At 38.9% G+C, this 121,896-nt stretch overlaps 16 protein-coding genes, 2 non-coding genes and 1 pseudogene across 22 annotated transcripts; 9 read left to right on the forward strand and 10 right to left on the reverse strand.

The window, feature by feature from the left end:
- Positions 1 to 2,851: 2,851 nt before the first annotated feature.
- LOC126788679 (inosine-5'-monophosphate dehydrogenase 2) lies at positions 2,852 to 6,208 on the reverse strand. The gene is given in 5 exon segments (XM_050514689.1): positions 2,852 to 3,334; positions 4,026 to 4,280; positions 5,048 to 5,227; positions 5,362 to 5,638; positions 5,640 to 6,208. Coding segments are annotated over 5 exon segments (1,353 nt in total). The 3' UTR covers positions 2,852 to 3,262.
- Positions 6,209 to 7,164: 956 nt separating this feature from the next.
- On the reverse strand, positions 7,165 to 8,588 carry LOC126786956 (extensin). The gene is made up of 3 exons (XM_050512908.1): positions 8,479 to 8,588; positions 7,399 to 8,403; positions 7,165 to 7,299 (listed from the first exon to the last, which is right to left on the reverse strand). The coding sequence occupies exons 1-3, from the start codon at positions 8,558 to 8,560 to the stop codon at positions 7,268 to 7,270; spliced, it is 1,119 nt and encodes a 372-aa protein (XP_050368865.1). The 5' UTR covers positions 8,561 to 8,588; the 3' UTR covers positions 7,165 to 7,267.
- Positions 8,589 to 13,211: 4,623 nt separating this feature from the next.
- Positions 13,212 to 16,158, forward strand: LOC126788249 (pentatricopeptide repeat-containing protein At1g79490, mitochondrial-like; annotated as a pseudogene).
- A 26,412-nt stretch (positions 16,159 to 42,570) lies between these two features.
- LOC126788687 (zinc transporter 1-like) lies at positions 42,571 to 44,209 on the reverse strand. Its single transcript, XM_050514701.1, has 3 exons — positions 43,565 to 44,209; positions 43,286 to 43,435; positions 42,571 to 43,050 (listed from the first exon to the last, which is right to left on the reverse strand). The coding sequence occupies exons 1-3, from the start codon at positions 44,207 to 44,209 to the stop codon at positions 42,745 to 42,747; spliced, it is 1,101 nt and encodes a 366-aa protein (XP_050370658.1). The 3' UTR covers positions 42,571 to 42,744.
- Positions 44,210 to 46,101: 1,892 nt separating this feature from the next.
- Positions 46,102 to 51,094, forward strand: LOC126788688 (2-dehydro-3-deoxyphosphooctonate aldolase). Of its 3 annotated transcripts, none has more exons than XM_050514702.1 (15): positions 46,102 to 46,173; positions 46,457 to 46,506; positions 46,623 to 46,720; positions 47,123 to 47,219; positions 47,621 to 47,686; positions 47,784 to 47,843; positions 47,980 to 48,054; positions 48,157 to 48,241; positions 48,523 to 48,581; positions 49,140 to 49,184; positions 49,575 to 49,673; positions 50,024 to 50,071; positions 50,205 to 50,252; positions 50,353 to 50,430; positions 50,839 to 51,094. In XM_050514702.1, the coding sequence occupies exons 2-14, from the start codon at positions 46,471 to 46,473 to the stop codon at positions 50,407 to 50,409; spliced, it is 873 nt and encodes a 290-aa protein (XP_050370659.1). In that variant the 5' UTR covers positions 46,102 to 46,173; positions 46,457 to 46,470; the 3' UTR covers positions 50,410 to 50,430; positions 50,839 to 51,094. The 3 variants fall into 3 exon arrangements, with proteins under 3 accessions (XP_050370659.1, XP_050370661.1, XP_050370660.1); XM_050514703.1 differs by having other exon boundaries at positions 46,126 to 46,173; positions 46,462 to 46,506; XM_050514704.1 differs by lacking the exons at positions 50,024 to 50,071; positions 50,205 to 50,252; positions 50,353 to 50,430 and having other exon boundaries at positions 50,871 to 51,094.
- A 545-nt stretch (positions 51,095 to 51,639) lies between these two features.
- LOC126788682 (uncharacterized) lies at positions 51,640 to 55,140 on the forward strand. The gene has a single exon (XM_050514693.1). It carries the CDS (start codon positions 51,783 to 51,785, stop codon positions 54,855 to 54,857), a length of 3,075 nt encoding a protein of 1,024 aa, XP_050370650.1. The 5' UTR covers positions 51,640 to 51,782; the 3' UTR covers positions 54,858 to 55,140.
- A 1,201-nt stretch (positions 55,141 to 56,341) lies between these two features.
- On the forward strand, positions 56,342 to 56,971 carry LOC126786957 (agamous-like MADS-box protein AGL29). The gene has a single exon (XM_050512909.1). It carries the CDS (start codon positions 56,342 to 56,344, stop codon positions 56,969 to 56,971), a length of 630 nt encoding a protein of 209 aa, XP_050368866.1.
- A 9,981-nt stretch (positions 56,972 to 66,952) lies between these two features.
- LOC126786958 (uncharacterized) lies at positions 66,953 to 70,018 on the forward strand. Its single transcript, XM_050512910.1, has 15 exons — positions 66,953 to 67,060; positions 67,238 to 67,288; positions 67,398 to 67,452; positions 67,542 to 67,605; positions 67,698 to 67,752; positions 67,872 to 67,920; positions 68,013 to 68,106; positions 68,190 to 68,225; positions 68,403 to 68,466; positions 69,204 to 69,258; positions 69,339 to 69,423; positions 69,524 to 69,556; positions 69,654 to 69,705; positions 69,805 to 69,823; positions 69,900 to 70,018. The coding sequence occupies exons 1-15, from the start codon at positions 67,046 to 67,048 to the stop codon at positions 70,016 to 70,018; spliced, it is 846 nt and encodes a 281-aa protein (XP_050368867.1). The 5' UTR covers positions 66,953 to 67,045.
- An 846-nt stretch (positions 70,019 to 70,864) lies between these two features.
- LOC126788686 (putative cyclin-B3-1) lies at positions 70,865 to 73,035 on the forward strand. The gene is given in 8 exon segments (XM_050514700.1): positions 70,865 to 71,119; positions 71,200 to 71,319; positions 71,617 to 71,706; positions 71,831 to 71,992; positions 72,108 to 72,167; positions 72,291 to 72,389; positions 72,592 to 72,832; positions 72,835 to 73,035. Coding segments are annotated over 8 exon segments (1,161 nt in total). The 5' UTR covers positions 70,865 to 70,888; the 3' UTR covers positions 72,993 to 73,035.
- Positions 73,036 to 73,756: 721 nt separating this feature from the next.
- Positions 73,757 to 75,389, reverse strand: LOC126788689 (uncharacterized). Its single transcript, XM_050514705.1, has 2 exons — positions 74,924 to 75,389; positions 73,757 to 74,458 (listed from the first exon to the last, which is right to left on the reverse strand). The coding sequence occupies exons 1-2, from the start codon at positions 75,220 to 75,222 to the stop codon at positions 73,978 to 73,980; spliced, it is 780 nt and encodes a 259-aa protein (XP_050370662.1). The 5' UTR covers positions 75,223 to 75,389; the 3' UTR covers positions 73,757 to 73,977.
- Positions 75,390 to 77,526: 2,137 nt separating this feature from the next.
- LOC126789657 (small nucleolar RNA snoR116) lies at positions 77,527 to 77,610 on the reverse strand. Its single transcript, XR_007671573.1, has one exon. It is a non-coding gene; the product is annotated as a small nucleolar RNA snoR116 (small nucleolar RNA).
- A 68-nt stretch (positions 77,611 to 77,678) lies between these two features.
- On the reverse strand, positions 77,679 to 77,756 carry LOC126789658 (small nucleolar RNA snoR117). Its single transcript, XR_007671574.1, has one exon. It is a non-coding gene; the product is annotated as a small nucleolar RNA snoR117 (small nucleolar RNA).
- A 2,357-nt stretch (positions 77,757 to 80,113) lies between these two features.
- Positions 80,114 to 81,463, reverse strand: LOC126786959 (uncharacterized). Its single transcript, XM_050512911.1, has one exon. The coding sequence runs from the start codon at positions 81,461 to 81,463 to the stop codon at positions 80,114 to 80,116; it is 1,350 nt and encodes a 449-aa protein (XP_050368868.1).
- A 1,769-nt stretch (positions 81,464 to 83,232) lies between these two features.
- LOC126788685 (metal tolerance protein 10-like) lies at positions 83,233 to 94,783 on the reverse strand. 2 transcript variants are annotated; one of them, XM_050514698.1, is made up of 6 exons: positions 94,352 to 94,783; positions 94,150 to 94,262; positions 93,736 to 93,981; positions 84,356 to 84,436; positions 83,856 to 84,086; positions 83,233 to 83,742 (listed from the first exon to the last, which is right to left on the reverse strand). In XM_050514698.1, exons 1-6 carry the CDS (start codon positions 94,548 to 94,550, stop codon positions 83,398 to 83,400), a joined length of 1,215 nt encoding a protein of 404 aa, XP_050370655.1. In that variant the 5' UTR covers positions 94,551 to 94,783; the 3' UTR covers positions 83,233 to 83,397. The 2 variants fall into 2 exon arrangements, with proteins under 2 accessions (XP_050370655.1, XP_050370656.1); XM_050514699.1 differs by lacking the exons at positions 93,736 to 93,981; positions 94,150 to 94,262; positions 94,352 to 94,783 and adding exons at positions 84,795 to 85,040; positions 85,408 to 85,520; positions 86,132 to 86,526.
- Positions 88,899 to 90,449, reverse strand: LOC126788691 (uncharacterized). Its single transcript, XM_050514706.1, has 2 exons — positions 90,343 to 90,449; positions 88,899 to 89,499 (listed from the first exon to the last, which is right to left on the reverse strand). Exon 2 carries the CDS (start codon positions 89,494 to 89,496, stop codon positions 89,011 to 89,013), a length of 486 nt encoding a protein of 161 aa, XP_050370663.1. The 5' UTR covers positions 89,497 to 89,499; positions 90,343 to 90,449; the 3' UTR covers positions 88,899 to 89,010.
- LOC126788684 (uncharacterized) lies at positions 90,573 to 93,601 on the forward strand. 2 transcript variants are annotated; one of them, XM_050514695.1, is made up of 11 exons: positions 90,573 to 90,635; positions 91,095 to 91,397; positions 91,506 to 91,589; positions 91,687 to 91,817; positions 91,903 to 91,994; positions 92,116 to 92,204; positions 92,310 to 92,424; positions 92,571 to 92,725; positions 92,822 to 92,892; positions 92,984 to 93,098; positions 93,239 to 93,601. In XM_050514695.1, exons 2-11 carry the CDS (start codon positions 91,143 to 91,145, stop codon positions 93,383 to 93,385), a joined length of 1,254 nt encoding a protein of 417 aa, XP_050370652.1. In that variant the 5' UTR covers positions 90,573 to 90,635; positions 91,095 to 91,142; the 3' UTR covers positions 93,386 to 93,601. The 2 variants fall into 2 exon arrangements, with proteins under 2 accessions (XP_050370652.1, XP_050370653.1); XM_050514696.1 differs by having other exon boundaries at positions 92,310 to 92,379.
- A 474-nt stretch (positions 94,784 to 95,257) lies between the features above and the next one.
- Positions 95,258 to 97,313, reverse strand: LOC126788683 (metal tolerance protein 10-like). The gene is made up of 6 exons (XM_050514694.1): positions 97,067 to 97,313; positions 96,824 to 96,936; positions 96,368 to 96,613; positions 96,147 to 96,227; positions 95,817 to 96,047; positions 95,258 to 95,732 (listed from the first exon to the last, which is right to left on the reverse strand). The coding sequence occupies exons 1-6, from the start codon at positions 97,257 to 97,259 to the stop codon at positions 95,388 to 95,390; spliced, it is 1,209 nt and encodes a 402-aa protein (XP_050370651.1). The 5' UTR covers positions 97,260 to 97,313; the 3' UTR covers positions 95,258 to 95,387.
- Positions 97,314 to 98,578: 1,265 nt separating this feature from the next.
- LOC126786593 (uncharacterized) lies at positions 98,579 to 103,733 on the forward strand. Its single transcript, XM_050512450.1, has 11 exons — positions 98,579 to 98,661; positions 99,447 to 99,508; positions 100,407 to 100,543; positions 101,178 to 101,236; positions 101,564 to 101,587; positions 101,791 to 101,873; positions 101,981 to 102,045; positions 102,187 to 102,236; positions 102,626 to 102,727; positions 103,193 to 103,252; positions 103,423 to 103,733. Exons 1-11 carry the CDS (start codon positions 98,659 to 98,661, stop codon positions 103,528 to 103,530), a joined length of 753 nt encoding a protein of 250 aa, XP_050368407.1. The 5' UTR covers positions 98,579 to 98,658; the 3' UTR covers positions 103,531 to 103,733.
- Positions 103,734 to 113,321: 9,588 nt separating this feature from the next.
- LOC126786960 (uncharacterized) lies at positions 113,322 to 114,407 on the forward strand. Its single transcript, XM_050512913.1, has one exon. It carries the CDS (start codon positions 113,322 to 113,324, stop codon positions 114,405 to 114,407), a length of 1,086 nt encoding a protein of 361 aa, XP_050368870.1.
- The last annotated feature ends 7,489 nt before the right edge of the window (positions 114,408 to 121,896 follow it).

Consider the following 121,896-nt stretch of genomic DNA (forward strand, 5'->3'; position numbering starts at 1 on the left):
TTCGCTGGAAGCCTAGACACATCAAAAACTAATACCGAACCTCTCTGTTACACTTCCTTGAATGGTTCATTGACTTTACAAACCCCGAATGCTACAATATTTTGGAAGCAAGTAAATATGGGTGTTAGGAATCCAATGCTATCGGCCTCACTGCCAGAACCGGTCGGAAAAGCACCGAACCGGCCGGAATACTCACCGGAGGTCAGTGACCACTTGTGTTGAGCGGTTCACCATGTTCCAGGTCTCAAATAAGCTCAAATTTTGTGAGTATGTAGCCTTGGATGTTAGAAATCAGTGATCACAAGTAGCACCTCAATAGCCCACCGAGAAGTAGGTGAACTGGTCCTCACAATGATAAGTCCGCAATCTGTAAATTCTGAAATTTTAGGCTTTTTCAACTTTTATCATTGTTGTGGTTGTTTCATAACATCTAAGTGTTATGGTTTGAGTTTAACCTTGATATATGTATCACCATAACATATTTTATTCTCAAAGTGAATCATGATAAGTTAATTTCGATTTCTATCTTATATTTCATTCTCTTCGGCGTATGAGAGTGTATATCTAATTAAAGAGGACATGTATATAGAGAAAGACTTCCAATCTGTGTTTTTCTTTTGACAAAGAGAAATACTGCCTTTGTATATATGTACGTTCAATTGACGGACTTTAATCTAAAGAAGGATCATGAGATCACTGAAAAAAAGAGAGGGAAATCCTAGCTATATCGCAAAAAAGATATCAAGTGGACCAAAATTCCTTTCATGTTTGTTGAAAAACTACTAATTAATTAATTAGTAATTACAACATTTTTAATGGAAACTAATAAAAGCGTACAAATTTTGCATTGGATTCGATCAATGACTTAAGCTAGATGTTACGCCCGGCAGTAGCTCGTCGGTATCATTTTAATACTATAGTTTCTTACATCAATGCATATATATACCGTTCATATTCAGAGTGAGGTTTCACTCTGAAATTAAAAGAGTGAAGTTTCAATTTTGGCACATTTTTCGATCAAATATTTTCACCATATTTGAACCATTGGTAATGTATTGAAATTAGATTAAATCAATTAATGAATTAAAACTGTTCAACATGAACCGTTCGTGTAAATCTCAATTTTAAAATCTCAAACCATTGTCGAATTAGATGAAACTTTGTAGAGATGATCTTGAATAACATACCTAAATATTGAATCACTTATGGTGAAAACAATTGACCGAAAAGTGTGCCAAATTGAAATTTCACTCTGTAATTTCATAGTGAAGCTTCACTCTGAATAGCAACTGTATATATATATATATTCTTTTTTGTTCACACCGTGCGGATTTGGCGATTCCGGTGATGCGCAACGACGGCGAATGATGCCAACCGTGCTCCCCCCTCTCGGGACTCATCTATGTGCCGGCCGGAGCTACAATGTTGGCCCACAGCAGTCAAAATCTCAAAATATCCGCATGGTGCTCAGAAACTTGAAATTTTGAGATTTCGGCCGGCATGGGCTGACTCTGTAGCTCCATCCGGTACAAATAGGAGCGTCGGGAGAGGAGGAGCACGGCTGGCACCATGCCACCATGCCACCATCCATGTAGTCGTTATGTGGAACTGGAATCGCCGAATCAGCCGAATCAACATTGTACAGACGTCTGCAACTGAGAAGCCCTATATATATAGGCTCTTTATAAGGCATGGTACAATATCATTCGATCGCGAATATCTGATTTTAACATCATCCAAAACCATATATATAATGACAACACCATACTCTCGTCACCTTTATTGATCGTACGTGTACTCATGAAATGAACCTTGCTGAAGTATAAAACTACACAAAAAATCTCAAATTTTGTTTACGGCCAGTTACAAACTTTCCGACCAGCTAAATCTCAACACCAATTTAGAAATCGAATATGCAATAAAACTTTTGGGATCACTGGCCAGTGCCTTGTACCAATTCCAAGAATCAGATGGATCATCATCAACGTCCGCTACCTGAGTAAAAGTAAATCCACAGTGAGCATTAGCGTTAACAAACTAGTAATTAATTAAAACTTGAACTAGATAGGTTAACAGATTATCAATATTCTTGAACCGAACCTAGTTTCACAATTACCACCGCTTGCTCCAGGTGTTGTAGGTACCTCTACGCCTATTTTCCTTCCTCTAATAATCTCCATGTTCACATGCTGATTCCTTTTCTCTTCAGCAGCAGTAACAAATAGAAACGTACACGGTAAAGTTCAACAAGCTTGATCATATAATGTCAACATATATATGAGTAAGACAAAGAAAGTTCGAGAGATCAAGAGAGATGACTGGTTTTCGGAATGTAGGACACTCCAGCAGAAACGACGTCGGATGAGAAGAACAGTAGCAACAGGATCAAGGGAATCACCATGTAAACACCACAGGCCTTATGAACCATCTCTTTTCGGTAGGTGTTAGTTCTCCTGGTTTCCCATATGTGCAGCTTATTTATAATGCAGGGAAACGTAAACCGAGTTGTGAATGCCAAAGTGAAAGTCACGGTCTTTAGCCAAAATAATTCTCTGATGAAACTTCTCTGTGATCTCTTCTTGACGTACGAAGCTCTTGTCCATTCCAAACTCAAGGTGTAGTATGAAAAAATTGGTGGAAAGGTCCTCATTCTGATCTAAATTTAATTTGTTAGGAAATTTGGCACGTTTAAAGAGACTGGCCGAGGTGAATTGGTCAATCAATACTGAAGTCGTTGTCTGGAAGCAGGTAGTAGATAGACCGAACTAGCTAGATGCATAGATATATCAAGAAAACGCATACACGGCTAGTCACTTATTTATTCCTCCACAACATTTCATCAGCAGCTGGTAAAAACCTAAGAAGTAAACACTGAAAACAGGTACATAGATCAAAAACCCCTAGCAAATAGCAAACCCTCAGCCAAGAAACCCTTATACCAGATGTTTATCGACGTAATCGTACATTAGTATCGTTCATAACTCGATACTGTAATTTCTAATAAACAGTTGTTCAACTCCACCAAGCATAAATTAGACCCTGAATGTCAGTTAGGGAAATCACACTAATTCTACATCCCACTTGGTGCAGAGTCAAACAAACACAAGTCGGTGAAAGCCCCTCCGGATCAATAGGAAGCCAGAGGCTCTTGCAAAAGTTCTACCAGTTTGGCAGGTTTGATCCTTGTTCCTCACGCCAAAGGTTTAGGTTGCAGAATCGAATCATGTTAGCATCAATAATAAAGGCTCAAGAGAGACAGCCATCAAAATGATTTCTTCTCGTAAGAAACCAACCCATGAACTCCACCTTCCACTTGTGCAGCTCCTGTTCTCACCTGTACAATACGATTACAATCAATTTATGTGTAACAAACTTAGTTCCTGATGTTACTATCATAAGACCTCAGATTCCAGACAAGATAAGTGTCCTATAGCATGTAAACACGCTAGAGTGCATTTGCCTCTCCTGGGTGTGCAAAGACTAACAGGCATACACCATATTATTTGCTTAACATTCTCCCGGAGTTACTTATCATCCATGTTTCATGGACATGATAGAATTCTTTAATATACACCTATGATGCTAATGTAGCCCATTGGAATTTAAAATACTGGCAGCCCAACCAGGGAGATAATTAATTCCTCTGAAGGCCCTTGTGGAAATGCGCCCAACTTTCAGCTCAGAGGCCCTTTATGGACGGTAGTCGGTAGATACCTCTGAAGTGAAAGTGCACCAGAATTATTTTGTGTCTTTGATTAACAAACTGACCCTCTTGAATCATTGGGCCTAAAAGGGATTACGTATCAACAACTTAACATAACTTAACAAACAAAGCACGCCAGTTTTTTCTAATTGGTGAATCTAGCTGACACTAGCCACTGGAATACAGATAAATAAAAGGACAATAAAAAAACGGTTGATAATCGCCAATATCGTCAACTATAACACAACCTGTATCAAGAATATGATGGAAATGATTTCTTCATAGAAACAAACAAACAACACACGCATTGAGGTAGACATACCTCTAGCCTTAAGACCCCTGATCTTAAGAGGTCATGAGGGGACTGCAGAGAAGAAGCGCCAAGATCATGGAAACCTTGTTTCATTGCTTGCATTGTATATGGTACAAACTTCAATAAAGAACCTTTGTCCACAACTGCACCAACCACACCCTGTGCAATCTTCAGCTTCGAAGTATCTCCCAGATACCTCTGGTCACTTTTTGTCATCGCTTCAAGAGAGCCCATGCCTCGGTATTTTTTGATCCGGCGACCATTCTAGTACAGAAAAATGAAACTACTAATAAGAAAATATTTGTTTCGGCTGTACAAACTAAATTTGCTGAAGTTTGATGGACAGATTCTTGAAAAATAAGAGACAGCTTTGAGCATGTTAAAATCCCAATATGCTTAAAATCCATATAATACTAGTATACACAAGGACATATGCCATTATTCATTCTAAAATGAAGATAGATGTGTATGTTTCTTTAAAAACACGAGTACCAATTAAGAAGACATTTAAATTCCATAAAAACAAATACGGTCTTGGAGTGACAAAAAGATTGGTAAGTTTTCTCTGCTCAAAATATTTCAATAAGACTAAAAGGTCAGTTTTTATGTTCATCTACCAAACATGCCAGAAACAAACTAATGCTTGTATTAAGAGCATGAGAGTAAAGAAAGCAAGAGTCTTTATGCAAATTGATAGTAGATAGAACCTAAATGTAGGAATTGTGCGTAATGTTGGAATTCTAGTTTAATTACCATCAATGACATTGTGCGAAAGTAATGAAAATTAAATACAAGCTGCTCTCAACATGATAACAATATAAAACCTATCTCAGGACCTACCATGTCCCCAATTATAAGTTCAGCTTCACCTTGCGTATGTACGAAAGATACAAGATTGCAGTTTAAACAATCGAACTATTATAGTTACAGTTTTTGTACCAGCTGACTCCTTTTTCACTCCTTCAATTATCCTCAACTCCTCAATTGAAATAAAAGATTATATATGATAATGTGCCATGTCCCTACATTACCTGATACTCAAAAGCCCCAGGAGCCTCAGTGCTTCCTGCTAAGAAGCTCCCCATCATGACAGTCGAAGCCCCCAGTGTCAAAGCCTTAACAATGTGTCCAGAATTTGAAATCCCACTATCAGCAATGATAGGCACACCACTCTGTGAAGCAACAGACGCAACCTTGCACACCGCAGTTGCCTGAAACACATTGCCAACACAGTAACAACTTTCAGTATAACACAGCGCAAGCTACCACACGAAAATGCCAACAACTTCACTACATCATCTGTCCAATGTTCATCCACCAATAACCTAAAATCGAATACATGGACAAGCCTTCCAACGGCGCAGGCCTCTTGAGTAGTACAAATGGAGCCAGATCCCATCCCAACCCTCAACCCATCGACGCCGGCCTGAATCAAATTCTGGGCCTGGCTCACAGTCACCACATTGCCACCAACCACATCCAAATCAGAGTACTTTCCCTTAATGTACTTGATCATATCAATTTGATACTTGGAGTTCCCTTGTGAGCTATCCAACGCCACTACATCAATCCCAGCCTTCACCAACTCCTCCAGCCTCTCCTTATCCCCCTCCCTCGCCGCCTTTCTCCGCCATGAGATCAGCTATTTTGACTAAATCGGAGCTCCAGGGAAGAACCAGGTCGGTTCGGCTGACCATGTAGCCTTGAATCTTGACCTCCTTGTCCGCGAGGTTCGCCCAATCGCCGCTCGCCACATAGCCGAGGAGATTGGAGTTGGCGGCGCCGGAGGCGGTGACGAGGACGTAGGGATTGGCGCCGTGGTCGAAGACGTCGTCGTTTTCGATGCGGTCGTGGGGGGACTTGAAGACGGGGTTGGAGAGGAGGGGGACGCGGCGGGCCTTGATGGATCTGACCATGGCGGCCTGGTCGGAGGTGGCGGCGTTGGAGTGGATGACGCCGATGCCGCCGAGGGCGGCCATGGAGACGGCCATGTGGGACTCGATGACGGTGTCCATGGGGGAGACGCAGGGGATGGAGAGGGGGATGCGGCGGCTGAGGCTGGTGGCAAGGTGGACGTCGTCGGTGGCGAAGTCGATGTAGTGAGGGAGGAAGATGACGTCGTCGTAAGTGTAGGAGTAGCCCTGGTTGAAGAGGCGGTCGGAGGAGAAGCCGTCTTCGATGATGCTCGACATGGTGGTGGTTGGTTGAGGTGGCGCCGCCGCAAGAGAGATTGGAGTGGAGTTGGAAAAGAGGGGGTTCAGGGTTTAGCGTGGGGATAGGAGACTAAATATGGAGGGGAAATGTCCAAATCTGGTGTGGGCGGGTGCATGGCAACACATGTGGGGTGCAGGGAAGTGCAACGAAAGAGGGTAAGACGAGCCTTGGAAAAATGTACGAATTAAACGGTGTTAATAACGGAGTATAACATGCAAGACTTTGAGACCTTAGAGGTGATAATTTTGAGGCACTAATGTGATAATATGAGGAGATTGGAAGCAAAGTGTATGATTTTTCGACATTATTTGCAATAATCACTATTTGATGATAGCCAGGTAATACTAAAAAAAATAGGTTATAGCACTTAACATCATAACAACGGTGTGTAACAATTAGTGTGTTTTGCAAGAGTGACGATCAATAACAGTTATGTCATTTCATAAAATCAATAAGATTTTGTGAAGTTGTGTACTTTATTCCCTCCTTCCACTAAGTTGGCCATAGTGGTGATTATCATATAGGATCAGAGGAAGCGCTAGTGTATTATGTATATCTCCAAGTAGGTACACCACATTACATTACATATGCCAATTATTAGAGCACCAACAAAAGCAAGTGCTCTTGTTTCCAATTCGATTGAGCAAACCAAAGTAGTCCATTGCAGCAAAGTCTTTCAATCTGATTTCTTTAATGGTCGATAGAGCTGTAGAAGAAGTAGAAACTAGAAACTAAGAAAGTGCTCCCTGACTAGACACTGTCACGTTAGGTTTCTCTTACTATCATAACAGATGAAGAGAAAAAGACATGTCCATTCCAATAATGATGACACAAAATTATTGAAGTATGTAAGCTTGTGAACAACAGAACAACCAGAGTTAGATCTACATTTTACTTACAAAATTCGTGTTCATTTTCTGGTTACATGTACGAAATTGTGTACCTTGCGCATTAAGAAACTGAACAGGGAAAGGGAAGGAACAGAAAAAGATATCTGCTTTGTGATTGTGATCATCTATCTTATCTCCTGTGATCGATTATACATAGTCAAATCGGCACCCATCATAACCTGTGACACACATCACAAAAGATAATGCAATCAAGACTAATGAAATCAAAAGTTCCCACAAGATAATGTAGAAAAGTCTATAGATGTTGGGAGACTTACTTGGATCAGCTGTGACTAGTATGGCTGTTCCTCCAAACTCACAAGTGCCACCAGCAACCTTGGTCCTCTGCCAATAACTATTGAAGGCAAAGGAAGCATGGGCAAACAATGAGTTCGGCTCAAAGCATGGCCCATTGGGCTGAATGGCATCACAATCTGCTCCAGACCCACAAGCGTAGTTCATGGCTTCTTGGATGATTGGGTCGGGCACTGATGGCTTGGCCACGCACCATAGGGCCGCCAGGGGGCCTTTTGTTGGACTCGGCGGTGTGGTTGGCGGAGGAAACACGACTGGAGGTTCAAACACTGGTGGGCTCGGTTGGAACCCGTACGGAGGAGAGGGCACAAAAGACGGTGGACTCGGTATAGAATAATCTGGTGGGCTGGGCTCATAATCGGGTGGGCTTGGGACGGTTACAGGTGGATAAGGGGTCGCGATAGATTGCGGTGGGCTTGGCACATAGATAATGGGACTTGGCGTAGAATCGGGCGGACTAGGGCTCGAGATGGATTGTGGTGGGCTGGGGAAATAGATGGTGGGACTTGGTATAGACTCGGGCGGTCCAGGCACAATTCCGGAAGGGGGCGAATTTGATTGCGGTGAGCCTGGGATGGTAATTATTGGGCTTGGTGGTGGGCTTGGCATGGGAAGAATTGGTGGAATGTAAAGATAAGGTGAATCCGGGCTTGGTGGGCTTGGTGATGATGTGGTGGGTGTTGGTGTAGTTGTGGAGGGACTTTGTGGAGTGTTGGGTGGGTATGTACAAAATGGAGGAGCATTTGAATTAGGCAAGGAAACTGGAGCTAGTGAATCATAAGGTGGCATAGAAAGTGGTGAATTCGGACCATAGGGTTCTTGGTTTTGTTGCTTTGATGAACCAAATGAGAAATACTCAATGCGCTTCACTAAATTCAACTTCTTTGCAGTTCTGAGAAACAGACTTTTGTGGTGAGTTGGAGGGGGATTTGTAAGACCCTTTAGTAATCTCACTGATTTTCTTGCATCTGCAGAAGATTTAGGCTTGCATGTCAACTACAATATAACACAATAAAATCCCTGAATTAGAAAAGGAGGCTTACCACATTGAGTGAAGGAAATAGTTGCTGCAGTCAAATACAGAAGAAGAGTGCAAATTTTCAAGCATTCTTTGCTTGTTTCCATGGCTCCAAGAAAACACACAAAACTCCAAGATAACCACTTGAGCAATTCTCTTTGATCTGCTCCAACTTCCCACAAAACTGAAAAACTAGAATTGAAGCAACTCAAGCAAGAAGATAGAGGAGAAGCTTTAGTTTATACACCAAGCAGCCTTGGACTCCTCTGGAATTGCCCAAAGAAAGGGCAATGTAGACTGGGTTGGCCATAAAGATTGATTCTTTGGCACAGTCCAACTTTCAGTCACTTTGCTTAGTTATGTGAGTTTGAAGGAATACACAATAGGGTGAAAGGTTCATAGGAAGTTGTGTATTAAGGGAAGATGAATTAGTGTACTTCTATCACAGCCCCTGCATATATCATATTTTGACTCATTAGTTTTGCATGTAGCAGAACTGGAATATATGCTTGCTTGATCTTGGGAAAAATGAAAGTATGGTTTTTTCTTGCTCTTTTGTGTTGCTTCCTTTCTACTCAAAATTAAAGCTCTCTCAAGACGAGTATAATTATTGATAAATACATCTGGAGTAAACCAAACCAACTGTATATGCGATATTGACAACAGAACTGCTTTCTTTTCTCAAATTATTTACATTTTCAGTTGAAAGTGCATTTGCATACTTGAAATGAATTATGAAACATGGAACGCTTACCTTTAGCACCAAGGATAAAAGTTTACAGAATATGTCGTATGTTTTCACATGATGAGGACATGAGGTTTTGGAAATGGATTAATAGTATTCCACACATCGTCATATCCAGGACTTGGTGCAAGTAAAAAAAAAACAACCTTCATTGTTTTGCCTGACGCCCTCATCTAAATCTCCTCGAAGGGATGCAACAAAAAGGACTACCCTTCATGTACTGGTTACTGTATCTCCTCGAGCAATTTCTCCTCCCTCTGTTTTTTCTGGAGGAGATAAAACCATTTTCCGATTTACTTGTACCCTTGACGGAATCTTGAGACACCTCTATGAAAGGATTCATCTTCCAAAGACACTCAATTCTTAAAACGGATTACCCTTCATGTACTAGTCACTATATCTCCTCGAGTAATTTCCCCTCTCATACTCTAAACTCAAGGAGAAATTAGGGGTGGCACTTCCGACCGAAAAACCGAAAACCGAACCGAAATTTAGAAAATCGAACCGAACCGAATCAATCGGTTTGGTTTCTGATTTGGGCACATAAGAAACCGAACCGAACCGAAAAACCGAACTAGTCATAAAACAATGTCGTTTTACGTTTATCTTACCGAATATTTGATTTGATTAATGTGATTTTAGGCTTATATCATATATAATTATATGTTTCTCTTTTGTAGTGTTATATATGTATATATAATCATTTATGTATATATATGTATGCCTATATATGTATGTTTCAAATAAGTTTGCTCAAACATACATATATATAAGCGGATGTGTAATACTAAATCCGCCTCAATATGAAGCAACTATATGAAGAAAATTTCTCGGGATCGATCGACACCAGTCGATATGATTTTATATATATATTTAGTGACCCTGTAAAAATTTCATCCAATTCGGACCTCGTTTAACCGTCGGAATTTCCGGTAAACTAAAAACAACACTAATATGTCATAAGCTTCACCCATTACCAAAATGCAAACACCGAAAGCCGTTTGTATATCTGAAATCAACTAATTTTTGTCACCAATTGTGTGTGGTCGCACCAAGGAAACCCATTTGTCAAAGCCCCGGTCAATGATGATTTTAATATGTCAAAACGCCTCTTTTTTAGTTGACCATTGATATGAACGGTCAAACCATGTTCAAAACAGACGAAATTTTTACGGGGTCCCTAAATATATATACCGATCACATTAGCTGGTGTTGATCGACCATATTTCGAATTAGAGTTGGCGATCGCCTAAGTGTCAAATAATGTATCATAACCTTTTTATATTATGTTTAAAATAAAACTATCGCATTATGAAGCGGATATATGAAGAAAACTTCTTGGGATCGATCGACACTAGCCGATCTGATTAGTATATATATTTTGTGACCCTATAAAAATTTAATCCAATTCGGACCTCGTTTGACCGTCAGCATTTTCGGTAAATCAAAAACACCACTAATATACCCTAAGGGAGGACCTATTACAAATATGCGAACGCCGAAAGTCGTTTGCATATCTGAAATCACCTAATTTTTGTTAACTATTGTGTGCAGGCGCACAGAAAAAATCTATTTGGCAAAGCCCCGGTCAATGAGGTTTTAGTATGTCAAGACGTCTTTTTTTAGTTGACCGTTGGTACGAACGGTCAAACCATGTCTAAAACGGACGAAATTTTTATGGGTTCCCTAAATATATATACCGATCACATCTACTATGTCGATCGACCATATTTCGAACTGGAGTTGTCGATCGCCAAAGTGTCCACTAATGTATCATAACCTTTATATTAGGTTTATAATAAAACTATCACATTATGAAGCAACTATATGAAGGAAACCTCTCGGAATTGATCGAAACATCTGATGTGATCAATATATTTATTTAATGATCATTTTAAAATTTCATCCAATTTGAATCTCATTTGACCGTCATAATTTCCGGTAAACCAAAAAACAACACTTATATGTCATAAGAGGGACCCATTACCAAGATGCGAATGCAGAAAGTTGTTTACATATTTGAAATACCTAATTATTATCATCGATCGTGCGTGGTGGCAACGAGGAAATTCATTTGGCAAAGTCTTGGTCAATGAGGTTTTATTATGTAAAAACGCTTAATTTTTTTGTTGACCATTGGTACGAACGGTCAAACCATGTTCAAAACGGATGAAATTTTTACATGATCCCTAATTATATATATCGATCACATCTACTGGTGTCGATCGACCATATTTCGAACTAGAATTATCGATCGCCGAAGTGTCTACTAATGTATCATAACTTTTATATTAGATTTATAATAAAACTATTACATTATAAAAGCGACTATATGAAAGAAACTTCTCGGAATTGATCGACATCATCCAATGTGATCAGTATATATATTTAATGATCATTTTAAAATTTCATCAAATTCGGATCTCGTTTAACCGTCGGAATTTCCGGTAAACCAAAAACAACACTAATATGCCCTAAATGGGGACCCATTACCAAGATGCGAATGCGGAAAGTTGTTTACATATTTGAAATCACATAATTTTTGTCATCGATCGTGCGTGGTCGCAACGAGGAAACACATTTGACAAAGCCCCGGTTAATGAGGTTTTATTATGTGCAAACGCCACTTTTTTGGTTGACCGTTGGTACAGACGGTCAAACCATGTTAAAAATGGATGAAATTTTTACATAGTCCCTAAATATATATATCGATCACATCTATTAGTGTCGATTAACAATATTTCAAAACTAGAATTTATTTGTGATTTTTTAAGAATGTTTTATAATAATTATTTTATTTTTTAAAACCATTAAATTAGAGTATTATATTTTTTCCTATACAAGCCCACAAGGCCCGTTGACGAGCCCTAGATTCAGTCCGTTTTAAAAAAAAACGAATCGAACCGAACCGAACCGTTCAGTTTTCAGTTTGGTCTATCAGAGAACCGCAAACCGAACTGAAGTTCAATTTCAATTCGATTTCTGGTTTGAGCCCAAAACTGAACCGTTTGGACCGAATTCCACCCCTAGGAGAAATAACCATTTTCAGATTTACGTGTACCCTTGATGGAATCTTTGAGACACCTTTATGAGAGCAATGGCGAGTGCTTCATCTTCCAAAGACACACAATTAAGACTTCAAGTTTTAATTTTTCGACATAGTCATTGTTTGGCAATGAAAACATGAATGAGCGATGCGAATAAAGAGAAATGGTTAGGTTGAAGTGAAAAATAAGATTAGGGTGATATGCTTATGTAATAGCTTTCCTCATTAACATGTAATTTATGGCCGTCATTTTCTTCACCAGCTTCTTAAATTACACAACCAAAAAGAATTATTCCTGATTCAAAGTCGTGGATGACTTCATGAAATAAGCCTTAGGCAATATATCAATGTCGACTCGAAGTGTTATAATATTATGTTAACTAGTACTTTAGCACCCCAAAATATTAAGATTTAGCAAGTAACATTATAGATCAATAAAGTAGCAATAAACACATTCTTTCTCAAAAAGTCAAGTTTCCCACTTGTTGCTTTAGAAAAATTGCAGCGTTAGCGCATTTACTTTATCCTGGTGTTCCATTTGTTCGGTATTTTGATTATCTTCTCGTTCCTGTCTTCAAGGGCCACTCTATAGTGCCTTCGGATATAGGTCAAGATTTAGATGCTAATGGATCGGAGATGACACGGTTAATGCTAAGATGGGTTAAAACATCAATGTCATGGAGACTTGTTACACACTCCGCTTAGTATGATTTTGACAAGTTTTGTGATCACTGATCAATTATTAAGGGTGCTTATAAGTACACCCTAACATAGTAACACAAGATAAATTATAATTGAATTCCCGATGACCCGATTGATAGGGAGTTCGTGTGGTAAATACAAGAAGTTAAAGTATTGGGTTAAAAACTTTTAACTCCTACAACCCAAACAAAATTACTTTATTAAAAAAAACTATTTTACTCTAAAAACAAGTCTTTGAGCTCTTTGAGCCTCAGTGGGGGAACTAGGGTTTAAGGGTTTAAGCTTTTGCTCTGAAAAGGTGGCATCTTTAATCAATCAGGTAACACATTCAAACTCTTAAACCCTTTAGTGTCCGTATTAGAAGTCTCTCTATCTATTACTCAATGATTTTCAGGAGGAAATTATGTCCTAGAAATTTTGGTAGACTCTCCGAAAATCCTGCCTTCCCCAATTTCAATTCATAACATAATATCTACACCAGAGAGCTCAATAGTTATGGTGGTAGTTCTAGATATTGGAGCTCTAAATTGGGTTCCAGCTTAATTTCTCCTAAATATTCTGTATCAAAAAACCCCAATTTCATTGGCAGCTCTGAGTTTTCAAGATTGAATTTTGATGAATATTCATTGTCTGTTGGGTGTGGTTTCGTTAGAAATTACTGTTCTTGGAAGAAGAGTGATGAGTGGACTGAGGAGATTGAGTATTTGGATGAATCAGGAAGTGTTATTTACACTGGGAAAGGTTTAAGGTCTATTGAGCCGGGGCTCGATGACCATGTGATGGTGGGTGGTTTAAAAAAAATACTTCTAAATGCCTCTGCGATTGCTAAGATTGTGGAGATTGTGAATAGGTGGAAATGGGGGCCTGAGTTGGAGACCCAATTGGACAAACTCCAATTTGTGCCAAACATGATTCACATCACGCAAGCACTGAAGGTGATTAGAGACGGTGAAGGGTCTTTGAGTTTGTTTTGGCTAAGAGGTAGCCTTGGTATTTGCCGAGTGATGAGTGTTATGTGTTGTTGTTTGATGGCCTGAATGAGAGTTGGGATTTTGATGGGATCAGTCATTGTTTGATGAAATGGTGCAGGAGTTGAGTAATAATGGTGTTTTATCGTATACTGCATATATTGTGTCATTCAATTTTTGACGAAAGCAGATAAAATGGAGGTGGCATTTTGTTGTTTTAAGAAGATTCAGGATTCAGGATGTAAAGTTGATACTCAGACATATAATTCACTTATACTGCTATTTTTGAATAAGGGGTTACATTATAAGGCATTTGGGGTATATGAAAGCATGCAAGCTGCAACTGTGCGTTGGAACCTACGAATTGATGGCACCAAACTTGGCAAAGTCAGGCCGCCTTGATGCTGCATTCAAGTTCTTCCAAGAAATGAAAGAGAAGAATGTTAAACCCAGCTTTAATGTCTTTGCATCGATGGTTGATTCAATGGGAAAAGCTGGGAGGTTGGACTTGGCACTGAAGGTATACATGGAAATGCAGGGTTATGGATTCAGGCCATCTGCTCCGATGTATGTATCTATGAATGAATCAAATGTAAAGGCTGGAAAATTGGATGATGCCCGTAAACTTTGGGATGAGATGAAGAAAGCAGGCTTTAGGCCTAATTTTGGGTTATACACAATGATTGTTGAGTCCCATGCAAAAAATAAGGAAAACTTGATATTGCAATGTCTACCTTTATGGATATGGAAAAGGTTGGATTTTTTCCCACTCCATCTACATATTCATGTATGTTGGAAATGCATGCTGCCTCTGGACAAGTTGATACTGCTATGAAGTTGTATAATTAGATGACCAATGCAGGTTTAAGACCAGGTATGAGTACTTACACTGGCCTTCTAATGCTCTTAGCTAAGAAGAAGCTTGTGGATGTGGCTGCGAAAATCTTGCTCGAGATGAAAAACATGGGATATTCTGTTGATGTGAGTTGCTTTATGGTGTATATCAAGGATGGTTATGTTGATGTTGCTTTGCGGTGGTTACGTTTCATGGGTTTATCAGGGCAACAAATAATTTATTATTAGACAGCTGTTTGAGTCATGTATGAAGTGTGGTTTGTTTGAGTCAGCAAAGCCTCTTCTTGAAACTTATGTGAACTCTGCTGCAAAAGTTGATATGGTACTGTACACATCCATTCTAGCGCATCTTGTAAGGTGCCAAGATGAAGAGAATGAGAGGCATTTGATGTCAATACTTAGTACTACCAGACATAGAGCACATGCTTTTAAGTGCGGACTCTTCACAGGCCCAGAACAGAGGAAACAACCAGTATTATCTTTTGTGAGGGAATTTTTCCAAAGTATTGACTATGAGTTGGAAGAGGGGCCTGCTAGGTTCTTTGTTAATGTTATCCTCAATTACCTTGTTCTTATGAGCCAGATAAACCAGGCTCAGTGTGTTTGGAAAGTTGCCTATGAGAATAAGCTTTTCCCAAAGGCAATAGTGTTTGACCAGCAAATAGCTTGGTCCCTTGACGTCAGGAACTTATCAGTTGGAGCTGCTCTCATATCAGTTGTGCATACCCTCCACAGGTTCCGGAAACGAATGTTGTATTATGGTGTTGTTCCTAGACGTATTAAATTGGTAACTGGACCAACTTTGAAGATTGTTATTGCACAAGTTTTGAGCTCTGTGGAATCTCCATTTGAGGTTAGTAAAGTAGTGCTGAGGGCTCCAGGAGATGCTGTCATGGATTGGTTTAAAAAACCCATTGTTCAACAGTTTCTTCTGAATGAGATTCCATCTAGGTCTGACATCCTCATGCACAAGCTGAACACTCTTTTTCCTAGTTCTGCACCTGAACTAAGATCTCTCTCCCCTCCCAAAATGCTCATGGGAAGGAAAGGAATGTAAAGGCCATCAATAGCTGAATTTAATCAGATTGTGCCTACGGATGTGGAAATGTAAGTTTTTTAATTTTTGACATTGTCTAAAATCAATGATAAGTTGATAACATGTATATAAAGGGTTAGTGGTTTGTACGAGTTCTGAATCAACGATTATTATGAAGCCTTGATGCTATAATTTGACATATGCATCTGGCGGATCCATGTTGAATTACACCACAATGACCACATGGATTGGTGACTGGTTGGTAACACCATGCATATTAAACTGTAGCTATCTTTTATTCTTCTGATGTATTTTCATATCATAAACTCTGTTACCTGGAATGCAAGTTGGATATTGGATGTTTGTCTTCTTAAGCGTATGATGGCTGTGATTTTTCAGGCTTCTTTTTCTGCATTTGATGCATCTGATTAGGTTTCTTCTATTTGTAGTCTCTAGTCACCACTTGTTCTTACATTTTAAGTCTACTGGCACAGTTCAGTTCAATTGAGGCAAGAAAGTATATACAGTTCACAAAATTCAAGCCCACCGAATGCATGTTGGACTTTGCTTATTAATTTGTAGTTTCCCTTATTCTTCTGGGGTTAAGTTGATGTCTTGATGCATTTGGCCAAACCCTGGAATTCCTTTGAGGGATACATATTGGCTTTTCCACCTCAACGACAGTCTAGCGTTTAGCTTGGGCAGATTATTAAATGTCGGTATTTTCTGCGCCGCATCTGATGAGTTTCACTGATGTAAAGAACAAGGGCAGCAAGATGTCGACATTACCAACGAGATTACCAGATTACTCATAAAGCACCAAATGAAGCATGCTCTCTATCCCATTCAATACATTCCCGATAGACCTTGGCATGATCACTACTTCAGTATGAATGGAGCAAGCCGCAAGAGAACGCATACACTGTCAAAACAAAGAGATATTGCAAATGAGTCGGATCAAAGATAACCCTTATCTACAACCCAGCAAATTGTTCAACAAGTTAAACCCTCGGGTTGACGAAGATGGCCAAAGCACTTTGCATGGTTTATATGATTTGAATTACATGGTTTTGTTGGTTGTAATTATACTTGCAATATATGCATCCTCAAGGATTAGGCCCTCTTTTTACAGGTCAGTGGAATCTTTATGCGCAAAACCCCGATTCAAGTAGTCATTTATTTGGTACCTCCCAAGGGGCAGGAACTGCCATTCTAACCCTTCTCGGAGGATTCCACCCACAAGGGTGTATCCGCGAGAATATCATTTCTTTCAATGGAGAAGGGATCTAACTTCCTATATTTCTACATCTAGGATCTGACTTGTATCATTGATACTAATAGGAATTGAACCGTTATGGCAAGAAAAAGTTTGATTCAGAGGGAGAAGAAGAGACAAAAATTGGAAAAAAAAATATCATTTGATTCGTCGATCCTCAAAAAAAGAAATCCCAATCACGGTCCTTGCGAATCGGATCATCCATATAATATACAAAAAGAAACTCTAGATATTTGATATCTTTCTCTTTGAATGAGATCTCGATTCCAGCGACGGTTTCATTAGATAGCTTACAACTAGAATCCCTCTTTTTTTCCGATCCAGTGTCTCCACCACCGCGAACCCCAATTAGATTCAGGCATGATACACTTTTTAGTTATTGGGAGAACCCAAGTACTCTCTTACGGATCCAGGAAACAACTCTCAGAGATCTTTTTCCCTTTTGGAAGATACATGAGCGAAACAATCAACCTATTGATATTGGAAGACCCAAAATATTCTTCCACTGTATCATTTCTGGGTCCAATGAAATTCATAGGTATAGGAAGAAGCCCTGTCAAATAGTGATTTTTTCTCTCGAGTAACTCCGGATATAGCAGTAAAAGCAAGACGTGTAGGCGGATCGACTCATCAAGTTCCCATTGAAATAGGATCTGCTACAATAACGACTCGTTGGTTTAACTGAATAACTAAATAAAATAGATAGACATTTCTCTTCGTCTCAGGTCGACGGATCTTCTCAATTGAAAGACCCCCTATATGGATAATACACATTCTAGTTGACCGACTAATTCGAATTATTTTGTTCCGAAGCAAAGATATCCGCGGGGCAGCTGCAACTCGCCTACAGGAAGCCGGAATCACTAGTAATCGCCGGTTAGCCATACGGCGGTGAATTCGGTCTGGTCTGGTATGGAATGAACTTATAATCATGGAATCAACAATGACCTCGCTTTTCCCTCTTTTCTATCCTACTGCAATAATTCTTGCTAAGAAGAACGCCCATGTTGTGGCAATTCCACCCATAAGGTAATGGGTTACTCCTACAGCACGGCCTTGGACAATACTCAAGGCTCTAGGCTGAGTAGCAAGAGCAACTTTTAATTTATTATGAGCCCAAACAATGGATTCAATAAGTTCTTGCCAATAATCATCCGGGAAAAGCCATCTTTTTCTCAACAATGTCTTTGTCATTTGATCCAATAGCATTTCGTTAGATAGGAATTTTTTTTCTAAACGGAGTCTGGATACTTTATTTAATTGGTCTAACCAAGCCAACCATAAATTATTATAATTGATAATATTAATCCGTATACTCTCCCTAAAAAATGTGCACTTCACGCTCCAAATTTCATAAGGCATGAGTTCTAGGATCATAAGTGTTTCTTCATAGGAACACCCACAAATTTGATCAATTACTCTTCTCGCTTTGTGAGCAGAAATACATATATGTTGGCCTAAGGTCAACTTCAATTCACCAAACAAAGGTTCATCTCGTGTAGTGATTGTGGACTCATAGATGAAGCTATTGCGAAAGCTACGACCTTAGAAACTTAGAAATGGCTTGATGAGTATAAGGACCTCAAAAAAACTCTCTTTTCATTCTATCTTATGAACTTCAAGGTGTAACTTAACACCCCTCGTTCTTATTACTTTTTCAATATGAAAAAAAAAATGAAAAATGAAAGGGTTGTCTTATTCAAAACCCCAATCCAATTATGAAATCCCTTCTCTCCCACTTCACACCTCGGAACGCACCGTTCTTATATAGAGAGAGAGAGAGAGAGGCACTTTCGCATTAGTTCGATCCAAAACTTGAGATAATGGGTGTAATCCAAAAAAAGATTCATAAGTGGTTGTTAATGGAGTTGAAGTTACCAAATTCTGAGGAGTGGGTATCAATTTATACTTAATTGCTCTGCATATAGTCCCTCTAACCATATTTTCTTCAGAAAAAAAAGAAAAGAAATAGAGCATGTTGATTATATCAAAATTTGGGGGCAATAATAATCTTAGCTTATCATGAGTAAAGACACTATTTCTGACATAATAACCTCTATACGAAATGCTGACATGAATGAAAAAAGAACAGTTCGAATACCATCTACTAATATTACCCTTCATTTCGGAAGTTGTTTCTATTTGTATATCTGTTTCTTCCTCACTTCCCCCCCCCCTTTCTTCCGTTTCTGGGTTTTTTTTTTCCAGTTTCATAGTAACAATAGGTGACGGTATTCTGCCTAAATAGTAGACACAGGTAATAAATAAGATAATGCTAAAGATTCGAGCCATAGAATTTCTGAATTCTAACACAAGGTACTTATTCGATCAATTTCTTCATGCTCGTTCCAAGTTCGAAGTACCATTTGTACAAATAAGAACCCCCTTCGTTACATGATTTCTTCTTCATATAGATAGATATAGGATCTATGGAGAAATTACTTAGAAGTACGTTTTGTGCAACATACCTTCCTATTTGATAGAAAACAGAAACACGTATGGGTTCGGGAAAAGGATCTCCCGAATATTGGGTAGCTGTTGTTAAACCCGGCCTTCGTCGGCCTCTAAAGTAAGGAGATGAGCTAGCGTGGATATCCATGGGGGAGGAAGATGTTTCTTTCAATGGAGAATTCCATGAAATCATGATTTTCTTGCTTGACAAGGGCTCTAAAAACATAGTTATTATCAGGTGATGCCTTATGGAGGATGTTCCACTAACATTGAGAATCACCTCACCGACTCAAGTAGTAGTTTGAACATTGCAAGATAAGTGTCAAATTAGTTACATAATATAAAGCATATAAAGATATGATAAAGCATGAGATTCATCTTAAAGAAGAATATGGATATGGCAATGAGCCAATGGCGCAAATCTAAAATTTCCAAACTTCAAATCTAGCCAGGATCATATAGGTGTTGCAACTTTGGATTAGTGCACTTTCAAGAATATTAAGTAAAGGCTTTTATGCCTTAGTTTATGAGTTAAAAATTATTTGGTTCGACAAAACCATGACGTTATCAATGGTAATATTATTGATAAAGTGTCAAATAATTATTGTGTACACTTATATTTCAAGTATCAACGAATTTCAAAGTGATAATGAGCACAAGGTTTGCATTACCTCATGGCTCAGATATAAACAAGTAACTATCAAGACCAACCTATTTTAAGAACCACATGTGTATTCACTATGTTCTAAAAATGAATCCAAAAGAATTACAAATCGATTCAACCAGTTTGAGAACATATTTGATATGTAAATATTGCACCCACACCGTAATATGTGATGAATCCTTAGAGAATATGTATTTATGTTGGACATGAATCTCCAACGATATATATAGTCTGTTGTATAAAATACTTGACAGGCAATCTTCTCATCGTTAAGGGAGATAAGAACAAAGAATGTTCAACAAGAACAAGATGAACTGTTGTGGTTTGTCCCCACTAAATATGTCTCATCTTGATCTCTAAACCACATAATATGATAGTAAAGTGCTTAGAATACTACTCAGTCTTTAGAATGAAAATTTTGACATCTTATGTGTTTTCTGATATTGATAAAGTTATGAGATCACATATACATGCTACAAGCATGTTTGCAATGATTGTAGTTTACTCAAGAGGATATGGTACCACTATAACAAAAAAAGGGCATGCTACCACCGCCTATATTGATCATCGATACTCAAATTCGTTTCATTATGATATTTTTGGATTATGGTTAATTATCATTGGGGGACGCCTCACATGTTAGAACATATTCCTAAGAATATAGAGATCTCTAAAATTACATATTGAGACATAATGATATCAAACTCCTCTAGTGTTGTCCATTTTTAATCAAAACTCCTTGTAATATTTTAGAAGGTTTTGCTAGAGTATTTCTTGGATCTAAACGAACATTATTTCCAAACTAGTTATGTTTCTAACCAAGGGGTATATTGTGATATCTTGGAGGTGTACCAAGAATATTTCACCCCTAATTCTTTTTATCAATAACATGTTCTTTTAAAGATTTTACTAAATGAAGTTCGACATGAAGAATTTTGAGGCATGTTTATTTATTAAATCTTTGCCTAAGGCTACATTTGAAAGACATGTGAAATGTCTATATACTTAAGTTATAAGAGTTCCCATGATCGCAAGAATCAGGGGGAGTCATATACACTAACGGGATTTTGGCATATACATGTTACTTTCAAATATAAAAGGTGTGTTGTACTCTTTTTCCCTTCAACTGAGATTATTTTTTGTCCCATAGGGTTTTTGTTACTTGGCAAGGTTTTTGATGAGGCAACAAGAGAAACACCATGTTTAGATGTAATAACCCCAATTTTTCAAAACGATATTCGATTTGAAGTAAATTCTATAAAGTTTTGAAATTCATTTAAATTGAATTTGATTTGTTTGCAAACGTTACGAAACGGAAACGGAAACGTTCCGAGAACGTTAATAAGAAAACGTTACGTTTCCGAACGAATTTATTGACTTTTATTTCATCGCTCGGTTACGAAAACTTCCTTCATGAAAGTTGTAGATCTCATTGATACGAGTTCGTGAGTATGTGACGCGTCCTAATCGGACGATGTATGTAGAAGTTATTAACGTCGGAAGTTAGTTTCCGATTTGGGAACGGGTATAAATAGATTGTTTTGTGATTAGGGTTTTCCACATTTGGAAACCCTCACTCTTCCGCCTCCCTCTTTCTCTCTCTCACTCTCGGTTCTCTCTCTCCCTCCCCGAACTTCCTCCCCACCTGCGACCCCCGCCTCCAGTCCGGCGTGTCGACCACGGCCGACGCAGAGAGCACCGCGCTACCCTCCATAGCCGACCCAGAGGTCGACGCACTCACGCACGCAGCGTCGGAGCTCCACCACGGCGTCAAGACCCTGCAATTTCCACCGAAACCTTCGCGAGCTCTCCGGCGACGATCCGGCGATCCAAGAACTTGATTGAGGTGAGGGTTAGCCTAGGATGATTGTTGTGATGCTTTGTTGAGATTTTTGTGGTTGATTGATTCGTTTAGAGGGAGATCGGAGGATGAAGTTTTGGGGGAGATGCCGCCGCCTTAGGCGGCGCGTGTGGGCGAGTAGAGGGGGCTAGGCACGGTGTGAAGCCGTGGGAAGGCAGAGGAAAGGAAGAGGGTGGTTTTGGAGGCGGCGGTGGCGTGATACGCGCCGTGGTTAGCCTCGGCGCGTGGGCCCCGACCGCGGCCCGCCGGAGGTGGCGCATGTGCCACACGCGCCGCCACGTGCGGCGGTGAAAACAGTTTTGACAGAAGGGTATTTTGGTAATTTACTGTGTACGGTAAATGTAAATGTAATTTTTATTTACTACGGTAAATGTAATTAAATTTTACCTTCGGTAAATGTAATTATAAATTACTTTCAGTAAATGTAAAAAGTGATTTGTAAAAGGGTAATTTAGTAAATTTTATTTACTGAGTTTGTATTTACATTTAAATCGTACGTATACGTACAGAAATACGTATATAATATTTATACGTACAGAAATACGTATTAATATTTATACGTACATAAATACGTATTAATATTTATACGTACAGAAATACGTATTAATATTTATATGCACAGAAATACGTATATAATATTTATACGTACAGAAATACGTATATAGTATTTATACGTACAGAAATACGTATTAATATTTATACGTACAGAAATACGTATATAATATTTATACGTACAGAAATACGTATATAGTATTTATACGTACAGAAATACGTATTAATATTTATACGTACAGAAATACGCATATAGTATTTATACGTACAGCAATACATATATAATATTTATACGTACAGAAATACGTATAAATCGTATATTTGTACAGTAACCGTGAACAGTAACAGTGAACAGAAATTTCGTAAAACCGAAAATTGCTGAACAGTAACCGATTATTACTGTTTCGGCATTTAAAGGTTACGAAACGATTCTAAATTCTTTTCTTATCTTTTCAAGGTGATCGTTAAATCGAGGAAAGGAATTATCATCGGGAATGGTGGAATTACACTCGAGTCATTAAGGTGAGTAAAATCTCACTGAATTACGAATCTACCCTCGTGGTGATTCAACATTTTTGCAAGTGTGTTTATCAAATGAATTACAACATGTATATAATTTAGTGGACTACATATATACAGTATAATGGTAATAAGTACATATATATATAGTTCATTAAATTACGTACTGTTATTAATTCATTAAAAATAGTCATTCGATGACGGAAGTTTGGGAATTGAGCATGTGTGGTGAAATATGACATGTATAAGATATAGTGGACTATATATATATTGTATAAATGGTAAATAAGTACGGATATATATAGTTTGCTATATAATATACTGTTATGATTTTATTGTGATTATATTGAGCATGAGATTTGAATTGTACAATATGATGTGAGATTATTGTACGTGATTTTAACATTGAGATTGTTTAAATGTGATTTGCCTTCGGACGTGATTTTTGGTACAATATGATGTGAGATTATTGTACGTGTGTGGCAAGTCGGAACCTAGCCTTTGGCCGGGCGAAAGTTACGATACAGTTAGAGCTCTAGTCTGTCTGCCTTAGTACTGCATGCGAGGTAACGGGTGGTTATCTGCTCATGGGTACTCGGTGTATTTTTGGATGTTGGGTAGCGGGTGGCTATCCAATATCAACGGTGTATTACGAGAGGGGTAACAGATGTGTACCAGCGTTCTTGGTACCCGTATTATAAATGCATTGGGTAACCAGAAGGGTTACTTAATTTCCTCATGAGCTTTTTATTTCATATTTCTTTGGGTCAACCAGATGGGCTGACCATTGGCTCATGGGGGCATTTATATTTGTTGTTTGTGATCTTTCGTATATTTTGATATGCGAATTATATTTTGATTTTACTCATACGAGCTATAAGCTTACCGGGTTTGTGTTTACAATCCCGGTGCACCAATTCGATGGTGTAGGGGATAATTCTGCAGGTGCTGATTAGTGGGGGTTGAGTGACGACTACAGAGGCTTGAAGTCGTTCTTATCCTACTGGTGGTGAGGTTTTAGCGTGGGTTTGTGTGTGAGAAGTTGTGTAATTTCATTTGTGAGATTTGTGAGGATTATTACATTTCCATTTTATGTATGGATTATAAATTTGGGTTGTAATAATTGGTTGACTGAGTTGTATTGAGAACTCAGAATTGATCCGCTGTTACACTTTAATGATTTCGATTTATTTGAGATTATTTGGTGTTTAACGACTTTAGAATTTTGAGTTTTTAAGCTCGAAATTTTGGGGTCGTTACAGTTGGTATCAGAGCCTAAGTGCGTATTTGGCGATTATCAATACCATCCGGGAGCGATGATCCGACTGCAGGCGGGCTCCCATCACATGCTCCTCGGTATTGATATGTCGTTGGGTACGCGAGAGTGTTTTAGGAGCCATACCTAATGGGTTGGCCCTCCGAGAAGTATCGTGATGATACTTCGATGATTCATCTTATCCTGAAATTTCATGTTGATACCTATTGAATCTGTTTTAGTTGAATTCGAGATTTCACAAGTATTGACTAAGTGTTTCGTTGTTTGAAGGTGATGAACGCTGATAAGGGCCGAGGACAGGGCCGAGGACGGACGAGAGGCCGAGGTCGAAGTAGGACCACAGGCCGAGTCCGCAACGTGGAGAACCTTTATGAGGAGGCTGCTCCACAGGTAGAGCAGGTAGGCCGAGGTCGAGGTAGGGCCACAGGTCGAGTCCGCAACGTGGAGAACCTCTATGAGGAGGCTGCTCCGCAGGAGGAGCAGGATGAGCCAGCTCCTGCGGTTAGAGATGACGGTCGAGTGTTGAAGCTGATCAAGGACATTAGTGCACTGTCAGCTCCGACATTTCATGGGGGACTAGATCATATGGTAGCTGACCATTGGATCGAGGGTATGGAGACTTATTTTGAGATGATAGAGTGCACAGAGATTGAGAAGAGAAAGATAGCTACATTCTTTCTCAAGGGCGATGCTCTAGATTGGTGGAAGAGCATGAGACAGACTGTGGATGTGTCTACATTCACATGGGGAGGTTTCACCACCATATTCCGAGAGAAGTATTTTCCAGCCTCAGTACAGGAGGACTTAGAGTTGGAGTTTCTGGCATTGGTACAGGGAGGCATGACCATTAGAGAGTATGATGCTCGATTCTCGCAGCTGTATCGGTATGTCAGGCCTATGGGTACGACTGCTTTAGCTCAGAAGTATCTACGTGGGCTGAAACAAGAGTACAAGACCATGATATCAGTCCTTTGCCTGACTTCACGGGAACAGATATTTGAGAGTGCTATGAGTTTGGAGCAAGCAGAGAAGACTCAAGCAGGTGATGCGGGGAACAGAGAGGCAAAGGGGAAAGGCAAGGCAGTCTATACAGGCAGCGAGCACTCAGGGCCGAAGGATAGGTCATGGAAGAGGCCAAGACCCCACTATCAGGCCCCGATAAGGGCGCCACCCCTAGCTATCAGAGCAGCACCAGTCAGACCATTAGCAGCAGTGAGGTGTTATAGCTGCAATGAGATGGGACATTACGCCTCAGCATGTCCGAAACCGAAGAGAGCAGGCTGCCACCGGTGCGGGCAAGTGGGACACATAGCTCGAGATTGTACCCGACCACTTCCGGATAGACAGGAACGGCCGCAGAGACAGTTACCAGCGGGCCAAGCTAGAGTGTTCGCAGTGGGTCAGCGAGACACAGGGGTGGAAGGTACATTATCACTTTTTGACTACCTTGCTAGAGTGTTGTTTGATACGGGAGCATCGCATTCATTCATTGCTAGTTCAGTAGTGGAGATGCTAGGATTGATTCCTACACCTCTCGGGGACGCCTTATGTGTCACTTCACCCCTTGGAGTGTCACTTGAGTTAGAGACAATCTGCAAAGCTTGTCCTATATTGATCGGAAGTAGAGAGTTCTCTGCTTCGTTGATTGTGATTCCGGACCACACTTATGATGTGATCTTGGGGATTGATTGGTTGAGACCACAGCATGCTGTGATTGATTGTTTTGACATGGTAGTGTCCTTTCATAGACCTGGAGAACCAGTGTTTCGTTATCGTTGTCTCAAGTCGGATAACGCCATGAGATCAGGAGTTTTGGCACATGTGGAGTCAGTGGATCAGAAAGTATCTATCGCAGACATTGTAGTAGTATCTGAGTTTGGTGAAGTGTTCCAAGAGATACCGGGGCTACCTCCTCGAAGAGTGGTAGATTTCTGCATTGATGTAGTACCCGGTACAGCACCTGTGACAAAGGCGCCATATAGAATGGGGCAGAATGAACTTAAGGAGTTGAAGGTGCAGATTGATGAGCTATTAGACCAAGGGTTCATTAGACCTAGTGTTTCACCTTGGGGAGCACCTGTTTTGTTCGTGAAGAAGAAAGATGGTTCTCTGCGGTTATGTGTGGACTACAGAGAACTGAACAAGGTGAACATCAAGAATAGGTATCCCTTACCTAGGATTGATGACTTGTTCGATCAGCTCAAAGGTGCCACAGTGTTCTCTAAGATTGATTTGAGATCCGGTTATCATCAACTCAGAGTGAGGGAAGAAGATATATCGAAGACAGCCTTCAGGACCCGGTATGGACATTATGAGTTTGTAGTCATGCCATTTGGTCTAACGAATGCACCAGCTGTCTTCATGAGTTTGATGAACCAAGTATTTAGTCCATACTTGGATGAGTTCGTAGTGGTGTTTGTGGATGACATTCTGATATACTCCAAGACACAAGAAGAACATGTGGTGCACCTGAGAACAGTGTTGCAGACCTTGAAGGAGGCGAGACTGTATGCCAAGCTAGAGAAGTGTGAGTTCTGGAAAGAAGAGGTCAAATTCCTTGGTCATGTTGTCTCAAAAGATGGAGTACTAGTGGACCCGGCAAAGGTCGAGACAGTGAAGAATTGGAGTCATCCAAAGAACCCTACAGAGATACGTAGTTTCCTCGGTTTGGCAGGTTACTACAGGAGATTTATCGAGGGGTTTTCTAGTATCGCATCTTCATTGACCAAGTTGACCAAGAAAGATACTCCGTTTGTGTGGACGGATGCATGTGAGGAAGCATTCAGCAAACTAAAGACTAGACTGACCACAGCTCCAGTGTTGACGATTCCCTCTAGTGGTGGTGGCTATGTCATTTACAGTGATGCTTCGCTCCAAGGTTTGGGTTGTGTGTTAATGCAGCATGGAGGAGTTGTTGCATATGGCTCGAGACAGTTGAAGATTCATGAGAAGAATTATCCGACACACGACCTAGAGCTTGCGGCAGTGGTATTTGCCCTGAAGATTTGGAGACATTACTTGTATGGTGAGAAATTTCAACTCTTTTCAGATCATAAGAGTTTGAAGTACTTGTTCTCACAGAAGGAGCTGAATATGAGGCAGAGGAGGTGGATGGAACTCCTCAAGGACTATGACTTCACATTAGAGTACCACCCGGGGAAGGCAAATGTGGTGGCTGATGCCTTGAGCAGAAAACCGAGAGGTGTGGTAGCTTCACTTATGGTCCAGGAATGGTTCATGCTAGAAGCTGCATCAGAGTTCGATTTGGTACCATCGGGAGGAGAACCAAGGGTCTTTCTTGGTAGTGTCACAGTGCAACCCACATTGATCACGAGGATCATACAGGGTCAGGCGCAGGATAAACACTCACGAGCTAAGTTGGAGGATCTTGTAGTTGATACGCTTGATGAGTGTCCTTCTGAGTGGAGAGTTGGACCCGATGGAGGGTTGAGGTTTGGGGCAAGATTGTGTGTCCCTAATTGTGATGATCTTCGGGAGGAGGTCCTTCGTACGGCACATCGATCACGTTATACCATTCATCCAGAGAACACCAAGATGTACAAGGACCTATGCAGACAATTCTGGTGGAACGGTATGAAGAAAGATGTCGCAGAGTTCGTATCGAAGTGCCTTACATGTCAGCAAGTGAAAGCGGAACATCAACGACCAGCTGGCATGTTGAAACCACTGACTATTCCTCTCTGGAAGTGGGAGCAGATATCTATGGATTTTGTGACCGGATTGCCTAGATCGAAGAAGGGTCACGATGTCATATGGGTGATTGTCGATCGGTTGACGAAGTCGGCTCATTTTCTCCCAGTGTCGATGAAGTACTCAGTGGACGTGCTTGGGAAACTATATGTGGATGAGGTGGTGAGACTTCATGGTGCTCCAGTTTCTATTGTTTCTGATAGAGATGCGCGTTTCACTTCGAAGTTCTGGGGTGGTTTGCAGAAGGCGATGGGCACCACCTTGGATATGAGTACAGCTTTTCACCCTCAGACGGATGGACAGACAGAGAGGGTGAATCAAGTGATGGAAGACATGTTGAGAGCATGTGTGTTGGATTTCAAGGGTAGCTGGGAAGATCATTTGAGATTGATTGAGTTTGCCTACAACAACAGCTACCATTCTAGCATCGGCATGGCACCTTATGAGGCACTTTATGGTAGACCATGTCGATCTCCGATCTGTTGGGCCGAAGTTGGTGATGAGGCACTGATGGGTCCAGAGGTGGTTCAGGAAACCACGGAGAAGATCTCGATCATTCGGGATAGAATCCGGACCGCTCAGAGTAGACAGAAGAGTTATGCAGACCTGAAGAGGAGACATGTGGAGTTTCAGATCGGTGATCATGTGTTCTTGAAAGTTTCGCCTATGAGGGGTGTTGTGAGATTCGGCAAGAAGGGAAAGTTGGCACCGAGGTACGTTGGGCCCTTTGAGATACTTGAGAAGGTGGGCGAACTAGCATATCGACTAGCCTTACCTACTAGCATGTCGGGCGTTCACAACGTCTTCCACATTTCCATGCTGAGGAAGTATGTACCAGATGAGTCACATGTGATCGATCATAGCACCATTGAAGTGAAGGAAAATGCCACATTTGTTGTCGAGCCGGTTCGTATCCTGGATAGATCCACAAAGAAGCTACGGAGGAGAGAAGTTGGGCTAGTCAAGGTGTTGTGGAGTCACCATGATGAGGGTGATGCATCTTGGGAGCTAGAGTCAGACATGATGACCAGATATCCACAGCTGTTTGTTGAGTGAGCTTGAATTTCGGGACGAAATTCCTTTAAGGGGGGTAGATTGTAATAACCCCAATTTTTCAAAACGATATTCGATTTGAAGTAAATTCTATAAAGTTTTGAAATTCATTTAAATTGAATTTGATTTGTTTGAAAACGTTACGAAACGGAAACGGAAACGGAAACGTTCCGAGAACGTTAATAAGAAAACGTTACGTTTCCGAACGAATTTATTGACTTTTATTTCATCGCTCGGTTACGAAAACTTCCTTCATGAAAGTTGTAGAGCTCGTTGATACGAGTTCGTGAGTATGTGACGCGTCCTAATCGGACGATATATGTAGAAGTTATTAACGTCGGAAGTTAGTTTCCGATTTGGGAACGGGTATAAATAGATTGTTTTGTGATTAGGGTTTTCCACATTTGGAAACCCTCACTCTTCCGCCTCCCTCTTTCTCTCTCTCACTCTCGGTTCTCTCTCTCCCTCCCCGAACTTCCTCCCCACCTGCGACCCCCGCCTCCAGCCCGGCGTGTCGACCACCGCCGACGCAGAGAGCACCGCGCTACCCTCCATAGCCGACCCAGAGGTCGACGCACTCACGCACGCAGCGTCGGAGCTCCACCACGGCGTCAAGACCCTGCAATTTCCACCGAAACCTTCGCGAGCTCTCCGGCGACGATCCGGCGATCCAAGAACTTGATTGAGGTGAGGGTTAGCCTAGGATGATTGTTGTGATGCTTTGTTGAGATTTTTGTGGTTGATTGATTCGTTTAGAGGGAGATCGGAGGATGAAGTTTTGGGGGAGATGCCGCCGCCTTAGGCGGCGCGTGTGGGCGAGTAGAGGGGGCTAGGCACGGTGTGAGGCCGTGGGAAGGCAGAGGAAAGGAAGAGGGTGGTTTTGGAGGCGGCGGTGGCGTGATACGCGCCGTGGTTAGCCTCGGCGCGTGGGCCCCGACCGCGGCCCGCCGGAGGTGGCGCGTGTGCCACACGCGCCGCCACGTGCGGCGGTGAGAACAGTTTTGACAGAAGGGTATTTTGGTAATTTACTGTGTACGGTAAATGTAAATGTAATTTTTATTTACTACGGTAAATGTAATTAAATTTTACCTTCGGTAAATGTAATTATAAATTACTTTCAGTAAATGTAAAAAGTGATTTGTAAAAGGGTAATTTAGTAAATTTTATTTACTGAGTTTGTATTTACATTTAAATCGTACGTATACGTACAGAAATACGTATATAATATTTATACGTACAGAAATACGTATTAATATTTATACGTACATAAATACGTATTAATATTTATACGTACAGAAATACGTATTAATATTTATATGCACAGAAATACGTATATAATATTTATACGTACAGAAATACGTATATAGTATTTATACGTACAGAAATACGTATTAATATTTATACGTACAGAAATACGTATATAATATTTATACGTACAGAAATACGTATATAGTATTTATACGTACAGAAATACGTATTAATATTTATACGTACAGAAATACGCATATAGTATTTATACGTACAGCAATACATATATAATATTTATACGTACAGAAATACGTATAAATCGTATATTTGTACAGTAACCGTGAACAGTAACAGTGAACAGAAATTTCGTAAAACCGAAAATTGCTGAACAGTAACCGATTATTACTGTTTCGGCATTTAAAGGTTACGAAACGATTCTAAATTCTTTTCTTATCTTTTCAAGGTGATCGTTAAATCGAGGAAAGGAATTATCATCGGGAATGGTGGAATTACGCTCGAGTCATTAAGGTGAGTAAAATCTCACTGAATTACGAATCTACCCTCGTGGTGATTCAACATTTTTGCAAGTGTGTTTATCAAATGAATTACAACATGTATATAATTTAGTGGACTACATATATACAGTATAATGGTAATAAGTACATATATATATAGTTCATTAAATTACGTACTGTTATTAATTCATTAAAAATAGTCATTCGATGACGGAAGTTTGGGAATTGAGCATGTGTGGTGAAATATGACATGTATAAGATATAGTGGACTATATATATATATTGTATAAATGGTAAATAAGTACGGATATATATAGTTTGCTATATAATATACTGTTATGATTTTATTGTGATTATATTGAGCATGAGATTTGAATTGTACAATATGATGTGAGATTATTGTACGTGATTTTGACATTGAGATTGTTTAAATGTGATTTGTCTTCGGACGTGATTTTTGGTACAATATGATGTGAGATTATTGTACGTGTGTGGCAAGTCGGAACCTAGCCTTTGGCCGGGCGAAAGTTACGATACAGTTAGAGCTCTAGTCTGTCTGCCTTAGTACTGCATGCGAGGTAACGGGTGGTTATCTGCTCATGGGTACTCGGTGTATTTTTGGATGTTGGGTAGCGGGTGGCTATCCAATATCAACGGTGTATTACGAGAGGGGTAACAGATGTGTACCAGCGTTCTTGGTACCCGTATTATAAATGCATTGGGTAACCAGAAGGGTTACTTAATTTCCTCATGAGCTTTTTATTTCATATTTCTTTGGGTCAACCAGATGGGCTGACCATTGGCTCATGGGGGCATTTATATTTGTTGTTTGTGATCTTTCGTATATTTTGATATGCGAATTATATTTTGATTTTACTCATACGAGCTATAAGCTTACCGGGTTTGTGTTTACAATCCCGGTGCACCAATTCGATGGTGTAGGGGATAATTCTGCAGGTGCTGATTAGTGGGGGTTGAGTGACGACTACAGAGGCTTGAAGTCGTTCTTATCCTACTTGTGGTGAGGTTTTAGCGTGAGTTTGTGTGTGAGAAGTTGTGTAATTTCATTTGTGAGATTTGTGAGTGATTTGTGAGGATTATTACATTTCCATTTTATGTATGGATTATAAATTTGGGTTGTAATAATTGGTTGACTGAGTTGTATTGAGAACTCAGAATTGATCCGCTGTTACACTTTAATGATTTCGATTTATTTGAGATTATTTGGTGTTTAACGACTTTAGAATTTTGAGTTTTTAAGCTCGAAATTTTGGGGTCGTTACATTAGACGTCAGAAGGGGGAGTGTTTAAGGATAACATTATTTGATGTGCTTATCCATACATAACTCACTTAACAACTTGAAATCAACCACCATGAGACTTGGTTTAAAGATTACGTTAGATAGAATTAGAAGTTGTATATGACTCTATGACCACTGTAAACTCCCTTATATAAAGTCACATATTTATCAATGAAATTTAGATTGATTCATCATTTACGACACTAGTATACGTTATTTATATCTCTCTATTTATTCTCCATTTTCTTACAAAAATATAATTAAAATAACATGGTTTTGTTGGTTGTAATTATACTTGCTATACATGCCTCAGTGAGGAATCATAAACTCATTATTTCTTACAAAATCATCAGAATCATAGCCTATTCCGTAAGAGTGATTATAGGATATTAGGATCACCTAATATATAGCAAAACTGATTTCAATCCGATAATTCACTTGGCTTATTCCCGATGGATATGGAAAAGAAAACTAATACATACGTACAATAAATCTATATTGTCAGCGTGAGTCATAGAATGTAATTTAGGGATGTACATCATATAGTAAGTATTTACATATTATGTATATAGTATTACGTAGCACATAAGGTTGTAGTACAATATAAACTCTACATGTAGCCTCCAATGTGAGATAATAGATATCATAAAATATATTCTCCAAATCTCACCATATTTGACTTGGTATCAGAGCAAAAATCCGAAAAGACTTTGTCTTTTTGTTTTCCGCTGCAATTTATTTGTGGAATTGAACCCTATTGTTAGAGTTTTTTATTCCTCTCAGTTTCGTCAATGTCAACATCGTCTCTTCTCTGAGCACTTTGCTTTGGGCACCCAATCAGATCTTGTTTTTGGTCCAGTCCGCGTTACCCAGTTCTCCGACATCATTGCTGCAACAATCCGAGTCCAACCCACATATCAGTCATCTAGATCACGGCGAGCTCGACTCAATTCTATCTCGTCGACGTCGTCAGTCCGCCACCACATCGTCAATCGGTAGTCAACGGTCCAACCCCTATCTGTGTCGTGATTTTCGATCCAATTAGGCGTTGTTCTCTGCCGACGTCTCCCGTCTGGCATTACATTAGTCCGGATTTGTCTGACCTGATCCATACCAGTTCGGTCGCCGTCCAAGCTATCCGGCGCATTCCAGCCCGATCTGCGGTGTCAATCCCTCTGTCCCCCCAGTTTTAGTACTTCGATCCGATTGTTAGTCTGACCCGATTTGGCCCGACCCAATTTCTGGTTTTTATTTGTCAATGCAAGTACACCGATAGTGAGGATTCACCCAAGGCAAGTTGATTTCAGTTTTTCAGTGTTTTAAAAAAATGTCTCGTGTGTACGTTAGCAATTTAGATTCTTGGGTTTTTGAATGAGAGCTTGACATTGAGTTTCGTAACTTCGGAATGATCAGAAGAATATGGGTTGTAGGGAAACCACTGAGTTATGCTTTTATTGATTTTGTCCACATGAAAAATGCTAAAAACTGCTATTCGAGAGTTGGATGGTAAGAATGTTTAGAGAGTTGAGTTCTCACACGACACTAGACATGCTTTGGGCCATTATTGCACAAATGGTAACATTTCTATGACTACAAAGCCTCGAACCGGTGGTAAGATTGATATGGCTTTAAAAGTTTCTAACTTTGTTGGTTCTGATACTTGGATTATTGATTCTGGTGTCTCCGATCATATGACTTATGATAAATCTTATTATATTATTGAGTTATCTCTTCCACATGTGTCCTATATCACTAATGTTAATGGTGAGACTTTTGTTGTGTTAGGGAGAGGGTCAGTTCGTATCACTCATACTTTAGAACTTTATAATGTTCTATATGTACATAATTTATCAAATCACTTGTTATATGTTCCCCAGTTGGACACTAAGTCTCGATGCTCTGTAACCTTTTTCTCTATGTATGTGATTTTTCAAGATCTTCTCACCAGAGAGATACTCAATCGGGGGGATTTGAGGGGTAGATTGTTTCACCTAGATTAGACATATGTAGGACAAAAACCAGGAGCACAACCACCCACTGTTTTGCCAGGAAGTTCTAATCAGCTAAGTGAAATTTGGTTGTAGCATCGTCGATTGGGGCATTCATCTTTCCATGTTATGAAAAAAAGCATGTCTTCTTTGTTTATTGGTGTGAATGAGTCATCTTTGTGTTGTTTAACATGTGTCCTTTCTAAGAGTCATCGTTCTACCTATTATATGAGTTGTTCTAAGAGTCCTGTCCCTTTTGAGTTAATTAATTCTGATGTTTGGGGACCTTCCAAAGAGCCTATAGCCACAGATATGAGGCATTATGTGTCGTTTATTGATGATTGCACTAGGGTGTCATGGATTGCTCTCATTTAGACCAAAGATGAGGTTTTTATGCTTTTCAAACATTTCATACTCATGTCCAAACACAATATAATAGCACAATTAGAGTTCTTCGTTCTGATAATGAAGGGGGGAATATGTCAACCATGTCTTTCAACAGTCTTGTAAAAGTCATGGGATTATTCACCAAACCACATGTCCACGAACACCAGAGCAAAATGGGGTGTCCGAAAGAAAAAAACCGTCATCTCCTTGATATGGCTCATTCCATTATCTTTAGTGCTTATATGCCTAAGTATCTATGGGGTCATGATGTAGAGGCTTCAGCTCATCTTATCAATTGTCTTCCATTTAGTGTCCTTCAAAAAGACATTCTTGTTAAGGTTCCCATTCTCTCCTTTCACAATATACCTGCTTGTGTTTTTAGTTGTGTGGCTTTTGTTCATGTTCCTAAAAGTCAAAGAAAATCTAATTTGGATCCTCAGGTGATTAAGTGTGTGTTTGTTGGTTATGGAAGCAGTCAGAAGGGATACAAGTGTTATCATCCACCCACCAAAAAAGTACTATGTCACTCTAGATGTTACTTTCTTTGAGGACATGAGTTATTTTACATCTTCTGGTACAACCCTTCAAGGGGAGAATTCATTTTTTAAAGAGTTGTATCACGACGAGGGAGAGGAATTAGAAATAGTCATTGTTGGAGATACTTTGACTCCACTAGAAGAAATTCATTATGAGGTGAAAACTTCAGATAATCAGGTACCAACAGTAACAAGAGCTTATTATGAGGTAGATACTTCATATAACCAGGTACCAACAGTATCAGAAACTTCAGATAACCATATTCCAACAGTATCAGAAACTTCAGATAACCATATTCCAACAGTATCAGAAACTTCATAAGAGGTAGAAGCATCAGACACTCAGATTCCAGAAGGAGAACCAATAGATGAGAGCATATATGCCCCTCCCGCCATCACTCATACCCTTGACCAACAACTTCCTGATGCAGAAGATCACTCGTCTGAGATATGTTCATCCACTAATATTAGTGGTGAGTCTGATAGTGGGCAATATGTGTTACCAAACAGGTCTACTAGAGGTCAACCCCCCAAAAGATATGAACCTACTTTATAGGCCAAATCAAAATATCTAGTAGCTAATTATATGAACACTAGAAGATTATCAAAGTCATATGAATCTTTTGTGAATCAAATATCTACTGTATAAGTACCTACAAAGTGCAGGATGCATTGGGGATCTAAAGCGGAGGAAAGCAATGGAGGAAGAGATGAAGGCATTGTAGAAAAATGATACTTGGGAACTTGTGCCTCCATCACATGGCAAGAAAGTTGTAGGGTGTCGTTGGGTGTTCACTGTGAAGTATACAGATAGATCAATAAGTTGGTATAAAGCACACCTTGTTGCAAAGGAATTTACTCAAACATATGGTATTGATTATGATGAGATTTTTGCTCATGTTGCAAAGATGAACATATATGAGTTCTCCTTTCATATGGAATTGGCCACTCCGACAGTTTGATGTCAATAATGCATTTCTTCATGGAGAGTTAGCTAAAAGAGGTGTATATGATGAGTCTTCCTCTAAGGTAAGTAACTACCTATTCTGGTGATTTTGTGTGCAAATTGAGAAAATCTCTATATGGTCTCAAATAGTCATTTTGTGCCTGGTTTATGAGGTTTTCACAATTTATGCAAAAGATTGGTTACAAACATAGTAATTCAGATCATACCATTTTTTAAAGCACCAGTAAGGGAAGGTTGTGGCCTTGATTATATATGCTAATGATATGGTGATTATTGACAATGATACGGTAGAGATGGATCGTTACAGAGACAATTTTCCTCTGAGTTTGAGATGAAGGATATGGATGAGATCAAGTACTTCTTAGGGATCGAAGTAGCAAAAGGGGAAGATGATATTTACTTGTGCCAGAGGAAATGCATACTTGATTTGCTGACAGAGACAGACCAGTACGTTAGATTGCTCACCTATTGACATCCTCATTGAACAAAACCATTGTCTAGCAGAGTATCTAGACCAGACACCAACTAATCGATCTCGCTATCAAAGGTTAGTTGAGCACTTGATTTATTTGACCCATACTAGACCAGATATTGCTTATGCAGTGAGTAGTGAGTCAGTTCATGCATAATCCAAGTAAGAGACATAGATGTTGTTGTGAAAATTCTAAGGTACCTGAAGTCAGCTCCAGGGAGATGAGTAATGTTCTCTAAACACAACAACATTCTTGAGATTAGTGGCTTTACAAATGCATATTGGGCTGGGAAAATGATAGATAAGATGTCAACATCGGGTTACTTTACCTTTGTGGGAGGTACTTTGGTCACATAGGAAAGTAAGAAGCAAAACATTGTGGCCCGATCGAGTGCTGACGCTGAGTATAGAGGTATGGCTTATGGAGTGTGTGAATTGTTGTGGCTGAGAAATCTGCTACGTGATTTAGGTGTTAAGTTGAAAAGTGTTATGCAATTGTATTGTGACAACAAAGCGGCAATTGATATATCACAAAATCCAGTACAATATGATCGTACTAAACACGTAGAAGTGGATTGTCACTTCATACAAGAGAAGATAGATGCAAAGATTATTAACTTCCCTTTTGTCCATACTGAAGAGCAGCTTGCAGATATACTCACTAAAAAAGTTTCTAATAAGGCGTTTTATGATTTACTTAGCAAGTTGGACATGGTTGATGTGTATGCGACAGCTTGAGGTGGTGTCGATGTGAATCATAGAATGTAATTTAAGGATGTACATCATATAGTTAATACTTATATATTTTGTATATGGTAATACGTAGTACATAGGGTTGAGTACAATATAAACTCTATATCTAGCCTCTAGTGTGAGATGAATAGATATCAGAAAATATATTCTCCAAATCTGGTCATATTTCACTTATACTCTATGCATCTAGATATTACTATCTGATTTGTGTCGATCAGAGGTTCCTCTCTTTAATCTTTAAAGTTCAGCATAAAAAAATGTCATTTTCTGATGCCTTCAAAGAGCCATCTTTCATAGAGTTGGCTATTTTGCTAAACTCATTTGGCTTTATCTTCTTTACCGCTCTTCTGAACAATTGATTCAGACCGTCGCCTTCACCTATTGCGTTACTAGCATGCCACATGATCCATTGAAATTGATTATATAGTTTCGGTGGCTCCTCCACTATCAGTGCCGTCCCAATACAATTTGAGGCCTATGGCGAAATTTAGAAGAAAATTTGTCTTCTTAGTGGAAAAGAATAGGTGGTATTTATCTTAAGAATTAGCAAATTAGGTGTTGGTAAAAGTACAAAATAAACTCTGAACGAATACAATTAAAGTTAAAGAAAAAAACTGAAAAAATTTACAATAGCCAATTAGATATAACATTATATTCTTATCAGAGATATAACCATTAAGGGTATTTTCACGTCGATTTAGACATTTATCTTCTATTGTTAGATGAATGAGTTTCAAGATCTTTTATTCACGTTCATGCCTCTTAATTCACACATACACACGTGCGTGATAAATTTGAGGCCCTTTTATCATGTGGGGCCTAAGGCGGACTGCCTTGCTCAATAATAGCAAGGGCCGGCCCTGTCCACTATTGGGTGCTGGCACGACGGACACAAGTAACATTTATAACGCCACCGAACAATGCAACCAAGATGGTAAAAGTGCGAGCAGTGCAACTGAGCCACCCTCTTGGGTTTATCTTCTCCTCGATCAAGTTCCTCCTTAGTCATTACAAACAAACGAAAACACTGTCTTTCTAACAGCAGCTTCCAACCTATCCAGCTTCACTAGCTTCAAGTCTTGCCTGACTGAATCAAGGTGTCTCCTTATATCGTCGACCCTATATGATTACATGAACTAAAAAAGATGCCCATCAAGATCAAGCATGTCTCGACGATCGGCATCTACCCAACGTGCTAATGAGCATAACGAGGGCTCATCCGGTGCAGTCACAGCCACGTACGTCCACTATGCTCATAGTAATAGGCAACCGAGGGACAACCACCTGAACTACCTTGAATGTTTGGCTGATAATAGCAGTGTGCTCAGCTTCTCGGACACCCATCTTAGAAAGGTGCCTAGCCATGACCCTTGCAAAGCTCGCCCTTTAGCTTTGGCTGGGCCAGACCACTGCCCAATTCTGTGGGATAAGTTTGTGTACACTCGTCGGTCCTAGGCTAAATTTGCAGGTCTCCTCATTACATTATATACAGTTGTAAGATCTAGAAAGAAATAATGTAAATTGCTTGAACTATGTAAACAAGTTTGGAACTCTCCCCCCAAAACCCTAAACTACTCTCGCCGCCTCTCTGATCTTTCATTCTCTGCTTCCTCTCCACCCACCATGGCCCGCCCTGGCCTAAATTCGTCGAGATCGAGGCCTAGGGCCGCCGCCTTTGGACCTACGCCATCACCTTTAGCTGCATCGCTGACATCATCATCATCCTCCTAAACTAGCTCTCGATCGTCTTCTACACCAAGTCACCAACCCGGCTGGTGCTCTCGAGAAGTACGCCATAAACCCTAACTAGAGCAAGTTCCAACTCGGCGTCCTTGACGTCGAAGGGCGCCGTCGCCAGAGATGACTGCGTCCGTTTCGATCAAGATCTTCACCAGCATTCTCATGGGATTGCTGATCGCTTCCTATTTAGAGGGAGAGATAGAGAGGTGAGGGAACGGTGAGTTGATCAAGGAGGGCAATACTGTATTTTTGGGTGCAAACATTGAAATTACAGACAGTTAGAATGAAAATAAATGTTTTAGGTGTTTTGTTCAAATGATATTTTCTTATTCAACATGTCGTATCTCAGACGGAGGAATATATAAATTACCCTATGTTTTTTTGTGAAGAATTACCCTATGTTTGACTAACTTATTAACGAGAGGGATAAAAACACATGGGTAAAATGGTAAGAAGCTCAGTTAATTTAGGTAGAAAAGGGTAGGGTAGACTTCAGTCCATTCGGTTTGGTTCACAGTTTTTAAACATGTAAAATCGAAAACTGAACCAATCGGTTCGGTTCAGTTCGGTTTTTTTTTTCTGAAAAAAAAACTAAATTAAATTAAAATTGACATATTGAATGTTTTTAGGGTTTTTTCTCTCTTTTTTTTTTACTTATTTGAAAAAATTATAAAATATGAATATATAACTACAATACAACCAAAAAACTGAGGGCTAAAATTTAATATTGTGGGCAACATACCACTCAATCCTTTATTTACACGACATCTTGAAAATTTATAGTTACATATATGTATATAACTATGTATATATATATATATATGTATGTTTGTTTTAGCAAAATTATTTGAAACATACATATATGAGCCTACATATATATATATATATATATACATAGATGATTAGTCTTTATCCAGAGTGAAGCTTCACTCTAAAATTATAGAGTGAATTTCTAATTTTGACACACTTTTCGATCAAATTTTTTCACATAAGCGATTCAATATTTAAGTATGCTATTCAAGATCATCTCTACAAAATTTATCTAATTTGATAATGGTTTGACCTTTAAAATTGAGATTTACACGAACGTTTCACGTTGAACTGTTTTAATTCATTTATTGATTTAATCTAATTTAATACCTTAACGATGTCCGAATTAAATGAAATTTTGTAGAGATAATCTTAAATAACATACCTAAATGTTCAATCGCTTATTGTGAAAACATTTGACCGAAAAGTGTGCCAAAATTAGAACTTCACTTTGGATAAAGACTATATAGATGATTATATATACATATATAACACTACAAAAGAGAAACATATAATTATATATGATATATAACCTAAAATCACATTAATCAAATCAAATATTCGGTAAGATAAATGTAAAACGACATTATTTTGATAAATAATTCAGTTTTTCGGTTCGGTTTCTTATGTGCCCAAACCGGAAACAAAACCAATTGATTCAGTTCGGTTCGATTTTCTAAATTTCAGTTCGATTTGTGTTCATTCGTTTTTTTCGACTTCGATTCGATTTTTACGGCTCGGTTTTTTGGTTCGGAAGTGCCAACCCTAGAAAAAGAAACCTCCATTTCAACCTCCTTTCTCTCTTACCGCCGCTGTACTTCTTTCTCTTTACTCTTCAAATCTTCCACACAAATTAACCTGTTTTATCTCAACCTTCAAAACCTCTGAAACTCTTCCCAATCGCAAAATGTTCACAGAAGGCCTCAACCGGAACGCAACCAAGCGGATCAAACAAGTTCCCAAATCCCAATTCGCCCCTCCCTTTACCCAAAGTTTTACTCTCAATCTCAAATCCTTTTCGGGATCAGTCAAGACCTACAGAAACAACAACCGCCGCAACATGGACGACAAGGACAGCCTCGACGTTGGTGTCCGATGACTCCGAATAGTACTACGAAGAAGAGTGGATGATTGGGTAGGGTAGGTCTGGAACTCTGGATTGAATTGCTCCAAACGTCGAAACGCTGGTGAAAGCATGTTTTTACTTTTTGACAGCGCGTGTAATTCACGCAACCGAAAGCAGGTGTGCCATCGACTGGGTTACAGTTAGTTATTTCTGTTAATTGGTTTCCCGCCAATTTTTCTTCTTCTTCTTTTTGTCTCTCTCACTAAGACTTCTCTGCTTCTTGATTCTCTGTTTTGCTCTGACTCTCTGTTTTGGTGTTCATACTTGAAATTGCGATGGATCATAAAGATCAACATTTCTCCAACATAGTGCTTGAATTTAAAATTGCCTCTGCGGAAGGGGTAAGCTAGTTCCATCTCTTCACTATCAACTTGATTAGGGCTTTCAATTTGGGATTTTTAGGTTCTTGAGATCATTGTGTATGTTTTCTTGAGCAATGGAGTTGATTCTTGTTGTTGAATCCCACATTCCTTCAAGACTTGGGATAGTATCTGAGATTATTATTTTCAACCCGTATGTAATTCATGAGGTAGTGTTTCTTAGAATTGTTGAACGTGATCTGATATTTTTTTTTTAAAAGAACTTGAAAGGTTAGAAGTTGAAGCTGAGTTGGATGATAGCAGTAGGTTGAAACATGAGGAAGAGCTTCAAGAACTAGAGGAACTTGAGGAAGAGCTAAAGGAGCTAGAGGAACTTGAGGAAGAGCTAAAGGGGCTAGAGGAACTCGAAGAAGAAATTGGGAAGGTAAACATTTTCTTAATATATTATGTATTCATTTTTTTTAAGCTCTTAAGTCTTGTGTAGGACAGTTTCTATATATTGGTGCTTCGATTTCAGTTTGTCTGAGAGAGATACACAGAACAAACAAGAGAATGATTCTTTGATTGACCCTTATCTGCTTGATGAAAATTAGCATTCCATTGGGCAGGGGTTTTCCTCGGAATGAAGTCACATTCGAAGTTGTACTAATGGTACCCTGGATGTCACGGCAGAAGACAGGACCCAGGCATTTGATCACCATCAGTAATTACAAGGATTGTATAAGACTATAAGCCAAGAGAATAGTGTTAGGGAGGCATGCATAATCCGTTTAGTGTTACAATTGGCCAGTTAATACTCTTTAGTATACTCTGGTCATGAATTGTGAAGTTGATTCTCTGTGTAAGTTGTAAAACTTTCCTTTCTCATTCCTGTGGTCTTATATCAATGGGTGAAAACTGAAAACTGTTCAGCAGATCTCAAGATGTGTACTAATGATATATAAGACTTTGATATCAGTTGCATCACTTGCATGTCTATCAGAACTAAACAGAGAAATGAGAATCCTTGTATCAGCGCGCCTTTTTTTTCCTCACATGTAGAACTATCGTTTTGTTGGCCAATTAGCAGATGAGTACTGGATTCAACATATGTCATACTTGCATCACAGATTCACACTCGACATTGCCAGTGTTTCTGGCAGTACCACTTTCTAAGTTACCATTTTAAGGTTACTATTGCTTGTTTGTAATATTACAACTGTAACAAATGTGAAAATTTGAGCTAGAAAAGCGAAAAAAAAGGACGAGTAAGTAGAATCTTTCGGTGTCCATGCTTGTAAAGAAAATCAATACACACAAAAATTTATTTCATTACAAAAGAAAAAATGGAAATCACTGCACAATGATTCAATCAAATATAGGCAATGGAGAACGAAATATCAGCAACCAAATATATGCTAGCTGTTAAAACATTCAAGCCCACTTTGCCAAGAGAGACATACAGCCAGCCCCTAGAAGAAGTGAGATATATGACCCCAATTGGATCATCATATTTCCTTGCATTCTAGAGCTCATGAAATCTGCTGCAAGTAGGTCAACAAGAGCCATGTAAATTAAAATCCCAGCTGCAGCTGAATCCAAAGTCCCTTGAACAATTAGAGCAGTAGGGCTAGTCTCACTGTATACGCTTGAAATTGCAGTACCAACCGCAATTCCAATGGGGGTTGTAAGGGAGAAAAAAGCCGCCATTACGGCTGCAGATCGAGACTTGAATTGAGCCTGCAAGAAAGAGCAGTTATTTGCTTGTAAATGGGGAGTGTCACATAACAGGTGCATGTATATATATGTTTCAATATTTTGGTACAACATTTTGAACATATTCTTTAACTTGTAGTACCATATATACACATTGTACCAGAGAAAATTAAAAATAGTCATGGTTTCCTTGTTAAAAACCAAACTACTCCAGCTTAGTCTTATTTTCATTGTACTACAGGCTGTAGCTAGAGTATACCTGAGAGATGCAGCCACCAAGTCCAATGCCCTCAAAGAATTGATGGAAAGACAAAGCCACCAAGAGAGGCTTTATTGTATCTGGGTCTTGCGATGCGCCCAATGCTATTCCAATTATAACTGAGTGGACTAGAATTCCCAGTTCCAACACCTAGAACATGCCCAAAACAATTTCACATGGAACATGAGGAACTTACTATGCGCCGGAAATAATACTATTGACGTATGAGGAAATAAGAAATATTGCCAAGCATTTAACACAACAAATGATGAACCTTACTTGTGAAATGACCCTGTGCCTGATTAATTCTGGTAATTTCAGTTCTTCAGAGCCATAAGCATTACTGCTACCCTGTGTGGCACCATGTGTATGAACATGTGCATGACCTGCATGAACATGTGCATGACCATGTTCTTGACTGGCGCTGCTCTCTTCATCAACTGTCATCTGGGTTGTCTTCAAGCTTGACTTTTTGTAGTACCCAGTTGCCATTGCATCAACCATTAACGTTCCGATGGCAGACATCATACACACAAAGCCTGTGAAAGGGAATCTGCCCCATGGATTTTCTTTCAGGCATGGTGAGGTCAAGGTGTCAAAGGCCTCAGGTAGTATGTGAATGAAGGCGGTGGCTAGAATCACCCCAGCAGCAAAGGCCTTGACGGTGAAGAAGATATCGTTCTCTGGTCTTAGAGCTGGGATCTTCTTGCCTAGCAGTGGCAGACTCACCCCCAAAGCACCAGAAACAAGAATTGAAGCAATAGAGCCTAGCTTGTACTTGAGTGCCTCTTTGTTGTGCTCATGTGGATCTTCAGGTTCACAGGTGCACTCCCCAAATACTACAGTGGGGAATAGAAGAATTAGAATCGATGCCACTATCTTCAACATGTTCAGAGATGAAGCTTGATGAATAAGAATAAACATGATGGCACAGAGGAGAGATACAAGGCTAGCTTATATATAGTACAGGAGCTTATTATTGTTATATACGGGAAGACGTAAATGTGCAGGAGAGAGTCAAATGGTGACATTGGTGAAAATCCATTACACATAATTGCACCAAAACAAATGTAGAAATGGAAATTCTGGATCTCAAAGAAGAAACAGGTTTGTGCATGTGGCATTTTAGTATGATTTGTTTGCACCTGATTCTTTGCCAAACAAGGTTGGATGTCCTAAATTTGAAGAATAGCGCCAAATGATTTTGTTCAAATGAAAAAGTAATTTACCCTAGATCAAGATGTATGACCTCATCGTGAAGATAAATATAGCTAAATGAGGCTCATATGGAACGATATGAATTCTTTAATTACGTGTTTATAACAATTTTATATTACAAAACGTGTATGCTTATCACGTACAACTGTTACAGTAATGTTTTTTTTTCCTCAACGACTCTCTCATCTATTTCGTGTTATATCTCAAGATTCGCAAAAGTCTCATCCCACCATGGTAGGGCTGTTCCAAACTTCTAATAACTCTACAATGAGGCCACCGAAATTAAGAAGCATTTTTTTAGGGGGAAATCACAACAAGAATATATAATATGTGGGGTTTTGAAATAGGGTTTCCCCCTGATGAAGAGAGCTTAGAAAAGGTCTCACATGGAATCAAGCAATTAATTATGTAGAATGAAGACAGAATGTTGTCATGTAAACAGAGGAATCAAGGGAGTTCAGCTTAGATTGCATCGATCTAGAGCTTACTTTAGCATAGTCAACTCAAAAATGTCGATATATGTCCTCATAACTGATTGGATTATTGTTTGGAGATCAGCACAGATGTTGTGTCTGCTGATAGCATATGCGTTTTTAATTGTTTACATAACTGTTCATCCGTCACCTTGAAACTCGATTAAACTAAGGGAAGTACTTGGGAACTCGTTTTCGATTTTTCTCTTAGGCAAATAACTCATTTAATACATACGCGTGCATCTAATATGGACTTGGAAAATCTTAACATACAGTAATATGATATGGAGCAGTAGATTGGGCAAGTCATTTTCTTTATGACTTTATCATCACTGCCCACAAAGTCGCGAACTATGATCTTGGCACCACATAATACTTAGGGAGGCTCGCAAAACTTAGTACTACCTACTACGCTCGCATGATTGAAACTTCAAGCTCAATTATAGTTGACAAGTGAATTAGTATTTATCAAGGTTCTAAAAAACGCTAGGCGTTAATCGGGCGGACAGTTAAAAATCAGCGCCCAGAGGATTAATCGGGAATTAATCGGGGATTAATCGGCCCAAAATTGAGGCGGCCAAGGGTCTCCGGGCGCCTAACCTAGGCGGTCCTAGGCGGGGATTTTTAGAACATTGGTATTTATTAACTAATTTTGTAGTCCACTTATGCACCCGTCTTCACATGGTGCAAGTACATGTAAGTGAACTAAATCCTTTATCGTATTATGACCGAAGTTTAATGTTTATAAAAAGATAATTTTTCATCGCTTAATGAATTATAATACCAAAATTATCTGAAAATAATATAAGATAAAAGAACAGATATATATATATGTGTGTGTCTTCATACGAATTATCCTAGTCATTATAACAAGAAATTCAAACAACTTTTAATAATCAAAATGAATTTCATTAAGGATGAAACCATTTCGATTTGTGGATGAATAATCGTCAAAAGAACTCTAACACGGTGATTCAAGCTCAAAAACTAACCCATCCACACTCCTTAAGGACATGACCATATGTCAGTAAATAACTAATGACCCATCAAGGGGGGCCCCCAATTATTTTACTGGATCATCATTTTTACCCGATCGTCGGTGACAGAAACTAAACAGATAAAAAGAAGAAAGGTAGTTGTCGCGTCGTCTTCTCTACTCGATCACTCACTCGTGCTAGCTTCTGGGGTTCAATTCAGGTAAACTCATCTCTACCCAATATTCATTATATGATTGTACATGCAAAGTTCATATCTTTTTAATTTTTATTACATAAGTCAAGATCTGTGCAATTCATCTGCATTCACATTTCGTTTCCCTGCCTCGGAAGCCTGTGCAAATCACAATGCCTCCCAAATCTTAAAAGCTACTCGAATATGAACCCAAATATGGGATTATACAGTTGTACCCAGTATCAGTAATCCTGAATTTCTGTAGGAATTAGTTGTTATGCTGATGTTAGAGCTTCACCTTCTGTTTCAGCTCAGTGGGCAGAGATGGAATCATCAGTTTTGCTGTACAACCAGCTCAAGGTAGAAATTTTGACATCACCGTGCTTCAATGTTTTGAATTTTAGTTTCTGAATGTTCTGGGTGGTTTTAAAGTTTGATGGGTAGTTTACTGATTGATATATATTTGATCTCAATAGACAGCAGAACCGTTTTTCTTATTAGCCGGTCCAAATGTGATTGAATCTGAGGAGCACATTTTCCGAATGGCGAAGCACATAAAGACTATTGCAACAAAGTATGCTCCTTTGGATTTTATGCATTTGTTTCTATTTCTATGAATTTGAAATTTATATAAGCTGAAGAAAATGGGTTTGATTGATATTACATTGATGTAAAAGATTATAGGTTGAAGAAACCATGTTTCATTATTCATGTTCTATGGAGTTAAAGGTCCTGTTTCACTTTTTGTTGCATTACATGTCATAACAGTTGCATTTACAGTTGAGGGTGTTCTTTGGATTCTTAGTTATCAGAGCAATGAGATAATCTAACTAAAAGGGTGAACACTCCTCTCCAGTTAGTTTTTATTAAGAAAAGGAGAAAGATTGCAGTGGATCTTCTATGTGCTGAGATTGTAGTTTATATGTAATCTATCTTGACGGTTTTCACTAAGACAATCTGTTTTCCAATGTTGTAGAGTTGGATTGCCGCTGGTGTTCAAGTCAAGCTTTGACAAAGCTAACCGTACGTCCTCAAAATCATTCCGAGGCCCTGGCATGGCTGAAGGGTTAAAGGTGAGGATCTGCTAGGAAGCATCTTTTGTCATTCATGTTAAATAAACCTGCATTTATATGCTATGCAGATAAACTTAGAGAATAAAGTGATATATGCAATTATCAAATTCAGATATATAATTAACTATAATTATACAACCAGTTTCCATGATCTCTTTTTCATCAAATTTCTTAATATGTCATTTTCTTCTAAAGTTCTTCATAACATGTGGTGATACATGTAACCTTGTTATAGCTCAGTTGCAATATTGCCAAGGCTTACAAAAATATGACCGAATTTTTCTGAAGTAGAGGTTTCATTGTTACAGTAATTCAGTACATTTAATTATTTACTGATATCATTTCATAATGTGTTTTGTTGTTGTGATCATTTCTTTTGATTTTTATCCTTTCACTTTCAGATCCTTGAGAAGGTTAAATTAGCGTATGACCTCCCTATAGTTACAGATGTACACGAGTCCATACAGGTGGTTGTTTATCTTTTAAAATCCTATGTTCAGCAAGCAAATCATGAACTGGTATAAGTCATTTCTCACACTTCTCAATGCTGTATTTTTTTGCTAGTGTGAAGAAGTTGGAAAAGTTGCTGATATCATTCAGATTCCTGCATTTTTATGCCGTCAGGTCAAGCTTAAATAAATCCCTGTGCCTCTGTTAACATATATATTTAAGGAAGAAGAAAGGAGATTATGAAAAGAATAAAAATACACCTTTTAGCTGTTCAGTACCATATATCTCACTTGCGATTTTATGATGGCAGACAGATCTTCTGGTTGCAGCAGCCAAGACCGGAAAGATTGTCAATATTAAGAAGGGTCAATTCTGTGCTCCTTCGGTGAGTCCTTCTCTGATCATTTCTGACCTATTGATACCAATCTCAAAACTTTGCATGCATATGCTTCCGGAAATTATATTATTAAGTTTTCCATATCTGTAGGTCATGGTAAATTCTGCAGAGAAGATTAGACTGGCAGGAAATCCAAATGTGATGGTTTGTGAGAGGGGAACTATGTTTGGTTATAGTAAGTCACTTGCATTTTGTATAGCTGCTATGGTTATCTCCAATTAAGCTGCCTGTTTGTGCTTTTTTCAGATTCTAGTGCTTGCCCACTTTCTTTGTCAGCTTACTTCTGCTGAAACAATTTTCTGGTTGCATCACCCCTTTTTTTTGTTTTTAATAACCTTGAATTGGGTCTGCACACGTGTTTGAGATTCAACATTGGATTTATAATACAGTGGGATCAAAGTTATTGGCCCGTTCACATATAATATGCATCTTATACATCTCTACTTTGGTTTATAGATGATTTAATTGTTGACCCGCGTAATTTGGAGTGGATCAGAGAAGCTAACTGTCCTGTTGTAAGTTGATTTTTTTCTTCTTCCTTGGCTTTTTTGGTGGTGTTTTATATATTTCTATCTTATAAATCCCCTGTTCATATCCTATACTGGACATAAAACCCATTTCTGTTGCCAACTAATTTTCCCAAGAATACTTCAGTGTTTGGCTGAAATGCTTTTGTGGTTAGAGAAGTATGTCAAACCTATAGGACATCATGTAGGAACGAATGCCTGGTGAACATGCAAAACATTTGGTGCTAGTTTCTGCTCTTCATATAAGTCATTAGCCCAAGTGACATGGCCAATCAGTTTGTATGTGGCTACATCTGACCCTCGGATCTGTAATTTAACATTAGGGAAAATTAAAGTTGGTTGATAACTTGATGTTATTCCATTTAAGTTGTGTCACCCTTAATGCACTTAGTTTTCCAGAATGGGTTCTTACATTTGCTTTGAAGCTTCTTATCTCTGTCCACAAATTGTGCTTTAGTTTCATCCTGATGTTTTAGTCGTGACGACTTTATTATGTGCTTTGTGTTTATAATCTTTGAAGGAGTTTGCCAAATTGATTGATTATAGGTTGCTGATGTTACACATGCATTGCAACAGCCTGCTGGGAGAAAGGTGAGAGAAAGCTTTGCACATGATGGTATAAAGTAGATTAAGGCCACATCTTTCTTATATCATTGAAATATAAATGTGCTATAATAACAGGTTCAAAGTGTCTCGAAGAAAACAATTGAAATGCATATCAGGCACTTCTAGTGATTTATTTTCCTCTTATTATGTGTGCTATGTCTCCTCTTTAAAAATAATTTCCGTGTCACTGCTTTTTGGTGGTTTGGTGCTACAAATGCTTAGATCACTTCTCTTTAAAAAAATTCATATCCTGCTTTTCTGTATCACTCTGTGTAGTGTTGTAATATTTATGCTGTCTTAATGAATAATTGAGCATGCTTACTCAATTTAATGTTATCATCAACGAATGGCTGAACTCCCTACTTTCTACTGTAGTTGGATGACGGAGGTGTTGCCAGTGGTGGTCTTCGTGAATTGATACCATGCATTGCAAGGACAGCGGTTGCTGTTGGAGTGGATGGAATTTTCATGGAGGTATAGTAATCAACTGCAGGCAACATTTACGTTTCATATTCTCTTAGTGTCATGATTTTTGATGCTTTACTATAAAAACCTTTGGTTAAAGATAACTAATCCCAATTTCTGGGTATGCTGAACTTAATTTAAACTCATAAATAAATTATTCATTAAGAACTCTTCTCCCAGCCCACTCGGGAGTGGAATTGTCAATGAGTAATACAATTTTGCAGAAATTTGGAAGTGTGCTTTATGAATTGAACTTCAGCTTGTTATAGTATTAACAATCTGAAGATTTTTAATTGGTTTATTTTTAGAAATGTTCATACAGACTTTTATGTTCCTAAAGTTTTCCATTGGGTACTTAGGTACATGATGATCCTTCTAATGCGCCAGTTGATGGTCCAACCCAGTGGGTGAGTCATGCTTGTTCATGTTCCTGTGCATTTTCTTTGTTGATTTTTATCCTGTGTTGATTCAGTTTCTATTAGAAGAAAATTAATTACGGCATTAAAGTGGTTCAAGTACTTTTTGTTTATCTGGTTGTAGCCATTGCGCCATTTGGAGGAACTTCTGGTAGAGCTTATTGCAATTGCTGTAAGTCTCTTTACCCATCCATAATATGAGCAGTTACAGATGGTATTCAATTTGATGCTAGATATTAACTCAATGTTCGGATTTGTTGTTATCATTGAAGAGGGTAAGCAAGGGAAAGCAAATATTCAACATTGATCTCTCACCCTATCGTGAATAGAGGACCAGTGCTACTTTGATGGTAAGAAGGCTGGTAAACTATATTCTGTCATTGTTAGTTTTCTTGGGCTATCCAATTCTTGTCATTAAGTGGTTTGTTATTGTCATCATCCTACAATGGTGAGAAACTACACCCGGAATATGCAATGCAACAACTAATGAGAGTGAAGGTTGGAGTGTTTGCATGCTCTGAATCAAAAACTTGCCTCTCCAGCATCACAAGAACTCCAGAAATATCACGTGCAAATTGAGATCAGAAGGGGAAATCTTGTATAACTGACTACAAATAGATTTGCTGCCTGATAATAGGCCATAGAGTAACTATGATGCTTGATGCTTTGGACCTAAAAATTGTCATTTCTCTGAACTGCTGGCTTGTTATGACTCTCTTCCTACTGTGCTAACGTATTGCTGTCTTTCTCATATTCAGGTGCTATATGTGTTTAAGTGCTCTATTTGAAGGATACTGCTAGCACTTTGAAGCATGCAGACACGATCACATGAATGCAAGATGGTGCGGAAATTTGGTTTTTAGCTCATCTATTATCATAGTATCCTCGAACTCTTCAGTAGAATAGCTTTGTTCTAAAATATTACCTTGATCCAAAGAAAGAATTCATTTTGTGTTTCTCATTGTATTTGTATACTGTACTTGTAACTTAAATAAGTTCAAGCTCTTGGGTGTAGCCTCTGTAGATTATGGTAATAAATTGATAGCAATTTGGTTGACGCAACTTTGGCAACACTACTGATTTTTTGTTGGTTGATCAACAACAAATTCACAATGGCAATCCACCCTTCCAATCAAAGGGAGATCAAATATCACAACTTGTTGACAACATTACGGGAAAAACTATTAGCGTGCTAAGCAACAAAACCTTGATGGGAAGTATCACTCAATAAGTAGATAATTTGACACGTATTAGAAATATAATAACGGTTAACTGTTATTATAAAATAAAATGATGATTGTACCAAGATGACTATGTGAATGTTATTCCAAGCTTCTAACCAATAAGGCGTACATTCGAGATTACTACAATTATTTACTATTGTAGTGAGGAAAAATAATTACTTTTTTTTAAAGAAAAATTGTAAAATAATTTCTTACTGAATTTGGAAATAATGAGGTAAATACCCACTTTGCCCTTACCTTATTTTGGTAGGAACTTGCCCTAATATAAAAGACGCCCCAATTCTTGCACAATCCCCGCCGTGCTGCCCTCTCAGACAAAACCATAATAAAACCTCCACGGCAGTCGCGGCCCCGCCTCCGCCGCCGTCAATAAGATACGACTTCTCCTCTCTCTCTCTCTCTCTCTCTCTTCCCCTCAATTCAATTCCTCGCTCAATTTCAACCATAAACTACTCCAAATGGCCGACCCGACCCGACAACCCAAATCCACCACGCCCGACACCCGAAAGCTCCGAAACATTTGCATCCTGGCCCACGTCGACCACGGCAAGACCACTCTCTGCGACCACCTCATCTCCGGCTCCGGCTCCGGCATCATCCACCCCAAGCTCGCCGGCAGCCTCCGCTACATGGACTCCCTCCCGGAGGAGCAGCGCCGCGCTATCACCATGAAGAGCTCCTCCATCGCCCTCCGCCACCGCGACCACGCCGTCACCGTCATCGACTCCCCCGGCCACATGGACTTCTGCAGCGAGGTCTCCACCGCCGCCAGGCTCAGCGACGGCGCTCTCATCCTCGTCGACGCCGTCGAGGGCGTCCACATCCAGACCCACGCCGTCCTCCGCCAGGCCTGGATCGAGAAGCTGACGCCGTGCCTCGTCATCAACAAGATCGATCGCCTGATCTCCGAGCTCGAAATGAGCCCTAGGGAAGCTTATGTTAGGTTGTTAAGAATTGTTCATGAGGTTAATAACATTGTTAGTGCTTTTAAATCTGTTAAATACTTGAATGATGTAGATGCAATCCTTTCGGGGCCGGCGGGCTCCGATGATGTGGCCTTTGAGGAGATTGAGGATGATGAGGAGCTCATGTTTCAGCCACAGAAGGGCAATGTGGCTTTTGTGTGTGCTCTGGATGGCTGGGGGTTTAGTGTTTCGCAGTTTGCCGAGTTTTATGGCAAGAAATTCGGGTGGAGCACTAGTGCATTGCAGAAGGCGCTATGGGGGCCTTGGTTTTTTAACCACAAGGAGAAGAAGATTGTGGGGCAGAAGGGTGTGAGTGGTGTGAGGAAGGCTCGGCCGATGTTTGTTGAGTTTGTGCTTGAGCCTGTTTGGAGCGTGTACCAGGCGGCTTTGAAGGAGAGGGAGGAGGCTGAGGTGATGCTTCAGAAGGTGATCAAGACATTTAGGTTGACTATACCGCCGAGGGATTTGAAAGGTGACGCAAAAGTCATGGTTCAGACCGTGATGAGCCGGTGGCTTCCTCTGCACGAGGCAATTTTGTCTATGGTTATTAGGTGTATGCCGGACCCCATCGCAGCACAGTCGTATAGGATTTCGCGGTTACTTCCAGAGAGAGAAGTTGTGGGTGATGAGGCTGATTCTAGTGTGGTTGCAGAGGCAGAGCTTGTGAGGAAATCGGTTGAAGCTTGTGATTCTAGGCCTGAAGCTCCATGTGTTGCTTTTGTTTCGAAGATGTTTGCTGTCTCAACAAAAACACTTCCAAAGTATGGGCTAAATGGGGAAGTTTTGGATAATACGTCTAATGAGGGTGAATTGGATGAGTGTTTTCTTGCATTTGCCAGGATTTATAGTGGGGTTCTTCATCCTGGTGAGAAAATTTATGTGCTTTCAGCTTTATATGATCCCTTGAAAGGGGAATCCATGCAGAAGCATGTTCAGGTGGCTAAGTTGCATTCTCTGTATCTCATGATGGGCCAAAACTTGCAGCATGTGCCAGAGGCGCAGGTAGGGGATATTGTTGCAATTCGGGGCCTTGGGCAGCATATACTAAAAACTGCAACACTTTCATCAACGAAGAATTGTTGGCCTTTCTCCAGTATGTCATTCCAGGTGTCTCCCACTTTGAAAGTTGCAATTGAGCCATCTGATCCTGCAGATATGGGTGCCTTGGAGAAGGGTTTACGGCTGCTGAACAGGGCTGACCCTTTTGTAGAGGTCACGGTTTCTGCTAGAGGAGAACTTGTTTTGTCTGCTGCAGGAGAAGTACATCTTGAAAGATGCGTGAAAGATTTGAAGGAGAGATTTGCAAGGGTAGGCTTGGAAGTGTCTAAGCCTCTTGTATCCTTCAAAGAGACCATTTTGGGAGATGAATCCACACTTGAGAACTTAAAATCATTTCTTGCTAGTTCAGAATATGTTGAGAAAGCGACACCAAGTGGAAGATGCATTGTTCGGGTGAAGGTCTTGAAGCTCCCACCTTCTCTAACTAAGGTGATTGATGAAAGTTCTGATATTCTAGCAGATATCATTGGAGTCAAGGCTGCCCAGGTTGCAAGCACTGTAGAGGATGCGACTCCGATTGAAACACTAAGGAACCGTATGATGGAGGCTGTGGAGAGTGATATTTTGTCTAGTGGTGAGTCTGACAAGGATCGGACTGAGAAATGTAAATTGAAGTGGCAGAAACTTCTTAGAAGGATCTGGGCGCTCGGTCCCTGTCATATCGGCCCTAACATCTTACTTACTCCAGAAATAAAAGTAAATGGTACTGACTCATCTGTTCTCATCCGCGGCTCCTCTCATGTTTCTGAGAAGTTAGGATTGGTGTTTGCTTCTGACTATGAGAATGCAGCTGCTGAGACATCTTCAGAAGTAACTGATGAACTATATGCTGAAGCAGAGCGCCTTCAGAGCAGTGTTTTATCTGGATTTCAACAGGCAACAGCAGCTGGACCTTTATGTGATGATCCTATGTGGGGTTTGGCATTTGTGGTTGAAGCTTACATTTTACCATTAGTTGCTCAGTCTGATGAGTTGGAAACCTCCCACCAGCATCCCGAGCAATATGGTATCTTCACAGGACAGGTAATGACAGCTGTTAAAGATGCGTGTAGAGCAGCTGTACTTCAAAAGAAACCACGGCTTGTGGAAGCTATGTACTTTTGTGAGTTGATTACGCCGACTGAACAATTGGGTAACATGTATGCTGTGCTTGGGCGACGGCGGACCAAAGTTTTAAAGGAAGAAATGCAGGAAGGCTCTCCATTGTTCACGGTACATGCCTATGTGCCGGTTGCTGAAAGCTTTGGTTTTGCGGATGAGCTTAGGAGATGGACTGCTGGAGCTGCAAGTGCTCTTCTTGTGCTTAGCCACTGGGAAGCACTTGATAAGGATCCTTTCTTTGTACCAAAAACAGACGAGGAGAAAGAAGAGTTTGGTGATGGTTCTAGTGTGCCGCCAAATACAGCCAGAAAACTGATAAATGCTGTGAGACGGCAAAAGGGTCTTCCTGTGGAGGAAAAAGTAGTGCAGCACGCGACAAAGCAGAGGACTTTGGCTCGTAAGGTATAGATAGGGGGAGCTAGTAGAGGTAGTTGATTTTGTTGATGAGTCAGACATAGTTTAGAACGTATAGGGGACAGTTCCATACTCCTTTTGTGAAAGTACAGAGGTTTTGATATTCGTAATGTACTCTAGTTACTAATGATTCTCTTCAGAATAATGAATATTCAATTTTGTTATCCACTGACTGAACTCCAGCTTCTGCTACAGTTGGATGCTGAGAGTGTTTTGTAAGTTCTTATTGCTCTTTGTAAACGTGTTCCTCGATCTGGTTACATATATGACCTATGAATTTCGTTTTCCGATGACTGCACTCCATCTTCTGCTATAATTTGATGCTGGAAGTGTCTCTAAGTTCTTATTGCTCTTTGTGGAAGTATTCCTCTAGCGAGCTCATTTCTGTATGAACTATGAAGCAGCATTGCACTGTAGGTATTATGAGTATTTTCAATGCGAACATTGCTCATTGGTCTTAGAAGAAAATTATGTTCTCATCTGTTTCCTATATTGGTTGATGGTTGCAAAATGTGTCATTCTCTAAGACTTTAGGCTTCGATGGAATTGGCTGCGGCCTGTATGAAGTACTTCACAATCGGTTTTCTCTTTTCATAGTTGGTGATGTTCGTTTCATGATCAAATTAGCCTCTATTTTCATGGTTTGTAATTTTGAAATCTGAACTTGTGATCTTGAAATGTATATTCTGGCTGGAGAAAGATTTTTATTGCTTTATTTTTTTTTCTTCCGGATCTTCAACGATATTGGTATCTTTAGGTCGTTTCCATCGCAAGATTCTTAACTTATGGCAAGACTTTTATATCAATTTTTTTTTATTCAGTGTCAACTTATTTGGGATTTGATTTAAGATTGAGATATTACAAATTTCTTTTGTTACATGGATTTAACGTACTCAAATTTGGACCTTCATATTTAAAATGGTCAATTGTATCTGATGACACTTCAGGTTATTTGATTCGAAATTTTAGATTATCTAGCTGTTAATTCTTCTTTTCTAAGTTTCGTATATCTAAGAATATATTTTGGACATTGTTTCCTTATTTTTTTTTTTTACTAAAATTAAGGCCGAAAGAAATCTACTAAACAAAAAGTTGTTCCATTTGGGAAAAATTATTATACATATGCGCCACATATCTCATATTATTAATCCATTTTTACTGTAATTGTTTCTGATTTGGTACACAAAATAATTACTCTCCCTTTGGTCACAAATTTTTTTATTATAAGAGTTTCCAATTATGATACAATCACTTTGAATCTATCCCATAATGGCTCCCATTGACTCATGACGGTACGTGTTTCCAAAGCCAACGTATCGATTAAGGAAACCTAGAATTTATGGTCTGTTATTCTATATATATCTTTCGACGCCTCCACTAGTATCGTTTGGTATTCACAAATCACACCACACTAGGGAACTTGTTCGTTACAGTCCACAAAGTGAAGAAGAAGGAGAAGGGGAAGGAGCAGAAGCATCATGGGTCGAAGGAAGATCGAAATCAAGAAAATCGAAAAGAAACCCTACCTAAAGGCCACTTATACGAAGAGGCGAAAGGGTTTGTTCGGAAAAGCTGCTGAGCTTTGTGCTATGTGTGGTGCCGAAATCGCGATTCTTACCGTTTCACCGGGTGGAAAGTTCTACAATTTTGGCCACCCTGACGTTGATTCCATCGTAGCTCGGTACCGTGGTGATGAAATTCCAGATCGTGTTGAGGAAGATCATGATTCCGTTAGTCATGAAGATGATGATGACGACGATTTAGCAGGCGAGCAAGAAGTTACAAATGCCGAGCGAGAAAGAGAATTAGAAGGCAAGCAAGAGGAGGAATTAGAGGTCACCACCGATGAAGGCACTGAGCCTATGGCCTGCGAAGAGAAGGATCATAGTAACCAGGAGACGAATCTTTTTGAGAACATCAATAGAGGAATTGGTCACTTATCTCTAGGCTCTAACCACAAGTTTTGGTGGGATGAGGAGCCTGATGATCCAGAACAACTACGGAGGTATTATCAAAGCCTAAAACAATTGAGAAACAATGTAGTTTGGTTGTTGAATGATAGGAACATGAGAGAATCATGCACCAAGGACTATTTTGGTGGGATATGAGTTCTGATTTGTATAAATAAAGTAGGGGGCATTATGCCCCATTGCCCCTTCTAGGTTTTGTAGTTTTTGTTTTTTTGATGGATGATGAAAAAGAAGTAGGAAGTTTGGCTTTATGATGTCACCTCTCGATTAGATGGACAGGCTAGGTTGATGATGCAAGTGTATACAAACAAAGCTATGTAATTGATATTGCAACAGCTTTTGTATCTCTCATTGATCAAACTACCTTTATATATAATAGTTTTCAGTATCATTAATCCTAAACCTAGTTGTATGGCCGAACAATAATACTTGGAGACCGAACGGGAATACTTGGAGAGGGAGAACGAAGTACTCGACCCTCACTCTGCAGAACTTAAGTTTAGACTATCAATGATTATGTCTCACTTTAAGTTTAAATTAACTGTGTTGGCATACAATCCTTATTCATACGTAATCTTAGATCCTAAACCTGGTACAAATGTACAATGTTGAGAAACCTAATGAAATAATGAGTCACAGACTCAAACTATAAAAAAATTATGAACCTAGATGTTGAGCTTGGATATTCAACAATGCCTCAATTTTAAGCCTAGTACAATCCCTCAACTTGAAATTCAATAAAAAAACCTAATAAAAAAAAGCTCTAACACCAGCCGCGTTTCGATTGTAGTATTTTGTTTTGAGTCAATTCTCTCTAATACAATCAATGGTAAATTGAAAACGCAAGGAACTAGTCATATTAAATATCCATCATGCCCTTGCAAAAGAATTAAAATTACAAAATATCAGCAAACATGTATGTAACAAAAAGATCTGCCATCTTAAAAACAAAAAACATCCGCTCAATTACACGATCATCAATTGGCAGCGTTGCCTCCACCCTTAACCGCTTTGACTAGCACCTCTCCTGCTCAGAATGTCACCATTGCGCCTAGAACCCCCATCCCAACTCCAGCTGCCACTGAAGGTACATCAACCTTTACAACTCCACCGGCCACCGCCACCGATGACGTTATTATTCACGTGCATGAAACCCATAACTTCCACCTGAGCCGGTACCACAGCGTCGGAAGGAGTATACTCGAAAGATTTGGAAGTACTCTTATGTCTCTTCACTAACTCAATCTTACTCCCAGCTCCATCATATATGTCCTCCTCGGCTTTGTGGAGGAGGTTAGCGGCAACGCCTAACATACTTTCCTGATAGCTAACAACTTGCTCTCCTCTGGCGACATCATCTACATGATAATATTGAAGTTTATCGATTGTAGTCTTGAAATGCTTGATAATGGAAAATTGATCCACAAAAAAATTATATATATATACGACTAAATTACGTAGAAATAAGGATTACACTTCAAATTTTTAATAATACAGATTGAAGAAGTTGCCAGCTTTTAATCTCTAATAAAGTCATTTATGCATATGGTCATTTAAAACACTTAAGATCCAAGTTGAGCAAATACCAAAATAAACCGTATGAAAACATTTTTCTTCATTCATTCCTTTTGTTTATAGTAACCATATTGTGAGCCTCGGGAAATATTAACGAGTTAAGTTAAGATTGTTAGTGATTATTTTATAATCTCGGTAATTATTAAAGTAATAGCTCGAGGATATTTTTCAGAGTTTTCAAATAAGTGACTCTCATGAATTAAGAGTCGTACACGTTACGCGAATATTTGAGAATGTTTGAGATTTTCTGGAGTTTCAAACTATTTATATGATTTTCTGAAGTTTGAAAATATAAAAGAATTATTTGGAAAATCTGAAAATGTTTATGGTGTGATCTAGACCATAGATTTAAGGTCGATTTATCACAGCCATTGGATTTCTTTTATATACATATATGGGAGTGATCATGATAAGGCTTTAGTATTCTCCTAAAATAGATCGAGTCTTCGACTCAACTGTGCTCCTCCTCCGTGCGACCCCGAAAACCACGCGCATAACCAACGTTCTTCCTCTGCACTCGCACCACCTCCGATCAATCCATCCCGGTGTCGCCGACGCGTCTTGGTTACAATTTCTCCGTCTAGGTTGATGATCCATGTAATTGATATTACAATAGATTTTGTATCTCCGATCTCATGAATTCACATTGATCAAACTCCCTTTAGATATACTAATTTTCAGTTTTATTAATCCTAAACCTAGTTGTATTCGGTCCTAGGCGGAACGCATCTAGATCACTAACATCAAAAGTTATAAAGATTTATGAGTTTGAAGAATACTTGGAGAAGGAGAACGAAGTCCCTCACTCTCCAGAACTTTAAGTTTAGACGATCGATGATTATGTCTTACTTGAAACAACTCTTAAGCTCTCAATCTCTCTTTATCGTAACCACCTCGATTAGGTTGAATTGGGATATGCTTGGTTGTGAGGGATAAAGCACTTACTATATATCATCTCAGTTCATCGATCAAACCCACTTAAAATTCGAAGCACGAGTTAAGTTTTTTATCTCGGTCTCATGGAGCGGATATATGAAGTGACTATCAAGCGTGAACCTCAACTTTGATTGGAATTTTGTTTTGTTTTTGTTTTTTGTTTTTGATAAATGAGCTAAAGTTGTATTATGCAAAGTACGATAAAAGATGTAGATATTATTGAGATCAACGGTTCAAATTTGACAAACGAGATGAGTGAGAGTGGAGTAAGTTAAGGATTTTCTTAATTTAAAAAAAAAGAGAGAATGGAGACCTACAAACACATCCAAAATTGATTTCTATTTAGAGTTGAAATTAGATACAAAATCTAAAAATTATAAAGAACCAGCATTAGAGCAACAGAAATAAGAAATTGTTCTTCTACTAAGAATTACAACCATGTAGCGAATTTTGTAGTCAATGATACTCAGTATGAGTAATCATGCAATTCATTCATACAAACTGAAGATGATTACAGTATCAATATATGACTGTGTTGGCGTACAATCCTTGTTCATATGTAATTTTGGATCATAAAGCCAGTACAAATGTACAATGTTGAGGAACTTAATGAGATAATGAGTCACAAACCTGAACTATAAAAAAAAAAGTGAACCTAGATGTTCAACTTGAATTTTTTAACAATGACCCCGATTCTAAACCTAGTACTAATCCCTCTACTTTAAATCCCATAAAAAAAACGGCTCCAACACTAGCCGCATTCGATTGTAGTCTTGAAATGCTATATAATAGAAAACGAATCCACCAAATATATATACGACTAAATTACATAGAAATTAGGGTTACACTTCAAATTTTCAATAACACGAAGAGGATTGAAGAAGTTGCCGGCTTCAGCCTTCTAATCTCTAAACAAATGACTTTAATGTGTATTGTCATCACTTTATTTTTACATCCAAGTGGAGCAAAGACCAACATAATCTTCATCTTGCATTTTTTTATAATGCGTGCGACAAAACACAACCCATCCTGAAATCCCATGAACGTTGAAAGCCTAGAATAAATATCTAACATTAGGATTTTGAACTGCTCTTTCTTTGATTGTGAAGCCAGGGCAATGCAATTGAGATGAGTCCGGACTCCATGAACCACCAGTAAGTCGGACACATTAATATTAGGAACCGTGACCATGACACCATCCAAAGCTATGAAAAATCTCTTATTTTTTGTTCACCTAATCCCATATTCATACAAACTGAAGATGATTACAGTATCAATATATGACTGTGTTGGCGTACAATCCTTTTTCATATGTAATTTTGAATCATAAAGCCAGTACAAATGTATAATGTTGAGGAACCTAATGAGATAATGAGTCACAAACCCGAACTAAAAAAAAGTGAACGTAGATGTTGAGCAATATTTTTTAACAATAACCCTGATTCCAAACCTAGTACTAATCCCTCGACTTGAAATCAAATTAAAAAAACCGGCTCCAACAATAGCCACGTTCAATTGTAGTCCTGAAATGCTCGATAATAGAAAACGAATCCACAAAATATATATATGACTAAATTACATAGAAATTAGGATTACACTTCAAATTTTCAATAACACGAAGAGATTTGAAGAAGTTGTCAACTTCAGGCTTATAATCTCTAAACAAATGACTTTAATGCGTAGTGTCATCACTTTGTTTTTAGATACAAGTGGAGCAAAGACCAACATAATCTTTGCATTTTTTTGTAATGCGTGCGACAAAACACAACCCATCCTGAAATCCCCATGAACGTTGAAAGCCTAGAATAAATAGCTAACATTATGATTTTGAACTGCTCTTTTTTTTATTGTGAAGCTATGGCAGTGCAATTGAGATGAGTCCGGACTCCATGAACCACCAGCAAGTAGGATACATACATATTAGGAACCGTGACCATGACACCATCCAAAACTATGAAAATTCCCTTATTTTTTGTTCACCTAATCCCATATTTATACAAACTAAAGATGATTACAGTATCAATATATGACTGTGTTGATGTACAATCATTGTTCATATGTAATTTTAGATCATAAAACTAGTTCAAATGTACAATGTTGAGGACCCTAATGAGATAATGAGTCACAAACCCGAACTATAAAAAAAAGTGAACGTAGATGTTGAGCAATATTTTTTAACAATGACCCTGATTTCAAACCTAGTACTAATCCCTCTACTTGAAATCAAATAAAAAATCGGCTCCAACAATAGCCACGTTCAATTGTAGTCTTGAAATTCTCAATAATAGAAAACGAATCCTTGCAATAATAGATACAAGTGGAGCAAAGACCAACATAATCTTTGCATTTTTTTGTAATGCATGCGACAAAACACAACCCATCATGAAATCCCCATGAACGTTGAAAGCCCAGAATAAATAGCTAACATTAGGATTTTGAACTGTTATTTCTTCGATTATGAAGCCAGGGCAGTGCAATTGAGATGAGTCAGGACTCCATGAACCACCAGTAAGTCGGACACATACATATTAGGAACCGTGACCATGACACAATTAAAAGCTATGAAAAATACCTTATTTTTTGTTCACCTAATCTCATATTCATACAAACTGAAGATGATTACAGTATCAATATATGAATGTGTTGGCGTACAATCCTTGTTCATATGTAATTTTGGATCATAAATCTAGTACGAATGTACAATGTTGAGGAACCTAATGAGATAATGAGTCACAAACCCGAACTATAAAAAAAAAGTGGACCTAGATGTTGAGCTTGGATTTTTAACAATCACCATGATTCCAAACCTAGTACTAATCCCTCCACTTGAAATCCAATAAAAAAACCAGCTCTAACACTAGCCGCATTCGATTATAGTCTTGAAATGCTCGATAATAGAAAACGAATCCACAAAATATATATACGACTAAATTACATAGAAATTAGGGTTACACTTCAAATTTTCAATAACACGAAGAGGATTGAAGAAGTTGTCGGCTTCAGGCTTCTAATCTCTAAACAAATGACTATAATGCGTGATGTCATCATTTTTGTTTTTAGATCCAAATGGAGCAAAGACAACCATAATCTTCATCTTGCATTTTTTTGTAATGCGTGCGACAAAACACAACTCATCTTGAAATCCCTATGAACGTTGAAAGCCCAGAATAAATAGCTAACATTAGGATTTTGAACTGCTCTTTCTTTGATTGTGAAGCTAGGGCAGTGCAATTGAGATGAGTCCAGACTCCATGAACCACCAGTAAGTCGGACACATACATATTAGGAACCGTGACCATGACACAATCAAAAGCTATGAAAAATCTCTTATTTTTTGTTCACCTAATCTCATATTCATACAAACTGAAGATGATTACAGTATCAATATATGAATGTGTTGGCGTACAATCCTTGTTCATATGTAATTTTGGATCATAAATCTAGTACAAATGTACAATGTTGAGGAACCTAATGAGATAATGAGTCACAAACCCGAACTATAAAAAAAAGTGAACCTAGATGTTGAGCTTGGATTTTTAACAATCACCATGATTCCAAACCTAGTACTAATCCCTTCACTTAAAATCCAATAAAAAACCGACTCTAACACTAGCCGCGTTCAATTGTAGTCTTGAAATGCTATATAATAGAAAATGAATCGACGAAATATATATACGACTAAATTACATAGAAATTAGGGTTACACTTCAAATTTTCAATAACACGAAGAGGATTGAAGAAGTTGCCGGCTTTAGGTTTATAATCTCTAAACAAATGACTTTAATGCGTACTGTCATCACTTTGTTTTTACATCCAAGTGGAGCAAAAGACCAACATAATCTTTGCATTTTTTTGTAATGCGTGCGACAAAACACAACCTATCATGAAATCTCCATGAACGTTGAAAGCCCAGAATAAATAGCTAACATTAGGATTTTGAACTGCTCTTTTTTTTTAATTGTGAAGCCATGGCAGTGCAATTGAGATGAGTCTGGACTCCATGAACCACTAGCAAATCGGATACATACATATTAGGAACCGTGACCATGACACCATCCAAAGCTATGAAAATTCCCTTATTTTTTATTCACCTAATCCCATATTCATACAAAATGAAGATGATTATAGTATCAATATATGACTGTGTTGACGTACAATCATTGTTCATATGTAATTTTAGATCATAAAGCTAGTTCAAATGTACAATGTTGTGGAACCTAATGAGATAATGAGTCACAAACCCGAACTAGAAAAAAAAGTGAACGTATATGTTGAGCAATATTTTTTAACAATGACTCTGATTTCAAACCTAGTACTAATCCTTCTACTTGAAATCAAATAAAAAACCGGCTCCAATAATAGCCAGGTTCAATTGTAGTCTTGAAATGCTCAATAATAGAAAACGAATCCACAAAATATATATATATATATATATATATACGACTAAATTACATAAAAATTAAGGTTACACTTCAAATTTTCAATAACACGAAGAGGATTGAAGAAGTTGCCGGCTTCAGCCTTCTAATCTCTAAACAAATGACTTTAATGCGTACTGTCATCACTTTGCTTTTAGATCCAAGTGGAGCAAATAGCAATATAATCTTTATCTTGCCTTTTTTGTAATGCGAGCGACAAAGCACAACCCATCCCGAAAATCCCCATGAATGTTGAAAGCCAAGAATAAATAGCTAATATTAGGATTTTGAACTGCTTTTTCTTCGATTTTGAAGCTGGGAAAATGCAATTGAGATGAGTCCGGACTCCATGAACCACCAGCAAGTCGGACACATACATATTAGAAACCATGACCATGACACCATGCAAAGTTATGAAAATCCCATATTTTTTGTTCACCTAGTCCTAGCAAACAACTTGCTTCTGAAATTAGTAGCATTTGTTGTTCTCCCTTAACTACTAATCTCGGCAAGTACCTTGGTATGCCACTTATTCACTCCAGGATCAATAAACATATTTTTGCTGGCATCTTTGACAAAATTCAAAATATACTAGCCAGTTGGATGAGTAGAAACCTTAACATGGCTAGAAGACTCACTCTTGTGCAATATGTAACCTCTTCTATACCAATTTATGCTATGAAAACTACTCAGTTACCTTTGAGTGTATGTGATAAGATTGACAAACTGAACAAAGATTTTATTTGGGGTGATACTGTGGATAATAAGAAGGTTCACTAGGTCAATTGGGTTGATGCTTGGCACTAGATGGGGGGGGAGATGCCTTAAGTGGCGCATTGATGATGGTAAATCTAATTCAATTTTTTTTGGACTGATGCTTAGCTCTATTCTACCATTTTATATCATCATGCCCTTCCTCATGCTATTATTGATAGTACTTCTCCAATTTGTGCTTTCTGGAATGACACTAGAAGGAATGCAAATCTCTTGGCAACTCTTGTCCCTGAATATGTTCTTTTTGATGTTGTTAATATCCATAGTGGCTATGATGAGTGCGGCAATGATACCAGAATATGAAGTGCATCTAATTGGCTATTTTATGTCAAGTCTGCCTATAATCTTGGATTTGATTTTGTAAATAAAAATGGGGCGATATTGTAAATATATAAATAATAGATTTAATTTTGAAATACAGAAAATCAGAAAATAATTATGTGTGAACAAAAATTCAGAATTAAAAAAACTAGAAACGATAACTCAACCAATACCGAACGAATAGAAGGAAAAGTCGAGTCGTGTGTGATACCACATTGTCCTTAAGGCAATTACGCCGCCTCTATCGGTGCAAGGATTCAATGACGATAGTCTCACAGGATACAACAACTTGCAAATCCTTGAAGCTGCACTACTACAAGAATATCAACAAACTGGAATGAACTCTTTCTATCACAAGAACAAGAGAACAAATTTGGGAGAGAGGTAAGAGTTAGAGAGATGTTCTTTGATTGAATATGTTTCAAATTGTGTTTCTACATGAAAGAATAGATCGTTATTTATAGAGAGGAAATCTAATCACTAAATGAATTGTCATGAATTCAAAAATGAATTTCTTAACATAAGTTCTGACGGTTACGTAATGAATTTTCATACGTTACGACCGTTACCTAATGAATTTCATTTCTTACGTTACGATTGTTACACAATGAATTTAACGGTTACAAAATTCAATCTCATTACACCTGACGTTACAAAATTTAATCTTATTGAATCTGACGTTACAAATTCAAAGTTGCTTAGTCGTTACACATTCCGTAATTCAAATAGTTTTCATGCATTTGGTGACAATTTCTTATTCACACTATAACCAATTTAACCAAATAAATATATGTTTTGTAACTCTTAATACCAGAGAATACAAGTTTATATTTACCATTACAAATTTAAGTGCGTCCACTCAAATTCTTTTAATTAAATTGGTTTAGAATAAATAGTGAAATTCACTATTTTCCAACATATTTTTCTAATGTACAGCTTTCTTTATGGAGCTCTATATGGAAATTCTGCATTCTCCTAAAATCAAGACCTTCTTTTGGTCAATGTTGCATAAAAAATTGCTTACCAATGTCCAAGGAGATAGGAGAGGCTTCACTACTTTCAAAATATGCCGCATTTGCAATTTAGAGGATGAAACTCTTCTTCATCTTTTTCGGGATTGCCCCATATCTGCAGCCATTTGGAGTGAGTTTACTAAACCTGGTACTATTATTAACTCCTTTTATTTAGACTGGGATGGTTGGATTTTTGCTCAACTCAAGTGTCATAGCTTAGTCCAGAAAGGGAAAAACTTGCGTACAAACTAGTATGTACGCGTGCGTCCAAACTCTCGTTTATTTGCACACTTTGCGAATATAAATACATGATTTTAACCGTTAAAAAGTTTAGTTTATTACTAAAGATCATTTCTGTAAAAGATCAACATAAACAAAAATCGTCTTCATAGTCGATTGCATCAAACAAATTGACGGTTGATCATGAGACTACTAACTTTCACCATAACCGTTCATTTGTTTGATGCAATCGACTATGAAGACGATTTTTGTTTATGTTGATCTTTTACAGAAATGATCTTTAGTAATAAACTAAACATTTGAACGGTTAAAATCATGTATTTATATTCGCAAAGTGTGCAAATAAACGAGAGTTTGGACGCACGCGTACATACTAGTTTGTACGCAAGTTTTTTCCGTCCAGAAAAATGTCTAATGGTGTGACTTGTTCATGTTTTATATGTTGCTTTATTTGGAAGTGTTCGGTTACAAGCACGTTTTTGACTCTGATTTTCACATTCTCCTTGTTCCCAAAAGTGTTATTTTGAGTTATGTGAATGGTATAATGCTACTTCAAATAATCATGTGAACACTGTTTTATGGTTAGAAATTTGTTGCTTGGACAATGCCTGCCGAAAATTACTACAAGCTTAACACTTACGGTTTCAGAATCTCTCCTTTGTGAAAACATTTTTATTCGTTCATTCATTTTGTTTAACTTTATGGGTTAGTCTTGTTGCAACAAGCGTTCGTCGGTAGAATGTCAAAACTAAAAGAAAAGGGGTATTAACGTCAAAGCATGATTCGTAATTCAAAAACCAGATCAAAGACCGCCGCTTGTCTCACAAATCAAAGACTCCCGTCTTTTTTAAACGGTCAAGAAATTCCTCCCCATTTTTCAAAATTCACAGACCAACCAACCGAACCAGCAAGAATCAGATCACTGATTCCCCAACATGGCGTCGTTTAAGGTACCAACTGACTCCGATTCCCTTCAATGAAGTAATTAGGGGGTTTCTCTTGTTTTCTTCTTGTTTCAAATCTTTGTTCTGTTCTGGTAAAACTAGGGTTTCGTTTCGATTTCGTCTCGTGATTATAGCTTGAATTAAAGATTGATTTTGTCTCTCTGTGTGTCTGAATTGGATCAGCGGCGGAGCTCCGCCACGAGTCAAGACCCGAACAAGATTGGGGCTTTCAAGGTCAGCCAAAAACCCTAATTTTCACTTCTTGATTACTTCTCTGTGCTTCGGTTTTCTTGGGTTGGTGCAATTCTGACGTCATTTTGTTTGGGTTTTCTGAAATCTTCAGTCGAATGTGAACATGGCACTGAATCGATTGGGCAAGGAGAATCCGACCCGCACAGGTTTCTCAAAGACTCAATTTTTGGTTCTTCTTTCGGGTTTTTCGGTGATTTAGTGACTGACTTGATTCTCTTGTTAAATTTATAAACAGTGGGTGCTAGAGCTTTTAAGGTTTATACTGAAAAAGGGGCTGCTAAACCTGATGCTGCTAGCAGGTAATGTTGATTGCCTAGTAGTACTTTAAGTTTCTGCAGCTATTTAGATGCTGACTGTGTGTAATTTTTTGATGTTTTTCGTGCTTTGGCAGGCGATCTGTCCCGGTCAAGAAATCAGCTATTCTCGACAACAAAAGTGTTGTCAAGGTAACCGATACCTCCTTAGTTTTTTTCTAGTATTTATTCTAAAAATCCATTGGTCTGCTTTATATATTACTTGTTCTGTATGTAATTCTGTCTCTGTTTCTTTGATTGTGCATTTCTAGGCTGGTTTGTTGAGTATGGAGAAGGGCAAAGCCACACTCGGTAGTGCTGGTAAGGTTTAGCCTGGCTTTGATAGGGATGCAAAGCTGAGCTTCTTATGTTGGGATTATTGATATCTCCGTTTTGTGGTGTCCTTTTGTTAGCAACTGGAATTGTTGGAAGAAGAGCATTAGCTGATGTAAGCAATGTTAAGGGAAATTCTTCCAGGGTTGTAGGGGGAGACGCCTCTAAACTAATGTTGGTACATTCTCACCTGCTTAAATTTCCTCAATTTTGGCTTCTGAACTAGAAGTTTTAAGTTCTGAGTATGCGTAATGCAGGGTTGGTAAAACTGAGAAAAAGAAGTATCTGCAACGGTATGCATATTTGACATTTGAACCCTTATGATGTTCTTACATATTATTGATGTAATTATCTATCCATATGCATAAAGAGACGTGAAATTAGATAAAGATGCTAGGAAATATGTGACTAAGATTGAGATCCTTGCTTGAGTTTGATTGTTAGTATTGTTTCTGTTTGCATGTGTTCAGGGCTTCAGTGGGTGCAGGCACTAGGACCGTTCATGTGAATGTCCAATCACTGAGATCCACCCTGGTAAGGATCTAACCTACAATATCTTGTTCTAAGTTCCCATAATTACATAACTCTGTAATGTGCTTTTCTGAGGTCAGAACATAGCATTTTGTAGTTCCATTAGGTATTCTTAAAGGTAGTCAGTATCTGGGAAAATAAGAAAATAACATATTGTAATTAAGCATGGATCCCCTTATTCTGGTTCATATGTGAACTACCTTACCACCTTAATGATCTATAAATAGTTACAATCTTGAAAGCATGGCAGTTGAAGTTAGTTTTCATGTGTTTTACTCCTGATTTAGAAAGCTGATGCAAAATATTGCTTAATCTTTAATCACACTTGCAAAAAAAATTCATTTAAAAATGAACCATAGATTTAGGTCCAAGTATTAGTGGCTATAGAATGGAGGAGTAACCGAGTAACTAGCATATAAAATTATGAGAGGTAAAATTTGGATTGCAGGCTTGGATGTGCTGTTATGGTCAAATTTCTCAGTATAAATAACTTCTTTCTCCATGAACCTTAAATGAAATTTAGACGATTATGGGGGCTAGAAAATTAAATTGAACATTTGAATGCATAACTATCTGAAGTTTTCTATAGTGAAATGAAGGCCAGTTTGCCTTTGAGAGATCAACTTAAATTGCTACTGTTGGCATTATGACATTTTACCTCAACAATCTTATCAGCATATTTCTTCTGTGTTATGGTTTGCATTCCTATAATTTTTAAGCATTTTTGGCTGTCTAAATAGGGAAAAGACAGGGAAAGCAGTCAAGGCGTTTCTGCTTTACAGACTACAAAAAGAGGTAGATTTTATACTTTAGAACTGCCATTGTAGTTTCATGAATGAGTGCTGTCTGTACTTATCTATTTCTGCTCATTGTAGATATTAAAGATCTGAAGGCCCCTTCAGAAATTCAAAGCACCAAAGCTATGGGTTTACGCAATGAATCTACGGTTGCAGATAGCAGGTCGGTGAACTTCCCAATTTATCTGTGGGTCTAAGCTATGAATCTATGTTTTTAGCTAGAAATGTTTGTAAGGCCTTACTTCAATCTTTCTATATGTCAGGAGAACTTCGAGGAATTTACCAAAGCTGACAAGGTCTCTGATCTAAAAAATTTGTTTTCTTTGCTGTGACAAAGACGTGTGGTATTGGTGTAGTTTTTTATTCAATTTATTTTCTATTTTCATCACACAGGTTTTCTTTACCAGTAGTGAAAGCTAACTCAGAAGAAGGGAGTATTTCAAAGGTATGTGTGATGGCATTCTTGTGTGAAACTGTTTGGTTGAGTTCTAGCAGAATTATGGTCTATACTGGAAACTCATCTTTTCTGCTTCTCCACCTGCAGGAAAATGTTGGGAGTCCTGGTAAGAAGCAGTCGTGTATTTAATATATTACAAGTGATAAAACAGAATGAAACTAAATGCAACTTTGGGAATGCAGCTAAGGCTAAAGTTGGCAAAAGAGTAATCTCCAGAGTGAGCAATGATATTAGGAGCTATATATCAAGGAATCGAGCGAGTGATGGCTTTCTGATGAGGTCAGTGAGATTGACCGACTAACATCCTTTTCTTTCCACTCAAGATAGTTTATATAGTTTTGCCATGTTGCTGCTTATTTCTGAAGTTCATTTCATTTCTGAATGAATGAGATGGCAGCATTGCATTTTAAGAACTACTGATTGTTTATTATCCAAGAGATCCATCCTATCCTTAATTTCCTGGTCACACCCAGTATTCTGATACATGTAACTTCCATATAGTTATAAACCTTTCCTGTTTCATAGACTGGAGATCTCCTATATTTTTTATTTTGTTACAATTACCATGTTAAACAACTATCTCAATAAAAAATTTAGTTTCTTCAATGTATTTGTTTATCATAATAATTTTAGCTCCTGTTTAAACAGACTAGATTTACATCTATGAATTATTGGCGTGTTTTCTGATTTTCCAGAGGTCAAAGGAGTTCAAATGTCCGTGTGATGCCAAGAAAATCTACGAAAGTAAGTATAATATTACATAAAATTCATCCCCCTCCCCTGGGGCCTTCCACCCACTCATATCTTCACTGTTTTGATATTCATTTAATAACCCCTCTTCCATGTGCAACTCAAAGTGGATACAGAACTTTACCTTGATGCGTGTTTTTATGTTTCTATTAGGGCTTCATCTTTAAGCATGATTATTTGGTTATCCAGTTATATACTTATATTGCTCATGCTTTGTATTGGTGATTCTTAGCTCCCGTTGCTCCTTCACCACTATTAATTTAGGATGCGTTGTTGTAGATGTGTACCAGATCATCATAAGATAGATTAGTCATCCTAGCTTTGCTTCTTAAAATTTAGTATACAGATGAAAAGTAACTAATAAATTTAATCCTTGTTTTACATTTTGTAGTCCAACCTGAAGGTTCCCCAGTCCCAAGGGATGCTACCAAAGTACATAAGAGATCCAAATAAGTTGCCTCCTGTTACTTCAACTACCTCTAAACCCCAAAAAGCTGTTGAATTTGTTATTGATGAGGATGTTAAGCAACAAATATCTCAGGGAGATATACCATCTGATGGCAACTGCAGCAAAATTGCTTCAGATATCATCTCCAGGAGAAACTCAAATAGGAGGAGATCTTATACATCTCTGTTGATGACTGGGCCAAAGGTTGAGGCTGACTCTATTCTAATAGTCCTTTCTTCACTTTCTGAATAATCCCTTTAATCACATTGGACCCAAACATGCAGTTACTAGAGGAACGTGTTGAAGCTATGAAGGAAGAGCTGCCAAGCATCGATAATCATTCCAATCAACTGGAAGTATCTGATTATGTAGATGAGATCTATCAGTACTATTGGGTTTATGAGGTGATTATCATAATGCCATTCTCTGATACCATTAGTTGCATTTTAATCTGGTTTGGCTAGCATGGTATAAAAACTTTATAATCGTGTGGAGTGCAATGCAACTAATATATATGTCTCCCATTTTAATTTAGGCTGAGTCAGTAAAAATTGAATATCAGTATAATTATCCTCAGTTTTCTTCAAATTTACTCATGTTCCTTTATTTTATGTGCATTACTATTTTATGGCTTCCTAGCTACAGCTAGTCTAGTTTGAATTATGACCTGTTCCCTGCACTAAATTCACGTTTTGATGCAGGCACAGAATCCACCTCGGGCAAATTTCCTGTTGATCCAAGCAGACATTACTCCTCATATGCGAGGCATATTGGTCAACTGGTTAATTGAAGTACAATGATGTTTCCCTCTATTTTTCTTTCTTTTTGTCCTTGGTTTCTTTTGCTTGTACTATTGTTCAGTGGATGGCTATTACCCTTCTTTTGCAATGCTAATGTATGCGAATCTGGGAACAGGTACACTTCAAATTTGATCTGATGCAAGAAACACTTTATCTCATGGTGACATTATTAGACCAATATCTTTCTCTAGTCCCAATCAAGAAGAATGAAATGCAATTAGTTGGCCTGACTGCTCTCTTGTTGGCATCAAAGTATGAGGACTTTTGGCATCCAAGGGTATGTATATATCAATATCTCAACTTGCATACCTTTTAAAATATATTGTATATTATTTCATATGTCAGCGTGTATCCAAAATAATTTGGTTTATCGTGCTATGCAAAAAATACAGGTCAAAGAGTTGATTAGCATCTCAGCTGAATCATACACTAGAGACCAGGTGCTTGGAATGGTATGTATCTGTAGTTCTTTACGTATTCATATCATATGTAAATAGTAAGTACCATTTCTTCTCCACATGTTAGGGTTTTTCTTCTTCCTAGTCTTGAAAATAAGCACTGGCTTTGTTTTTCAGGAGAGGCTCATGCTCAAGAAGTTGAAGTTTCGTCTTAACACACCTACTCCATATGTCTTTATGTTGAGATTTCTCAAGGCTGCTCAGTCAGATACAAAGGTAAGTATCATGATTGATTCCAGGGCTAATGAATGGAAATTTAATTTTTGATGTACTCCAAAACTGTAAGTGTGATAACAGTATAGGAAACAAAAACTGTAAATGACACCTTCAATAGATTGTAACTTATGTCCTTGATATTTTCTTTAGATTGAAACTTCAGGTTTGCTTACAGTTTGTTACTTTGTGGGCATTGCTGCAGCTTGAACATTTGGCTTTCTACCTTATCGAATTGTGTCTGGTTGAATATGAACCTATAATGGTCAAGCCCTCATTGCTATGTGCAGCAGCCATCTATGTTGCAAGGTGCACTCTGCATATTACTCCAGCTTGGACCCCGCTGCTTTGCAAACATGCTCGTTACGAATTATCCCAAATCAGGCACTGCTTCCTTACAAATAAGCTCATTTCCTTATGTAGCTCTTGCTTGGTAATGAATTTTAACAAATAATCTTCTACATATGCAGAGACTGCGCCGAGATGATCTTAAGATTTCAAAAAGCTGCAGGGGTAGGAAAGTTGAAGGTCACATACGAGAAATACATGAGATGTGATCTCAGTCGTGTTGCATCAATTGAACCCTTGGAGAGGCTTCCTCTTTGATGCTTCTAATGCTCAGTATTATTCAAATCTTTCCTCGAAGCTGTTGGAGTATACGTGTATATGATGTCACTGTAATTCAAATGCTGATTTACCACTGAAGTAAGAGGCGTTGTCAAGTTTTTGTTAAGACAATGAAGGGCATGTTGTAAAGAAGTCTTGTTTCCTACTGCCTAGTGATCTTATAGATGGTGTTGATTGCAATATCATGTGTCAACTGTCGTTGTAACAACTACCTTGATGATACATATGCAATGATCAATCGATCATACAGCAGTCAAAACTCAGAAGCATTGTCCTGCTAATTCTTCAGCCAAGGGGTCTTCAAATTAAGGTTTAAGCAATATGTATATATGCCCGAATTTTGTTTTAAAATATATATATATATATATATGAACACTTGCTTTTGGGTTGGTGTGAAAAGGCACCTGGGAATAATAAAGGGAAGATAAGTTCAGGTAACAACAGTTAAGTTAATCCTGGAGCTAGCCACAAGCGTTGTCCACATTGTATCCCTGGTTTTGGGGGTAGAACTGTTTAAAGAGGTAATGACAACCACGGTGGGAAACTAGGAATGCTTATAGGAAGAAAGATTAAGGTAAAGTCAGAATCACACAAGTACAACATCTATTTGCACATTGCTACTCAGCACCAAAAGAAGAATGCAAATTCAAGCATTAAAGCAACTGAATCAATGAAATATAGTATCTATCAAATGAAACAAGATTCTGTATATATATATATATATATATATATATATATATATATATATTATCCCGACCTGTATAAGCTCAAAACATAGTGCACTAGCTTCTGACAACCAACACAAGTAAACCAAACGCTCCAGGATCAACCTATGTATATACAACCTTGTTCTTCAACAAAAACCATTATTCGCTATCTACCGATATATTTCCCAATAAAAATGTAATGCTAGTATACATACAAGTTACAAAATCTATGTATAATTCATCTATAAAGTAGCTCATCAGCTAGCCAAACCTTCTTGTGGAAGCAAGAAAGTTTCCCGATCCAAAGTCCCCCTGACTGCTCGATAGAACTCCAACCATGAAGATGAGTAAGCATCCGCAGGACCCCACAAGAACGTCAAGTTGGGGCTAGCTGGGCATGCTGTGACTAAATCCAATACTGATGATGCTGGTTTGAGCTTCTGTGGGAAGTTAAACGCCAAGTTATCAACCTTATGTTCATAAATCTTGCCTTTCCGATCCAATTTATACCGTGATGTGCCCTGAAACTGGCCCTTTGCTTCCCATGGAACCCGTGGGACACCTTTCATGTTCCACCTGATCAATATCACATTCTCCGAAGGCTGCCAAATCCTATAAACCTCAAGGGAAATGTCACGGAACAGAATCTTGCCATGAAGTCTCAAGGCCCAGAAGATCAACTTGTAGTTCACAATGCCAGTGAATGTGTTCAAAGGATCCATAAATGTTATATCATCCCTGAAAATGATACAAAATAATTCCATCAGACGTACTCTATAATATAGTCAAGAAGTTTGTAATTGACTAATTGTAATGGTCATTGTATATAGATTCATAGCTACTCTAATTTGATTCCTCTTCTTGTCCTTTTTTTTTAGGCATCATAGAATTCTAGGTTCTAGGATCATCATTAGCTAGTTTGATCCTCTTACATTTCAGCTTGTACAGTTGAACATATAAACATGGCAATACAAACAAGAAATGAGAGCTAACTCTACAGTTTCATAAGCTAGAAGCTAAAAGCATCAATCATATAACCAGATTCAATTCAAATTTGAAATCTTACTATCCCGGGTAATCAATTTAGCTGTGAATAGTATAACAACTTTCCTATAAATATCAACTTTGTCAGTAAAGTTCCAACCTTTCTGGAAACCAAACACTAATCAAACAAAACCCAAGTTACCCAGATGAGAAAATCACCTGTAAATGTCATAATTAAGATCTTCAGCAAAAATCAAAGGCATATCCTCACGAAGTGTTCTGACAGCCAAGCCAAGATTGACATAAAAATCATCTCTTTGCTGCTTATCCTGTGCCCCCTTGGAGGTGTTAACCTGCGCATCGTCCAACACAGTTGGTGTCTGAACACTGGCCAGCTGAGAGAGAGGAGATAAAGAGTAGTTGTTGGGTCTTATCTGAGAAAGTGTGTGGTGAATTGGTTTCTTTAACTTGGTGTGGAGGAGTAAAGTGGGAGAGAAATTGGGTAGAAGAAAAGCCATGGCCTTTTGTTCTTCAATTCAATGCTCAGGTGGATTCAGATTTTCATGGAGAGAGAAAGAGAGGAGGTTGTATTTTTTTTCTGGGTTTTCTGTGGGTTTGGTTGGAACAGACTGAGCATATTTGATTTTGGTCTTTGATATATGAGTGGTTTGGAGCATGGCCATGAAGTTCTGATTGGAAGTGCTTCAAGGTGGACCAAGTACAATACAAATCAATCTTGGCTCTTGCACTTTTTTCCCTACACTTTGGGGTTATTTATTTGACATCTCTACATGCACAAATTCTTCTTGCTTTTAAGCCCTTTCATTCTCTAGTTGCTAAATAAATGAAAATATCAAGTGAAATTGACACCATTTTTCTTCTGCAAATTCAACTGGTTTTGTTTTTTTTTTTTTTCAGATTAACTATGGTACATGAATAATTCAAATACTACTAGGCTACTAGTGAAATACGTATTTCAAATAAGTTACAAACACATAAAAAGTCATAAATACAGAAGATTATAAATTTAAAAAGAAAAGTATGAAAACCATGTCATTCACTCATTCACCCCTTGGAAATGTGATTGCATCACCACATTCAAAGCTTTTGAATTGGGACTAAACGATTGAACAAGCTTCTGTTTGTGCTAGTTACAGTAGATACTAATTATTATTTAAGAGAGAAGAATACTAGGTGGGGAAATATTGCAAAATACAAACTGTTCATACTAGCCAGGTTTGAGAGTAGTCATTAGAGTTTTGGGAAAATTGTTCATACCTCTCACCCAATGCCAATAGAAGAAATTAACACAACTACTAATTAGGCACATAATTGCCTCTTTCAAAAGCAATCAAACACATACTTTTCACAATTTTATAACTACCTAAATATCCAAGAATATGAAAACTCATTGGAAGACCAAATCCAAGTTTGAAAAGTACAATTATACTATAACCTATCAAGTGGGCACATGCCTAATGTAGTGTGAACTTGGAACGGTGGTTCTTATATGACAAAACATGGAAACAAAGATATTCGTTTAGTGCTCTTCTTCCTTCCCGAAGGATCTATAAACTTTGAGAAGGACAGAAGGCACATTCCCCTTGGATTATACCTATTCATCAACCTCCAAAGGTCCAAACCAGTTCAGAATCGAGCATCCAGCATCCAGTTCATTGAAACGAAAACTCCTCCCACATACTAAAGTGATCTCATACATCATTGTCTTTCATTCTACCATACTGAATTCTGTTATCTTCGATCCGGGTGACTTACGGCACTGAAATTTGGAATCATATTTCTTTGTTTTTCCTCACAAAAATTACACTTCCAAGTACACTTGATTTCCAGGTCCTCAGTTTATATGTCAAATTCTTTTGATACTGATTAAATTGATTTTATGTTGGTTCAGATTATCAGTTTTGCTATTTTAGTCCAAACGAAATCTGAATGTGGAAATATCAGAATGCCTAAACCATAATCAAATAAGGCAAAGGTCAGAATCACAATTCCCAAATTCTTATTGGCAACGTACAGCACTGAAAGCCCTATTGCAGTAAGAGCATCAGAGACTCTAATTTGTTGCCATCAATGCAACATCCAATATGTCAGAAGTACAACAGAGATTACACATTATCAGAAATTATGTAAAACAAAAAAAAAGTACTCAGAAAACCTGAATTAAAATGTGGAATATCTGAATGCATAAACCTTACAGAAAAAGGACTACGCCAGAATTCAATACCAAAAATTGCTCTTGGCAACGTACAGCACTGAAAACACTATAGAAAAAGAGCATCAGAGACTCTAATTTGTTGCCTTAATCATCCAAACTTCTGCTCTAATCACAATTGAACTTAGATACAACACTAAACAAATATCGACAATCACATCATACAATAAGATCATGCTTAACAGTTAATAATACAAAGATCACAACAAACTAAAAATCTTATATTAAATTTTAGATCTTTGTAACAGAAGTAAATTCAACTATATAATTTTAACCATGTTAATCGTATCACAACATTAATTCAGAGAAAGAAAGTGATTGTTCTAGAATCATGAATGTGGGAACATCTGAATGCATAAACCTTAACAATTAAAAGGTAAATGTCAGAATCTCAGCTCCCAAATAACTCTTGGCAACGTACAGCACTAAAGCACTACTGTAATTAAGCGCATCAGAGACTCTAAATTGTTGCCTTTTCACCACAAATCCAACAACAACAGTACTTAGGTGAATAAATAAACTCCCTAGCAAATATTCCATCGAGATCAAGACTAGAACTTGTAAGTGAAGAATGAAGAAAAAGAAAAGAAGGCTCAGAAAGTGGTGTTGGCATCAGCAAGCTCCAATCTGGGCTTTCAAAGTTTGATGGTATATAATACATTCATCAATGCCTCATCAATGAAAACAAATTTTCAATATTCAAATAAACCAGAAAGCTGAACAAGAAGAGATGAGCTCAAGAGGCCTCAGAAGCTAGAGGTTGATGCATCAAAGATTTCTCTCAGATGGTACGGACAATACATCTAAACATCACCGGCCACACAACAACCAAACACAGAAGACAGGTTTCGAGGGTTGAAGTGTTGAAATCAGAGGAGGAGGAGGTTGCAGGTATGAAACAAGTGTGGTAGTATGGTTTGGAGGAATAGGTGAAGGTGTTGTTTATATAGTAGTGGACAAGAGAAACAAACCCTAGTAGTTGCAAATTACTAGCATATCCTTGATTGGGTGGGTCGGTGGGAGAATTGGATTCAATTTGGGGGTTGGACTCGTACTCCATTCAAGTAACTCAGGCCCAGATCCAGTAAGTACAGTTTTATAGGTACCGAGGTACGTTACTGTGTCTATGTTGTCAATATACACGAAGTCACGAACGATGCAATCTAAGGTCACCGGACTTTATTTTTCAGTGACAACATGGTGATATTAGTGGGTAGCAGGGTATAGTATACACACTTGTGTGTGATGAAGGAAGGGTTTGATAAAATGCACAGTGGGTGTGAGAGGATTGTTTGTGGATGAAAGTGTTGCTGCATACCATGCAACAACGTATAGCAGAATTCTCCGATATTAGTCGTCTTAGAGCATATGCAGCCGTGCATCACCATCATAGCAAAAAGCATAAATTTTGCTTGTTTGCTGCTCTATTCCAATGCAGCCGTGCAAAATGAAGAGGCAATAAATGAGTGGGACCCATGTCAAATGATCAAACCAGCAAGCAGGCAGGCAACTTTTGCTTGCCGGAGTGATTGGCAGCAAAGGCTGGGACCCGCGCACGTGGGCGCCCAGCGTTCTCTTTTTTTTTTTTTGAATCTGGCGCGTGTTTTACACGGGCCTTTAAAAAAAATTAAAAAAAATATATAGCCGACAGCTGCAGAGCCGATGGCCAGTTACAGGCTGCCACGTGGCGCCAGACTGGTACAACGGCTCCCTGCGTAGCCAACGGTCAAATTTTTTTTTTTTTCAAATTACTCCGAAAATGTACAAATTACTCATTATTTTCCCTATAAATACCTCATCATATTCTTCACAATTTGTACCACTTCTCTTTTCATCTCCTCTCTTCCATCTTCCTTTCATCAAATGGGTTCTGGTTGGCTTCCATCCGAAGAGTTGCAATTATGTGTTTCTTGGGTACGACAATCCACTTGCATCATCATCGGCCGATATCAATGCAAGGATAATTTGTGGAAGAAAGTTTACGAAGATTACGCCAAAAATTGGTGTGGCAACCCCGAAGATCCTCATCAAGGTCCTCGCTCGAAATGTGCGCTTGAATCACATTTTCCGCGCTTGAAGAAAATGCTCAAGAAGTGGCATACAGCATTAAGCAAAGCAAGAAGCCGTGCGGCTAGCGGGACGAATTTGGTAGATGAGGTATGTCTAATCAATTTTTCATGTATATTTTTTTTGTTTAACATAGATTAAATTTTCCTATTAATAAATTCTTTTTTCTTGTTTTGTTATTTTTTTTTCTTCATATTAAATTTTTGTTTACATTAAATTTTCCTATAAATCTAATATTCGTTTCTATTTTTAGGAAACTCAAGCTCAATCATTATATTTCAAAGATATGAAAAAAGAATTTAACAAGAAAGATTGTTATGAAGCAATGTTGAGTCATCCTCATTTTGTGACGGTTACAAGTAGTACTTCTTCTCCGTTTGAGCGAAATTTTCCATGTTCTCCCGAGCAACATGATACGGATGAGCATATTGACACGGATGAGCATATTGACTTGGATGGTGAGGACGAATTCACAACTCCGCCGTCGAACCAAGAGAGACCCCGTCCCTCAAGTCCCGTTAGACCTATGGGAATAAAAGCGGCCAAGGAAGCAAAGAAGAAGGGGAAAAAATGTATGACGGAGAAAGACGAGATGTCTTTAGCTATTTTTCATAATATGCAATGTAATCAAAAATCACTTATGGAGGCTAACATGCGAAGAGATGAGGAGACCCTTCGGTTAGCTAGGGAGGGCTTAGAACTTGAGAAACAAAAGGAAGCAAGGTTGGCCCGACGTGATGCTATGTTGGAGTTGGAAGAAGAAACGAAAATTATGGCAATGGATAGGAGTGTCATGAGCCCGACAAAATTGAGGTGGCACACAAAGAGGAAAGCGGATATCATGGGTAAAATGAATGAGAGTAGTAACACTAGTGATGCTTATTATGTTCACTTTGATGAAGAGTAATGTTGTGTTATTGCTATTTTTTTTCGATTCCAAGTTATTTGATGTAATTTCAAGTTATTTTTATATGAAATAAATTTCATGTTTCTCAATTTCAAGTTATTACATTGCACAATATCAAATACAATACCAAATAAAATTACAACGCCAAATAAAATTACAATACCAAATAAAATGATAATACCAAATTAAACTCCATAATTGATTATTGTTGGTTGGCTTCCAAAGTCCAATTGTGCTCCACTAAATCATTCTGAAGAAGGTTGTGGATATAAGCTGACTCGAGGTGGTCAATACGATCCCAAAATGCATGTTGGTTCCGTCCATCTCTTTCCACTGGTAAAAAAGGAATTCGAACCCCCTGAGGATCCACTGGCCCATCATAAACTCTTGCAGCCAATGGGTTTAGTAGATCTTCTTCTTCCGGCTCGACATATTCTTCTTCTACAAATTCATCCTCTACAATCATGTTATGCAATATGATACAAGCTATCATTATGTTTTTCAGTGTCGAACTCCTATGCAACCGAGCTCCATGTCGAATGATTGCCCAACGAGATTGCAGGATGCCAAAACACCTCTCTACATCTTTGCGGTATGCTTCTTGTTTCTTTGTAAATAGTTTTTGTGCTTGTGATTCAGGGTTTGGAATTGTTTTTACAAATGTGGAGTACCTTGGATATATTCCGTCGGCGAGATAATAAGCATTGCTATATCGTCTACCATTGGCGTAAAACATCACAGTCGGTGTGTTTCCGGCAATGAGCCCTTCAAACACAGGTGATTGATCAAGGACATTAATATCATTTTGAGCTCCTGGTACACCGAAGAAAGCATGCCATACCCATGTGTCATGCGAGGCCACCGCCTCTAGTATTATGGTGGGACGACCTTTCCGGCCGCTGTAAGCCCCATGCCATCCGGTTGGACAGTTCTTCCACTCCCAATGCATGCAGTCAATGCTTCCAATCATTCCTGGAAATCCTCGCTGATCAGCTCTAGCAAGAAGCCTTTTAAGGTCAGTCTCTGTTGGAGCACGGAGATACTCGCCACCAAAATGATGTATCACCTGTTGGCAAAACTTCTTCATGCACTCTAGTGTAGTTGATTCCCCCATCCTGCATATCTCAGCACACTGATCAGCAGCTGCGCCGTACGCCAACATTCGGAGGGCACCTGTCATCTTTTGTTGGGGCAACAACCCTAGTAGTCCAGTGGCATCTGCTCTTTGATGCCAATAAGGGTCGTGGTTGCAGAGCTTCGTCATGATGCGGTTGAACAAATGGGTGTGCATTCGGTACCTCCGACGAAATTCTTCTGCCCTAAAGATCGGACGCTCGATGAAGTAATCTGCCATGAGACTAATTCCCCCAGATACCCTATTTCTGGGGTGATTAGGAGAGCGGCCAGGACGTGAACCGCGTCCTTGTGGTTCATCTGAATTATCAAGATGTGCCATCATCATCGTCGTGTTCATCACCATGGCATCCATCATCTCAGCATCTTCTTGACTGTGTTGTTGTCTCTGCTTCAACAATTTGCGAAAGAAGCTCATTATAGTGATGGGGGAATGTGGCGAAGTAATTGAAGAATGTGTTTTTGAGGATTTAGAAATGAGTTGTGAAGATTGAGTGAGTATAGAATGGGTGATGCAGCTTATTTATGGTGAATTTCAGATCATAGAATTTGAAGATCATGTTACGTGTCGAATTGTCATTCGTCAAAAATCTTATCAGAAATCCTATCGGAAATCCAATGAAATTATTTGGCCGACAAACACACACTTGTCACCTTTTGGTTGGTCGGAAATCCTATCGAAAATCTATAAAATTATTTCGGTGATAAGGATATCAAATAAATGCCACTTGTCATCTAGCAATTGGTTGATTATCATATATGAAATCTCAAAAAATAAAATATTTAATCAATGAATAGTAATTGCTAATTTGACGGAGTTGCACCGCTGCATAAAAACTAGCTCAGAAAAACAATTTACAGTGAATAGTAACTGATGGAGGCAATTAAATTGATGGTTTGATGGTCTGATGGTTAAACATGGGTGCATATGCTCTTAGGCACATATGGCTCTAAGTGAGCATGAAATAATATGTCGCCAAAATTTACCGGATAGAGTTGTCATTGCTGCATTATTTGATAATTGGTTTGTGATTAAATACATCACTTGCTAGGAAATTCTAGTGTGTTTATCCTAAAATTATAAAATGAGTCATTAAAATAGTAACGTTGTCGTCAATGTTATAACTGAGTTGATAATGATACAATTGAGCTATTAGTAAGGATTCCCAGCGAAAAAAGGTAATTAATATAACAGAGAAAAGCAAGTTCAATTATACGTGAGGCATGTTTATCGAGAATCTTACTTATTTTTTACCTGAGAGCTAATATTGTTGTTGATAAGATCAGGGTCTCTTGGTCATATTTCCAGTACCGCATTTCTTCTCTCATTTTCCCCTGTGAGTGCTTCAGCTTTCCATTTGGATTAGCTGTGCAAAGTTGGTTTATAGAAGGCGATATTTATTTCCTCTTGTTTTACGATGAAAGCTTGCTCACAGTGGAAACAAAACTAGATTCTCTTCAAGCATTTAAAGATGTCGATCAAACTGTAAAACGCATATAGGGCAATGAGTATTGAATTATTGATAGTCGAAACACAATTTTGTTTTCTCCAGGCATCAACACTGTCAAACTTAGAAAGTTGATAGTTGATACACTGACTCGATTCGCTATTAAAAATGTTTGTTTCGACAAACACGACTTCAGTGAGGCAAGTGCCAAAGTGACTTTCATTGTATGATCTTAAAAAGAACACACGCACATGTGTGTATATATATATATATATATGTATATATATACAGTCAGTCTTTATTCAGAGTGAAACTTCACTCTGAAATTACAGAGTGAAGTTCCAATTTTAGCACACTTTTCGGTCAATTTTTTTCACCATAAGCGATTCAATATTTAGGTATCTTATTTAAGATCATCTCTACAAAATTTCATCTAATTCGGACATCGTTAAGGTATTGAAATTAGATTAAATCAATGAATGAATTAAAACTGTTCAACGTGAACCGTTCGTGTAAATCTCAATTTTGAAAACTCAAAGAATTGTCAAATTAGATGAAACTTTATAGAGATAATCTTGAATAACATACCTAATCCGTTTTATTATTAACACACTCTTCTTCACATGATTTTTTTTATGATGTCATGTTATACAATTTCATGTAAAAAGGATGTGTTGATGATAAAATAGAGTGTGTTAATAATATATATTATATATATGGTTTTATAGCAATATGCAAGTGAGTCTGCAACTGTAACTACAACTATATAGTTAATTAAACATCCATTTCGTACAACAAATGAAGAGATTAACAGATGAAAACAAATACATCAGAATACTTATTAAAAGACTTATGTGCTACGAAAAACCTGAGTCTCTGCTCCTAGCTACTACCATTTTCACCATCATACGCTAGTTTTGTGTTCCGGCCGGTGACTAAACTCAAAATCTATGTGCACAAATGCCCGTTCGACGTCAGCAAGTTTCTCTAGCTTCTCTTGCAGTGTCTCTCCAATGTTATGTGCTCTGTTCAGAAGCATGTCTGCTGGCAAAACTATGTCCACCTCGACAAAGTAGGAGTTACCAAAAGTGTATGCTCTCACTGTGTCAATGTGCTTGATCTCCTCATGGTGGTTCCATATCAGATAGGTTAACTTGGCCAAGAACTCAGGTGGAGCTGTTCTTCCTATTAACGAACGCACGTTCTCCAGGACTGTCTTTGCCCATGTGTTAATGGTGTACAGTGCAATCTGCATCATAAAAATAAGATCAGCATTGTTAAATAAACATGATTATAACGAAATATGACAAAAATTCCAATGACGGAGAACCAAAAAATGGTTGATATTATGAAAGAACTTACCAGTATAGCACCAGTAGGATCAATCCACCATGCATACCGGTGGGCTAGGACTGCTGCTGCTAGACCAACTGAATTAGTAATGACATCAAAGAAGTGGTCTTGTGCATAGGCCCGTACAATTTCATTGTTGAATCTACGACAATAGATCATCAGCAGGAACTTCACAACTGTGACACTGACCATGATGGCAATCATCCACTTCTCCTGTCCATCTTCCATTTCTGATCGGGTCTGCAGCCAATGAATAACACAGAAATTTAGATGGCATTGATGATGTAACTACTGAGTAAATAGATTAACACGACATGGCAGACGAATCCAGTGAAATTCTATTTGCAACCACAGAAATCTTTACAATAGACCAAATTAGAGCCTCTAACAAGCCAGAGCATATCAGAAATGCATTCCAAATAACCAACAGAATCACATATGTAATCTAGAGATCAATTAATTAGGTCCAACTTTCAGGTTGGAGTGGTGAAAACTAATGGAACGCATACCTTTGAGACCAATTCCCGAGCAGACTCGAGCAATATTTGCAGTCCAAGAGTTGCCATAACAGATGCAAAGACAATGATACCCTGCATAAGCAAGCATAATTAGTAGAGAATCTAGAAATTTATGAACAAGCAGAAACTAGGCTGAGAAATAGTAATTCGTTATGCACAAGGTGGACAAAACTTTGCAGGTCCAACACATTGTGCTCATTGCTGCAAGCCAAAGGTACTCATTCCTAGTTCCTGAAAAAGATACTCCCAAAACTAAAAACATGTCATACTTTTAACTTGTAGTACTAAAACTGGCATCTGGGAGCCAAACTAACATATAGTCTTCGCTCAACCAATGCTATCTCTCTATTATCTCATAAATTGTTGTAGGTGGTAAGCATCCAACTATTTTCCTAATCTTTCTGGTTTAGCAAGATTAATGATGCCTTACCACAGGTTGCATGCGTTTCTTTCCAATAGGGTAATGAAACCAGTTTGGCTTTCTCATGGCATTGGCAGTGAACCACAAAATAAAGCCAGACAAGAGATCCAAGAGAGAATCCAAGGTAGAGGCAATAACTGCCAGTGATCGGCTCATGATTGAGGCATAAACTTTTGCAGCAAAGAGCACCAAATTAGTTACATTCGATATATGAACTGCCATCCTCTCACTCTTGGCTAGCTGCTTCATTTCATCCTGAAATTTATTCAAAACAAGGGAGAATTAAAAATAATGAAGAAAAAAATTAATTAAAAAAAAACAGATGAGTATAGATAGTTTGAGAGATTAAAACTCCAAGATGTTTCATGTTATGACTAATGAGTGACAGTGACAGCATGGACACTCTTCAAGTGCAGAATAAAAATCAGTGATAATGACATTAAAACTCCATGCATTGCATTGTTCTATCAAACTCAACCCTTTACTTGTCTCTAAATCTTTCAGATTGGGACCCTGCTAAAACTCTGGCATATTCTGCCGGATGAAATTAAATTGCAACTAACTTCACTGAACTTAAAATGAAAAATTATACATATCAATTTTATATCTTGTTTGAACTAACCTCTGTGAGACTTCCTGGCAACCAACCCTGTTCAGCCATGGTCTCCATCTCACTGTACCCTTCAAGAAGCCTCCCTTGTTGTTTGTAATACTGCTCAACTCTGTAATTCTTCCCTGAGGTTAAAACACAAAATTGTTAGACCGGTGAATCCAACCAAAATGGAGTAGGGGAAAGAGTGAAACGCTTAAAGCAAACAGAAGTGTCCTAATCCTACATATCATCTTCTTCCACTCCTAATGGACACTTTTTTTTACATGAAAAGATGCCCCCGTATTCGGCACTGTATATGATGGAAACATTATATTGTTGAAAAGAGCAGTTCTTTCAGCAAAACTTCCACCTTTCTATGGCAGAAGTATAACACAACAGAAACAAAGACCGCAACCTAAAGATCCCCTTCTCATCTTTAACTTATTTTCTAAGAAAGAACTACTCCAACCCTCCAAAACCCACAGAGGACCACTCTGTTTCTCACCAAAAATGAAACCTTAACAAAACTTCTTCAAGTTTTCAACAATATCGACAAGAACTAATGCAACGCAAAACAAAACAGGGCTTTCGACGACAAACCCAAAGATCAAGTTGACAAGTTCTCAACTTTCCCACAATCCGAAAGTCATCGCATTCTTTAACTCATTATCCAAGAACCAACCACCCAAGTTTTCACAAACATCAACACCGAAATTCTCAATGTACATATACAAAGGACTCAAAAAAGACTTACTGGTAGTGCAGAAACTAAAAGGTCGACACCCTTTTTCACCTTCACCGTTGTTCTGTTCAGGGATCCGAAACTCATTAATGTCAAGCCTCCATGACCTGCTTGATGCGACGCCGTTTTCCGGCTCGAGAAGCGGTTCTCTCCGGCAGTCTTTACCGGAGTTTGAGCGCGGACTCGTCTCCATAGTTTGGTACAATATTCACACAGAGAGTTTGGTGTTGCGTGCGAGAGTTGTGAATACGAAATATAACAAGAGCGTGAATGAGAGTTTGTTGCTTTGGTCTGGTTTTGTGGCTTTCTTGTGTGAATTGCCAACAGCAAAGGTCTAACTACCTTCCCTGTATACGTGGAGATGACTATGAATAAAAATTCAGAGTTCGAGTACAACAAGGAAATTTAATAGGAAATTGAGAATACCAAAAAGGGTCAAGAGGGATTTGAAATTGGAATTCACTTCGAGGGTTTCACACCTAGGTGTGTTTATGTCATTGTCATATGTGACAAACCGTGGTATTGTTCAATGTGGGTTTGCACTTTTGCTTTCGGTTGTGTATTGCTATTTTGAGCAGTGACAAACGAAGCAACGAAGCTTCGTGCATGTCGTGGTGTCGATTCGAAGTCGTAAAGACTTGGAATAAGGTTATGGCATGGGGTGAGTATCTTCTAGGGTTTTTGGTACCACCACGGCACCACCACCCGCAAAAAAGCATTGGCAAAAGCTTCGCTTCATCTCGCGAGGAATGAAAGATATATACGTGATATGGGTGGATACGGCTATTATGGATATATATATAGGTGATGACTATTCAATTTTCATCTTTTATTAGATGAGAATCAATAAACTATGATCGAGATGTTATAATGCAAGCAAAGGAAGCATGATCATTTTGGTAATGGTAATATATACGCGTGATGCATGTGTTTCGTGATCATATGCCGAACGTTCTTCAGTAATTGATCTACGTGCGTGAGGAGTGTGTGATTTCATAGTTGGTAATGAGCTCTTGATATCCCTCGACAGCTCGACTCGACTCATAGTTATTTACTTTGATGTTGCTCCTGCTTTCGTTATTAATCTCTTCGAAGAACTGTGGTTATCTGTGATGATATGAAAGAAAGAAAGGAATCAACTTTGAGTAGTTTTGGTGACGAAACGGCTGACATTTTAAGTGCGTAAGAATTGATTAGGATTTAGGACAACTGTAATACATATATGATCACATCATTTAGAACAAGATCTAAAAGTCTTGGCGGTACATGACATGTTGTTCGCTCCAATTTTTGTTGATGCTATTGGATCCAATATTCTCGTCGAGGTGAAAAGGTGATGTGAAGCTTGACCACAAATGCTAATCGGGTCATGAAGCTTCGTACCACTTTGCATATTGACACCTCAAATTTATGCCTTGCATGCAACAATGAAACATATACCAATCTACATTGTATTGCATTGTTTCTTTGTCAGTACCATAATATTCGTGAAACCGAAATCTAATTTCAAGGCAATGTACCATTGATTATCAAGTCAGTACGTAAGAACTTTGTCCATAACCTTAAGTTTAACAAAGTAACAAGGTTTTATTTTACTGTTCTTGGCTTAATCTCTGACAAAATCATAAAATACCAACACGTACATATGCATGGGTGACAATGATGGTAAATACTCAAATACTTTATCGTTTGGAATTTCATAATAGACTTAATTACTATTCAGATCGGTGGGTATATAAGGTATAGACTCCAGAACTACTTTAATAAACCATTACTTGATATGATAGTGTATTATATGCGTGTTAGGCAGAATGTACCCTTTCGATTGATATCTAGAGAAAATTTAAACCATATATTAATGAGTACTGCTCGATATCAGAGTGGGATATAAGGAAGTTAATTAAGAATCCACAGGAAATGACAATGTTGAAGGATTTAGTGGAAAAAGTTGTGATAATCTAAGAGGATTTAGTCGTTAAGCAAATGAAACACGATTCCACTTCGGAAGGAAAGCATAACAATAGTAGACAGACTTTCCTTTCATCTTTCGACAGATGATGGCTTGATGGCAGGCAAGACAAGCTTTATGTCACTCAGCATGCATATTTGAGTGGGCAAAGTAGGCCAATCCCTTCAAGAAAGATTGAATTATTGAAGACTGGTCCGTTACGAGTGAGTGTCATACACTTTGCCGAGTGTCTCTGTACGTATCCACAAGCAAATTGCTAAACCTCTCGTCATGCACTGCACCCAGCAAAAGATCGATAGATTTAGCTTCTACCTTGCAAGTATAGCTTCTAGCTTGTAGGAGCAGGTTTCTGTGTGGCCACCTTGTTTGGCACTGGTATGTTGAGGGAGTATGATTCCTCTAATGCTCTTAGCTAAAGCAGTAGCACATGGAATATCGATCGATCTTGTTGACAAACACTACATCAAATCACTCAAATGAAAGTTCCCAAAGAAGTGAATGTTTTTATGGTAAGGGCATCCGAAAGAGTTCGGCTTTCTGGGGTTAAAAAAAAGCATACCATCAACTCTGACAAAAAGCCATAGTATAGTAGTAATAGCTAACATCGCACCCTGTTATTAAACGTAAGTTTAGCCTCCATTTGCTATCCACTGAAAATATTACCAACACAGAAACAAATATTTCTGGTTAGAGAAGAAAAAATTTAAATTCAAAACTACTATTCCCATTGAGAAAGACAAGTACATTACACTAGAACTTTAAAATTTGGACGTTGTACTATTATTTAGATCATACTGCTAACTGTGCTAAGACAGAGTGATACAGAAAGTTTTTTGAATAAAAACTATCCACTTACTGAGAATAATCACAAGACAACAGATACTCTCTTTCAGAAAAAAATGAGTATAAAATCTCAAACATATCAAATCTCGGAGCTCTTGCTCTTATCTTCTTTAGGGGGCGCAAACTGCTTGCAGAGTTTGGATCTTGCCCAAGGATCCAAAGGAACTCTTGGTGGTGGTGGTTGAGGGGCTGGTGGTTTTGATTGTCTGAGCTCATTGTCTCTGTCTATGAACTCAATATAGGCCATTGGTGCAGCATCACCAACTCGTATACGTGTCCGAAGAACCCTTGTGTATCCACCTACTCGATCTTTGTATCGATAGGCCAGCTCTGTAAATAACTTGTGAATTACATCATCTCCACGCACAAAAGCAGCAGCACGCCTCGCTGCACAGAGGGAACCGTCTTTTCCAAGCTGCACCATTCTATCAGCCTGACGCCGAACCTCTTTTGCTTTGGCAACAGTGGTTTCAATGCGTTCGTGCTTCACCAACTGCGAAACCATCGTCCTCAGCATAGATATGCGATGAGCCGTGGTTCGGTTCAGCTTCCTTAACTTAGTCATTTTCTGATGCACACAACCACAAACTGTGAGAATCAAGCTTCAGAACAATTCAACCAAAAGTGACTAATAACATCACTACCCCTGTTTGAATCAGAACATTATTACAAAAACATCTAAGCAAATAGAATACGGACCAACAGAACAACTATCCTGGGAAACATACAATGCACATGCTCAAACTACAACTCAGATTGTTATAACAAAAGGCAGCAATTTGTCGAAAGTTCAATCATACGTAGGGATCTCCATTCAGCCATACCCCTATATCCAAAACTCCACCGTCTTAATAATTGGATAACTCACCTGATGGAAACACTCCACTTACACATCATACTACCTCCCAAAAACTCATGCAATGTCGTAACGATTAGGGACTTCATCTAATGTATTACTCTTAAACCAAATCACTCGCAAGCCTCGACATGGCAATGTCCAAAGACATGAGAGGCACATTCCCTAGCACTCTACACCTCACACCCTGTCACCAACTTTGCAGTTCACAGCTCTACAATATTCTCCTATACATTTCCTCACCACAACTTTCGTCTTTAACACAATTCCACAACCAATCACACTTCTTAAAACAGACTCAAAGTCAAGCTAAAGCCACAAAACCAAGAAATGCAACACATCACTAACCTACACAAGGAGATTCAGCACAATTCTACTCTACAAAATGCATAATCAAACCAGCTAACACACTCTAAAGTCTCAGAAACCATCAACTCAATCCAATCCAGAATCATCCTAATTCCTATATCACACATCACATGCGGCCGGAATTTGATCTAGATAAGTACACAAACCTCGAAAGATCTAATCTTTATCCAGAAAGAGACCACTCACCTTGGTTTTCCGATCAACGAAGACAGCGAGATGAGACCCTTTTGCCGGCGACGAAAGTGAAGAACTTTATTGGAGATGGGAAGGGAGCTCAGCAAACTAGAGTCGCTCAGTGAGAGGTTTTATTAGTTTTGGGCCCTTTTTTAGGGTTTTAGGAATCCCCAAAAGCGGTGTCGTTTTGGTTTAAGAAATAACACATTAAAAAACATAGCTTTAAATAGTTGACAACACCCGCCGGTCTCTCTGGTTTCTCTGTGAACTGGGCGCACTCTCCAGCTTGCCGATTTCTTCTACAGGTAAGTTCATGATTAGGGTTTAATGAGTTATTGCATAACTGGGATTTCGTTTGTTGTTGTAATTTCATATAAACTATAAAGGTCTCACCTTTTTGCTTTGGGTTGTAATGATTTCATTTATACTTTGATGAATTTGCTTCATAGGTTTTAAATGCATAGTGTAAATTGGTGATAGTCAAGTGTATAAAGAAGTAGTCTTTGTTTAGTTCTTGGTCAGAGACAAAGATAGTGCTAAGAAAGGAGTAAGCTTTACCCATGTTATAGGTTCTCTGCATGCTTTTGGATGCTAGCTTATCTTTGGGAGTTATGTGAATTTAGATTTTTTCACGGTTTGCTTCACTAGAACTTATGATTCATGGGTGTTTATATAAAATTTGTTGAGATTTTATTGGAAGTCGTATAGAGTTATGTTTCAGCATTAATTTATTTCTGAATTTAAGGTGATTATTGGTGTTTCAGATAAGAAAACCGGCACCATTTCTGTGAGCTCTCAGTTGCTGAAGGGAAATGGAGGGTAGTCTGAATGATGACGGTACAGAAGAGCTTAAGGGTCTTCGGATCACCTCACTGGATGATGAGAGTGATGAAGAAGAACAACAAACAGAACAAACAGAACAAGAAATTGTTGTGGATAACGATGATGAGGAGGAAGAAGAAGATGAAGAAGCAAGAGATTCTATGGTTTTAGGTTTTGTGAAAAGGCCCAAGAAAGCCAGCTCTCTTTTACGCCATTTCTTCCCTTCAAAGGCTGGTGGAGTTCCGGTATGCTACTAAAACCTTAAGTTCTTTTGTTGGGACAAAAAAAAAACCTTAAGCTCTATTTGCTTGCAAATTTATTCCATAGTATGATATTATTTCTTTTTCTCATAGGCTTGGTTGGATCCAGAAAATTTGCCATCTGGAAAATCTTGTCTTTGTGACTTATGTGGTGAGCCTTTGCAATTTATGCTTCAGGTAATACTCAAATGTCAATAATAAGTTTTTACTTTTAATATGATTTTGTGTTTTTTGAAATGAATGCCAATTTGGCTGCGCCAATATGATTCTGTAGGTGTATGCACCAGTGGAGAAGCCATCCACATTTCATCGAACATTGTTTGTTTTTATGTGTACATCAATGGCATGTCTTCGTCGAGATCAACATGAGCAATGGAAATGCCAACGGGACAATCCTTCTAGAAGGTATTGTTCTCCCTATTTTGTATGAAGTCTGTACCTATGGAACTTTTGTGCTTTCTGCTTCTGATTTTTCAATATATTTTAAAAGTGTGAAGGCTTTTCGCTGCCAATTACCTCGTGATAATCCTTTTTATCCAAGTGAGCCCCCAAAGAAGAATACTGAGCCTCCGGAAGCCAGAGGTAGCATTTATATTTTACTCCATATTAATAGTTGCTTAGGTTGTGTCACACACTTTTATGTGTTTCATATGTCATACCAATTCAGGGTTCTATTGATGATCTTTGACCTCTGGTTGTCCAGCTGCACTCTGCAATTGGTGTGGTACCTGGAAAGGGATAAAACGCTGTACTGGTTGCAGACAAACACTTTACTGCTCAGAGAAACATTGGGTAATTGAACGATTTTGGGTTTTGTTATGTTTCTCTTTCTTCTCCTGCTCCCCAAAAGAGCAACAGATATCCCTAAAGTAGCCCAACTTATTATGTGATTTTTAGGTCAAGCATTCCCGGTCCGGTCATGAATCTGATTGTCAACGTATGAGGATAAGTTATCAGTTGGTTGAAGGTAGCTCTGCCACTGCTTTAAACCCTTTTGCTTTAGTTCAGAAAGGCAAGTACAAGTTTTCTTTTGTTTCTTCACAGTAGAAGAGCTGAATGCACTGGGGACTCCTTGTTGATATAATTGATTCAAGTTTTAGTAGTCTCCATGATAAATGACTTATCTAAGAACCTCTTTTCATTTTCAATTGCGCCCAGTTGCAAGCAAAGCTTTATGGCCTGAATACAAAATCATGCAGGAGTTTGAAAGTGATTATGACACTCATATGCCTGATGATAATGTGAATGCTAACTCTATGGTCTCTAGGAACCAGATGGACGACGGTTTGATGTCAATAGCAGATAATTTTGAGGTATGATCTACTCACTCAAAACCAATATATTGCTCGAAGATAAGTCATTTGTAAATAACTAGAACCTTAACATTTTTGTACCCCTGGCATGATTAGGGTGATGGTGACAAAAAGAGCTGGGCTTCATTTCAAGAGCGAATAGACCTGGCCCCTGAACAAGTATTAAGGTGATTCTAGCATTGTTTCTCCTTGAGTGATCAAAACCCATACCCCAGTTAAAAGCTTATGTTTTTTTTTCTTTTTGTTCCAATATCACAGGTATTGTAGGAGTTCCGGTGCAAAACCTCTCTGGCCCCTGACTAGTGGCCGACCATCGAAGGCTAACATTCCTAAATGCCATTATTGTGACGGTCCAATGTGTTTTGAATTTCAGGTATTGGATCATGAATCTGCTATCAAACACCTTTATTATGATTTAAGCCTGGAAGAAATGTTTTTGCTGTGTGTTTTTTTCACCTTCATGAATTCCAGAAAAAATTAAAATTTTGATCTTATTTACTCTGCTGGCTTCAGATTTTGCCTCAGTTGCTATATTACTTTCATGTGAAGAACGATGCAGACTCTCTAGATTGGGCTACAATTGTTGTGTATACATGTGAAGCCTCTTGCGATGCCAGTGTGGCTTACAAAGAAGAATTTGCTTGGGTCCAAATTTCTTAGCTATCAGCTCTCTAGGAGATGCTTTAGTGCCCAGATATGAGATACATACATCAACATTGTACTACTCTTTGATCACTTTTTGTTTTGATCCCAGTGATGAGATGCTAATGGATGTTGGTAGTGCTTACAATTCGCGTGGGTACAAGTCTCTTCCCCATCAGCTCTATTTTTGACGTTTTCTTACCCTATATGAGATCTACATGTAAAAGTTTGTTATTTTCAACCAAATTGTCCAAGTAGCCATGCAATGCATTTGAGAGTTAATAAAAACAGTAAAACAAACACCAAGCAATTAAAAAAAGATCAGAAGTGTTAATACACTGATTGCCCTTTAGTTAGTTCATGCTTACCACAGGCTGCATCCGATGCTTGCCAATCGGGTAGCTATACTGATTTGGTTTTCTCATTGCATGAGCTGTAAACCAAAGGATGAACCCTGACAAGAGGTCTAAGAGGGAATCCAAAGTTGAAGCTATTACTGCCAAGGATCTGCTCTCAACTGAAGCATACACTTTTGCTACAAACAGCACCAAGTTAGCCGCATTCGATGCATATATTGCTATTCTTTCACTGCTTGCAAGCTCTCTCTTCTCATCCTGAAGTTTGTGTTACTAAAGATTACTAATAAAGCTTACTTCCTAATTTTGTGTTGATAATTAACATCAGATGATACATAACTTCTACTTATATAATGTATAGAGCTATAGAAGCAGATTGACATTTATCTAGATTCATATGTATAAATTTTAAAGGTCAACTCAAACCTCAGTTAAACTTCCAGGCCAAGAACCCAATTCAGAAAATGAGTCTAATTCATCGAAACCTTTGAGAAGTCTATTCTGCCTCTTGTAATATTCTGCAACTTTCTTTTGCCTCCCTGTGATAAAAAGGAAAGAGGATTTCATTTTATAACTTGAATGCTAAGCAAAATCACTAATTAGGCGAAAGAGAACATGAGAGCCTCACTTAGTGATTCAACATAAGAGCCTAAACCAAAACAAGAAGTCATATTGTTTCTCTCAGCTGGGAGCTTGATTCCCTCCATATTGAGCCGCCATGCAGCAAGCGAATCACTTGGCAGTGTCGATACAGCCTCTCCTGTCACGTCCGGCGACAACAGCTCCGTCCGGTAGTCCAAAGAATCTGTTCGAAGTTCTGTTACCATTTTTCCTCAGCAGAAAGACTTGCTAGAATTAGCAATAGAGGCAAGTACCGACGTGACTCGATTTATAAACTAAAACATATAAGCAAGAATGGTCAATGACGCTGTTTTGATGCTGAAAGTTCCAATGAACCCTTAAATTAATTTTATACTGAAATGTCATCTGCGCCTATGATGCTGCGTTTTTCAGGTTTATTTCTATGGGAACCACGTAAAAATTGCTCCCTAACCACTCATGGATATCTATCTTTGGATGATGTGAACAATGAACATTTAGATGTGGGAAAAATGAATTTGAAGTCCTTTTGAATATGAGCTAAACATTTGCTTTGAGTAGAACACTTGCATTATTAATGCATTGCGCCGAAAGTACCGATTAATAATGATTTGGTCAATGTTTATATATCCCGTGTGCAGAAAATATGAAGTTAAGTATATGTGTAGGCTATGTAAGTCGCGACCAACTATTGATGAAGTTGGTCGAAGTTCTAATAGCTCGAAACATGATTCTTAGTAACTTCACATATATGGAATAAGGAATTGTTTACGAATCCAGATTACAGGTATTTTACTGATCAATTGATCAAATAAGCTTGAACAAGTTTAGGTCAATAGGTTGCGAAATAACTCAAGTAATCATGTAGATGGTCAATCAGCCCACCTTATTGATTTTCCGATGTTTAATCTCCTCTTCATATTATTGTATTCAGATAAAAGAAATGAAGCCTTATACAACCAAATCATGCCAAGTTTGAGTGACAAAGAAGAAAAAAGTAACACCAAAGAATAACCTCACAACTATAGCAAATGTTCTAGTCTTTATCCCAATTTTCTTCATCTTCATCCCTTTGGCTTGTGCTCTGGCTTGTGAGTAATGTCGACATCCACATGAACAAAAGCTCGTTCAACCTCAGGAAGATTTTCAAGCTTTTCTTGGAGTGCCTCTCCGATATTATGTGCATCACTGAGAGACATGTCCCCAGGCAACACTATATCAACCTCCACAAAATAGTTGACACCAAATGTGTAGGCTCTCACTGTCTCAATATGCTTGATCTCCTTGTCATGGTTCCAACTTAGATATGTTAACTTGGCCAAGTACTCTGCTGGTGCTGTCTTCCCAATTAGTGACCAGACATTCTCCATCACTGTATTTGACCAATTCCCCATTGTATACAAAGCAATCTGCATTCATTATGTGTGTGAGTAAAGAATTTTTTGATACTTTGATAGTACAAATTTAGGCACTAAATGTTAATCTGAACTTACGATGATAGCTCCAATTGGATCTATCCACCAGTAAAATCTGACAGCCAACACTGCTGATGCAAGACCAATTCCATTAGTAATGACATCAAATAGATGATCTTGAGCATATGCTCGAACAATTTCATTTTTGAATCTTCGACAGTAGACCATTAGAACAAACTTGATCACTGTGACAGATACCATAATTCCTATCATCCATTTTTCTTTCTCTGGATCCTTATCAGGTTCAGCCTGCAAGAAGTGAATGACGGATTTATAAGATGATGTTGAATCAGAATTACATTTATGTAAACACTAAAGAGTCAACTATAGATTGAGCTCTTCAGATACCTTCATGAGAAGTTGTCGGCCTGATTCGAACAATATTTGCAATCCAAGAGTTGCCATTACTGATGCAAAAATAACAATTCCCTGCAATGCATTTAAGAGTTACTAGATGCAGCCAAAGACAAAAGAAAAAGAACCATATGCTGTCATATGACTGCTGATGACTCCTTTAGAGGTATCAGAGTATGCGGTTCTGATGTCTCCAGAAGTTGGTTAATGCTTACCACAGGTTGCATCCTAGTCTTGCCAATCGGGTAGCGATACTGATTTGGTTTCCTCATTGCAGCAGCTGTAAACCAAAGGATGAACCCTGACAAGAGGTCTAAGAGGGAGTCCAAAGTTGAAGCTATTACTGCCAAAGATTTGCTCTGAATAGAAGCATACACTTTTGCTAAGAAAAGCACCAAATTAGCCGCATTTGATGCATATATTGCTATCCTTTCACTCCTTTCAAGCTGTGTCATCTCATCCTGAAACCAAAAGTTTGTAGTTCATTATCAATATAAAGGTTCTGATCATATCACACAGCTTAACTTTGCAATATAAGATGTGGTCTTAGATTTTTAATTCTTGCTTCATTATTGACCAAAAGAAAAAGAAAACCTACAGCAGCAAACTAACACTAATTGAGAAACGTGTGTAAACATAAAGGTCAACTGCAAACCAAATTAACAGCAAACCTTTGTTAAACTTCCAGGCCAAAAACCCATTTCAGAAAATGAGTCTAATTCATTGAAACCTTTCAAAAGCTTGTTCTGCCTCCTGTAATACTGTGCAACCTTTCTGCGAGTCCCTGTGATACAAAAAACGAAAGAGAATTTCAATACTAAGTTTTAAGCACTATCACTAGTTTCTAGTTTCTCTCTGTCAGTAAGATTAATAAAGGCACTATATAAAGGATGGGAGAAGATATAAGAGCTCACTTAATGACTTAACATAAGAGCCAAAGCCAAAAAAAGGATCCAAATTGTTTCTTTCAGCTGGAAGCTTGACGGCATCCATATTGAGCCGCCATGCCGGCGAATCACTTGGCAGTGCCACAGCCTGGCCCGTCATGTCCGGCGACAACAGTTCTGTGCGGTAATCCAAAGAATCTGTTCGAAGATCTGTCACCATTTTTCTCAGCAAAGAGAATTGCAGTAAGAGAATACTAGTATTGTGACTCTGTGATAAAATAGCAACGCTTCCTGCACTATATAATGGGATTTCCAAGTAAAGAGAGAAATCAGTCATCTGAAACTTGGAAGAATATGATATTATAGTCAGTAGAGAAGGCATGAAAAATGTTGGTTTGATGCCAACAGTACAAAATCACCCTTCAAATTATATACGGAATAGCATGCAGTTCTCAGAAATCGGAGACAATTTTTAAAGCAATATTTGTGAATTTGTCCGAGGCATCACAAGAGCTGACTTTCCGTGCAAGGAATCAATACCCCATTTATAAAAATAAGTGTGGAAGGAACTATAGTATCTTAGTTGGGGAATCTGTCTTCCTCTTGTTCAAACCATAGAGCTCAGATTTATTATGGTTTGGTGTGCAGTGCACTTCTAGCACTAGATGTGACTAAAGAACATTGATTCTAATTTACATTAAACAGCAGATTTGGTCGATAATGACTATCCTCTAGCAGTCTAGCCATAACATCTCATTACAGTTTATGGACGCAATGGATCATATGGTGAACTGATTTTGCATAATGGATAATGCTTGCTCTATGAAATGGCTAGTAGTGAAGTAGCAATACATGTGGCTACTGGATGAAATACGTATGGTCACACACACCTAGCTATATCTAGTACATATTGGCCCATGGCAACCCGCCATAACCCGAACAATGATCCTGCAGTCGAAATTGAAGACGAGGTTGTAGAAAGAGAAAAATAGAGGATTAAGAAGAGAGGAAGAGCTGTTTGAGCCGTGTGGTAGTATATTTTGGGAATTTAGCTATAAAAAAAAAAGGGCAGTGTAATGAAAGAGAGAGTGAAATTGGAACAAAATGAAAAAACGTTAGGTACAAACTTGCAAATGAGTTTTAGCTCTTGATGACATTCTCGAATGTTAAGATTACAATATAATTAATTGATGAAGCCTGTTTTTTAATTATATTTTAATTCAATTTCTCCGCCTCAGATATTATAAACTACAAAATAGTATAACAAAAAAAACGGGTACCGATTTGATCAGTTGCATATCTATCAAAATATAGAAAAAATTTGCACTAGTTCTACTTCTCTTCAGATGGAAAAAGTAAAATTTCTACTTATAAAAATCAAAATAAATAAATAAATAAAAATTAAAGAAAATGATTAACAAAAAGTAAATAAGGGAACCGAGAGAGAGAGAGAGAGAGAGAGAGAGAGAGAGAGACCCTATTGTGATATAAACAGCTGCGAGATTCTGTCTTGTCGTGTATGTGCCTACTAGCTCAGAAGTCAGAACTCAGACTCCAGCAAACCCTAACTCCCCTGTTTTCCGGTTTACGACTCCCGACCCATCTCCTCATCTCTCACAATGGTTTGTTCTTCCAATTCCCAGCTTCGTTTTCACTTTCCAATCTTCATTCTCTGCATCTGTTTGTCTCTTGCCACTGATTTGATTCTGCATCTGATTCTCTCATTTCATGCACTTATGTTGTTCTTCAAAGTCTCTGTCTTTGCTGTTTAATCTCTTCTTCTTCGATTGTACATGAGTTTATGTTGTGGATGTAACTTGTTTTGTGAATTTTAGCACTCATTCATGGTCATGATGAGGCAAAGGTTCGAACTTTAGTGGCTATGGGTATGTTCATTGGATTGAACATTCTCCATGGTAGATGTTACTGTTGAGGAAAAGAGAATTGGAAACTGGGGCATTTTGAGTGTTGAAAATTTACACAAGTTCTTAGATTTTTTGGTTTGTTTAAGGCTTTGAGTTCAGTAAAGATGTGTAATTTCAGTTAAGAGAGGTTGTTGGTATTTTAGTTTCCAAGCGTATTAGTGCAGATAAACTTTTGAGGCATTTGAAATTGCTTCTTTCATGTTCAATCCGAGAAAATCACGTTATGCTTTAGAGAAATCTTTGTATTCTTGATAGGGGAAAAAATTGAACTTTGTGTAGAGCATAACATAGTAAACGATTACTTAGTTTTCGACGATAGATGTCAGAGAACTTTTTGTTCTTTGTAATGTATTTGGTAATTATTTGCATTCACTTGTACGTCTACAGACTAGCAGTTATCTGAGAGGAGTTTAATAGTTGTTGCTGTCTCTCTCTCTCTCTCTCTCTCTCTCTCTCTCGCTCTCTCCTTTTCCTTTTGACAGAGCAAGTTGGGCAGAGGCCAACGCGAGAAGATGCAGCAGTTTATGACTATAACTGGAGCAAGGTAATTTAGTAATTATATGCAAATCTAAAAGTTCCATCACTTCCATGTATTAGTCATCATTTTATTCAGCTACGTCAAAATAATTGTGATGTAGTCAATGGTATAGGAAAGTTTGTTTCATATCAAAGCATAAAATAGTTGATTTGTATGAATGTTAAAGTCTTGTCTAATTATGCGTTACATGGTTGATCTGTTGAAAAATGAAAAATGGAGTAATGGTTGTGTAGAAAGTGCTAGCAAACCTAACCATAAGTAACTGTAAAAGCTTTATTGAAATGGGTTCTAATGGAATAGTAGGATCCTTGATAATTTAAGGGCATTGGGTACAACCATCTACTCTGGTTTTGGTTTTGTTTTATTCTTGAATATTCTGCCCATAGCTTGAATGAGACACTCTCGGTGCTTGCACTTATAAAGCAGTCTTTCACAATATAGGAAGTACCATCAGGTGGAGCTGATAAATATAGCTGTCCTGACACGCCCTAACCACTTTGAAACTATCACACTAGGTGATTATAGAAAAATGTATGTGTTGGGGTTCTTAACAAGACCCTTTAAGATCTACTGCTAGCAATAATGATTTAATGCATTTTCGATTAAACACCATACCAGTTGCCAAATGTCGTTACCTGATTTCAATATAACGTTGCCCTTCTCAAGATTGTGATTGTTTGGTCCCTTGGTGGTAGCTTGTTATTGTTGTTGTACTATTTTGTAGCAGTTAGTTATTAAAAGAAAGGTTCAGTTGATTTGGGGGACTTGAGTTGGATGAATTGTGCATGCTGACTGCCCAACAACCATACTTTATATTATATGGTGTGTTTAGTACTTTTTTGTGCCTTGTAATTCAGCACATATCTAGGAATAGTTAGTAAGTTTTACTTCCTGTCATATGCAGTGAAAAAGTCTCTCTGCAGACTCTGAAGGCGAGTGATTGGCATCTTGAAGGAGCATTTGATATATTCTACAGCCAGCCTCAGATTCAAGCACATACTGATTCTAGACATTTGGAGAAACTATACAATAGATATAAAGGCAAGTTTTATTCTGCCACTTGGTGTTCTCCTGAATCAGTTATTGTATATCCTTTTTCTGCACCTTCATAATAGATTTAACACCCAGGTGTTGGACAGCAAAGCATTGTCAATCTAATTGTGTATTGAAGTTCTCAGATGAACTTGGATTCAGTCCTGATTCTATAATTGAAATCATGATGGGCTTCTGAATCTGTTTTGAACTTCATTTAAAGAAAGGGAAATTGGAATCAACGATGTTGTTATGTGTCCTCTCAAATATATATATATATATATATATATATAAACAACTATATGCGCTGCTCAAGGATCAAGAATGACTTTTATCTGGGTATGATTTATTTGTTGAGATGCCAAGGTTTTGCCCAAATTACCTGTGTATTGGTACAAGAAACATAACATTGGGCTCTTAATTATGGGGTTCGAAAAGTTTGTTGGACATGAGAATCCTGGAGAATCTACTTTATTGAATATAAACATAATTTAGGGGGAATACCTTGATTTGATTTAATGCTTAACTATAGCAGCTTGATATGTAGGACTTGCTATTTGCCATAATGTTCCTCCTTTTGTTTCTCTTTTTATGAGCTATGCAGATGTTCCTTTTTTACTAATGGTGTAATTTTTTTTTCCAGATCCAAATGTTGACATGATACTCGCTGATGGTATCAGTCTCCTTTGCACCGATCTCAAGGTCAGTTTATGCAGAAAGTAACCGGCTAAATTATTGCACTGGCATATTAATTCTTATGGAATGTTTTACTTGGTGGTTTAGTCTCTGTTTTCCGCGCTCTATGGGTAGTATCTGTTTACTCTTTAAGGGAATCTTACTTCTTTTATTGGAGTGGCCCACATTTGAGTACTGTATCACTGGGTTTGGTGCCTTTTCATTAATTGCCTACTTTCTATTTGAAAAATAAAAAACATTGCTCTACATATCACTTGTTTCTTGTGGATTGTAATTATTTTCTTTCCTCTTCCCCTTGGTTTGACTAAAATGTAATTGTCTATTATTTGACAGGTGGATCCTCAAGATATAGTCATGGTACGTGTAACTGTAATTTGAGATAGGAGCCATTATATCGAATACAATGAGATATGAGGTTTAGTGCTCCCTGAACTGAAGAAGCATTGATAAAACTAATATGTTTTGGATGTATCAGTATGTTGGTTATCAGTATGTAAGAGTTCTCCAACTGATGCTTATAAGTTTGATTCTGTATCTGCCACTATGTTATGTTGATGCAGTTAGTTGTTTCCTGGCACATGAAGGCAGCCACCATGTGTGAATTTTCCAGGAATGAGTTCATAGATGGATTAGACGCACTAGGGTAGGTTTAAAAGTAGTATGTGTTTATCATAACAGTTAGTTTACCTTATTTATAACTTCCAAATTGCATAAACTTAGTGACTGAAGTTTACGTTTTTTATGAGGCAGGATAGACTCTCTGGAGAAATTGGGCGAAAAGATACCCTTTATGCGATCTGAGCTAAAAGATGAACGTAGGTGAATTATATCTTAGTACAGTAATTCAAGAAATGTTTCATTCATCATACCTTTGCGGACAGCTTGATCGTTCCGTTATAACTGATAGTACTCTAATTCATTGCTGAAATCATGTTCTCTTCAATTTCATCTTTCAGAGAAATTTCGGGAGATATATAATTTTGCTTTTGGATGGGCAAAAGAAAAGGTATGGGCGTTTACAGAGAATTATTTGCAATCTTGATAATGCTTATCTCTCATGTAGTTATATTTCACAGGTATAAAGTAGAAACAGTCCTTTGATATATGTTTTAATAAGTGCTTATTTAGACTCTGATCATGTCCACCTCAGTGTGCATTAAAGGTAAACCGTTGGGGTTAGCCCAAGTGGTCAGGGAGGATAAAGGAATGTGTTGTGAAAAGGTTGGTTTTGAACCTTCTGAGATTAAACTAAGAGTTGAAAAAAAATGCATAAGAACCGGATGTGATCAACTCAGTAAGAAATATATAATTTTCCTGGTGTTGTGTAGTATCTGGAACAGTAAGATGATTAAATATTGATATATAAACCTTTAATCTGTTTGTTTTCCATCTTAGGGTCAGAAGTCGTTGGCACTGGATACTGCAATTGGGATGTGGCAATTACTGTTTGCTGAAAAGCAGTGGCCATATGTTGAGCATTGGTGTCAGTTCTTACAGGTAACTTTTGAACATCTGTTGAAAATAGATACTCTGGACCTGTAATAGTCAGTTATCCTATCTGACGGTAACCGCTAGAACAGTGAACACTTATAATATGAAAAGTAAAGGAACCAAAAAAATTACTTCTTTTAGATTCTAATATAAATGAAAACGCTACTGATATTGAAAACAAAAGCATTGCAGGAAATAAAAAAAAAGATCCTTTTATATCCCCTAATGAAAACAAACTGCCTGGAACTTCTGATGAATATTTATAAATTTTATTAGGATTGAGGCTACAATTTGTTACTATGAGCCCACTAAATTACTGTTTCATATGTTATTCATATTAGAAAGTATGTTCGTTAGAAGTGGCATCAGATGTCCTACAGTTGCTAGAAACACATTTTTTTGCACATGTAATATTTGTTTCGTTCCTCGTGTCCGTTTAATTGTTTCCTTTCTTGATTCTACTGATTCTAGGCTCGGCATAACAAGGCAATTTCTAGGGACACATGGTCTCAACTAATAGAGTTTGCAAGGGTAAGTGATCTATCAAGCATTGAGATGTAACAAAAGAACTAGAGGCGCAAAATGTGTGTCACCTCATATGAGCATAAAGTTGGCTTCTGTCGACTTTTGATTTGATACAATTACATAAGGGACCACCCTTTTTCTTTATACTAAACCCAAATTGATCTTTGATTTTGTAGGCTGTTGATTTATCCTTATCAAATTATGATGCCGAAGGTGCTTGGCCCTATCTCATAGATGAATTTGTCGAGTACTTGAAGGAGAATAGTGTAATCAAAAGTAATTAGTTGCTTGTAGCCAGATCCGTGGACTGCTGGAGTGGTGAAGTGTGAGTTGTGTTGCCTTGGGATTATTCAGTTTCTCTGTAAAAATAAGACAACCAGAATAGAAGATATCACCATTAATTTAAATCCACATTACTACACCTTCACAGTCGATTAGATTGTTGATGTGAATTTTGCATTATCTGGTACCAGTACTTTGAGAATCATGATTTCACTGTCTTCAACTCAAGTTTTAAGCGTTTTAAGACTTAACTATATTTTCAACTTCTTTTGCTTCTTTTTTCTTATCAGAAAAAATGGGTTTGATGGTTTTTAAACATAGTTAAAAGTAAATACAACTCTGTTAATCCACTTGATTGACAATTTTGGATCTCATTCCCCTCTATTAATTTTGGATCTCCATCACCGCTCTATTATTGACCAATTATGTAACCATCTATTAATGGAGCTGACTAACAATATTGGATCTCCTCCCAACTCTATTACTAATCAATTATGCAACTAAATTAACCAATCAACTAACGGATCTAAAATTATGCAAACTAACAATTATGCAACTATTCAACTAAGTGACTAACAGACATTTAAACTTATGCAGCGACGTGATAACGAAAAAAATAGGGACGAAATTGTAAGTTCGTAGAGCGCATAGCTACAGTAACCTCATGAACAGTACAAACACCTGCCCGCCAAATGATGTGTAGTAAATTTACCTGAACTACATATATGATATATCTAATTTTTACTCCAATATCATAAATTTTTTTATTGTAAGATTAGATTCACATACAATACAATGATAACGTTTATTTCACAAAGAGACTGATTTAAAAAAGAGGATATTAATTTAATCTAAGAGATTAATTATTTTATAGGGAAAATAGATTCAAAAGCTGTGATTTTGCAACAGTGCAGAATATATGGATGCTCAAACCTTGTTACCTTCTCAAACGCCATGTTCTCTGATGACACACCAACTTTTTGTGTTCTTATAAGGGCATAATTTTACGAGTTCGTTTGGGGTACATCGATGTACACCATACAACAGGTGCTGAATGGCTAGCAAGGGCTGTCATTTTCTGCACGCAGTGGTGGTGGTGTGTTTGTGCAGTTGGATGTGCCGGTGTATACCATACAACCGCGTAGGATAGATTTTTCCCAATTTTACCATGTCTGACTCCCAAATCAAGTCTAAAACCACCATTGCTTGTATTAAACGTCTTATTGTCCCATGGATAACGCGTCTCGGTTTCGGGTTACCTTCAACAGTCTTCAACTCCCCAACCCCTATAGGTCACCTTCTTTAAGCCTACATAGCACAGAAGCTTGCATTGACGACCGATTCCCGCTTCGGAAGCGGAAGCGGGAGCGGAAGCGCGGGGAAGCGTGGGGAAGCGCGATTCGAGAAAAGGAGGGTTTGGAAGTGCGGTGGAAGCGTTGGCTTCCTAATTGGAAGCGCGGCGGAAGCGTTGGCTTCCAAATTAGAAGCTTGATTTCTTCCCTTCTTCTATTTCATCAATCAATATCTTGAGTCTCTTCTTGTCATATCATCTTCTTTCAATTTCTTCAAGCGGTTAAAGATGAATAATATCAATTGATCTAATGTGTCAGAGAAAAGAGAAAGAGTCAGGGAGAGATATGAAAAAAAATCTAGACGAGACAGAGAGAAGACAAACTTTTTTTTATTCAATTTCATCTAGTGATGTCTCTTTGACTTGCACGTGGCCAATAACTTCACACTATACTGGACCTTTTTTTGTTTGAATTTTGAAATGAAGCTTTAATATTGCTATAACCAAGGATAATCATGGTTTATAAAATCAGTTATTAATAGTTATCAAGTTATTTTAAAAATGAATAAAATAGTTAAAAAATAAAATATAAAAATAGTATATAATATATATTTATTATTCTGACGCTTCCAAAATGCACCCGCTTCCTTAATTTTGAAAAAAATCGCTTCCGCGTTTTTAAACGCTTCGCTTCCACGTACCCGCACCCGATTCCGTGCATCTTAGCTTTAAGCAAACTGTTAACTCTCCATCATAGAATAAATCCTCGAAAATGTTTATAAATTAAGAATAGATCTTACCAAGGAAAATGATTAGATGGTATCTCCAGAAGAGAAAATCAAATCAAGGGAGAAATGACAGGTGTACCGGCTAAAGGTGGAAGAAGATTAAAAGTCATCTATATATGCTTAAAAGTTCGAAGACCTCTTGAGTAACACAACAACAAATGGTTCACTGGTATGGTATTGAGTTCCTTATTAATATTGAAACAGATACACTGCAATAGCCAATTCAGCTTACGATTTCTATGATCTCGATGAGTTGATGAGAATTGACATTGGTTCCTTACATTAGAACCAACTCTTGCAAGCTAGATTTGACACTGCCTTGTATTACATGAGAACCACCTTATTTCCTGAAATGTAGGACTCAATCTGAACACCTGGAGAAGATATTAAGTCTAGTTCTCAATGTAGGACTCAATATATGCACCTGTATAGATTATATATAATACAGTTATTTTTCCAGTGATGCGAATACGTCTAGTGAAGTTGCATGCATGAGTCTAGCTTAGCGTCTTCATTTTGGAGCATGCATGCTGAATCAAACCAGATGGCAAGGAATCGAATATATATTTCTTGGCGTAGATAGGTTTTAATCTCTACTGGGGCACACACAAAATATTGGAACTGTCTTAAAGAATATGCATGTAAAAAATGTAAAAACTCAAAAAAAAAATGCATAAAGTGATATCTTATAAATTGTGTGAGGTAGTTTGTTGATTTAACAATAATTTTTCATTAAAAATTCAAAAATAGATAAAATAATAGTGTTAAACTCCTAAATATTATAAATGTTAAGATCAAAACAAAGAAAAAATATAACACTTGCTGCAGGTTTCGAACCCTCAACCACCCATGTACTATTAGAACAGCAATCCGCTACACCAAACTGAAAATGATAGTCATTTAAACAACTATAGCTTGAAATAGTTAATGATACACGTATCCTAGTATGCTCCAATGTGGCTCCGCCACCTGCCGTTACAGATGTCAATGGTTTAAGCAGATGAATTATTGCCATACATGCACAGATCCACTGACTAATTACGTGTCCTAGTATGGTCCGCCATCTTCCGCAACAGATGTCAATAAATGCACCGATCCACTTCTGATCAGAAAAATTATCATATGTACCGATACATAGTTTACGTCGTGTGTTTCTTTAACGTTATTAGTTAATTATTTTGCCGTATTTATTTATGATTAGTTACTCATATTTAAATAATATTTTTTTATTTAACTGAGTGCATGTTTGCCACATTATATAGTAATATAGGTAGTTGAGTACACCACATGACATTGTCATATGGTGTTTAGGTATATAGAATATTATAAATAAATTTACCGATCACTCTCTATTTGTCTAATTTGTATCCACCCTTCTAAACTCATACCATGTATCTAATTACTCAACTATTATCTAATTATATATTAATAAGAGACACATGTCATGAATTTAGAATCGTGATAAAAAAGTAGACAAATAGAAAATAATCGATAAATTTACTTACTACAATACTCCCCTGACCGACATCAAATAATGTCTCTTCCTTGCCATTTCCCTGCCCCAGTGACCGACGTCAAATAATGTCTCTTGTGACCGACATAAAATAATGTCCTTCCTTACCATTTCCGTGCTATAAAACGATGGTTCACGAATGTGTAAGAATTAAGAAACGATATACCAATTCAAGATGGAGAGGAAGTACTTCGGGCTTGTTTTCTGCTTGATCATCCTACTAACTTCCCGTAAGTTTCTTTCTCTATCTCTCTCAGTTTGTCATCAGTTAATTAAAATAGGTATTTGCAAAAATATTGATTATAATATATGATTACAGAAGAGATGGTGATTCAAAGTGAAGCAAAAGTTTGCGAAGTGCCAAGCAAGTCATTCACCGGCCTGTGCTTCAGCGACACCAACTGCATCGTGAGATGCCACAGTGAAGGTCACGGCTACGGCAAATGCTCCCATGTCCTGAGGCGGTGCAGGTGCTTGAAGCCTTGCTAGAACCCTAGACTGTGTATTGTAATATGCAGCTGTGTTTTACAGCTAGCTAGCAATCTGTCTCTTTCATAAAATGTAATAAGGAAGATACATGTGTGAGCTACTAGCTAGTACTGTCTTGCAATTCAAATAAAATGCATGAAAGCCTAGAAGCGTTGCTAGTTGCGCAGTACCGTTTCATGTCTACTTAATTCACCTGTCTAACGTACTCTAAATAGAAGTGACCATCGATCTTTCAGCATTATCGCTTAACATTTACCGGCACTCGGGCAGTGTGGTCTGCTTGATAATGAAGCCATCAGTATATTCTATAGTGACTTAGTGAGTAATATGTTCTTCATTCCCATATCGGGTGACTGGTGAAGTAGATGATGAAGCTCTTTAAATGTCAGCAAAGAAGAAGGAAATTGATGAAGTAGCTGATCAGGCTTGCAAAACAAAAAACAAAACAAAACAAAGGAAAAATTTATCATCTGAGATTGAGCATATGACTACTTTCCATATGATTTTTGATAAATACAAGTTACTGCAACCATATTTTCTGATAACTTTTCCTCACTTTGATATCCATTATATATAAAAGCAAGGTCTACATAGGATATAATCTAATCTTATTAACCGAGTGTCAGTCAAGAACTGTAACTGTTACTAATGGCAAAGAAAGGGAGAACTTCATTGGGTTTGCTATGTACGTTTTTCATCACCCTCTTGATTTCTCGTAAAAGTATGACTCAATTTCACCACTTTGAACCAAATTGTTGTCAAATTTGTAACTTGTAAGCGAGGGTCTCATATAAAGGTAGGTACCATACTACCATATAATTTTCCCGAAAGTAGATCTGTCATGTCTTGAACATCACAAAGAAAAAGTTCAATTACAAAATCTCAAAATTATGCATGTCAGCATATGGCATTCCTCCAAAGTGGAGACATGTGTTACTTATAAATCAAGGGTGCTGAAATTGGCACACCCTTTTTTTATTCTACACACTGTGTATATTTTAATATTTCTTTATCTGTTGACAATATTTCTTTTCCAACATTACCCCCTCTATTTCTCTACTCAGAGCAACTCTCTCCGTCTATCTCCTGCAAACCAAATTTCAACAACATCGCCAATCAAATGGAATTACTTATTTCTAAAGTTAGATCACCACTACCAGATTGAGTTTTTATCTCGTAGAACTCTTCATCCCAACCTTCAATACCATAATTGTAAGTTGTAACACATAAGCAATATTACTCACAAAACCACCAATATATAAAATTGATCGAGATCTAGGAAATCTAGTTGGGAATCTCAAAAATGATGCACCTTCATTGGCGATCCTAATGAACAAACAATTGCGCAAAAAAATCAAATATAAAACTTAGTGATGGTGATGGACATCAACTATCAGTTGAAGCTGAATCTTTGAAATTGAGCCAGTAGAAACAAATCCAAGCTTATGAACTACGCACTTGCCCGAAAAGCCAAAACATACAATTACAAGCTTTCACACACATACATAAAACATGGCCAAGCTCGCTCTTACGTCTCCCATCTCGACGTCCGGCAAACAGCCCATTAAAGAGAATTCGAGACCCAGAGCCCTGGATTTTCTTCTTACTGACCTAAAAATCTGCAACTTCATTCATTAGTTAATCATTTATGGCTCTATCCCGAAACTTCTTGGTTTTTGGAATGCCCGCGTTGGCAGAGAGACCATAGACGTCATCTCAATAACCTAAACAAACTCATCTTTCTGGCTGGTTTTGATTTTCATAGAAGGGAATTGGAGTACAGGGAGAGGACTAGAGTTTGTCTCAATCTAAGGGTGATTTCGTAAAAGCCACCGAAGGGGTGTGTAGAATGTAAAAAAGGTGTGCCAATTTCAGCACCTTAAATCAAAAGTAAATGCAATATTTATGCTGACTATCTGCTTTTGATTTAAGCGTAGCTTATTTTGATATCTAGCTCGACAGATTTCAATAATTAATAAAAATCACCCGACGCATATATTTACATTAATGTCCAATCCTCCCAAACTTTGAAATCCAGCAGACTATAATACAGGGCCGGACTGGGTAGGCTCAAGAGGCACGGGTCTAGAACCCTAAATTGTTTAGGGGCAATTTTCTTATATATATATGAACAACAACAAAAATCGGTTTATATTTTGTTTTTTGCATTTCATCTTTACCTTTTCTCATTGCAATTCACACATCCATCTATGATGTCTCCTTAATTCAATCCAATTTTTAGAATATTTGTCTTACAAGGTTAATAATTTCTCCATTATTTCCTGCTTTTAATACGAATGGTTATTCTTCTTTGCAATTTTGCATAATTATTAATTGTCTATTCTCTAATGATCTGCTATTGATTTGCTATTTTTCGTTCAATAATGATGAATATTGTTATAGGAAAAGTGGCATTCATCTTCTCATTTCATTGATAATCCCCCTTATATAAGGGTCAGAATTACAATAGAAATAAATTGTAATTACAATGATAATTGAGGTTACATAATTGCTTATTGACCAGTTACACACATTGATTGTAAACGTCATTAACTCGTTTTGTCATTTACTTTAACGAATACATATTAATGGTGATTTTCCTTCAACACTCCCCCTTATGTCAAGTTAAAGATAACACGGTGCATAATGTGTTGTCTCATTAAAAACTTTGTCAAGTAAAAACAACCTTGTGGGAGAAAATGAAACTTTGGTTGAAGGGAAAAATAGCACAACACACCTATTACATTTGAAAATAACATATATGACCTAGACTCCCTCTTATGTTGCACCTCCCATGTTTCTTTACATTAATCATTGGTGCTCTGATAACTTTTGCGTATTTTTGCATTTCATTTGGTTGGTGCGTATTTTTTACGCATATCTAGCGACGATGTGGATAGTGTTCATTCTCATCATGTCATTTTCTCTTTTCCATATAAGGACTATAAACTTAAGCCTTTAGGTATTATTGTTGCATGTGCTTAAAGATATACAATGAATAAGAGATCGAGTCAAGCATATTGTGTTAAGTGTAGTAATGTGTCTTTACATTTGTATAGGGAATTTCATTTCCCAACACTTATTCGTTATTTTCCATTTAGACAAAACAGATTTATCTTTAAAGCTTTCGACTGATCATGGGAGTTATAGAGACTTCATTTTTAACCTTTAGAGTGCCTAAGTCGATTGATGATTAATCATCAACATTACAATCTACGAGATTCATATCAAGACTGTGTCTTCCCAAAAATCTTTTTTATTCTCGACTTCGGATTTACAATCCATATTAATATCTCTTTAGTTCATTCAGAGTCTATTTAAATCCATATTGAATTCGCAATGGCATAATTCATCTCATCCTTATTCCAAGTATTTACTTCATGAATGTTTCAATTCATTTTGTAGTGCTTCGTGGTTTAAAGGCACTTCTTAGGTGGATGAAGTTAGTTCTAGGATTTTATGTATATCTCATAATTATGATCCCCATAAAGATATCTTACGACCACATTCATATGTTGTCTTTGTCAATTTTTCGGAAACTATCAAACTTTAAACTAACAAGGCAGTGGAGTGAAATGGCATCCATTACGAGAATATTTATTTGTGTTCCATTACAAATGAATATTTTTTTATAGTTGATTCTAGTGCGTTTGTGAGAGACTTTGCACCATAAGGTAAGTCTAAACTTTTATTCTCATTACGCATCCTAACAAGGACATATGATAGGGTTTACACTTGCGGTGTCGGTTTCACCTGCCCAAATATATATCTCAGTATCTCTTTGTTAGTGAACATTAGTTCATGCTGGATCGCTTCTTTCCATTAGGCCAAAATTATTATGTTAGTATTTCTCAACAAAGTATGGTTAGATATCAAAACTCAATATCATACGCCCTCATGTGGTTTTTATTTGTAGAGATCTCTATATTTTCAAGAATTTGTTATACCATCTGAGGCGTCCCCCTAGTGATAACTAAAATTCAGGAAATTCTCATAAGGTGGATTTGAGATTATGGATCAATGGATCCGATCGTGCCAAAACTCGTTTTCTTCCTTCAATTGAGTATATATCAAATTTAAGGCGGTCTCCCCCTCTTTCTTGGAGAGCCACGGCCTATGCCATCATTTATGTCACTTTATGGCATCATCATGTCACCTTATAGTGGCAACGTAATTTCCAATTCCTCTTGAGTAGTGTCATGTCCTCTTCTTAGGACATCAACCCTTACAAGCATATTTACAGCTAATATCTTATATCATTACTTTGTGCAATAGTGGGGATAAAAATGAGACATGGTGGGGACAAACCACGATAATTCATGTTGTTCTACTTGAATATTCTTTATTCTTATCTCCCCTAACGATGGAAAGACTGTCTCATCAAAGTGACATTTGACATATCTGGCGGAAAAAAGAGATCACCTGTCAAAGTTGCAATATAGCGGACTATACGTGGATGCTCGTCTCCAATAAGAATACTTATTCACATTAAATGGTTTCATCATTATGCGATGTGGCCGCGTAATTTGGCACATAGAATAATCTGGTTGTGCTCAAGGATTGTAGATCCATGTCAATCCTGGTGAGCTCAAGTATATCAATCCTTCGATGTCATAGGTTGTAATTCATTTTTATAATAATGATGGTGATAGCCAGATACTAGTGAATAAGAGGTTATGTATGCAAAAATTATATTACACTAAGCGGAAATATTGGTGTGCATTACCAATATCAAGACTATTATTGTAGTCGTATTATGTGAGATCAAGTGGGTTTGTAACTAACATAAGCATCATTATCATTAATTTAGTAGAAAATAGTGTGATGACACTTGACCGACATGTCGATACATCAACCAACACCATAAAATATTTCAGGTATCCACAAGTTGGTTGAATAAATTCACATAATTTTCATTGGATTCAATGTTTGAACACAATGAGAATACATGTGTGTCATTTGCATAAGATGGTCTCAAACCTAATTGCTTTAAGAGATAGGTTTTGAATGATTAGTTTGTTATAATGTAATCATAATGATAAAAAAACATAATAAGATGTTAGTGCATATACTTGGGCATCAAAATGTTTTACATTCCACCTTAGGGGAGCGACGAAATATAAGTGTTGGCATAGGCTTATGCCCGCCATAATCAGCACAACTATCAGCGTATTAAGGCTAATGTATAGCACAGTCTTACAATACTAATAGCAAGTCAGCCGCACTAGCTACACAACGGGCCTCCCCACGGCCCAAACTGACTACGGACGCGCCCTCACGCGCATCTCAAAGAAGGCTCCAGAGAGCACCTTAATCGGACGTCGTCCCACATCGAACAGTAGGTAAACGATCTGCTTCAACTCAACAATAAAAGGTCAAGCTCTTGACCTTATAAGGTACGTACGCTGAACTCCCTACTGTAACTCTGCATAAATTACCATCGCCCTAACTTAAGCGTCGGAGAGTTGAAGACCACGCCGTCGTGGTCTCTACTTTGACGACGTGTGTTATCTGTGGCAGGAAAGGGGCGAGGAATACGGCGTACTATATCCACGAGGAGCACGGCGTACTAAATCAAGTGTAATCACAGCATTAACATTGGCCACGCTAGCCCTGATCTTGCAGCGCCTAATAGCAATAGAACAACGGGATGCCAATCCGCAGTGCCAACCAATGTTCGCAGCCAGGCCAGGCCCATTCACTACGAGAATAATGAACATCGTACGTCCTTCTCAATCCAAGAGCCCAAAAATCACGCCGTACACAGGCGAAGGCGATCCATTCCGGCACATTGATAACTTCAAAAAAGTCACTGCCAGTAGAGAATTCGACGACGCCATCTTGTGCCACCTATTCAGCGAAACACTAGATGGGGATGCCATGAATTGGTTCTTCGAACAACCGGCGAACTCTATGGATTCCTTCACGCAGTTGACCACGGCATTTCTTAGTCGGTTTATCCTCATGGCCGGAGCCGCCCACACAACCGATGGCCTATTTCAAGTAAAACAAGAGAGCAGGGAAACATTGGGCACCTTCGTCATGCGATGGCAGATAGCAGCATCCAAATGTCGGAACCTAAACAAAACGCTCGCCTTGGCTGCTTTTAAGGAGGGACTACGGTCAGAAAACTTCTTGTTCCACATCAATGTGGACCCTCGAATGCGCGATGCCACATATGATGACATCATGACTGAAGCAGTACGATACGCTCAGGTAGAATACGTCACATACGGAGAGAAGTGGACCCCAGTACCATCAGACAAAACCACTGCGCCGCAGACATCACACACAGTCCCTCTCCAGCGTGAGCTCTTCCCCAACACAGAAGACCATAACAAAGGCAGGAAAAGAGAGTGGCATCAAGCCAATCACCTTGATGCGCGCAACAACGATCGGCACAGAGGCCGGGACAAGAACAGGAGACTTGACCATGAACGTCGCGACAACAGAGACCCTCGCCAAGTTAATGCAATGGGCCGCCGTAGTGAACACACACCGCCTAGGGAAGAAAACCTGGAAGACTTTTTCCACAAACATCAGGGCACGCTGCGAAAACCAGCAAGACCACTACGCCCCGAAACCGAAGCAGAAACTGGCAAGTGGTGCAGGTTTCACCAAAATGGAAGCCGTAACACGAATGACTGCCGCACCCTCCGCGTACTAAGAGCCAATGGTGACACGGGGGTTCGCCCGGCGCAGCAGAGGGTACAACATAATGTGGTCGCCGCAGTCGAGACCCTGCGCCGCATCAACATTATAGAGGGAGGAGACCCGAAGACCAACATGTCTAACTGAGCAAAAGAGCGCTTTGACCGCAACAATCACCCAAGGCAGGTGTACGCCATCACAGGAGGAAACACTAAGCGACAGAAGGAAGGATGGAAACCGATCACCTTCACTGAGGAAGAGGAAATTGGCATCTCCTTACCCAATGACGACGCTTTCCTCATAGACGCATTCTTGGGCGGACAGTGGGATGTAGGGAAGATAATGATCGACACGGGATCCGCAGTCAACGTCCTATTCAAGGGCTGCTACGAAAAAATGGAGCGTAGCGGCAAGAAGTTGGTACAAGACCACGAACCGCTAATCAGCTTCTCTGGTGACATAACCCAACCCCTAGGATCAGATTATATGATAGTACGCATTGGGACCGCACCACGCACAGTTTGCGTCGAAGCTGAGTTCATCATAGTCGATGCCTATAGCTCCTACAACGGGATCATCGGCCGACCTACACTTAACCGGATGCGAACTTTTATCGCCGGACACATGATGCTCATAAAATTCTCAACTCCGCACGGAACAGGACAGGTCTGGGGTTCACAATCCGTGGCAAAAGATTGCCAAACACGCGCAATTCGACATATGCGCAACCGACACGAAATCCTGGCAGTACACGCCACAGTAAACTTAACCGACAAAGTCGTCGACGCAAGAGATGGCGAAACGTCGAAGGGAAAGAGCAAGCAGAAGGCTACGCCATATGAGGCCAAAACTCCGGCAAACCCCGAATCCTCATTGAAAAGCATTACGCCATTCCCAAATCATCCGGAGCGCAAGATCAAAATCGGTGCAACTCTCAGTCCCACTGTTAAGAGAGATTTAACAAGTTTCTTGGGCGACAACATGGAAGTCTTTGCATGGTCCTATGAAGACATGCCCGGCATCTTGCCCGACATCATCATGCATGAATTGCACATCAAACCTTCCGCACACCCAATTAAACAAAAGCGCCTAAGCTTCGACGACGAAAAGAGCACGGCAATACGCCAGGAAGTTGACAAATTGAAGGGCATGAAGTTCGTCCGGGAAGTACAGTACCCTGAGTGGATCTCAAACTGTGTTATGGTACGTAAAGCCAACGGTAAATGGCGAATATGTGTGGATTACAAGAACGTAAACAAAGCATGCCCAAAAGACAGTTTCCCCCTACCAAGAATTAACCAGCTCATTGACGCAACGGCAGGTCACGAGTTGCTAAGCATGATGGACGCCTACTCCGGGTACAATCAGATACGCATGAACCCGGCGGATCAAGAAGCTACGACCTTCGTCACTGATAGGGGCATGTACTGTTATAACGTAATGCCCTTCGGATTAAAAAATGCGGGTGCTACGTATGTGCGTTGCGTCACACAAATGTTTGACCAACACATCGGTCGGGAAATCGAGGTGTACGTCGATGACATGCTGGCCAAAAGCATAAAGGCCGAAGACCATGTAACCAACCTCCGAACCATCTTCAATGTGCTCAAAAAATACAAGATGAGATTAAACCCGGAGAAATGTTTTTTCGGCGTAACAACAAGCAAGTTCCTGGGCTACATCGTCAGCCAACGCGGCATAGAAGCAAATCCCGAAAAGGTACAAGCCATCCTAGATATGGCGCGGCCAATACTCAAGAAAGATGTAGAAGCCCTCCAAGGCAGACTCGTGGCATTATCTAGATTCATATCAAGACTGACTGACAAGTGTGAGCCGTTCTTCAAATTGTTAAGGCGCTCTAAGAGTAAACTGATCGAATGGACACCGGACTGCCAAGAGGCCTTTTAGGGATTAAAAGATTACCTCGCCGCAGTACCATTACTGTCAACCCCACAGCCGGGTGAACCCCTGTACCTTTACCTCGCAGTATCCACAACTGCGGTCAGCAGTGCCTTAGTTCGCCGTGATGGAACTAAAGAGTTGCCAGTTTTTTACGCAGGACGGGCCATGAACGGCCCAGAGACAAGATATCCAACATTGGAGCAATTAGCCCTCGCGCTCATCGTAGCAGCCAGACGACTACGCCACTATTTTCAAGCTCATAGCATCCACATACTCACAAATCAGCCTCTCAAACAAGTACTACAGAATCCAAAACACTCCGGGCGACTCAGCAAATGGGCTATCGAGCTGACAGAATTCGACATCGAATACAGGCCACGACCCGCCATAAAAGGACAAGCCGTAGCCAATTTTATAGCAGAAATGATCCCTCGAGATACGGCGGAAGTGGAACCAGATAATGTCATCAACCCCATCAAGATTTCGCTATGGAACTTGCACGTAGATGGCTCTAGCTGCGCCAAATCTAGCGGAGCGGGGATCATCTTGAGCGGACCGGGGGGACTCGAACTTGAGTATGCTCTAAACTTCAACTTTGCCACCTCCAACAATGTAGCGGAGTACGAAGTACTGGTTGCAGGACTACAATTGGCCCTCAGCACGAGTGCCACCAGCATCAATGTGTTCAGCGATTCTCAGCTCGTAGTCAATCAAATCACCGGGTCCTTCACTGCCAAGGATGAGCAATTAGCAGCCTACCTAGCGTATGCCACAACGTTGTTAAAGCGATTCGAATTCTACCACATCAATCAAATACCGAGGGCCAATAACGCAAGAGCGGACTCATTAGCAAGACTCGCCACGGCGCAACCACACCAATGCCACAAGGATACCAGGGTCGAAATTCTCCACCATCCCTCCATTTACCAGACCTTGCAACAGATATGCCAGATAGAACGCGACCAAGCCTCGTGGATGGATGAGATAATAGCATTCAAGCGTAACGGCAAGCTACCCGAAGACGAGACCATAGCAAAACAACTAAGGAGACGGGCGGTAAGATATTACCTGCGGAACAACACACTCTATCGCCAAGGTCTGCTGAACGCTGACCTCAGATGCGTCACAACCAAAGCAGGCAAGCAGATCTTGAAGGAAATCCATAGCGGTGATTGTGGCAACCATTACGGCAGCCGCTCATTGGCTGCAAAGACACTCCGCACATGATATTATTGGCCCACACTAGCCTCTGATGCACAAGAGCTCGCCAGATCCTGCCACAAATGTCAAATCCATGGACCCATACCACGCCAACCCTCAGAACCACTATCATACATAGTCAGCCCGTGGATCAACTACCTTTCGGGAATGGATTTGATTGGCCCACTACCCATCGGAAAATGCCAATTCAAGTGGGTCATTGTGTGCATCGATTATCATTCCAAATGGATTGAGGCTGCGCCCCTGACGGCCATCACAACCGAGAAGGTTCAAAACTTCCTGCAACGCAATATCTTCTACCGCCACGGTACGCCGGAGTCTATCATCACAGATAACGGCACACAATTCAATAACGAACACCTCATCACATGGTGCAAGGCAAGAGGGACTAAGCTCAAATTCGCATCCGTAGCACATCCACAAACCAACGGGCAAGTAGAAGCCGCTAACAAGCTGATCAAAGGCCTTCTTCAAAAAAAGCTGGATGAAGCCAAAAGACTTTGGCTCGAAAAACTCGACGAAGTGCTATGGGTAATCCGTACCACACCAATAGAAGCTACGGGCGAAACTCCTTTTTGCTTAATGTACGGCACGGAAGCAGTTCTGCCCATCGAAGTAATTCAGCCAACACAACGGGTTTCGCTGTTTGACCCCGATACCAATTCGGACAATATGCAACTTGATAAAGATCTCTTGGAAGAGAAACGCATCACAGCACATCGCCATAACGTCCAGAACAAACAGCGCGTGACACGCTTCTATAACTCGAGAGTCAAGAGCAGGACACTACAACTAGGTGACTGGGTCCTCAAGAAGATCCAAACAAAGGTCACTGGACTACGCCCGAGATGGGACGGACCGTACAAAGTCGTCTAAATCATAGCACCAAACACGTACTACCTAGAAGACAAGTACGGAGAGAGATTAGCCCATCCTTGGAACATGGAACAACTCAAATACTATTACAAGTAGGGATCCGCGCGTAGCGCGCGACAAGATTTGGCACACTGCTATAGCTATCTTTGTACAAAACCGTTACGGCCAGGCTATCAATGAAATCAGGAATTTTTCAAACCATTGATCCTTACTACGGTAGCGTACTATGGCAATTAAATTCCTTCGACAGACAATTTCATTGAGCACACAACAAAGATAGAATTAAGCGTACAACCAAAGGTACAAGACAACAACCACAATATTGCTACGGCAATAATATAAAAAAAACACTTGGGTCAAAAGAACTTCTATTCATCAAAAGATAGCAAGTTCGGCACAAGGGCCGTTACAGAAAATGCAAAAAAAAAAAATAAAGACTACGGCGACAGGAGACGCATTACAATGATCTTATCACCATATCCTACTCCTCCCTCGCAGCTTGGTACGCCAGCGTTGCTCAGACTGCATCGCCGATACTCGCAGCTTCTAGCCCCGCCCCTTCCCCCGATTCGCCTTGCGGCGGTTGTGCATCCTGATGCTCTGAGGAGGAGGAGTAGGAGAAGGAGTCTCCGGATTAGAATCAGACCTGTCATTATCACAAGAAAAACCAGACGAAGAAGAGTCAGAAATTTTCTTACCATCTTCGGCCCCCGCAGCAGGAGCAGGCTGCGTAAAGGGCGGAGTCACCTCATGTGGCACGGGCGGCGGTTCCAAGCCCTTCTCCGTCAGCCGGACCTCGTAGTCCGCGGAATCCATCATTTCCAGCTCCTGGAACTGCGCTATTATGTCACCCACAGCCGTGACATAGTACCCTTCCAAGTACTCGGTCATCTCTGCGGATGATTTGAAGGCAGCCACGGCGCTGGACGCAGCCTCCTCTGCTACGCGAGCTTTTTCAGCCTCCGCTTCCTCGCTCATCCGCCTAACGAGCTCCTCAGCATCCGCAAGGGCAGACTGCGCCGCATCCCTCTCCGCTGCCATCTCTCGGGCAAGTGACTCCGCCACTTCCCGGCGTTCAACCTTCTGCCGAAGGTCCTCCTGGAGGTTCGCCGCATTTTCCAACTTGGCCCTAGCATTGGCCAAGTCGTTCTCCAGTAACAACACCTTTGTCGCGTAGGTGCCGTCCCGTTCAACCACTTCGGCGAGACGGCGCTGCGCCTCAATGGCATCCCGCTCCGCATCCAGCAGGTTAAAAACCATCTTTGCCGCCCTCGTGGTAGCTAGGCCGAGCGGACTCCGCAGATCCAGACCAGACCCCTCAGGTCGCCTCAAACCCCCGAGCCCGACGCGCTGGCTAAGTAACACCAGCTTCTCCAATTCCGGAGCTCCTAGATGGCTCAAGGGACTGCGGTCCAAGGCGGACAGGTCCTCGAAAACCCGAGACTCCGTGAAGGTGAGGGGCGCCAGTTGCGTAGTCCTCTGTCTTTTAGGAGGGTGAGCCTCCACTGTCGCATCCTCCACATCCTCGGGAGCAACAAAGGATTTCACTCTTTTCGAAGACGCGCCCGCCTTCTGCAGCTTCTTCTTCCTTCCAGTCTCAAGAGCCACCGCCGTATCAGACAGATGCGGATCGGTATCGATACGGCCCACTCCTTCCGCATCGCTGCAGCGCGGCAACCCCTGCTCGTTTGGCAGGCTCGCGCGCGGGGGAATAGGCAAATCCACAACTGCGGAAGAATCCTCGACCCGCTGCGCCGAAGCATTCACCTTCTTCGTCGAGGCCGCCTCCTTCTTAGACATAACGCGTCGCAACATCGTGATCGCTAGCCCTTCAGTATTCGGCGTAACGTCGGGATCTTCCTGCTGCAGAAACCGGGCGTAACAGATGCGCTCTGATTTCTCAAAATTTCTGTTCACCGAGAGCGTCGTAGCTGCACATATAACATCAGATTAGTACGACATAAATAAAGTAAGATTGAAGAACGTAGCACTTCTACTTACGATGGCGACAGAGTAATCCTTGCTCGAATAGGAGGTACGGGTTCGTCAATACCTTTAAATCGTGAACTAAGTCCTCACCTTGACACCTCCAAAGATAAGTCACACGATTTACTCGGTCAACCTCTCGCTCGGACAACACCAATCTCCTTCCAGCTACGCAACAAAAAAAAAGTAGCGTCAGCAAACCGTCATTCCGTAATAACAAAATTTAGGAAAGCATCGGAACCTACAATTAATAGCTTGAAACCGCGAGGGAATACGCTTCCCTGGAATATACTCTACCCCATTAATGCGCCCATACTCCCACCCCTCCTTCACCACGAAGCTGTTTTTTCTCCACTTCGCCTCCGAGGTGGGCCAGTTCTCCAGAATCTGGTACTCACTACGCTCATCCCGCCTCACAAATCGCGCGATCCCCCCATTACCATTACGCTGGTTATAATCCACCTTAAAGAAATGGAGCACTTCCGCCGCAGTAGGAGCTGAACATTCGGCCACGAGACACTGCAGGCGGGGGTCCAACGGCAACTCCACCCCAAGTCGTAGTACGGAAGGACTTACTAACGCATGTCCATTCGGCAACATGGAACCAAATTCATCACGCCGAGTCGCACGGGCGACGATGGTAACAGGTAACTTAAATTCCTCCACATAGCCATGCACTGCGGCGGAGTTGGCTCCATGTGGTTCTTCCACCTCCGACCTCTGCAAACCGCCATCTAACCAACGCCTTACAAGCGCTGGGCTGAGCGTTGGGCCTGAGGTGCTAGTCCCCGAAGCGCTCATAATACGCTCAGATACCCCTTCACTTTATCCAATCCCTTCACGTTGCGATTCCATGGCGCTGGACGACTCACTCGTATCCCAGGTCGCTAGCACTCTCGCAAAGACAGTTGCACGATCTTCACGATGCAAGTCGTTTCCACCACTACGCCGCACCAAATCCAAGTAGTTGGCCTCCAATTCACTTGTCCACGACCAAGAGGATGACGACGCGGACCAACTTCCTTCTGCAAACGCGGAATCGCTATCAGTTAGAATAATTATCCTAGACATTACGCCGCAGCAAGCAACACCGAAGTCAAAGGCGAACAACCTAAAACTAGAAGTCAGAAAGTCAGTCAGATCTACCCTACGAACCTCGCAAGAACGAGTTTGAAGAACACAAAGAACATGAAGAACATGAAGAACATGAAGAACACCAAACCCAGTTCACGGTGAAAACTCATCTGCACCGCCCATACAAACACCCCAGTTTGCCGGAAAACACCCATCCAAAGATCAAATAGACCCAAAACCCACAAATCTGCCGGAAAAACCCAAAACCCAAAGCCACCGATTTATCCCACAAACACAAATCTACCAACAAACAACAAGCCACAAACCGAATAAAGAAGGATCCGATCAGGAAACATACCTCAAAAAGCCGATTAACACAAAAACCTCGATGAGTTCACGTTTGGAAGAAAAGGGAGCAGACGAGAGAAAAAGAGAGAGAATGGGAGAATTCAGATTTCGAAAACTTGAATCTGTCGACAATGACAACCATTCTGTCCCTTTCACTCTTTTATAGTAAACTCCATCTCACATCCAGCCCGTTAATCCCTCAAAAGCAATCCTTAACCGTCAGATTTAG

This window comes from Argentina anserina, chromosome 3 (genome assembly GCF_933775445.1).
Source record: "Argentina anserina chromosome 3, drPotAnse1.1, whole genome shotgun sequence".
NCBI classification, from domain to species: Eukaryota; Viridiplantae; Streptophyta; class Magnoliopsida; order Rosales; family Rosaceae; genus Argentina; species Argentina anserina.

What these genes read in the sequence shown, in the direction of transcription:
- LOC126786956 (XM_050512908.1), bottom strand. Translation starts at nt 8,560, where the DNA reads ATGGAAACAAGCAAAGAATGCTTGAAAATTTGCACTCTTCTTCTGTAT. An exon ending in TATTTCCTTCACTCAATGTG is followed by an intron (nt 8,404 to 8,478) that starts GTAAGCCTCCTT and finishes AATCTTCTGCAG; the next exon opens with ATGCAAGAAAATCAGTGAGA. An exon ending in ACTAGTCACAGCTGATCCAA is followed by an intron (nt 7,300 to 7,398) that starts GTAAGTCTCCCA and finishes TGTGTGTCACAG; the next exon opens with GTTATGATGGGTGCCGATTT.
- LOC126788687 (XM_050514701.1), bottom strand. Translation starts at nt 44,209, where the DNA reads ATGTTTATTCTTATTCATCAAGCTTCATCTCTGAACATGTTGAAGATA. An exon ending in GGCACAGGGTCATTTCACAA is followed by an intron (nt 43,436 to 43,564) that starts GTAAGGTTCATC and finishes GGCATGTTCTAG; the next exon opens with GTGTTGGAACTGGGAATTCT. An exon ending in TTGGTGGCTGCATCTCTCAG is followed by an intron (nt 43,051 to 43,285) that starts GTATACTCTAGC and finishes TCTTTCTTGCAG; the next exon opens with GCTCAATTCAAGTCTCGATC.
- LOC126788688 (XM_050514702.1), top strand. Translation starts at nt 46,471, where the DNA reads ATGGAATCATCAGTTTTGCTGTACAACCAGCTCAAG. An exon ending in ATGTACACGAGTCCATACAG is followed by an intron (nt 47,687 to 47,783) that starts GTGGTTGTTTAT and finishes TTTTTTTGCTAG; the next exon opens with TGTGAAGAAGTTGGAAAAGT. An exon ending in GGGAACTATGTTTGGTTATA is followed by an intron (nt 48,242 to 48,522) that starts GTAAGTCACTTG and finishes TTTGGTTTATAG; the next exon opens with ATGATTTAATTGTTGACCCG.
- LOC126788682 (XM_050514693.1), top strand. Translation starts at nt 51,783, where the DNA reads ATGGCCGACCCGACCCGACAACCCAAATCCACCACGCCCGACACCCGA.
- LOC126786957 (XM_050512909.1), top strand. Translation starts at nt 56,342, where the DNA reads ATGGGTCGAAGGAAGATCGAAATCAAGAAAATCGAAAAGAAACCCTAC.
- LOC126786958 (XM_050512910.1), top strand. An exon ending in ACAACAAAAGTGTTGTCAAG is followed by an intron (nt 67,753 to 67,871) that starts GTAACCGATACC and finishes GTGCATTTCTAG; the next exon opens with GCTGGTTTGTTGAGTATGGA. An exon ending in AAAAAGAAGTATCTGCAACG is followed by an intron (nt 68,226 to 68,402) that starts GTATGCATATTT and finishes GCATGTGTTCAG; the next exon opens with GGCTTCAGTGGGTGCAGGCA.
- LOC126788689 (XM_050514705.1), bottom strand. Translation starts at nt 75,222, where the DNA reads ATGGCTTTTCTTCTACCCAATTTCTCTCCCACTTTACTCCTCCACACC. An exon ending in CTTAATTATGACATTTACAG is followed by an intron (nt 74,459 to 74,923) that starts GTGATTTTCTCA and finishes TATCATTTTCAG; the next exon opens with GGATGATATAACATTTATGG.
- LOC126786959 (XM_050512911.1), bottom strand. Translation starts at nt 81,463, where the DNA reads ATGAGCTTCTTTCGCAAATTGTTGAAGCAGAGACAACAACACAGTCAA.
- LOC126788691 (XM_050514706.1), bottom strand. Translation starts at nt 89,496, where the DNA reads ATGACTAAGTTAAGGAAGCTGAACCGAACCACGGCTCATCGCATATCT.
- LOC126788684 (XM_050514695.1), top strand. Translation starts at nt 91,143, where the DNA reads ATGGAGGGTAGTCTGAATGATGACGGTACAGAAGAGCTTAAGGGTCTT. An exon ending in CAAAGGCTGGTGGAGTTCCG is followed by an intron (nt 91,398 to 91,505) that starts GTATGCTACTAA and finishes TTTTTCTCATAG; the next exon opens with GCTTGGTTGGATCCAGAAAA. An exon ending in CAATAGCAGATAATTTTGAG is followed by an intron (nt 92,726 to 92,821) that starts GTATGATCTACT and finishes TGGCATGATTAG; the next exon opens with GGTGATGGTGACAAAAAGAG.
- LOC126788685 (XM_050514698.1), bottom strand. Translation starts at nt 94,550, where the DNA reads ATGGTAACAGAACTTCGAACAGATTCTTTGGACTACCGGACGGAGCTG. An exon ending in AGCATCGGATGCAGCCTGTG is followed by an intron (nt 84,437 to 93,735) that starts GTAAGCATGAAC and finishes TTGCTTATGCAG; the next exon opens with GGTATCATTGTCTTTGCATC. An exon ending in CTCGGGAATTGGTCTCAAAG is followed by an intron (nt 84,087 to 84,355) that starts GTATGCGTTCCA and finishes CATTGGCTGCAG; the next exon opens with ACCCGATCAGAAATGGAAGA.
- LOC126788683 (XM_050514694.1), bottom strand. Translation starts at nt 97,259, where the DNA reads ATGGTGACAGATCTTCGAACAGATTCTTTGGATTACCGCACAGAACTG. An exon ending in AGACTAGGATGCAACCTGTG is followed by an intron (nt 96,228 to 96,367) that starts GTAAGCATTAAC and finishes AATGCATTGCAG; the next exon opens with GGAATTGTTATTTTTGCATC. An exon ending in ATCCAATTGGAGCTATCATC is followed by an intron (nt 95,733 to 95,816) that starts GTAAGTTCAGAT and finishes TAATGAATGCAG; the next exon opens with ATTGCTTTGTATACAATGGG.
- LOC126786593 (XM_050512450.1), top strand. An exon ending in ATCCTCAAGATATAGTCATG is followed by an intron (nt 101,588 to 101,790) that starts GTACGTGTAACT and finishes ATGTTGATGCAG; the next exon opens with TTAGTTGTTTCCTGGCACAT. An exon ending in TTGGATGGGCAAAAGAAAAG is followed by an intron (nt 102,237 to 102,625) that starts GTATGGGCGTTT and finishes TTTCCATCTTAG; the next exon opens with GGTCAGAAGTCGTTGGCACT.
- LOC126786960 (XM_050512913.1), top strand. Translation starts at nt 113,322, where the DNA reads ATGAACATCGTACGTCCTTCTCAATCCAAGAGCCCAAAAATCACGCCG.